The sequence below is a fragment of the Scardinius erythrophthalmus genome, assembly GCF_964197995.2.
Source record: "Scardinius erythrophthalmus genome assembly, chromosome: 11".
NCBI classification, from domain to species: domain Eukaryota; kingdom Metazoa; phylum Chordata; class Actinopteri; order Cypriniformes; family Leuciscidae; genus Scardinius; species Scardinius erythrophthalmus.
Window position 1 is genome coordinate 34,469,473 of NC_138231.1, and position 144,179 is coordinate 34,613,651.

At 37.5% G+C, this 144,179-nt stretch overlaps 2 protein-coding genes across 7 annotated transcripts; one reads left to right on the forward strand and one right to left on the reverse strand.

Moving 5' to 3' along the window:
* Positions 1-8,590: 8,590 nt before the first annotated feature.
* l3hypdh (trans-L-3-hydroxyproline dehydratase) lies at positions 8,591-72,157 on the forward strand. Of its 5 annotated transcripts, XM_081378843.1 has the most exons (7): positions 48,963-49,057; positions 50,176-50,664; positions 50,776-50,945; positions 52,969-53,091; positions 53,235-53,372; positions 53,521-53,679; positions 71,024-72,157. In XM_081378843.1, exons 2-6 carry the CDS (start codon positions 50,184-50,186, stop codon positions 53,644-53,646), a joined length of 1,038 nt encoding a protein of 345 aa, XP_081234969.1. In that variant the 5' UTR covers positions 48,963-49,057; positions 50,176-50,183; the 3' UTR covers positions 53,647-53,679; positions 71,024-72,157. The 5 variants fall into 5 exon arrangements, with proteins under 5 accessions (XP_081234968.1, XP_081234966.1, XP_081234969.1 ...); XM_081378842.1 differs by lacking the exons at positions 48,963-49,057; positions 71,024-72,157 and adding an exon at positions 8,591-8,861 and having other exon boundaries at positions 53,521-53,784; XM_081378840.1 differs by lacking the exon at positions 71,024-72,157 and having other exon boundaries at positions 48,699-49,057; positions 53,521-53,795.
* Positions 53,784-108,687, reverse strand: daam1b (dishevelled associated activator of morphogenesis 1b). Of its 2 annotated transcripts, XM_081378838.1 has the most exons (26): positions 108,377-108,687; positions 93,603-93,875; positions 88,258-88,347; positions 80,770-80,841; positions 80,362-80,456; positions 77,641-77,974; positions 77,439-77,549; positions 77,160-77,263; positions 76,996-77,062; positions 76,595-76,712; positions 75,774-75,912; positions 75,524-75,582; positions 74,562-74,749; positions 74,161-74,472; positions 73,458-73,565; positions 72,372-72,401; positions 71,184-71,281; positions 66,229-66,313; positions 65,283-65,389; positions 63,298-63,386; positions 62,580-62,748; positions 62,381-62,488; positions 58,854-58,914; positions 58,649-58,780; positions 56,311-56,481; positions 53,784-55,300 (listed from the first exon to the last, which is right to left on the reverse strand). In XM_081378838.1, exons 2-26 carry the CDS (start codon positions 93,783-93,785, stop codon positions 55,088-55,090), a joined length of 3,243 nt encoding a protein of 1,080 aa, XP_081234964.1. In that variant the 5' UTR covers positions 93,786-93,875; positions 108,377-108,687; the 3' UTR covers positions 53,784-55,087. The 2 variants fall into 2 exon arrangements, with proteins under 2 accessions (XP_081234964.1, XP_081234965.1); XM_081378839.1 differs by lacking the exon at positions 72,372-72,401.
* Positions 108,688-144,179: the final 35,492 nt, after the last annotated feature.

Sequence of the window (144,179 nt, forward strand, 5' to 3'; positions counted from 1 at the left end):
CATCTAAATCGACAACATGTATGTTAGACCCTATACCGACTAAGCTACTGAAAGAGATGCTTCCAGAGGTCATAGATCCTCTTCTTAATACCATTAATTCATCTTTGTCATTAGGATACGTACCAAAAACTTTTAAGCTGGCAATGATTAAACCGCTTGTTTAAAAAAAACGCAACTTGATCGTACAGAATTAGTCAAGTACAGGCCGATCTGGAATCTACCTTTTCTGTCAAAGATACTAGAAAAGGCGGTATCCTCACAACTGTGTTCCTTTTTAGAAAGAAATGATATCTGTGAGGATTTTCAGTCAGGATTTAGACCGTACCATAGTACTGAGACTGCTCTCATTAGAGTTACAAATGATTTGCTCTTATCATCCGATCGTGGTCGTATCTCTCTATTAGTGTTACTCGATCTTAGTGCTGCATTTGATACTATTGACCACAACATTCTTTTACATAGACTCGAAAATTATGTTGGCATTAGTGGAATTGCATTAGCATGGTTTAAATCATACTTATCTGACCGTTATCAGTTTGTAGCAGTAAATGAAGAGATGTCTTATCGATCACAAGTTCAGTATGGCGTACCACAAGGCTCAGTACTAGGACCGTTGCTTTTCACTCTGTACATGCTACCCTTGGGAGATATCATTAGGAAGCATGGAATTAGTTTTCACTGTTATGCCGATTGATACTCAGCTCTATATTTCTTCACGCCCTGACGGAACTTACCGACTCACTAAATTAACGGAATGTATAGGTGATATAAAAAATTGGGTGACTAGTAATTTCTTACTACTTAATTCTGAAAAAACAGAGATTCTAATTATTGGACAAAAAACGTCCTCACGTAACAATCTAGAATACTGTCTAACACTTGATGGCTGCTCTGTCAAGTCTTCGTCGTCGGTTAGGAACCTGGGAGTGCTCTTTGATACCAATCTTTCATTTGAAAGTCACGTGTCTAGTATCTGTAAAAACGCAGTTTTCCATCTTAAAAATATATCTAAATTACGTCATATGCTCTCTTTGACAAATGCAGAACAATTAGTCCATGCGTTCATGACATCAAGGCTAGATTATTGTAATGCTATTATGGGTGGTTGCCCTGCACGCTTAATAAACAAATTACAGCTGGTCCAAAACGCAGCAGCTCGAGTTCTTACCAGAACCAGGAAGTATGACCATGTTAGCCCAGTTCTGTCAACACTTCACTGGCTCCCTATTAAACATTGTATCAATTTTAAAATATTGCTGATTACTTGCAAAGCACTAAATGGTTTAGCTCCGCAGTACTTGATCGAGCTCTTAACGCATTATAGTCCTTCACGTCTATTGCCATCTCAAAATTCCGGCCAGTTGATAATACCTAGAATATCAAAATCAACTGCTGGCGGTAGATCCTTTTCCTATTTAGCACCAAAACTTGGAACAGTCTTCCTAACATTGTCCGGGAAGCAGACACACTCTGTCAGTTCAAAGCTAGACTAAAAACACATCTCTTTGACCTAGCATACACACAACACATTATAGACTGTTATAATTCAATGTTAGGCTGCATAGATTAGGTCAGCCGGAACCGGGAACACTTCCCATAAATCCTGATGTACTCGTTACATCATTAGAAGAATGGCGTCTACGCTAATATTAGTCTCTCTGTTTATCCCGAGGTTTACCGCAGTCTGCCGGATCCAGGCTGTGTCCAGATCTGATGTAGGACCTGCGCTTGGACACGACGACAGTGCAGTCCTGAAATGTCAACTAGGCTCTTCCCTGTGAAGGTCTCCCTCCCCTCCCTTTACCTATCTACAGATAAAGCGTTGTCGGGATAATTCCGGTTCGCGTGGCTACGTGGAAGCGATAAAATTCTGTATTATTAATTTTAAGGCCAGACAAGTAGTATGTTGAGGGTTGATTTGTAGGGAAGGACTACATGCCTGCGCACATATATTCAAACGCAAATACCTATAGACGGAACTCGTAATACGCATGTGCACGCCATCGGCGTTCTCACTGGTTCGCGTTTTTGAAGTTTGCGCAAAAAGAACTTGAGAGTTTTCTGTTAAAACGGTGTCGTGTTAGCGGCCCCTAAGTTAATAACTAATGATCATTGCGACGGAAGTGAATTAATCAAACTAACTTTAGCTGGACAATAACTTTATTCTAGAGCTGCTATAAAGCCAAAACACTTTACTTTAATTTCCTATTCTCAATGTAAAGCTGCTTTGGAACGATCTACATTGTTAAAAGCGCTATATAAATGAAGATGACTTGACTTGACTTGACTAGACGGATGTCAGTCAAATAAGACATGCGTCTGGGAAAAAAATAATCCTGTCCAGAGGTGAGATTGATAACAAGAACTAAGTGGAAATAACATTGCTTGGAAAACATATAAAGCTCTGACACATAAAGTGACAGTAAAATGAGAAGGGCCCTATATAAACTATATACTAAACTATATTCATTTAGTATGAAAACTAGCGTGTTAATTTCTGGATTTAAAAATAGCCTACCATTGTCTCAGTGCTGCGCGAGCTCTCTCTAACAAACGCGCGCACACAGAGAGAGAAGACGGGCTAAGTCTAAATTTTGTTCTTGCTTGTGTTTTTTTTCTGTCAAAATATCAGAAAATAATCATGATTTTATTCATCAAAGCTAAATGCCAAATGAAATGATCTTCTGTATTGCAGCTGAAGAAAAGGGCAATTCTGGAAACCCCAGAGAAAATGGACATGAAGATCAACCACCTGACTTCACTGTTCCAGTCTCTAGTGGGAAACGGGCGCTTTTTTACTGCAGATGCATGCAGAATGATGAAGAGGATGACGTCTTTCCACTCGCATCTATTGAAGACCTAGACCAGCTGGAACAAAGATGATCATATATATATATATATATATACTGTATATACTTTATATATACTTTATATATATATATATATATATATAAATATATAAGTATTAGATTGTCTTTAAATGTTGTCACATGTTTGCAGAGCACCTGACATCAAAGCAAATTTAATAGTGCTGGCTAATGCTAATCGTAAATCCTCTAAGATTATTATTCACGTCGACACAAATGATGTTCGACTCCGCCAGTCGGAGATCACCAAAATTAATGTTAAAGAGATGTGTGAACTCGCAAGTACTATGTTAGGCACTGTAATTTGCTCTGGCCCCCTTCCTGTTCGCAGGAGTGATGAGATGCTTAGTAGATTGTCCTCACTCAATGGCTGGTTGTCTAAGTGGTGTCTGCAAAATAATATAGAATTCATAGACAATTGGAAAAGTTTTTGGGGCAGACCTGACCTGTTGAAAAGAGATGGTATTCATCCCTCCTGGGATGGTGTTGCTCTTCTCTCTAGTAATATGGCACATAGTCTTAGAGCTCAAACATGACAATCTGGGGCTCAGGTCAGGAAGCAGACAGACTGGCTAAACCGACCGTCTGCTAGCTGTCTCACGTCACCAAGGTCAGATAAATCCCATCACATAGAGCCTCTTTCACCTAGATATCATCATATAGAGACTGTGTCTGTTCCCCGAATTGGTTGACTGTTGAACCGCGGCGACACCGGCGAGTACCATCTGTAGTTAGGGGGCCCCCTAGTGGCGGCGCTTATAGGGAGAGCCGGCTCTGCATGAAGGTTCCACAGCTCGGGGCTGGGGTGCCATATCGTGCCGTTCGCCTGAGACAGCAGGTCCTTCCTGAGGGGGATTTGCCATGGGGGAGCCACCACTAACTCTCTCAGGTCCACGAACTAGGGCTGATTCGGCCAGTTCGAGGCCACGAGTATCACTGACGCTCTCTCCTCCCTGATTTTGCACAACACCATAGGCAGAATCTTCACCGGAGGGAACGCGTAAAGCCTGGCTTCCGGCCAACACGATGTCAGAGCATCTCCTGCAGCAGGGAGTGAGATAGTGAGAAGAGAGTCTGACAGTGCGTGTTCTCGCTTGTGGCAAACAGATCCACTTCCGCCCTCCCGAATCGATCCCAAATCATTTGAACTGATCCTGGGTGAAGCCTCCACTCTCCTTGAGGTGTCGGGTCCCTCTGGGTCCCTTTCTTGGGGCTCTCTCCTTTTGCCTCCTCTTTTCTTTGACTCTCTCTCTCTCTCTCTCAGGTAACATTTTTTCATATATGCTGGGTACAATTAATGGTGTAAGTTATCATCTCATACATCTATTTTGTAACTATTTTAAGTGTAACCATAAAACCATATTTTGTCATTAAACCTTTTCAATTACAACTAATGATGTTTTATAAACAAAGTTCGGGAGGAGCACGTTCAAATAATCAATCCAATCTACTCGTCATCAAACAATTATGTCTACCCTAATCAGCATGACAAGAAGTATATATATCCACTCTGTCAACTCACCTAATATTCCTTGACAGTTTTTCCAGCATCCCTCCACAACCCCGACTCCTCACTCTTGGCTCAATCTTTTACAGCCAGGAATACGGGGGGAGTACTCTGGGTTCGGGCCGAATACCGAGCCCGGAGCCCTCTCCTCGGACAGCACGCCAAATACGCATTTATTCTATCTGACTTATTTGTAAGTGTGAACTAGTGAAACGTGCTAACTAGTTTTGATTTGGTATTGACTTTGAAGTGCTACCTATTGCAATACAATATCGTCACTCTCTATAGCAACGCTCTCCCACAAATATTAAGCTATTGTAACTGCGCTTATTTCCGTTGTTGGTATAAGTGTCAGTGGGTGGAATAGACAAGAAATGTGCAGTTTTCTACCATCTTGCTAATAATGTTTCTTTAGTCATTCGGCATTTCTTGCAGCTTGAACCACTGCAGGAATTCCACCCTTACAGCCCTCTTGTGGAAATCAAGGACACACCACATCCACTCTTTAGTACAGGTCACGGGACCTCATTTTAAAGGTTTTACAGTTTTATGCAGAATGTGGGCAATTGACTGGCAGTGCACGGGTGAGCAGAAGCTCCAGGTATCCAATATGTCGGGCCAGACGGGTGCTACCCATGCCCAGTTCCAACTCTCGCCCTCACGCCTGCTCCCAAAGTACACAACCACTGTGTAGAGATACAGAATATACACACATTCACTCATTCACAATACCTTTCAAGGGTTATTAATTGAATTTTGTTTCATTTGATATCAATAACTTATTTATACATAACTTAATTATGACCAAAAGTACAGATTTATTAAGAACTTATGTTGAAACACTGAATAATGGACCAGTTTTTCTTGCCAAAGAACACATAAAGTAGTGCTAGGATGCTGAGAGAGATGGAGATAGCCAGCTTGGGATCCACAGTGAAGCCGAGCACAAGCGCTACAGAGCCGCACAGCAGGACAGATAATAACACAACCAGCCAGGAAAACTGGAACAACGACAACACCTGCTGACCTGCCAATGTCTTCATCTCATCTGAGAAAGAAATATGAAGATTTATCCACTTCATTTTACTGCCAAAATGAATGACTTCTTGATCGGTTCTTTAAATGAACAGTTTAAAAAGATGAGTTTATGATTTGAATCAGTCTGAAACACTGCCGTGTATTTGCAGAGAGAATTTATATGTAAGCAAAATAAACATGATGATTGAAATAAACCCAAATGTATGAGAATTTAATCAAAAACAGAATAAACTCAAATGAATCAGAATGGAATTAAATAGAATCCTGTGAATCAGGATGTAACTGAATCAGGAAATCTGTATTGATACCCATTCCCAATGATGAGTATTAATCTAGTCCCAGACTTACGGGCTCCAAAAATCTGGGTGAGGATGCTCTTCTGGTAACGGCAGTCGATGTTGTAGGGTGTCTCTCCATCCTCGTTGGGCCTGTAGAGGAGATGGACATCTTCAGGGTTACGGAGGAGGAGCTCAGTCAGCCTGCGGCTCCGTCCACATATGGCGAAATGAAGAGGGTTGTTCCCTTTCTGTAGCCAAAGAGAGCAGAGACTTAAAGTGCAATATAGTCTCATCATGTTGATGTAAATTATGTTCATGAAATTGTGACTGATGTTTTACCTCGTCCACTGCAGAGACTTTGGCCCCTTTGTCCAGCAACAGCTCCACTATATCTCTATATCTCTGTTTCTCATCTTGGTGGCTTTAATTAGTGGTGTTTCAGAATCCTAATTACACAAAAATACAGACTCAAGACTAGCTCATAACTGTAAAACAATCTCTTGAACATGAGTCTTGATGTTCTTTACTTTAGTGGTGATCTCTGTGTCTGGATTGCACTGCAGTATGTCTCTAACCATGTTTGCATTGCCTTTCTCTACTGCCCAATAGAGAGCAGTCTTATTCTCCTGTAAAACAACAACAACAACAGTACAGTCATTTCAATTTCCCATAACTTTTATACAGCTCTCCTTTGTTGTCTATAGTAGGGCTGCACGATTAATCATTTAAATCCTGATCACAATTTCTGCTTTTCTCAATTAATTAAGCATAATCATTTGTGATACTGAACCGCTAGTAATGAGCATTTCATTTATCTTGCACTGGAACCAAGCCTACACAAGCTTTTAAACTTGGGGTTGCCAGATGTCAAATGTCTGAATCCCCCAATCAGAGCTTTTCACTTAAATGGATTATTCTACATTTTCCCAACAGTCTTTGATCATCTGAAACATCAACAAACAATTATGTTGCCGTTTACTGATCTCCACAGCAATATTCTGCTCAAATAAAAGTTTAATATAGTCAGTATTTCCTCACAAGGCCTCGACTACGTAGTCTGCAAATGTGTTTGCTGAATAAATGCTCTTATGCATCCTCTAAGCTACAAAATAGTTTTTGTTGTCTTAATAATAAAGACATTAACATAGTTTGTAATTATTGGAATGAATAAAAAAAATTTAAAGAGTGTGTTAATTTTTATGATAAATATATTAAAGCAAACTAGGTAAAATTAGAGATGTATCTGTCGTAATTGGAACTGGCCAGTTTTTGCTCCAAACACATGATCGGGAACCGGACATTTTTATTTTTTTGGACCGATCTCTGTTCCAGTCTGTTCCCTTTAATGTTAATAAAACAACCAAAAACAAAGGGAAAATCACTCACTGCTCTGAGAACTTTAATAGTACTTTTAATAAGTATCAATGTATAATTTATACAGTGAAGTCTATGTAGTGTTTTGTTTGTAAATTTGTTCATTTAATTTCTTTCTAGAATGCTTCTGTTAAATACACCTACTGTGGCTGAAAAAATAAAGCACTGTTTATTTCATTTGTATATTATATGTTGTGTATATGTAATGTGTATTTTTGTTCTTATCTTTTAATAACAAAGAAAATAATGTCAAAGATTTTTATCTTCGCCACTTTGGCCTAAATGTCTAAATAGGGGCTATGTTTAAATAGGGACATAAGTTTGGCTGTAATGCTCAGTCACTTGCAAAGTAGTAAAACCAACATAAAAAAAACTGAGATAAAATCATGAATCGTGATTTTCCTGAAAAAAATTGTGATATGATATTTTTGCCATACTCTCTTGTTTTGTACTTTCATTAAAGTGCAATAATTCTGATGAAATGTAAAAGGAAATTTCTCAATAATCACGATTTATCATTTTTGAGCAAAATAATTGTGATTATCTGTTTAACCATGCAGCCCTAGTACAATCTCAGTGTAGCCCTCTTTATCTGCGATCATGAGAGCTGTGTTTCCATCCTTATCAGTCAAGTTTACATTGGGGTTCCTCTTCAGAAGCTCTTTAACCACCTCTGTGTATCCTCCCTTCAAAGCTACGATCAGTGCCGTCATGGAGTTCTGAGTGGGAAAGATGAACAAAATAAGACAAACAGTCCCTCTTCTAAATCAGCAGTACATCAGTTTTTCTAGTTAAAACAAAAGCTCTAAAATATTTTATACGGTAGAAATTAAGGGTAAAAAAAAATATTTATTTATCCGTATTCAGTAAAATCACAAATTGGAAAAGTCATACGGCCTTTGAAAATTGTTGTGGACAAATCGGGAGCCCTAGAGACAAAAAGGCTGAGTGAATGATGAGCACATACCGCCCCCTGCAGGTCAACATCAGCTCCGTTCTCCAACAGGTGCATCACGCAGTCGTAGTGGCCCTTTCTAGCAGCCCAGATCAGTGGGGTGGTGCCAAACTAAAAGTACAAAAAGTAAAAAAAAATGCTGATTTAAAGTTAAATATGCTAGTCTTTACCTTTAACATTTTTACCAGTAACACAGGTTTAACACAAATTAAAGTCCCCATGAAATCAAAATTGACCCTATTTACTTTGTTAGCGCATATTACTAGTCTTGTGGTGAACAATTAATCCGTGCAAGAAAATATTTAAAAAAAAAAAATTTTTACCATGGTAATCTTTAATCAAAATCTGAAAATGCCCCTCCCCTCTGCATTGGAGGACCTTCTCCGATGACGTAGGTTTGAGGAATTGGTTTGGGCAACGCGTAACCACTCCCCTCAAACCGTTAGTCTGCTATGAGCAGAGATGGAGAGGAGGAGCGCTAGAGTAAAACCCTGCCCTCTGTTCAATATTCCGTTTCACTGGGAAATACGTCATAACACTGGAGAAAAGTCGTTTGCAACTTCCGGTTCACGGGGACTTTAAATCTATCAACAGCAACTGTGGCATGCTGTTGATTGCCAGAGAAAGTAATGTTGACTTCAGCTTGAAAAACAGAACAATGCACTTACAGTGGAAGCTTGTTTTCAACTCAGAATATTCATTTAATCGCAGTTAGGCAGGATTGGTTTAGCTCACCTTATCAGAGCAGTTGACTTTAGCTCCATGCTCCAGCAAGAGTTTCACAATCTCTGAATGGCCTCTACCGGCTGCCCAGATAATGGGGTAGACTCTGTATTGCTAAGGTAACCACATCAAAAGTATGATCAATTTTAATCGATGATTGCATATATTACATTTGGATTCATTATATGATTTGTATGTCTGTTAGGGCTGTCAGTTAAACGCGTTATTAACGGCGTTAACGCAAACCCATTTTAACGCGATCAATTTTTTTATCGCGAGATTAACGGTCTTTTTGGCCTAGCAAACTTTGTAGTTTTTTTCACATGCTTTTGCAACAGGACGCGGCATGCGCGGCGCTGCTCTATGAAACCCATTCATTTCAATGGCTTGTGCCGCGCGAGGACGTTTTGTTGCTTCGTCGACCAAAGCGCAAGCGGATCTAGCTAGACCGGAAACAAAACAGCAGGAACGGCGTACACACTTGTTTGGGCTTGCGAGCCGGCCAAATAGTAGGTTAACGTTACGTTTTGAGTGGATGACGAGCGCGAGACGCCGAAATGGATGCCAATAAGATTCTGAATGGAAAGTTTACTTTTAAAAAGTTGCCAAATGGTTCCATTGACAAAGTGATCTGTGTGTTTTGTCGTTGTGAACTGAGCTATCATCATCGCAGTACGTCCAGTCTGAAACACCTCTTGATGATGGCCACACACACACACACACACACACCAGTGTTGTGTGTAACGCGTTACAAAGTAACGCGTTACAGTAACGTAACTACTTTTTCGGGTAAAAAGTAGTGTAACGCGTTACTACTAAAAATTTGGTAACGAAACGTAGTTCCTTTTTCAATTCGGCGCAACGTTACTTTTCCCATGGATATATTTGACAGTGACACTGCCTCAGCTGCGCGCTTGAGAGAAGAGAACGGTTGAGATCTGAAGAGAACGATTTAGTTTCATATTTATGTTTAAATTAAATTAAATAACAATTTTGTGTGGAGACATGATTTATTAAGTTTGTTTTTGTAGAAAACCTGTATTTAAAGTGAATTTCGTTTTGTATTAATTGTATCTTATTTTTAATCAATGTTTTATCAATCAATTGCCTGAATTTAATAAGAAGTAAATTAAAGAAAACTATTTAGTTTCATATTTATGTTTAAATAAAATAAATAAATAAATAATTTAATCTATGTTGATTATATGAAAAGTGAAAAGCATGAGTAAGATCATAATTTTGTGCAATATATCGGGAGACAAATGGAGTGGGCAGACATGATTTAGACCACTTTATTAAGTTTGTTTTTGTAGAAAGACTTTCTTTAAAACGAATTTCGTTGTGTATTAATTGTATCTTAATTTTAATCAATGTTTTACCAACCAATTAATTGCCTGAATTTAATTTATAAGTAAATATGGCATGCAAAATAATCATGACGGCACCAGCGCGAACTGGAGCTCGTCTCCATACTGTAAATGAACCGAAACTCAGATAAGCTATACTTGTCTCAAAGACCTGAGAAATATATAGAAAGCTTGAATATGTGTACTTTTAAACAAAATATATTTTTTTCTCTCAAAATCTCTTTTTTTTCTCCTACTCCCTTAGAGTGAGTCGTATGTCTGAAAACTAAGCCTTTGTCTTCTATATCATTTTGTCCTATGCTATCAAGACGCGATTCGCACCGGTGTTAGAGAGCAGGAGCGCTTTATTGGCTGTTGCCGAAATTTAAAGTTCGGTGGATAGGGGGAGCGGAGCGGAGAGAAGTGGCGCGGGCGCGCTGCTCATTCGCGGAGTGTCGCACTCATGATGCAGAGCCGGCTGAGAATAAAAGTTGCCGCACACAGCAGCGCCAATGAGAAGGACTTTTTTTCTTTCGAAATTGATACTATTTTTTATAATAATGAGCAAAAAATAATTACCTGTTATGTCCTCCATTGTATAACTTTATGTCTACATATTTAGGAACAGATATTGGGTTCTGCCCAAAGTCAAGCAACATAAAAGTAACGTAATAGTAACGAGTAACGTAAAAAGTTACTTTCCAAATGGGGTAACTAAGTAAAGTAACGGATTACTACACTGACACACACACACACACACACACACACACACACACACACACACACACACACACACACACACACACACACACACACACACACACAGCTGATGCGAATTCTCCAAACCCTCGTCAATATCAGGACCTCGTCAGGATTTCTTTCACCCTTTTATTGATGGACAGTGTTACATTGTGTGAGAGATTATTTGCTCCAAGTGAGAATGTTAGTGTGAAAGTGAGAATGTTAGTGTGAAATTGAACACAGTATTGCCAATGTTGTTTTCAATAATAAAAAAATCTGCGCAAAGCAAGCCAATCCGCTTTTTTTCATGTTGATAAGAGCATTAAAATGAGAAAAAATAATGGGACAAAAATAAATCAAGAGACATTTAGAATAGATAAAAATGTGCGATTAATCGCGAGTTAACTATGACATTAATGCGATTAATCGCGATTAAATATTTTAATCGTTTGACAGCACTAATGTCTGTGCTTCTCATATGTGGAAATGCAATTGATAAGTTTTTCCATCTTTACCACTCCATTGGTGATTTGGTTTGCCCCCGAGTCCAGCAGGATCCTGGCCACCTCAACTCTATTTTTATATGACGCCCAAGTAAGGGCGGTCCAACACCCCTGCACGACACAAAGCCACCTCATTAAGTTGATAACGTAAGAATGTGTTCTTTTTTTAAATGTGATTATGGTACTAAATAAAGCAGATGTATTCCTTTTTAAAGGGGTCATATAATGGTACATGCACTTTTACAAGTTGATTGCACTGAAATGTCTGTTGGCAGTGCCTGTACACAACCATCCTATCATGATAAAAATCCATCCAGTGGTTTTGTTTTAATCTCCTTATATGTTTGACCATCTCTGAAATCAAGCCGTTCGATATTGTGACGTCATAAGATCGTACGCCCCTCCCGCTATTGTGATTGACAGCCGTGTTTCAACACAAGACCCGCCCTGAGCGAGCTGTGACAGCTGTCGTCTGTAGTCCGCCATTGTTGATATGCTGGAGTAGAATGGCGTCTAAGCGATTGTGGTGTTCTGTTCTTAGATGTAATAAGGAACACAGCAATCATTTGGATGTTCCTAAATCCGAGCCGTTGAAGAAGCAGTGGCTGAGTTTTGTTTTTGAAGCGATATGCCCAAAGGATTGACGCGGGGATTCCCTCACGGGGATTCCCCACGATCGTCTGTGCTTTCATGTTTGCGCGAATCATTTCACACCAGACAGCTTCACAAACGAGAAAAAACGGATCGGTACCAACGTGTTCCTGCTGAACCTCCAGAAGATGTGAGTGTAATGTTTTATTAACCTTTATATTAGTATTTATATTAATCTTTGCGAAATTTGCAAACCTTGCTGCAGGCTTCACGATGAATGCGTCTAAGGTTTACACTCAAGGTACATTACGCATGTTTTCAATGTACGACGTTCTCAATATAATTCATAATCCCACGTTTATAACGAATAACACGTGGTTATTGTGTTAGATACGGTCAGAGAATGTCTAATATACGGTGTACCCACAGAACAGAGGGGCGGGGTGAGCAAAGCTCATTATCATTTAAAGACATATGCACTGAAACGGCGTGCTGAAAACAGAGCTGTTTTTGACCAGGTAAAATTTGTGTTTTCTTACAATACTAATGAGAATTTTTAATTAAAGTATATTACAAACTTTTAATTTAGACCCTAAAGAATCATATTAGCTTGTACAAAAATGGCATTATATGACCCCTTTAAATTTTCTCACCAAGTCTCTCTGCTCAATATAGGCACCGTTTTCCAGCAGCTCTTTCACCACCTCCACATGCCCCTCTTTAGCTGCAGAGATCAGCGCGGACCAGCAGTCCTATCAGGGAAAGGCACAAAGATGGGTCGCTATGACCAGCAGTCCACTGGCAATGTCGCCATGGGAACAGTGATGGAGCTACACTACAAAAAACAGCCCTATGGCACAGTTATAATGGGCACTTCACCTTAACAGATTATAAATATATAACAAAGATAAGTCTGAAAATAAAATAAGGATATAAACAGGCTTCAGGATATTTCAGGATATTGAATAAATAATAAAGGGAAATGCTATGAAGATGACTGCTGGTGTCGATAAAGTAAAAAGGGACACATTTTACCAAAGAAAATCAGAAGAAAATCAGAAATTTATGTAAATTTTACAATTCACAAGACTAGATCACTATAATAAATATATATATATATATATATATATATATATATATATATATATATATATATATATTCACACACAGAAACGCGATTCACTTGAGAATGAAAAAAACTTACTACAGTATTCCATCCATTGCTCCTCGAAATACCAGCACTTCTGAGGTACATTTTCCATTATTATTATTAGGATAGTATTATTCCTCACAGCGCTGCGAGACAGTTTAAACAAGTACAATGATCTGAATAAACTTGGTGTGTTTTCGCGAGCTGATATGGGAGCGTTCACAGTTTGCGTGGATCGCCTCATTCATTTGCATTTGAATAGCGCGCGCTCTCCGTGGGCGGGGTCAGATTAAAACATAATGAGCTGAGATCAGAACGACATCGCTCTCTTTTCACACAGATTACATAAACAGAGAATATTTGTTTGTTTTTTTAATCAAAAGCTTCATGCCTGTGTGTCTGTATGCCTGTTTGACTGAGTATTCGCTGAGTTATGGTTCATTTTCGGACGCGTTTCAGAATGGACTACACTGACAGAGAGTAGGCAGAACTCGCATCATGTTTATTTTTCTTTATTTGGCAAAAAGCACAACACTTTGCTTTTAATGTGAGTATACACAAAAATAATACACACTTAACAGGATCGATTGATGTATGAAACTTGTTGGTAAAATCAAAGTCAACAGAGTATTTGGAGTCTCGTTTCAATTGATAAGGAAAAAAGTGAGCAGATCACGCCGGCGTGATTGCCGACCTCAGAGAATTAAAGCGCTGCTCCTCTCTTCAGCGCGAGACGCAGAGAGAGAGAGAAGTGCGCGCGTGTGCTGGGAGAGCAGTAGGCTACCGGCGGTACTGGTAGATTCTCTGAAACTAAATAAGGTTTGGGCGCTTTTTTGAAGGGAAAAAATCGCTAAAGGGGTCTGCAATGTCGCTAAATTGGTATCTCCATTTCTCCAACTAGGGGTTGGGCCATGGGTCAAACAGAAAATACGCGCTGTGTTAATTGCGCGTAAAAAAAATTAGTGCCGTTATTATGATTTTGCGTTAACGCGTTATTATATATTTATATATATGTAAAGCAGTTATGTGGCCATTTTCTCACCTCATCTTCCAAGTTGACGTCTGCTCCCCTTCGGATGAGCTCTTGAACAATCTCAAGACTGCCCTGCTCCGAGGCCAACATCAGAGGAGTCTGTCCATTCTGTCAACGACACAACAAGAAAGACATATATTTGATATCTTAACAAGTAGGGCTGGGCGATAAAACGATAACGATAATTATCGAGATATAATTTTTCTCGATAAAACGATATCAAGAGTTCGATAAGGCCGTGTGTCCACCAAAGCGTTATTAGCCAGCTGAAAACGCTAGGCGCTCTGCTAAAAACGCTCAGCTGTGGGCGCTTGAGAGCGTTTTGGCAGCGCAGCGTTTTTTCAGTTGAGACGGTTGAGACCGAGACACTTTGCTTGTTATGATACGGAATATCCGCGAAAGTCTTACTAGTATCTCATTTCACACATATTTTGTTTCTGTGTTGATTCTATATTAAAATGACAATGTAATGTATTTTATCTGGCTCTTGATTTTGTTCCGTTATTATGCTCCTTGTCATCTGTTGACGTTGTACAAGCAGAATCATGTGGCGGACGCGGTTGGTCGGTGTGGTATTAGTCCCGCCCCTCCTCCACTGTGATTGGACGGTTGGGTAAAAAGTGACAGTGATGAGCGCTGCGTTTTACCAAAAGTTGAACATTCTTCAACTCTCGGCGACCAGTAAAAAACGCCGAACGCTCAGCGCTTCAGCGTGAAAAAGACGCTCAGCGCCTCGTTACGCTCATGGCGTTTTAAAAACGCGGCGCTCCCATTGAAAACAATTGAAAAAACACGCCAGCCGCGAGTAAAAACGCTTTGGTGGACACACGGCCTAAATGTTCGATAATGTTTATGCGCCAAAAGCGGAACGAAACTCATTTGAACCGCGCGCCACACGGACCATTTATCCGCTCGGCTCAAAGTCCAAACGGCAGCGCAGCGCGAGCTCACTAGAGGAGATGCGTTTACTCTGATCGGTCTCGGTCACGAGATCCAGTGAGAAGCGCTTGAATTCAGCGAAGAACACAAATGTCTCAGTGATTTAAACCAGTTTAAAAGCAGATGAAACAGCGCTGACAAACAGGAGAAACACTGTGCGCAACGATACTGTCAGAAGGCTTTTCCGTCTACAAATTCCCATCATTTACCATGGATTAACTGTAACATTAGCCTAGTAATATTAACTGCACCATGAAATGTGGGATATACATATTGAATTGTATTATATTATTAATGTAGACGATGTATTAAAGGACTGATGGAATATAATTACAGTATTTAATAATGTATTTAGGCTACTGTTTTTCATACAAATACCATAGAAACCATAAAGTTACATTTTTCCATGAGTGAGGTTATCATGATCTAAATGCATGATACTGGATGACCAATGGTTAAGTTTAACCAGGGTGCGATTTGTGAAAAAAACAGAGGGGGGGATGTTTTGAAACATTTTTATTCATAAAAATAAACCATGAGAACATGAACTTCATTCACTCCATTTGCTGCTCTGGACCCTTATTTGTTCCCAGCTAGCTAGCTAGAGTTTTCGCGCTGAAAAATTAGGCTTCATAAATATTTAGGCTACTTGGTGACATTCTGAAAAGCCGTACATGGATCAAAGCTAATGGACAGGATCAGATAAATATACTATAATATAGATAATAAACTTTAGAAATATTTATTTTGTTTAAAAAATATTCTATATTCTAAAACCTTGTTGAATTAGAGTTGTAGCCTACTAGGCCTACTCCTAGGCCATCCAAAGTTCATCCAAAGTTCATTCATGTTTATTTTCTGTGTTCATCATTGTCCAAGGTTTTTTTTTTTTTTTTTTTTACATTTCTTCATTCGGATCCATTTGCGATCCATTTCATTCTGAATAAACAAACAAGACAGTTACCATGATTTGTCCTTGTTGCATTATTAATTAAGATAATAATTAATAAATGCACGCACAATTATCCGTGAACTTGATAAATGTTGCAGATATGTTTTACTATGCACAAACAAATGCCTTTCAACTTGTGAACTTTATGAAAAGTGAACAGCACGAAGATAGGATGTGCAGTATATCGGGAGACTTGGAGTGGGTCAGACATGATTTTGACCACTTCATTAAGTTTTGTTTTGTAGAAAGCCTTTCTTTAAAGTGAATTTCGTTTTGTATAAATTGTATCTTAATTTTAATACATTTTTCATCAACGAATTGCATGTATTTAAGAAGCAAATATAGCAGACATAGGCTATAGGCTAATCATGGAGGCGCCCGCGCGCCCCGGTCACTTGCACTGCGCATCTCATCATAAATTAACCGAAACTCAGTGTATGCCTCACACAGAGAATATTAAGAAATATATCTAAAGAAAGCTTGAAATGTCTTTAAACGAAACAATTTAAAACGAAAAGAAATAGGCAACACTCTGATGTAATTCATGCATTTCTCCATATATGTGCATTCACTACGGAGATGGCGCAGTGGCGCCTCCAGAAATTTTTCATAGGGGTGGCCAGATGGGGCCACTTAAAATCTTGGGGTGGCACACCAAAACTATAAACCATAATTTCAGAATTTTTTTCTACTGTTGTAGTAAACCGGCCTGTAGAAAACTATCAGAAAGACTTAAGGAAACTCCTACTGATATACTATATGATGGTTTATTGTGTTATATTTAATGTTACTAATGATATAATATGCTTAGACTAATAACAGTACAGTTAACATTTTGAGTTACACAACAATTCTGTTTTATTTTGCAATTATATTTGGCATAAGGTGTACATTTATTGCAAACAAAACAGTTACTGGGGAAAAGCAGATACAAATATATTATATTTATATATTAATGTCAAGAATTCAGAAGTGTATACTGTTAAAAATTACCAGCAATTCACAATAATTAACAGTATTGTTTTACAGTAACTTGTTGTAATTAAGTTTCCCTGTAATATCCCAATGAATACCTGTAAAAACTACAGTATCCTTGGATTTTACAGCATTTAACTCTTATTTTACAGTAAAATATTGCAATCTAAAACCTGCTGTTATATCACAACAAGGTCTGTAATATCACAGCAACACAGTGAAAAAAAAAGAAGGATTTCACAGCATTAAACAGTATTATTACAGTGAAATATTGTATTGAAATTATGCCCTGGAAAGTCACATGACATAACCGAACTGTTTTGAATTTGAACTGAAAAGGCGCGGTCGTGTCCCTCTTCTGAATTTCCGGGCTGAATGGAGAAGGTGAGTAGCATACATGTTTGCAGCACTTACACCCATGTTATTTTAATATGATGATAATATTTACTTTCAAATAAACGTTTATCGCATGACACAGTTCACATTTTGTTAGCAAGTGCCCGGAATTGTTGAAAGTTCTCTCACAGCATTTGCTAATAGTAGTAATGTTAGTAGCTAATGAAGAGAGTTTCGCTATAATTTTTCATGTCACTATCACCGTTTAGACAAATCTGGTGTTTGTAAAGTTTATAAAAACCAATGATGGGACAAACATTACTATTTATGTGTGCACATTTCTGTAATTAGTCAAGGTTATCATAGATTAGCAGGGCTAACCGTTAGCTGTTTAACTTTAATAACTTAGTGATTCAAACGGTCCATGAAAAAATATTTTTTTCAGCAGATATCCTAGTTACAACATGATTGAGCTAACTGTTAAGGGGGTCGCACACCGGATGCGCAGCTCGGCGCCGCGCCGCGCCACGTCTTTTAAATTCGAACACATTATTCTCTATGAGAATGTAAGAGGAAGATATACATCTCTATAAATGTAAATTTTATATAAAACCATGTAAATGGCGCTCTGTGGCGCGGCAGGATTTTGAACACGGTCCTGAGCCGTTGCTGGGCGTCGCGGACAGACGCCGAAAGGCGCCGCCGGTGTGTGTACTCTCATAGAGAATAATGTGTTCGAATTTAAAAGACGTGGCGCTGCGCGGCGCGGGGCCGAGCTGCGCATCCGGTGTGCGACCCCCTTTAGTCTCATGTCGTGTTCGACAACGGGAGGGTTTTAACATTAGGGTTTCCCACTTGTCCTGATATGAATGTATAATAATTGTAAAAGTTGTAAATGCACGTTACATTGAGTGAGCAATCTCAAAGTGCTACAGAAAAAAAACACTATATAATATATACCACTATCATTTTTGACATACGGCTAAAATTAAATTACAATGATCAATGATCATAATCTGCATTCAAACTGAAATTCTTATTTTTGGTTGCATTTGTGTAATTTCTCCTTTTTCTTTTCTTTCCAGGTCATCAGAGAGAGTTTGATGCTTGAAGTTGATGTAAGATTTTTTATTCAAATATTTAAAATGCAAAATGAGTGATTACATTATCAACATTTACCTTGCATGATTTACTACCTCTGACCAATGAACAATATTTATCCTTTATCCTAAATCCATGCTATTGTGTGTTAACTATGTTACAGCCATGTGCCACTGGTCAATACTGCAGAACTCCCCAGCAGCCCCTGCTTGATCATTCAAGGTAATGTTACTTTGATCTAGTATCGACATTTCTAACTCATTATTTTGTTTTCATTCTAGAAATCTACAAGACCACAATAAGTAATAATAATTATAATTATAATAATAATAATAATTACATTTGTATAGCCATTTGTATCTTAAGCAGATCGCAAAGTGCTCATAACACATAATGCTGTATCTGTTCATTTCAGGTGACATGATGAAGCCCTCTGGATGGCTTATATCCATCGAGGGACATGTCGTGATGGGCCCACACCCTTTCTTTTTACACGGAGTAGCTGCTTTCTTCAGCAGCTATTACGTCTTCAACCTTGAGTATCCTGCCGCTGGATCGTCAACGCTGGAGTTCATTCAAAGGTATTTTATAAAGATCACATTTAATCTTGTAATTCACATTATAGTACAGGCTTCCAACTCAATGATTGTCTTGAGGTCTAAAATGCTGACAAACGAGGTACCTGAGGCCCCGTCCACACTACCGCGTTTTTGTTTAAAAACGGAGACCTTTTGCTACGTTTACACCTCCCGTCTACACTAAAACGGCAAAAACGGAGACCCAAAACGGAGAAGTTTAGAAACGCTGCCGACCCGTTTTTCGTTTTGAAACTCCGGAGGGCGTTTTAGTGTGGACGGGTCAAAACGGAGGACTTTAGAAACGATGACGCAGAGGCTCGCGCTCGGCTCTATGATTGGGTGTCATCAGTCATGGAGTATACACAGGTAATATTCAGTACCAGTAAACTCCACCCGCTGGAACAGTTTCTTACAGTAAGAAGAAGAAGAAACTGCCTCTTGGAAGCGTCTCAGGTGCGGCTCGCGCAGTAAACGCATACCACTACATGCTATATAGAACCGACGCCTATTTTTCATGCGACACGCAAGCGTGTTGGAAGCGTTTCCAAGAAAAATAGAATAGGAAAACATGTTTATATGTCATTTTGACACAAATACATATTAATAAATGACATTTTGATGTTTGAAAGCATTTTTTTACAGTCTATGTTTGAAAGTCTCTAGGTTTACACCGGCACGCGCATGCCCAGTGTTGGTGAATGGTCACGTGATACGCGTTTTCAGTCGTTTTAATGTGGACGGAGATCAATTCTAATATGCAGCTAAAACGCTGGTGTGGACGGCGATCGTATTCGTTTTAATTCTCCGTTTCTAAACTAAAACGCAGTAGTGTGGACGGGGCCTGAGGCTAGCCTGGTGAGACCACCCTGATCTCGCGAACTCATTCAATTTTGCTCTGCAGATCAGTCTGGGTTTCTACACATGTTATGCTGACAAATACCTGCTGGTCCAATCACAGCTATTTATTTTGTTTTGGGGCAGGCTATGTGATGATGATTTTGAAACGTCTATTGCGAAATGCGAATGTATTGAATGAAGTAGATGAAATTTTCTTTCAAAGCAGAACAAAATGCTCTCAGGCCCTTTATTGAAAAGGATATGTTTGTCATACTTTCAACAGGGTTTGGTTTTAATTTACCAACTGGCCAATTGTGTGAAGATGCATTTCAGTGGCGGCACACGTTGATATGGCCTCTCATAGTAGAAAATCAACCCTATTTGCCTCAGGCAAACCTAACCTGAGGCACCTTGGCTAAAAATGGCTAAAAAAAAATTATGGTGAGAGTAAGATCTAACAAGTTTGGATTATAAATCTATTAGGGTTTGATGTGGGGAAAAAGCACAGCAAAAAGCACACCTTGATAAATGCTGTCTGCAATACAGTAAGTCTATTTGAAACTGAAACTATCTTTGCTTATTAACAGGTGCTTCCTGGGCATCAATCCTGAAAGAGGCTCAAAGACCAAGAAGCGGACAACAATGAACCCTCATGTGAGCACCCTTTTGAGGAAACTTATTGACTTTGAGTGGGCATCATAGTTTTTTTTTTGCAGCGGTAGTTGTCAGGCTCAGTTTTGAGTAGCCTTGTTCTTTTTGTAATTTTTCAAGACAACTTTGCACTACAAGATTTTTACACAATGCTGTTGCGTGTGGACTCATTATAATGTTTGAGACTGAGAGGAGCGCCTGACCCCTTTACGACATTCCTTCATCGCTCTCTTATCTTGCCATGAAGGCCTCATTCCCATCCTGTCCATTACTGTTATTGTGACACAGCTAGTTGAATTGCAAGTTTGCACAATTTCTCTGCATTTTCTGACTTTTATGACTAGAAAGTTGAATTTCTTGAACTCTTGAAGTTCTTGGCATCTGCTGTACATTGAAAAATATGTATTTGTTAATAAATATGCCATTGGGCTAACATTGACTTTACCTCAGAGTTGTTTGTTGGGGGGAGGGGGTTAATTGTACAATGATTGTAAATTCACAGTATATTATTGTCAACTTGTACATTACTTTCAAAGTACACACTGTAAAAGTACAGGGCCTTGTAACAATGTACAGCAAAAGATTGTAATTCCCCAGTAATGTACTGTAATATCACAGTAATTGCTTTGTCATTGAAGCTGTGAAGTTACAGTATACAGTTGTGCTTTTACAACAATGCATTGTAATATCACAGATATAAAATTACAGTAAATTGCTGTGAGTATATTTCACAGTATATTGCTGTAATCCTTACTGTGAAAGTCATGCAAAATTTATCCAATTATTTATTGTAAATTCACAACGAAAAATTTTGCAGTGTAGCCTACACTACAAAGAAATAATATACAATTAAATGATGCTTATTTTAAATGTATTGAGCAGGCTAGGTATATAAAATATAGGCTTTTAATAATCTTTCAGTGCACAAAACCATGTTAATATGAAATGCTTCAAAACAGAGCGCACAAAGCGTGTATGCGCATCGCGGGTGCAGAATGATGTGCTCAAAGCAACATGGAGTCACAGTGTGCAGCGCTGCGCTGAACAAGTGAGCATTTAAAAGTTCACGGCACAAAGCAAAGAAATGTCGAGCACACAAATCCTAGTGTCTATCTATCCAACAGTTTATTGATCATTTGTTTCACAGTTTTAAATTCCAGTTATTGTGCGTTTGATGCCGATTCATAGTCCTTGTGATGTGTGTGATCTAACAAGCACACGGTAGTAAGTCGTTTAAAAACAGCAACAAACCCCAACAAAATAAAGTCATTTTATGCAAATCCACAACCTTTTATCTACAGATAATGCATTATAATGTGAATATATCATAATGGAGAGAGTTTTACCGTGCATCCAACCGGCAGAGGCGCGCGCGCTGTTTGAATACTGAATGGAGAATGATTGACCGCCACAGAGGAGGGAAAACGAGTTTCCATAAACTTAAATGATGTAAATAGACTTCAGTCCCTCACATTAAGCTATGGAATGACTTCAGATGACTTTGTCACCCAAACTGACGCGGTAGTCTTCTTCGTCTTCTTAACTTCTTTTGAAATTGTTGACTGACGGGCACGCGCTGAGCTGTTGCTGTCTGAGCGCGCAACAGCGGCATTGACGGAGGGGCGGGGGCTATTTTTTTACAGTCTATGGGCGGGGGTCCCGGGGGAGTACTGGCTACTGTGTGTGATCGAAGGTCTAGAGCGGCCTGCCTGGCTGTGCATTAGGGATGAAATGCATAACTGATGCTACTAAAATTTATACTGACCAGCGGGGTGGCCAGTGGGGTGGCCAGGAGTCGGCCAAGGGTGGCCACGGGCTTTTCTTAAGCCCTGTGTTCAGTACATTTTTCTTTAAATGATTGCAACCAATTAGAATGTTTGAAAAAGTATCAAAGAACAGTCCAATAAGGTTTGGAAGTCACTATCAAGCACCATTTGAAGGCGGGACGTCCTTTTCTGACACATGGTCACAGGAGCACATGGTGTGAGATGAAAGCAAGATTATTTGCTTTAGTAATCATATTTAAAATGACATGAACTGTACATAAAAAATATGTGTGTGTGTATGAAGGTGTAGAGAAGCCTTTTGGCAGGTTTTGTGATTTTTTTTTTATTTTGCATGTTCACAAATTCAGTTTTTCTTTTTGTTGCCTCAGGGCAACGTTATGCCATAAGGGGTACTTTTCAAGGATGTCTTGGACAATACCTCACAATGGCAAATAATGTGTTACAAGTAGGGAAGATGTAGGGTTCCTGGGTGCACAGGAACGACCAAAGTCACCAAAGTGACACTAATGTGCAGCATCCACAGTCATTTTAGAACAGAAAGGGGCCATCTACAAACTGTTCCCACAAAGTTGGGAGCATGAAATTGTCCAAATTGTCTTGGTATGCTAAAGCATTAGGAGTTCCTTTCACTGGACCTAAGGGGCAAAGCCCAACCCCTGAAAAACAACCCCACACCATAATCCCCCCTCCACCAAACAACCCCACACCATAATCCCCTCTCCACCAAACAACCCCACACCATAATCCCCCCTCTACAAAACTTTACACTTGGCACAATGCAGTCAGGCAAGTACCGTTTTCCTGCCAAACCCAGACTCGTCCATTGGATTGCCAGTCAGAGAAGCATGATTGGTCACTCCAGAGTCCAGTGGCGGCGTGCTTTACACCACTGCATCCCACACTTTACATTGCACTTGGTGATGCAGGGCTTGGAAGCAGCTGCTCAGCCATGGAAACCCATTCCATGAAGCTCTCTACAAAGTTTGGAGGTCTGTAGCTATTGACTCTGCAGAAAGTTGGCGACTTCTGTGCGCCTCAGCATGTACTGACCCCACTCTGTGGCCTAGTTGCTGTTGTTCCCAATTGCTTCCACTTTGTTATAATACCACTAACAGTTGACCGTGGAATATTTTGTAATGAGGAAATATCACGAATGGACTTATTGCACAGGTGGCAACCTATCACCGCGCTTGAATTGACTGAGCTCCTGAGAGTGTTTGTTGAAGCATCTGTATGCCTAGGTTCTTGATTTTAAACAACTGTGGCCATGGAAGTGATTGGAACACCTGAATTCAATGATTTGGAGGGGTCCCAATACTTTTGTCATTATACAGTAGTGTATATGGGGTTGATTAGGATACATGAAGTACATGATATGACATGACGCACTACATGATACAAACCTATGTCTGTATCAAATCAAGTATATTGATGTGTTTCAAGTGTTTTTCCCTTTTTACTTAAAAAAATAATAAAAAAATGTCAAGAAATCATTTATTTTTGTATTGCTCTCTGAGAATTGTATAATGATCATTTTCTCTATGATTCTTTACCATTGTTGCATAACGTTGCCCTCAGGCAACAAAAAAATATTTTGGGTTGGGGGGGTTGGGGGAGGGACATTTTTCAATAAATCAATAAAATGTTCCCAAATGAGCCAGGAAATGATGTGAAATAATTTTTATCATGTGTCATCAAAATTCATGCAGTAGAGGGTTAATAAAATTCAAACAGTCAGAATATGACATTTTGCCAAATAAAAATTAGCACATGCAGAAACTAAGAAATTAATTTTCCAATAAAGATATTTATTTTGTTAAGGAAAAATGACAAATGTTGAATGTTCTACCTCAGATTTGTGAAATGTTCTCCTGTTTGGCAAGTGTTTGTCATGATATGTTCTGACAATAAAGAGTACAATTAACGCTCTGGTTTCTACAACTTTCACTTAGGAGCAAAAATCTGCCTTTAAACTTGAAAGAAATAAAGACTTGACTTTTACCGTGGTAATTATCGATATCGACTGATATAAAAAAAATTATCGTGATTTTTTTTTTTTTTTTGGCCATATTGCCCAGCCCTATTAACAATTTAACTGAACATCTTAAATCATGTTTGACTTTTTTCGATGCAACTTACATCGCTTCGACCATCCACCTCTTTGAACTTATCTAGATGGGCTTTTACAGCAGCCAGATTTTCTTCTTCCACGTAGCTGAAGAGGTTCTGGATGGTCAGAGTGGTCATCTTGGTGGAGGTTGGGGTGTCCATGATTGACAGTACCTAGGACACCCTGAGTAGAAACTCATTTAGTCACTTTCAGTACATAAATTGTGAACAGAGACCTAAACTGCATATCACAATAGGTTGTTGGAGGATGAAAAAAATATATAAGTAACTCTTTGAGATTAAGTGCTAGAGATGTTAAATTGAGTTTGAATTCATGTGACAGGTGATACCAGAGCATTTGTTCTCAGTGCAGGCCAAGAACAGACGCAGTCACGCAGGCAATGGACTTTAAATGTCATGAGAAAGGAGGCTGGCACAGATAAGCATAACACAGCATAAAATTCATTTTGTCCAAACATCTCCACAGACACTAATAGATTTTCCCATTTCCCAGAGTTATGTTGAAAATCTAGGTACGCCTTTTGAGTTGCGGGTCAAATTTACCCTAATTGGTTTCCATGCAATTCACCCAAAATCAATGCTACCAAAAAAAAAAAAAATTAAGATAAGAATTCCTACTATGGAAGTCAATGAGACCAGAAAATGTCTGGTTAATTACATTCTTCTAAATATCTTCCTTTCTGTTCAGAAGAAGAAAGAAATTCATACAGGTTTGAAACAACATGAGGGTTGAGTATATGATGACAGTATCCCTTTAAGAAAAAAATTATCATTTTTTTTTTTACAAAATTGTAGTTTGTCGGTCAAATATAATATATAATGAACTTTAGGTTGCTATAATGTTAAATCAGATAGAATACATGTGTACAATAACAATTTTCGGGAAAAATAACATTACGATGTCCAGAAATCAATTTCAGTAGTACATTGAGTCATTTTGGGTACATTTGAGAATTTCTACATGACTAAATCCATTGATACTTAATTCAAAAAATGTGTTTTGTAATGGTCTAGTGGTAGAACTTTTGCCATGCGTGTCAGAGGTTCTGCGTTCTAATCCGCACTCGTATATTTTTAATTTTTTTTTAATTTTCATCAAAATTGAATAAGTTCATCAGTGGTTGTATATCAAGCAGGGCGTTTGTGTGCATTTTGTTTTGTAAGATTTCAACAAATAGAAAGTCTCTGCAACAGCGATAGATTGAAGCGTGTGACAGAAATAAACTCAGTCTGGTTAGTAATAAGTGAAGCTGGTAATGCTGTTTGTGGAGTTGTTTAATCAGATCTTGAGAGAGTTAATGTCTTTTATCTTCAGTTTATCTAAGGCTGTGTCTGAATATAGTTGCAGTTATTAGAAAGATGATTGAAAGAATGTTTCAGGAACATCACACTAACCTTTAAAAAACATTCTAGTAACATTAAAGAAACTGGATATTTTTATGTTCTTGGAATGTTAGAAATCAACGTTCCTATAATGTTGAATTTTAAATCAAAATTAAGTTGAAAGAACGTTTGAGGAACATTATACCTTTTAAAACACGTTCCTCTAACGTCAAGAAAACTGGACATTTTTCACGTTCCCAGAACCAACACTGAATATTTGAAGAACGTATAACAAAAGTCTGTTAGCTGGGGCAAAGCTGATGTAGGATGATACATGTATACAGGTATGTATGACTTACAACAAGCAGATGGTAATCGAAGAAGCTGAAAAAGAGAAAAGAGAATAATTATTTTAGAAATCATAAAAAAGTTCAAATGTATAAATTGCATAATAACATCTGAAAATAAGAACAAATAAGCTATATGAGTTAACATTAAGGATAGTTCACCCATAAATGAAAATTATATCATCTACTGAATAATTATTTTCATGGTATAAATTCCAAAAGTTAATAAAGGCTCTTGATTTATTAATATATTACAGTAATAGCATCTAAAAATGCATGAGAAGAATGCAGCAATGCATCTGATGCGACTTTACAAATAAGAAACCATAAGTCAGTAAAATATATTTTCATTCTTGAAAATACTACTACTATTAATTAGTATTATTATTCTTAATACTGTTAACATAGGCTAATAATAAAATATAATAATAATAATAGTAATTGTTATTATTATCATTATTATGAATAGTTTTAATAATACTAATAACTTTTATTTGTATTTTATTTTTTATTATTTGAGATTATTTATTATTAATAGTAGAAGTAGTAGTAATAATAATAATAACTAGAAAAAAAAGTTTGTTGGACAAACTTTAAGTTGGCTTGAGAAAGCCGGACCAGAGAGTTTGAAGAAGTTAAAAGTAGTTAGAAGTTTAAAGTAGCTAGAAGTTTGAAGTAGTTTGAAGTTTAAAGTAGTTTAAATTTTTATTGATAAATTAGTTAGAAAGAAAGAAAAGTTAGAAAGAAAGAAAGAAAGAAAGAAAGAAAGAAAGAAAGAAAGAAAGAAAGAAAAAAGAAAGAAAGATTAGTTAGAAAGAAAGAAAGAAAGATTAGGTATAAAGAAAGAAAGAAAGAAAGAAAGAAAGAAAGAAAGAAAGAAAGAAAGAAAGAAAGAAAGAAAGAAAGAAAGAAAGAAAGATTAGGTAGAAAGAAAGAAAGAATGAAAGAAAAAATAAAGAAAGATTAGGTAGAAAGAAAGAATGAAAGAAAAATAAAGAAAGATTAGGTATAAAGAAAGAAAGAAAAAGATTAGGTAGAAAGAAAGAAAGAAAGAAAGATTAGGTAGAAAGAAAGAAAGAAAGAAAGAAAGAAAGAAAGAAAGAAAGAAAGAAAGAAAGAAAGAAAGAAAGAAAGAAAGAAAGAAAGAAAGAAAGAAAGAAAGAAAGAAAGAAAGAAAGAAAGAAAGAAAGAAAAAGATTAGGTAGAAAGAAAGAATGAAAGAAAAAAGAAAGAAAGATTAGCTAGAAAGAAAGAAAGAAAGAAAGAAAGAAAGAAAGAAAGATTAGGTATAAAGAAAGAAAGAAAGAAAGAAAGAAAGAAAGAAAGAAAGAAAGAAAGATTAGGTAGAAAGAAAGAAAGAATGAAAGAAAAAATAAAGAAAGATTAGGTAGAAAGAAAGAATGAAAGAAAAATAAAGAAAGATTAGGTATAAAGAAAGAGAGAAAAAGATTAGGTAGAAAGAAAGAAAGAAAGAAAGAAAGATTAGGTAGAAAGAAAGAAAGAAAGAAAGAAAGAAAGAAAGAAAGAAAGAAAGAAAGAAAGAAAGAAAGAAAGAAAGAAAGAAAGAAAAAGATTAGGTAGAAAGAAAGAAAAAAGAAAGAAAGATTAGCTAGAAAGAAAGAAAGAAAGAAAGATTAGGTAGAAAGAAAGAAAGAAAGAAAGAAAGAAAGAAAGAAAGAAAGAAAGAAAGAAAGAAAGAAAGAAAAAGATTAGGTAGAAAGAAAGAATGAAAGAAAAAAGAAAGAAAGATTAGCTAGAAAGAAAGAAAGAAAGAAAGAAAGAAAGAAAGAAAGAAAGAAAGATTAGGTATAAAGAAAGAAAGAAAAAGATTAGGTTGAAAGAAAGAAAGAAAGAAAGAAAGAAAGAAAGAAAGAAAGAAAGAAAGAAAGAAAGAAAGAAAGAAAGATTAGGTAGAAAGAAAGAAAATAATTATTTCTTTTTTTCAAAGAATGAAAGAAAAAAGAAAGAAAGAAAGAAAGAAAGAAAGATTAGGTAGAAAGAAAGAAAATAATTATTTCTTTTTTTCAAAGAATGAAAGAAAAAAGAAAGAAAGATTAGCTAGAAAGAAAGAGAAAGAAAGAAAGATTAGGTATAAAGAAAGAAAGAAAAAGATTAGGTAGAAAGAAAGAAAGAAAGAAAGAAAGAAAGAAAGAAAGAAAGAAAGAAAGAAAGAAAGAAAGAAAGAAAGAAAGAAAGAAAGAAAGAAAGAAAAAGATTAGGTAGAAAGAAAGAATGAAAGAAAAAAGAAAGAAACATTAGCTAGAAAGAAAGAAAGATTAGGTAGAAAGAAAGAAAGAAAGAAAGAAAGAAAGAAAGAAAGAAAGAAAGAAAGAAAGAAAGAAAGAAAGAAAGAAAGAAAGAAAGAAAAAGATTAGGTAGAAAGAAAGAATGAAAGAAAAAAGAAAGAAAGATTAGCTAGAAAGAAAGAAAGAAAGAAAGAATAGGTATAAAGAAAGAAAGAAAAAGATTAGGTATAAAGAAAGAAAGAAAGAAAGAAAGAAAGAAAGAAAGAAAGAAAGAAAGAAAGAAAGAAAGAAAGATTAGGTAGAAAGAAAGAAAGAAAGAAAGAAAGAAAGAAAGAAAGAAAGAAAGAAAGAAAGAAAGAAAGAAAGAAAAAGATTAGGTAGAAAGAAAGATTAGGTAGAAAGAAAGAAAGAAAGAAAGAAAGAAAGAAAGAAAGAAAGAAAGAAAGAAAGAAAGAAAGAAAGAAAGAAAGAAAGAAAGAAAGAAAGAAAGAAAGATTAGGTAGAAAGAAAGAATGAAAGAAAAAGATTAGGTAGAAAGAAAGAATGAAAGAAAAAAGAAAGAAAGATTAGCTAGAAAGAAAGAAAGAAAGAAAGATTAGGTAGAAAGAAAGAAAGAAAGAGAAAAAGATTAGGTAGAAAGAAAGAAAGAAAAAAGAAAGAAAGATTAGCTAGAAAGAAAGAGAAAGAAAGAAAGAAAGATTAGGTATAAAGAAAGAAAGAAAAAGATTAGGTAGAAAGAAAGATTAGGTAGAAAGAAAGAAAGAAAGAAAGAAAGAAAGAAAGAAAGAAAGAAAGAAAGAAAGAAAGAAAGAAAGAAAGAAAGAAAGATTAGGTAGAAAGAAAGAAAGAAAGAAAGAAAAAGATTAGGTAGAAAGAAAGAATGAAAGAAAAAAGAAAGAAAGATTAGCTAGAAAGAAAGAAAGAAAGAAAGAAAGATTAGGTAGAAAGAAAGAAAGAAAGAAAGAAAGAAAGAAAGAAAGAAAGAAAGAAAGAATAGGTATAAAGAAAGAAAGAAAAAGATTAGGTATAAAGAAAGAAAGAAAGAAAGAAAGAAAGAAAGATTAGGTAGAAAGAAAGAAAGAAAGAAAGAAAGAAAGAAAGAAAGAAAGAAAGAAAGAAAGAAAGAAAGAAAGAAAGAAAAAGATTAGGTAGAAAGAAAGAATGAAAGAAAAAAGAAAGAAACATTAGCTAGAAAGAAAGAAAGAAAGAAAGAAAGAAAGAAAGAAAGAAAGAAAGAAAGAAAGAAAGAAAGAAAGAAAGAAAGAAAGAAAGAAAGAAAGAAAGAAAGATTAGGTAGAAAGAAAGAAAGACAGATTAGTTAGAATGAAAGAAAAAAGAAAGAAACATTAGCTAGAAAGAAAGAAAGAAAGAAAGAAAGAAAGAAAGAAAGAAAGAAAGAAAGAAAGAAAGAAAGAAAAAGATTAGGTAGAAAGAAAGAATGAAAGAAAAAAGAAAGAAACATTAGCTAGAAAGAAAGAAAGATTAGGTAGAAAGAAAGAAAGAAAGATTAGGTAGAAAGAAAGAAAGAAAGAAAGAAAGAAAGAAAGAAAGAAAGAAAGAAAGAAAGAAAGAAAGAAAGAAAGAAAGAAAGAAAAAGAAAGAAAGAAAGAAAGAAAGAAAGAAAGAGAAAGAAAGAAAGAAAGAAAGAAAGAAAGAAAGAAAGAAAGAAAGAAAGAAAGAGAGAAAGAAAGAAAGAGAAAAATATTAGGTAGAAAGAAAGAATGAAAGAAAAAAGAAAGAAAGATTAGCTAGAAAGAAAGAGAAAAATATTAGGTAGAAAGAAAGAATGAAAGAAAAAAGAAAGAAAGATTAGCTAGAAAGAAAGAGAAAGAAAGAAAGAAAGATTAGGTATAAAGAAAGAAAGAAAAAGATTAGGTAGAAAGAAAGAAAGAAAGAAAGAAAGAAAGAAAGAAAGAAAGAAAGAAAGAAAGAAAGAAAGAAAGAAAGAAAGATTAGGTAGAAAGAAAGAAAGAAAGAAAGAAAGAAAGAAAGAAAGAAAGAAAGAAAGAAAGAAAGAAAGAAAGAAAGAAAGAAAGAAAGAAAGAAAGAAAGAAAAGGATTAGGTAGAAAGAAAGAAAGAAAGAAAGAAAGAAAGATTAGGTAGAAAGAAAGAAAGAAAGAAAGAAAGAAAGAAAGAAAGAAAGAAAGAAAGGAAGAAAGAAAGAAAAAGAAAGAAAGAAAGAAAGAAAGATTAGGTAGAAAGAAAGAAAGAAAGAAAGAAAGAAAGAAAGAAAGAAAGAAAGAAAGAAAGAAAGAAAGAAAGAAAGAAAGATTAGTTAGAAAGAAAGAAAGACAGATTAGGTATAAAGAAAGAAAGAAAAAGATTAGGTAGAAAGAAAGAAAGAAAGAAAGAAAGAAAGAAAGAAAGAAAGAAAGAAAGAAAGAAAGAAAGAAAGAAAGAAAGAAAGATTAGGTAGAAAGAAAGAAAGAAAGAAAGAAAGAAAGAAAAGGATTAGGTAGAAAGAAAGAATGAAAGAAAAAAGAAAGAAAGATTAGCTAGAAAGAAAGAAAGATTAGGTAGAAAGAAAGAAAGAAAGATTAGGTAGAAAGAAAGAAAGAAAGAAAGAAAGAAAGAAAGAAAGAAAGAAAGAAAGAAAGAAAGAAAGAAAGAAAGAAAGAAAGAAAGAAAGAAAAAGAAAGAAAGATTAGGTAGAAAGAAAGAAAGAAAGACAGATTAGGTATAAAGAAAGAAAGAAAGAAAGAAAGAAAGAAAGAAAGAAAGAAAGATTAGGTAGATAGAAAGAAAGAAAGAAAGAAAGAAAGAAAGAAAGAAAGAAAGAAAGAAAGAAAGAAAGAAAGAAAGAAAGAAAGAAAGAAAGAAAAAAGAAAGAAAGATTAGTTAGAAAGAAAGAAAGACAGATTAGGTATAAAGAAAGAAAGAAAGATTAGGTAGAAAGAAAGAAAGAATGAAAGAAAAACTAAAGAAAGATTAGTTAGAAAGAAAGAAAGACAGATTAGGTATAAAGAAAGAAAGAAAGATTAGGTAGAAAGAAAGAAAGAATGAAAGAAAAAATAAAGAAAGATTAGGTAGAAAGAATGAAAGAAAAATAAAGAAAGATTAGGTATAAAGAAAGAAAGAAAAAGATTAGGTAGAAAGAAAGAAAGAAAGAAAGAAAGAAAGAAAGAAAGAAAGAAAGAAAGAAAGAAAGAAAGAAAGAAAGAAAGAAAGAAAAAGATTAGGTAGAAAGAAAGAATGAAAGAAAAAAGAAAGAAAGATTAGCTAGAAAGAAAGAAAGAAAGAAAGAAAGAAAGAAAGAAAGAAAGAAAGAAAGAAAGAAAGAAAGAAAGAAAGAAAGAAAGAAAGAAAGATTAGTTAGAACGAAAGAAGAAAGAAAAAAAGAAAGATTAGTTAGAAAGAAAGAAAAGGAAGAAAGGAAGAAAAAAGAAAGATTAATTAGAAAGAAAGAAAGAAAAGTAAGCAAGAAAGAAAAGAATGATTAGTTAGAAAGAAAGAAAAAGAAAAAAGAAAGATTAGCTAGAAAGAAAGAAAGAAAGATTAGCTAAAGTAGTTAGAAGTTTAAAGTAGTTAGAAGTTTGATTGATAAATTAGTTAGAAAGAAAGAAAAGTTAGAAAGAAAGAAAGAAAAAAGAAAGAAAGATTAGTTAGAAAGAAAGAAAGAAAGAAAGATTAGGTATAAAGAAAGAAAGAAAGAAAGAAAGAAAGAAAGAAAGAAAGAAAGAAAGAAAGAAAGATTAGGTAGAAAGAAAGAATGAAAGAAAGATTAGGTAGAAAGAAAGAAAGAAAAAGATTAGGTAGAAAGAAAGAAAGAAAGAAAGAAAGAAAGAAAGAAAGAAAGAAAGAAAGAAAGAAAGAAAGAAAGAAAGAAAGAAAGAAAGAAAGAAAGATTAGGTAGAAAGATTAGGTAGAAAGAAAGAAAGACAGATTAGTTAGAAAGAAAGATTAGTTAGAAAGAAAGAAAAGTTAGAAAGAAAGAAAGAAAGAAAGAAAGAAAGAAAGAAAGAAAGAAAGAAAGAAAGAAAGATTAGTTAGAAAGAAAGAAAGAAAGATTAGGTATAAAGAAAGAAAGAAAGAAAGAAAGAAAGAAAGAAAGAAAGAAAGAAAGAAAGAAAGAAAGAAAGAAAGAAAGAAAGAAAGAAAGAAAGAAAAAAGCAAGATTAGTAAGAAAGAAATTAAAGTAAGAAAGAAAAAAGAAAGAAAGATTACTTAGAACGAAAGAAGAAAGAAAAAAAGAAAGATTAGTTAGAAAGAAAGAAAAGTAAGAAAGGAAGAAAAAAGAAAGATTAGTTAGAAAGAAAGAAAGAAAAGTAAGCAAGAAAGAAAAGAAAGATTAGTTAGAAAGAAAGAAAAAGAAAAAAGAAAGATTAGCTAGAAAGAAAGAAAGAAAGAAAGAAAGAAAGAAAGAAAGAAAGAAAGAAAGAAAGAAAGATTAGCTAGAAAGAAAGAAAGTAAGATTAGGTAGAAAGAAAGAAAGAAAAAGATTAGGTAGAAAGAAAGAAAGACAGATTAGTTAGAAAGAAAGATAGAAAGAAAGATTAGTTAGAAAGAAAGAAAAGTTAGAAAGAAAGAAAGAAAGAAAGAAAGAAAGAAAGAAAGAAAGAAAGAAAGAAAGAAAAAAGAAAGAAAGATTAGTTAGAAAGAAAAAGATTAGGTATAAAGAAAGAAAGAAAGAAAGAAAGAAAGAAAAGTAAGAAAGAAAGAAAAGTTAAAAAGAAAAAAGAAAGAAAGATTAGTTAGAACAAAAGAAGAAAAAAATAAATATTAGTTAGAAAGAAAGAAAAGTAAGAAAGAAAAAAGAAAGATTAGTTAGAAAGAAAGAAAGAAAAGTAAGCAAGAAAGAAAAGAAAGATTAGTTAGAAAGAAAGAAAAAGAAAAAAGAAAGATTAGCTAGAAAGAAAGAAGAAAGATTGGCTAGAGAGAAAGAAAAAAGAAAGAAAGATTAGTTAGAAAGAAAGAAAAAAGAAAGATTTGTTAGAAAGGAAGGAAAGATTAGTTAGAAAGATTAGATAGAAAGATCAGTTAGAAAGAAGAAAGATTAGTTAGAAAAAGAAAGAAAGAAAGACAAAGATTAGTTAGAAAGAAAGATAGATTGATTAGTTAGAAAGAAATAAGAAATATTAGTTAGAAAGAAAGAATGATGAATGGTGGATTAGTTAGAAAGAAAGAAAGAAAGAAAGAAAGAAAGAAAGAAAGAAAGAAAGAAAGAAAGAAAGAAAGAAAGAAAGAAAGAAAGAAAGAAAGAAAGAAAGAAAGAAAGAAAGTTCGTTAAAAAGAAAGAAAGATGGATTATTTAGTTAAAAAGAAAGATAGATTAGTTAGTTAAAAAGATAGATAGATAGATAGATAGATAGATAGATAGATAGATAGATAGATAGATAGATAGATAGATAGATAGATAGATAGATAGATAGATCGAAAAGGTTTGAAGATAGATAGATAGATAGATAGATAGATAGATAGATAGATAGATAGATAGATAGATAGATAGATAGATAGATAGATAGATAGATAGATAGATAGATAGATAGATAGATAGATAGATAGATAGATAGATAGATAGATTAGTTAAAAAGATAGTTAGATAGATAGATAGATAGATAGATAGATAGATAGATAGATAGATAGATAGATAGATAGATAGATAGATAGATAGATAGATAGATAGATAGATAGATAGATAGATTAGTTAAAAGATAGATAGATAGATAGATAGATAGATAGATAGATAGATAGATAGATAGATAGATAGATAGATAGATAGATAGATAGATAGATAGATAGATAGATAGATAGATAAAGGTTTGAAGATAGATTGATGGATAGATAAGGTTTGAAGATAGATAGATAGATAGATAGATAGATAGATAGATAGATAGATAGATAGATAGATAGATAGATAGATAGATAGATAGATAGATAGATAGATAGATAGATAGATAGATAGATAGATAGATAGATAGATAGATAGATAGATTTAGAATGGTAGTTTAATTGAGTCTAGGGCTTTAGAGAATTTAGATTTGAGTTTTTGGGTTGTGCATTAATGGGCCACCGTAGTCTTGGCTCAATTTGAGCAGTCTGCAATGAAAGTCAATGGGGTTTTTATGATTTTTAATATTAATTTTTAAGAAAACCATAACTCAAATCAGTCTGAAAAGATATAGCAACTCAAGTCAGAACAGTATGAAGGTCTGACCCGAGTTTGGAGTATGTAGCTTGAACGGTCTAGGAGGAGTTAGTGTCTAAAATTTTTCGGTCAGAAAAATAAGAAGAAGAATAATAACTAGAATGTACATTTCCTGAAGAAAATGTGAAGTGGTGCTTGAAGTGGCAAAACTCGCCACTCGGTTGCTAGGGTGTTGTACATGTTTGCATTCGAGCCAACAACCATGTCTGTACAATGTTGTGGAGCTGAAATATGGCTTCTATATGTTGCAATATGGTTGCTAGGTGGCTCTAAATGGTTGCTAGGGTGTGAATACACAGTTACCATGGTGATATTTACAGGCTGTTTTACAACTGAAACTAATGATCCAACCCCCATCTCTATACAATATTCTGATGCAGAGATGTAGGTCTTGTAAAATGGTTGCTAGGGTACTCTGTTTGGTTGCTATGGAGATGCTTGTCAGCTGCTAATGATGAAACTACAAAGGCTTCTTGTTAGCATGAATGATATAAACCAACTCCCATCTCTATACGATGTTCTGATGCAGAGATATACGTTTTGCTAAACGGTTGCTAGGGTACTCTATTTGGTTGCTAGCGAGTGGCTTGTCAGCTGCCAATCATGAAACTCCAAAGGCTTCTTGTCACTATGAATGATATAAACCAACTCCCATGCCTCTGCGACATTCAGAATGGAAGATATGCCTCTTTGGATTTTGGTTGCTAGGGTACTCTGTTTGGTTGTTAGGGAGTGGCTTGTCAGCTGTCAATGATGAAATTCCAAAGGCTTCTTGTCATTATGAATTATATAATCCAACTCCCATGCCTCTGTGACATTCAGAATGTAAGATATGCCTCTTTGGATTTTGGTTGCTAGGGTACTCTTTTTGGTTGCTATGGAGTTACTTGGCACCTGCCAATGATGCAATTCCAAAGGCTTCTTGTCAGTATGAATGATATAAACCAACTCCCATGCCTCTGTGACATTCAGAATGGAAGATATCCCTCTTTGGATTGTTGTTGCTAAGGTGCTCGACAATGGTTGCTAGGGAGGGGCTAGGAAGTGTTGAGGTGATTTATGATTGGCCGTTTGCTGCCCTGAGTCAAACTTGTGTTAACCCCATCTCTTTATGATGTTCTGATGCAGAGATATAGGTCTTGCAAAATGGTTGCTAGGGTACTCTGTTTGGTTGCTAGGGAGTGGCTTGGCAGCTGCCAATCATGAAACTCCAAAGGCTGCTTGTCAGTATGTATGATATAAACCAACTCCCATGCCTCTGTGACATTCAGAATAGAAGATATCCCTCTTTGGATTGTTGTTGCTAAGGTGCTCGACAATGGTTGCTAGGGAGGGGCTAGGAAGTGTTGAGGTGATTTATGATTGGCCGTTTGCTGCCCTGAGTCAAACTTGTGTTAACCCCATCTCTTTATGATGTTCTGATGCAGAGATATAGGTCTTGCAAAATGGTTGCTAGGGTACTCTGTTTGGTTGCTAGGGAGTGGCTTGGCAGCTGCCAATCATGAAACTCCAAAGGCTGCTTGTCAGTATGTATGATATAAACCAACTCCCATGCCTCTGTGACATTCAGAATAGAAGATATCCCTCTTTGGATTGTTGTTGCTAAGGTGCTCGACAATGGTTGCTAGGGAGGGGCTAGGAAGTGTTGAGGTGATTTATGATTGGCCGTTTGCTGCCCTGAGTCAAACTTGTGTTAACCCCATCTCTTTATGATGTTCTGATGCAGAGATATAGGTCTTGCAAAATGGTTGCTAGGGTACTCTGTTTGGTTGCTAGGGAGTGGCTTGGCAGCTGCCAATCATGAAACTCCAAAGGCTGCTTGTCAGTATGTATGATATAAACCAACTCCCATGCCTCTGTGACATTCAGAATAGAAGATATCCCTCTTTGGATTGTTGTTGCTAAGGTGCTCGACAATGGTTGCTAGGGAGGGGCTAGGAAGTGTTGAGGTGATTTATGATTGGCCGTTTGCTGCCCTGAGTCAAACTTGTGTTAACCCTATCTCTTTATGATGTTCTGATGCAGAGATATAGGTCTTGCAAAATGGTTGCTAGGGTACTCTGTTTGGTTGCTAGGGAGTGGCTTGGCAGCTGACAATCATGAAACTCCAAAGGCTGCTTGTCAGTATGTATGATATAAACCAACTCCCATGCCTCTGTGACATTCAGAATAGAAGATATCCCTCTTTGGATTGTTGTTGCTAAGGTGCTCGACAATGGTTGCTAGGGAGGGGCTAAGAAGTGTTGAGGTGATTTATGATTGGCCGTTTGCTGCCCTGAGTCAAACTTGTGTTAACCCCATCTCTTTATGATGTTCTGATGCAGAGATATAGGTCTTGCAAAATGGTTGCTAGGGTACTCTGTTTGGTTGCTAGGGAGTGGCTTGGCAGCTGCCAATCATGAAACTCCAAAGGCTGCTTGTCAGTATGTATGATATAAACCAACTCCCATGCCTCTGTGACATTCAGAATAGAAGATATCCCTCTTTGGATTGTTGTTGCTAAGGTGCTCGACAATGGTTGCTAGGGAGGGGCTAGGAAGTGTTGAGGTGATTTATGATTGGCCGTTTGCTGCCCTGAGTCAAACTTGTGTTAACCCCATCTCTTTATGATGTTCTGATGCAGAGATATAGGTCTTGCAAAATGGTTGCTAGGGTACTCTGTTTGGTTGCTAGGGAGTGGCTTGGCAGCTGCCAATCATGAAACTCCAAAGGCTGCTTGTCAGTATGTATGATATAAACCAACTCCCATGCCTCTGTGACATTCAGAATAGAAGATATCCCTCTTTGGATTGTTGTTGCTAAGGTGCTCGACAATGGTTGCTAGGGAGGGGCTAGGAAGTGTTGAGGTGATTTATGATTGGCCGTTTGCTGCCCTGAGTCAAACTTGTGTTAACCCCATCTCTTTATGATGTTCTGATGCAGAGATATAGGTCTTGCAAAATGGTTGCTAGGGTACTCTGTTTGGTTGCTAGGGAGTGGCTTGGCAGCTGCCAATCATGAAACTCCAAAGGCTGCTTGTCAGTATGTATGATATAAACCAACTCCCATGCCTCTGTGACATTCAGAATAGAAGATATCCCTCTTTGGATTGTTGTTGCTAAGGTGCTCGACAATGGTTGCTAGGGAGGGGCTAGGAAGTGTTGAGGTGATTTATGATTGGCCGTTTGCTGCCCTGAGTCAAACTTGTGTTAACCCCAGCTCTTTATGATGTTCTGATGCAGAGATATAGGTCTTGCAAAATGGTTGCTAGGGTACTCTGTTTGGTTGCTAGGGAGTGGCTTGGCAGCTGCCAATCATGAAACTCCAAAGGCTGCTTGTCAGTATGTATGATATAAACCAACTCCCATGCCTCTGTGACATTCAGAATAGAAGATATCCCTCTTTGGATTGTTGTTGCTAAGGTGCTCGACAATGGTTGCTAGGGAGGGGCTAGGAAGTGTTGAGGTGATTTATGATTGGCCGTTTGCTGCCCTGAGTCAAACTTGTGTTAACCCCATCTCTTTATGATGTTCTGATGCAGAGATATAGGTCTTGCAAAATGGTTGCTAGGGTACTCTGTTTGGTTGCTAGGGAGTGGCTTGGCAGCTGCCAATCATGAAACTCCAAAGGCTGCTTGTCAGTATGTATGATATAAACCAACTCCCATGCCTCTGTGACATTCAGAATAGAAGATATCCCTCTTTGGATTGTTGTTGCTAAGGTGCTCGACAATGGTTGCTAGGGAGGGGCTAGGAAGTGTTGAGGTGATTTATGATTGGCCGTTTGCTGCCCTGAGTCAAACTTGTGTTAACCCCAGCTCTTTATGATGTTCTGATGCAGGGATATAGGTCTTGCAAAATGGTTGCTAGGGTACTCTGTTTGGTTGCTAGGGAGTGGCTTGGCAGCTGCCAATCATGAAACTCCAAAGGCTGCTTGTCAGTATGTATGATATAAACCAACTCCCATGCCTCTGTGACATTCAGAATAGAAGATATCTCTCTATGAATTTTGGTTGCTAAGGTGCTCGACAATGGTTGCTAGGGAGGGGCTAGGAAGTGTTGAGGTGATTCATGATTGGCAGTTTGCTGCCCCGAGTCAAATGAGACCACCCCCATGTTTCTATGACAATTCAGTCCTGAGATATCCCTTTGATCTCTTTCAATGGAAGTCTATGGGACTTGTTGCTAAGGTGCTCTAAATGGTTGCTAGGGCGTGGCTTGATAGCTTCACAATGATCCTGAGAGACTGATTGGTCATCTGAGTAAGATGAGCCCTCCCCCTTGTCTCTATGACACTGTGATCCAGAGCTACGTTCATTACAAAATCCCTATGCAATTTACCATAGTAGGAAAAGCATGTGTGTTTCACGGGACATTCCTTCCCCATAGTAAGTCAATGGGACAACTTTGGGACGCTCCTGCCCCCCAGGGGTGCAACTTTTACCCCATTGTGAGGTATGTTCTTACAGAGCCTGTCAGCCTCTTCAAATGTGGCAAATCACACGTTTCTGCAAAATCCTCGCTCAGAGCTATGAGTGCTCAAAGTTCGTCGCAATGTTAAGTCAATGGAACTTTTTGGGGCGCTTTTTCGCCCCTGGGGTGAACACCGCACCCCCGATCGCTTATAAAAGTCATAGCACACCTCTCCTCAATAAGCCGGTCGATTTGACACCTCATTCATGGGTCTGTGACAAACGGTGCGGGGCGAGTTACGCGCCAAACTTTTGTCCAGAACAATAATAAGAAGAAGAAGAATAACTAGAATGTACATTTCCTGAAGAAAATGTGAAGTGGTGCTTGCAGTGGCAAAACTCTCCACTTGGTTGCTAGGGTGTTGTACATGAAGATATCCCTCTTTGGAATTTGGTTGCTAGGGTCCTCTGTTTGGTTGCAAGGGAGTGACTTGGCAGGTGCCAATCATAAAACTCCAAAGGCTGCTTGTCATTATGAATGATATAAACCAACTCCCATGCCTGTGTGACTTTCAGAATGGAAGATATCCCTCTTTGGATTTTGGTTACTAGGGTACTCTGTTTGGTTGCTATGGAGTTACTTGGCAGCTGCCAATGATGAAATGCCAAAGGTTTCTTGTCAGTATGAATGATATAAACCAACTCCCATGCCTCTGTGACATTCAGAATGGAAGAGATCCCTCTTTGGATTTTGGTTGCTAGGGTACTCTGTTTGGTTGTTATGGAGTTGCTTGGCAGCTGCCAATCATGAAACACCAAAGGCTTCTTGTCAGTATGAATGACATAAACCAACTCCCATGCCTCTGTGACATTCAGAATGGAAGATATCCCTCTTTGGATTTTGGTTACTAGGGTACTCTGTTTGGTTGCTATGGAGTTACTTGGCAGCTGCCAATGATGAAATGCCAAAGGTTTCTTGTCAGTATGAATGATATAAACCAACTCCCATGCCTCTGTGACATTCAGAATGGAAGAGATCCCTCTTTGGATTTTGGTTGCTAGGGTACTCTGTTTGGTTGCTAGGGAGTGGCTTGGCAGCTGCCAATCATGAAACTCCAAAGGCTGCTTGTCAGTATGTATGATATAAACCAACTCCCATGCCTCTGTGACATTCAGAATAGAAGATATCCCTCTTTGGATTGTTGTTGCTAAGGTGCTCGACAATGGTTGCTAGGGAGGGGCTAGGAAGTGTTGAGGTGATTTATGATTGGCCGTTTGCTGCCCTGAGTCAAACTTGTGTTAACCCCATCTCTTTATGATGTTCTGATGCAGAGATATAGGTCTTGCAAAATGGTTGCTAGGGTACTCTGTTTGGTTGCTAGGGAGTGGCTTGGCAGCTGCCAATCATGAAACTCCAAAGGCTGCTTGTCAGTATGTATGATATAAACCAACTCCCATGCCTCTGTGACATTCAGAATAGAAGATATCCCTCTTTGGATTGTTGTTGCTAAGGTGCTCGACAATGGTTGCTAGGGAGGGGCTAGGAAGTGTTGAGGTGATTTATGATTGGCCGTTTGCTGCCCTGAGTCAAACTTGTGTTAACCCCATCTCTTTATGATGTTCTGATGCAGAGATATAGGTCTTGCAAAATGGTTGCTAGGGTACTCTGTTTGGTTGCTAGGGAGTGGCTTGGCAGCTGCCAATCATGAAACTCCAAAGGCTGCTTGTCAGTATGTATGATATAAACCAACTCCCATGCCTCTGTGACATTCAGAATAGAAGATATCCCTCTTTGGATTGTTGTTGCTAAGGTGCTCGACAATGGTTGCTAGGGAGGGGCTAGGAAGTGTTGAGGTGATTTATGATTGGCCGTTTGCTGCCCTGAGTCAAACTTGTGTTAACCCCATCTCTTTATGATGTTCTGATGCAGAGATATAGGTCTTGCGAAATGGTTGCTAGGGTACTCTGTTTGGTTGCTAGGGAGTGGCTTGGCAGCTGCCAATCATGAAACTCCAAAGGCTGCTTGTCAGTATGTATGATATAAACCAACTCCCATGCCTCTGTGACATTCAGAATAGAAGATATCCCTCTTTGGATTGTTGTTGCTAAGGTGCTCGACAATGGTTGCTAGGGAGGGGCTAGGAAGTGTTGAGGTGATTTATGATTGGCCGTTTGCTGCCCTGAGTCAAACTTGTGTTAACCCCATCTCTTTATGATGTTCTGATGCAGAGATATAGGTCTTGCAAAATGGTTGCTAGGGTACTCTGTTTGGTTGCTAGGGAGTGGCTTGGCAGCTGCCAATCATGAAACTCCAAAGGCTGCTTGTCAGTATGTATGATATAAACCAACTCCCATGCCTCTGTGACATTCAGAATAGAAGATATCCCTCTTTGGATTGTTGTTGCTAAGGTGCTCGACAATGGTTGCTAGGGAGGGGCTAGGAAGTGTTGAGGTGATTTATGATTGGCCGTTTGCTGCCCTGAGTCAAACTTGTGTTAACCCCATCTCTTTATGATGTTCTGATGCAGAGATATAGGTCTTGCAAAATGGTTGCTAGGGTACTCTGTTTGGTTGCTAGGGAGTGGCTTGGCAGCTGCCAATCATGAAACTCCAAAGGCTGCTTGTCAGTATGTATGATATAAACCAACTCCCATGCCTCTGTGACATTCAGAATAGAAGATATCCCTCTTTGGATTGTTGTTGCTAAGGTGCTCGACAATGGTTGCTAGGGAGGGGCTAGGAAGTGTTGAGGTGATTTATGATTGGCCGTTTGCTGCCCTGAGTCAAACTTGTGTTAACCCCATCTCTTTATGATGTTCTGATGCAGAGATATAGGTCTTGCAAAATGGTTGCTAGGGTACTCTGTTTGGTTGCTAGGGAGTGGCTTGGCAGCTGCCAATCATGAAACTCCAAAGGCTGCTTGTCAGTATGTATGATATAAACCAACTCCCATGCCTCTGTGACATTCAGAATAGAAGATATCCCTCTTTGGATTGTTGTTGCTAAGGTGCTCGACAATGGTTGCTAGGGAGGGGCTAGGAAGTGTTGAGGTGATTTATGATTGGCCGTTTGCTGCCCTGAGTCAAACTTGTGTTAACCCCATCTCTTTATGATGTTCTGATGCAGAGATATAGGTCTTGCAAAATGGTTGCTAGGGTACTCTGTTTGGTTGCTAGGGAGTGGCTTGGCAGCTGCCAATCATGAAACTCCAAAGGCTGCTTGTCAGTATGTATGATATAAACCAACTCCCATGCCTCTGTGACATTCAGAATAGAAGATATCCCTCTTTGGATTGTTGTTGCTAAGGTGCTCGACAATGGTTGCTAGGGAGGGGCTAGGAAGTGTTGAGGTGATTTATGATTGGCCGTTTGCTGCCCTGAGTCAAACTTGTGTTAACCCCATCTCTTTATGATGTTCTGATGCAGAGATATAGGCCTTGCAAAATGGTTGCTAGGGTACTCTGTTTGGTTGCTAGGGAGTGGCTTGGCAGCTGCCAATCATGAAACTCCAAAGGCTGCTTGTCAGTATGTATGATATAACCAACTCCCATGCCTCTGTGACATTCAGAATAGAAGATATCTCTCTATGAATTTTGGTTGCTAAGGTGCTCGACAATGGTTGCTAGGGAGGGGCTAGGAAGTGTTGAGGTGATTCATGATTGGCTGTTTGCTGGCCCGAGTCAAATGAGACCACCCCCATGTTTCTATGACAATTCAGTCCTGAGATATCCCTTTGATCTCTTTCAATGGAAGTCTATGGGACTTGTTGCTAAGGTGCTCTAAATGGTTGCTAGGGCGTGGCTTGATAGCTTCACAATGATCCTGAGAGACTGATTGGTCATCTGAGTAAGATGAGCCCTCCCCCTTGTCTCTATGACACTGTGATCCAGAGCTACGTTCATTACAAAATCCCTATGCAATTTACCATAGTAGGAAAAGCATGTGTGTTTCACGGGACATTCCTTCCCCATAGTAAGTCAATGGGACAACTTTGGGACGATTTACCACATTCCAGCATGATTTACTATGATTAACATGTTGTTAGAATGATGCTAGCATGATTAGCATGTTGTTAATATGATTAGCATGATGCTAGCATGCTTTTAACAAGATGTTAGCATGATTAGCATTTTGCTAGCATGTTTTTAGCTAGATGCTAACAGGATTAGCATGTTGCTAGCATTATGCTAGCTTGAATAACATGTTGTTAACATGATGCTAGCTTGATTAGCATGTTGCTAGCATGATGCTAGCTTGATTAGCATGTTGGTAACATGATGCTAGCATGATTAGCATGATGCTAGCTTGATTAGCATTTTGGTAGCATGATGCTAACATGATTAGCATGTTGCTATCATGCTTTTAACAAGATGTTAGCATGATTAGCATTTTGCTAGCATGATGCTAGCTTGATTAGCATGTTGGTAGCATAATGCTAGCATGATTAGCATGTTGCTAGCATGATGCTAACATGATTAGCATGTTGCTAGCATGATGCTAGCTTGATTAGCATGTTGCTAGCATGATGCTAGCTTGATTAGCATGTTGCTAGCATGATGCTAACTTGATTAGCATGTTGCTAGCATGATGTTAGCATGATTAGCATTTTGCTAGCATGTTTTTAGCTAGATGCTAACAGGATTAGCATGTTGCTAGCATGATGCTAGCTTGATTAGCATGTTGCTAGCATGATTAGCATGTTGCTAACATGATGCTAGCTTGATTAGCATGTTGCTAGCATGATGCTAGCTTGATTAGCATGTTGCCAGCATGTTTTTAGCAAGATGCTGTTGCCAGGTGGTTGCTAGGGTGTTCTGGGTGGTTGCTATGGTGTTGCTAGGCAGTTGCTAAGGTGTTCTGGGTGGTTGCTAGGCAGTTGCTAGGGTATTCTTGGTGGTTGCTAGGGCGTTGCTAGGTGGTTGCTAGGGTGTTCTGGGTGGTTGCTATGGTGTTGCTAGGCAGTTGCTATGGTATTCTGGGTGGATACTAGGGCATTGCTAGGCAGTTGCTAGGGTGTTCTGGTTGGTTGCTAGGTGTTCTGGGTGGTTGCTAGGCAGTTGCTAGGTGTTCTAGGTGGTTGCTAGGCAGTTGCTAGGGTGTTCTGGGTGCTTGCTAGAGTTTTTTGTGGTTACTAGAGCATTTCTAGACGTTGCTAGGGTGTTCAGGGTGGTTGCTAAGGTGTTTTTGTTAGTTGCTATGGTGTTACTAGGTGGTTGGTAGTTGTCAAATATGGTTACTATGGAGTTTTTATAGAGTTCTTAAAATCTTTAATAACGAGTGCCTTCTGTACGGCACTCGGCCTGCGGCCTCGTGCCTATGGCCGAATAGGCACAAGCATGGAGCAATATCGCAAGGCCACGAGAGTAAAATTGCTTTAAAAAATAAAAAAAATAAAAAAAAATGTTTTTTTTTGGTTTAGGGTGGTTGCTAGGGAGCTCTTAGTGGTTGCTAGGGTGCTGAAACTGGTTGCTAGGGTGTGGCTATGAAGATTTTAGGCCATTACTTATTGGCTGCTTGATAATATAAATCCTCTGAGGGAGAGAGAGAGGGAGAGATGCAGGGGTGTCAGGCCCTTTGGAGTCTGTGTGTGTGAAAACGTCGGTTGGGATTCAAATATTTTTAGAACTCCCAATGTAAAGTCAATGGGACTTTTTTGGCCGCTTTTTCGTCCGCTGTGCGAACATCGTACACCTGATCGCTTAGAAAAGTCATAGCACACCTCTCCTCAATGAGCCGCTCGATTTGACGCCTCACTCAGGGGTCTGTGACAAACGGTGCGGGGCGCATTACGCGCCGAACTTTTGTCCGGAATAATAAGAATAAGAACTAGAATGTACATTTCCTGAAGAAAATGTGAAGTGGTGCTTGCAGTGGCAAAACTCGCCACTGGGCAGATGCTAACACAATTAACATGTTGTGATACCATGATATACCACGTTTTAGCATTATTTACCACGATTTACCATATTTCTAAGATGATTTACTACGATTTACCACATTCCAGCATGATTTACTATGATTAACATGTTGTTAGAATGATGCTAGCATGATTAGCATGTTGTTAATATGATTAGCATGATGCTAGCATGCTTTTAACAAGATGTTAGCATGATTAGCATTTTGCTAGCATGTTTTTAGCTAGATGCTAACAGGATTAGCATGTTGCTAGCATTATGCTAGCTTGAATAACATGTTGTTAACATGATGCTAGCTTGATTAGCATGTTGCTAGCATGATGCTAGCTTGATTAGCATGTTGGTAACATGATGCTAGCATGATTAGCATGATGCTAGCTTGATTAGCATTTTGGTAGCATGATGCTAACATGATTAGCATGTTGCTATCATGCTTTTAACAAGATGTTAGCATGATTAGCATTTTGCTAGCATGATGCTAGCTTGATTAGCATGTTGGTAGCATAATGCTAGCATGATTAGCATGTTGCTAGCATGATGCTAACATGATTAGCATGTTGCTAGCATGATGCTAGCTTGATTAGCATGTTGCTAGCATGATGCTAGCTTGATTAGCATGTTGCTAGCATGATGCTAACTTGATTAGCATGTTGCTAGCATGATGTTAGCATGATTAGCATTTTGCTAGCATGTTTTTAGCTAGATGCTAACAGGATTAGCATGTTGCTAGCATGATGCTAGCTTGATTAGCATGTTGCTAGCATAATTAGCATGTTGCTAACATGATGCTAGCTTGATTAGCATGTTGCTAGCATGATGCTAGCTTGATTAGCATGTTGCCAGCATGTTTTTAGCAAGATGCTGTTGCCAGGTGGTTGCTAGGGTGTTCTGGGTGGTTGCTATGGTGTTGCTAGGCAGTTGCTAAGGTGTTCTGGGTGGTTGCTAGGCAGTTGCTAGGGTATTCTTGGTGGTTGCTAGGGCGTTGCTAGGTGGTTGCTAGGGTGTTCTGGGTGGTTGCTATGGTGTTGCTAGGCAGTTGCTATGGTATTCTGGGTGGATACTAGGGCATTGCTAGGCAGTTGCTAGGGTGTTCTGGTTGGTTGCTAGGTGTTCTGGGTGGTTGCTAGGCAGTTGCTAGGTGTTCTAGGTGGTTGCTAGGCAGTTGCTAGGGTGTTCTGGGTGCTTGCTAGAGTTTTTTGTGGTTACTAGAGCATTTCTAGACGTTGCTAGGGTGTTCAGGGTGGTTGCTAAGGTGTTTTTGTTAGTTGCTATGGTGTTACTAGGTGGTTGGTAGTTGTCAAATATGGTTACTATGGAGTTTTTATAGAGTTCTTAAAATCTTTAATAACGAGTGCCTTCTGTACGGCACTCGGCCTGCGGCCTCGTGCCTATGGCCGAATAGGCACAAGCATGGAGCAATATCGCAAGGCCACGAGAGTAAAATTGCTTTAAAAAATAAAAAAAATAAAAAAAAATGTTTTTTTTTGGTTTAGGGTGGTTGCTAGGGAGCTCTTAGTGGTTGCTAGGGTGCTGAAACTGGTTGCTAGGGTGTGGCTATGAAGATTTTAGGCCATTACTTATTGGCTGCTTGATAATATAAATCCTCTGAGGGAGAGAGAGAGGGAGAGATGCAGGGGTGTCAGGCCCTTTGGAGTCTGTGTGTGTGAAAACGTCGGTTGGGATTCAAATATTTTTAGAACTCCCAATGTAAAGTCAATGGGACTTTTTTGGCCGCTTTTTCGTCCGCTGTGCGAACATCGTACACCCGATCGCTTAGAAAAGTCATAGCACACCTCTCCTCAATGAGCCGCTCGATTTGACGCCTCACTCAGGGGTCTGTGACAAACGGTGCGGGGCGCATTACGCGCCGAACTTTTGTCCGGAATAATAAGAATAAGAATAATAATAAGTATGAGCAATAACAATAGTGATGCTTTCAAAAAAGCACCACTAATAAGTATGAGCAATAACAATAGTGATGCTTTCAAAAAAGCACCACTAATAATAAGTATGAGCAATAACAATAGTGATGCCTTGCTTTCAGCAAGCACCACTAATAAGTATGGAGGATAACAATAGTGATGCCTTGCTTTCAGCAAGCACCACTAATAATAAGTATGAGCAATAACAATAGTGATGCCTTGCTTTCAGCAAGCACCACTAATAATAAGTATGAGCAATAACAATAGTGATGCTTTCAAAAAAGCACCACTAATAAGTATGAGCAATAACAATAGTGATGCTTTTAAAAAAGCACCACTAATAATAATAAGTATGCAAGAGAACACTAATGATGCCTTGCTTTCAGCAAGCACCATTAATAATAAGTATGAGCAATAACAATAGTGATGCCTTGCTTTCAGCAAGCACCACTAATAATAATAAGTATGAGCAATAACAATAGTGATGCCTTGCTTTCAGCAAGCACCACTAATAATAATAAGTATGAGCAATAACAATAGTGATGCCTTGCTTTCAGCAAGCACCACTAATAAGTATGGAGTATAACAATAGTGATGCCTTGCTTTCAGCAAGCACCACTAATAAGTATGAGCAATAACAATAGTGATGCTTTCAAAAAAGCACCACTAATTATAAAAAGAATAATAAGTATGAGCAATAACAATAGTGATGCTTTTAAAAAAGCACCACTAATAATAATAATAATAATAAGTTTAAATAGGATTTCAATATGTTGGCTCTCTCAAGCCAACTTAATAATAATAATAATAAGTTTAAATAGGATTTCAGTAAGTTGGCTTTCTCAAGCCAACTTAATTATTATTAACACTGTTAACAATAATGACTGAAATAAAAATAATAATTATTAATATTATTGTTATCAAGAAAACAATATTAATATTATTACATATTTAAATATTATTAAATGTAGTGGTATTAATAATATTAATAATATGACTGACGGATGGCCGATTTCATTATAAATCTGATCTCATCTTTACAAGACACGCTCACGCACTCATGTGAGACAAAGCGCTTTCCATACAAAGTAGTAACGATATTATTAATAACAATTCTATAATTTATTTATTTTAAAGTAACAATATAACATAACAGACATGACTGAAATAAACGTTAACATAATAGACATGACTGATGAAACAAAAAAAGTTTATTTCAATCTGAGCGGATTTGCTCTATTATCCCAAATGACGTCACACAGACTTAACGGCATTTAACGGTATTTAATTGTTTAATTTAACGGTAGCCTATTTAATTTTTTTTTCAAAAATGAAAAAAAAAACAAAAACGGAAAACCATTGTTTACGTGAAAAGTAGTGGTATATTTCCTGAAAAGACAGTTAATCAATTGTATGACAATTGCTATATGTTCATTAGGTGAAGCCTGACTAACGTTACCCTGAGTAAAGTTAGGCCTAACTTTACCAATAATATAGTAGCTGCTAACGTTATGCTATGATTAGATTTTATTATTTACTTTCTTCAAAATTTCAAGTATCATTTACCTTTGTAGTGGGACAAAAGAAAAGTAGGCTAGCAGCTAACTAAGATTCAGAAAAGCTGGTCAATGAGTGGTCCAGTAGTCATTCAAAATGAGTGGGCAGGTTTCGCGGGCTTGGCACGCGAAGAATATCAGTTGTGACAGAATTATATATTTATTTATTTATTATTTTTTTATATATATATATTTATATGATGATGCCTTGCGTTACCTTGTCAAAAAGTGATAAAAGTATAAGTCAAAATAAATAAAATAAAAGAGATCTAAGTTATATAAACTTTAGAAAATAAAAATATTAACTAAATTGGCTAGATTAACGAAATTAAAAATAATCAGTTGTGCAGTCAGTGTTGGGTACAGGTCTGGTGAATTATTAATGATTTGTCTGATCAGTTAATTGAAAAATGTTGGCTGTGGTTTACAGCACATTTCTTACCTCAATACTGCATTTGTTTTGCTCATACAACTTTATCATCACAGAAAAAAATATATATATTGCATGTAAGACTCTTTAATGGTAGTAATACATATAAGATAGTATGATACACTTTGTGATAATGTAATGTAACCGTCATTGTTCTTTGTTTTGTATTTAGGGGTTCAAGCACGAAGTGCTGAAACCCTATTGTAATTTTATTTGTAATTATAATCTGTAACTTGAAAAAAAAAAAAAAAAAAAAAAAAAAGTAGCTTTCATTCTCATCCAGGCCACAGAGAGGCAATAAAGAGCCACTGCACTGCACATTGAAATTTGGAAAAGCAAAATCAAAGAAAGTGGTAAAAGAGCAGATTTATAAGAATTGTTCCATTTAAAAGTAAGTTTCACATTTCATTTTTTTTTAATAAACAGTCGTAAAAACATAAACCATTCGATAATATTTCCGATGATGTGTTTACTAAACTTTCTGTCTTTCTCATAAGTAACGTTAGCCTATCAACAGTGCAAAGCTGTGACGGTAAAATGCTGCTTCATATTTCAAATTATTTCAGTAAAACTAGCGCTGTACACAATTCTGACAACTGTGTTACTGTGTATTTCTGCATAAAGGCTTTAGGATTAGGGTACAATGGGGCTAAGGTCCCCTAATTTCTTACAATGGGGCTAAGAAATCTGTTTGTTTATGGTAACGTTACAAAAAAAAAAAAATCATGAAGATTAAACATGTTGATTTTTTATTTTTTATTATTGATTTATGGACAATCCTTTAGAGCTACAGTAGTAAAATCGTATGGCCTTCTTAGATCTCAGGGATTTTAATCATAGTACCATATTCCACCGACAGCTTTGATGTTACCAGAAAGACATAACCTACATAAGGTTGAGTGTCAATGCAGATTCAAAGCATCGCAATAGCTTCTTGTTATATAGTTTGCCGAATGCAAAACTTTTACATTTGACCACTTTTGTCTATAATGGTCTGATAATAATATAACTGTGATGATTGGACAACAGTTGTAGTAGGATTATTACTAAAATCACATTTAGCAGTTTGACAGTACAGTTTTGATTACTGTACATTGAGAGTCCGTTACAAAGAACATCATAAAATCTTTATAGTTAATGTACCTCTTCAGTATTATGAGTTATCTTTACAATGTCACCCGTCAGCTTTACTTTAACCAATTTATTTTTTAAGCTAATAAACTATTTACACATTATTTACGTACAATCATGTCATATTTGAAGACTTTATTTAAAAAGTTTTTTATTCTTTTTTATATATACTTGGTGGCACAAAAAAAAACTGCACTGTCTTTTGTCCTAAATTTCATGTGACAGTTCTCATTAGCATAAACCTGTAACATTTTAAAAATCATTGCATGTTAAATCAAAGTACCCTAAAAAGATGAATCAGAAAGATACAGTTGTTTTGAGACTATTGCAAATCTGTTTTTCATTATTTATGTATTCATGAATTTATTTTTACTACAGAGTGATCTATGGAGTTCCCAAAGCTGCCCCCTCACTCCGGGTCTGTTTTATCAGTAGTGGACATGCACACAGGTGGAGAGCCGCTGCGCATTATCCTGAGCGGGTTTCCAGAAGTGAAGGGGGACACCATCCTTGCCAAACGACGTTATGTGAGAGAGCATCTCGATCATCTTCGCAAGGTCTTAATGTTTGAGCCCCGTGGTCACTATGATATGTACGGAGCCCTTCTGGTCAGAAGTGAGTTAGCAGAGGCTGATCTCGGCGTCTTGTTCATGCACAATGAAGGGTATAGCACTATGTGCGGCCACGCTGTCATTGCGCTCGGGCGCTTTGCGGTGGATTATGGTTTGATTAAAGAGCCCACTTCACCCGAGACGCAGATAAACATACACTGCCCCTGTGGCTTAGTGAAGGCCTTTACACAATATTCCAATGGGAAAACCGGAGCTGTCAGATTTCTCAGTGTGCCAGCCTTTGCTTTCGCTACAGGTATAGACAACCATGATCAGAGCATGTCAATGCGATCATAAAAGAAATTGCAAAAGTTTGAATTTTATTATCATTAGTCAATTTAATTCTTTGCTATCCTTGTTTTTCTAGATGTGAGTGTCTCTGTACCAGGATATGAGTCCATCACTGTGGACATCAGTTATGGTGGAGCTCTTTATGCATTTGTGAGTGCTGAGAAGTTTGGATTGGATGTCAACAAGTCCAAAACTAGAGATTTGGTGGATGCAGCCACGGCTGTGAGTGATGCTGTCAAATCCCAGGTAACTGACCCAGTGTTGTTATTCTTAACTAAGACTAAAAATATAAAAGTGGTTAATAAAGAGAACTGGTCAAATGAATCCAATCACATCGACGTGCAGGAGCTTTAGCATATCATTACTATGCTGTGAAGCAGGGGAGTCTCAAGACTAGAGAAGGCAGGTTATGCCGGTATATTTTTCTGTTGATATAAAAAATCGGGCACATTTAGCAATATAGTGCGTTAATTATGTATAAGATGTATATTATGATGTTATAAACAATTTCTCCACTGACGTTCTGAGTTGTTCAAAGCTTTTCTAAGGATACTGATTTTTAGAAGGCAGCTGTCCGACTCTGAGATGGTGAACGGGAACATGGTTTGTGTAACATTAGCAACACATTATTATCTGTTTGACAACATAGTCAAGCCAAAGGTTAATCATATTAATTACTGTTATGTGTCCGACGTTGTAGAGAGCTATACATAAATTGCATTACCATTCTGATACATCGACTTGTAGACGAGCCTGTATAATTCACTCTTAAACTTCTTCTTCTGAATCGGTTTCTGGTTCAAACATATACGGCTGGATTAAACCAGTATTTCCACTTGGCATTGTGCAGTGTTTACTACAGTAAAGTTGAGCGAGTGGATCTCTGAGCTGCTGTGAGTGAGTGGAGGCGGGACTAATTTGCGTATTCATGGATCCGCATGTACTTAATGAAGCAAGGGTGTGGAGTTACATTCAAGCTATTTGAAGGCATGAATAGAAATTTTCACAGGAAAAAAACATTTAAATATGTAACTTTGGTGATCAAAGATTAGTTATAAAATTATTGACTACAAGGGGGACTTTAAAGGGGTCATATAATGGTACATGCACTTTTACAAGTTGATTGTACTGAAATGTGTGTTGGCAGTGCCTGTACACAACCATCATAAAATGATAAAAATCCATCCAGTGTTATTTTTTTTTAAATCTTCTTATGTTTCCTCCCATCTCAAATCAAGCTGTTCGATTTTGTGACGTCACAAAATCGACGGCCCTCCCACGATGGTTGATTGACAGCAGCGTTTCAACACAGACCCGCCCTCGTGAGCGAGCTGTCAATCATAGCCCGCGCCGACCGGCATGTTCATTGTTGATACGCTGGAGCACTGAGTAGAATGGCGTTTAAGCGATTGTGGTGTTCTGCTCTTGGGTATAATAAGGAACATAGCAGTCATATTGATGTTCCTAAATCCGAACCCCTGAAGACGCAGTGGCTGAGTTTGTTTTCGAAGGGAATATTCCCCACGATCAACGTCACTGCTTTCATGTTTGCGCGAATCATTTCACCAGACTGCTTTATAAAAGAGGTCAGTAAAAAGCTGGTTTTGCTAAGAAGCTGCTCCTGAAAAAAGGATCGGTACCAACTATTCGTGTTCCTGCTGCACCTCCAGAAGAAATGAAGTGAGTGTAACGTTTATATTAACCTTTATATTAATCTTTATATTAATCTTTGCAAATCGCTTGCTGCACGCTTCACGATGAATGTGGCTGTTTACACTCAGGGTACATTACGGCATGTTTTCTATGTATGACGTGACGTTCTCAATATAATTCATAATCCCACGTTTATAATGAACAACGCGTTATGGTTATTGTGTTACAAACGGTGTATGCACAGAACAGAGGGGCGGGGTGAGCAAAGCTCATTATCATTTAAAGACACATGCACTTAAACGGCGTGCTGAAAACAGAGCTGTTTTTGACCAAGTAAAATTAGTATTTTCTTACAATACTAATGAGAATTTTTAATTAAAGTATATTACAAAATTTTCATTTAGACCCTAAAGAATCATATTAGCTTGTACAAAAATGACATTATATGACCCCTTTAAAGAATCACCTTTTCTAACAATGGGATCAAACAAGATTAATCTATGAATTGAATATGGTGATACTGGATGAAATTATTTATTTATTTCTGAATTTCCTTTATTCCACATTGTGTTTTATTAATCTATAATTAGTGGACTAATTATTGTTATGACCCTAGGTAAAGCTGTACCATCCAGTCAGTGAGGATCTGGCCTTCCTCTATGGCACAATCCTTACTGACGGCAAAGATAGTTATTCTGAAGAGCCCACGACCAATGTGTGTGTTTTTGCTGACGCGCAGGTAAAACCAGCAGTGACCGGCTTACATGTTTATATCAATCCATACACGGGAATTTCTACCCTTAGATACTGTTCCTTCTAAAATGATATCAACTCTTTTGCTCTTCAGTCTATGTGACAGATGTCTGTTATATGGCTTGTCAGGTGGATAGAAGTCCTACTGGGTCTGGCGTCACCGCTCGTATCGCTCTTCAGTACCATAAAGGCCTGATCGCACTGAACCAGGCCAGAAGCTTCCAGAGCGGAGCTACAGGATCAGTATTTACAGGAACAGCAGTAGAGGTACCTGTAGCATATAAAAACAGATTTTCATATCTGTTTATTGTTGTAAATAAGTGAGGTATTATAAATGTTACTAGTCCTAGAAATGTATTTTATATGCTTGTTTCTTTAACAAAATCAGCCATTTGCAGCTGTTCTGTTGTTAAAGGAGACCATGTGTGGGGACTTCAAGGCTGTGGTAGTAGAGGTCAGAGGTCATGCTCACTACAGTGGTGTGGCCAGCTTCACCCAGGAGAGCGACGACCCCCTCTGTGGAGGCTTCCTTCTGCGCTGATTTAATCGTCTATCAATTTCTGCCTGATTTCAGGTACGGTTTCTGAGCGTGGGAGCACATCAATCTTCTGATGTAGATGTTTTGTAAAGGAAATCATGAAAACACTTTCAGACATTGAATAAACGTTGTGCTGAGATCAGTTCTGGTTTAAATTATATTTTTGACATTGTTTGAACTGTGAATAATGGCCACCAGGAGGCATCGTCCGACTATATTTGATCCAGCAAAAACGGAATGAACAGTGTGGTGACAGTTTTTACAAAAAAAAAGTATTGTCTCAGTTATTGTTTATCATAAAACCCTATTGCGACTTAAATTGACAGCATGTAACAGTAAATACTTTTCAGATTCTTCCATTTATTCTCTTATGGTTCATCTTACAATGGAAGGCTGAGTTTTCCTTAAATTATAAAAGTCCAATGGAGGTATCTTGCACTGAAAAAGGAAACTTTGTCATACAACTAGGCTGATCATAAAAAAACCAGGAGAGACTCCAGACAGGAAGGATGAATGTAAGGGAAGAAGAGTATTGCCTTGATCTGATTACTTGCAGATCATTTTAAATATGACTACATTTCACATCCTCAAACAGAGAGTCCAACACTTGACATCAGAGAGTCATAGAGTCTGTACAATGACGTCCACAGTGTTTAAGACACAACATGGGCACCAGAGGCCCCTAAAAATCACACCTTTAAAAAATCATTCCCAGTCAGCCTGTACCGGATATCACAATGCAGTCAACTTTCCGAAATAAGCAACCCACAGCCCTGGTTATTGATGTCAGTAATATTCCTTAAAAACACTCTATGTATAAAAAAAAGAAAGAAAGAAAAAAACACCCTTAGTAGAAAGGGCAAAACCCTCTCTTAAAGGGGTACAGTCACTTTACAGCTTTTCAGTGACCTATATACAGACACTTGTCATTAAACCTCTTTAAATAACCATCTGTTCCCACTTTGAGAGAAAAGTAGTCAGAAAAGCAAGAAATGGAGTAGTTCACATGGGTGCCAAGAGTCATTGACGCTTCTGACGATTTGTTTTGTTACAGTAAGAAAAAAGGGGGTTGACAAGAATTGCAAGTTTATGTGGTCAAATGAACGTGAGCTTCTGACTCATAACCAGTCAGTAAACTCACATTTATCAATATCTCTGATAATAATCCTGGTGCTCCAGCACACTTGATGAAATGAATCATTAAATTAGGTTCATTTTGCAGCAATATTCTTAAGTTCTCTGCATTTACACAGGTGGCCCATTACAGTCACATGACACAAGATAAACTGACTGTCTTTGGGTAAGCATGGTTTCCTCCGCTACCAGTGATGGTGTTTAATATGAGGAGAGGAGCTAATGAGTGTCCTCCAGACATTCACCACTGCAAGGAGGTTATTTGGTTGCAATGAAATGCGTCTCAGTGGTTGATCAGCATGACTGCCATTTAGAAGTTAAGCTTGGTAATTGGACGCTCCCTGCCGGTGTCTGATGTCTGGCTGTTTATGCGTTTGCGATTGCGCTTCATCTTTGACAGGTCTTTATCAAAAACCTCTCCTGAACGCAAAGCGGACACCAGATCGTCAAACTCCCCCCCGTCGTCCTCTCCGTTCTCTTTGGCTTTTCGAGCCTTCCTTTCTTTCTCCCTCTGCTCTTTGAGCTGAAAGACATCAAAAAAGAGGACATCATATTTAGCAGTAAATGGGTGAAGAATGAAGAGATGAGATATGGACCTGATGAGATGAGTTAAGTGGTTTGGCTTGAGCAGAGGCTGTCAGTTACTTAACTTTTCAAGTTAAATATATATACACACAGAGGCTATTTTATTAGGTACACCTGTTCAACTGCCATTAACAATTTCACATGGCAGCAACTCAATGCATGCGGGCATGGTCAAGACGATCTGCTGAAGTTCAAACTGGGCATCAGAATTGGGGAGAAATGTGATTTAAGAGACTTGGAACATGGCATGGTTGTTGGTGCCAGACGGCCGGTCTAAGTATTTCAGAAACTACTGATCTACTGGGATTGTCACGCACAACCATCTCTAGGGTTTACAGAGAATGGACTGAAAAAATGAAATATCCAGTGAGCGCCAGTTCTGTGGGCAAAAATGCCTTGTTGATGCCAGAGGTTAAAGGAGAATGGCCAGACTGGTTCGAACTCAAATATTATTATATCATTACAACCGAGGTCTGCAGAAGAGAATCTCTGAACGCTCAACACGTCAAACCTTAAAGCAGATGGGCTACAGCAGCTAGAAGATAAAAAAAAAAAAAAAAAAAAAAAAAAAAACGTTGCAGGGTCTGATGAGTCTCGATTTCTGCTGTTGGATATTCTGTTGGCACAATTTGGTCCAATTGAGCATCGTTGAAATGCCACAGCCTAGCTCAATCACTCAATCAGCTCAAATCACCTCAAACTGGTTTCTTGAACATGAATGGAATGGGAAATGTAATTTGCATCATGAATGTGGAGCTGACAAATCTGCGTGCAGCAACTGTGTGATGTGATCATGTCAATATGGACCAAAATGTTTCCAGCATCTTGTTGAATATATGCCATGAAAATTAAGACAAAAGGGGTCCAACACTGTACTAGCAAGGTGCACCTAATAAAGTGGCCGCCGGTGAGTATATTTATATAAAACTTCGTGAAGTGTTCACTGACCTGAGCCTCCATTCGTGCCCTGCGCTCCTCCTCCTCTTTGCGTCGGCGCATGTTCTCGTTCTCTTGACGGGCATCTGCAAACGACTGCAAGAACTGGTCGAATATCCCAAAGAACTCGTCAGGCTGCATCTTATCAGCATCCTCCCCAAAGTGCTTGACTACCTTTAAGAACTGGTGAACAGAAGCACTGGTCATATGAAAGCCATTTCCTGCTCTCTTTACTTTCAGAGTAGTGACATGAACATGAATCCCTCACACACAAAAACACACATTCTAAGCACAAACCTACTGTGGCACAAGAATAGATTTTTTTTTCTTGCAACATACAGTATTTCTTTGCACTGTTTGTAAAATAATAGCTATAAATGACTACTGTAGCTTGTTTATAATTTCCAGACCATTAGTGGTTTCTAAGACTTGAAAGAAAATGAAATTGTGGTTACTGCTCCATAATGCAGAGACAATTTTTTTCCAAAAATATTATTTAGAAGAACAATTGTAAAAGTAACATGTTAAATACACTTATTAAATAATTTACATGTCACTGAATAATGTTGCTAAATAATGAACAGCACAGTTTTCAACAACAATATTCAATTTGTCACAAAAAGCCATATTTTTACTTATGTCATAAAAACAATGAATGATGTAGTTGACAACAGAGTAGTCAAGTGGCAAACCCATCAACTTTTTTTTTTTTTAACATTGCAAAAAAGGTCAAACCGAGAGGAAAAACAAATTGCAGTGGAATGGGCAAACAGTAGCATAACAAACTGTAGGAGTCTAATGAAGTTCTAGTAAATGAACTGTGTGACGCGCTGCTAGTTATCCGGTCACCGGTAGCAAAGCATAAAGTGGTCTTGTTAACCAAGGTTTCTCCAGTGACTGATTACAGCCTAAACACAGGGGACTGGAGTCTTGCCATGGCACTGCTGTTGCCTCGTGCCGTCTCACCACAGGGGAGGCCCAGCCTTCCCACAATGCCTTTGATGTGCCTTTATCACTGCCATATGGAACAGCTCCTCTTTGGGCCTGTACGTGCCTGAGAGCCAAGGGGCATATTTTTATTTCTCCTTTGCCCTGCTTTTACATCTCTTCTTATCTGTCTCAGACTTCAGGCTGGAGGCCTAGGTTAGGTTGGAGGTAAAGACTTTCTGCTATAGAGTGCATACGGCATGTTATTGTGTATTTACATGCATGACCTTTCTATCAAATGCAGTTCATACATAAGCATAAAAAAAAAAAAAAAGATTTAAATGTCATGATGGAATAATCAAGACAAAAGAAAACTGTTTCATTGCTAATTATTAATATTTGAAAAACTTGACCGCTTTGTCCGCTGTTACCAACATGCAGGGGAAAAACCCCCTCAAAACAAATCAGAAAATGATATCATAGACGACCCCTGTATACCCTCATGGCTGTGTATCAAGGTCAATAAGACTCTTAAAATGTCAAATGATTTGCAGTGTTGTTATTGTTAACTACAACTATTATTCATTTTAAAATTAATCTGAAATAAAAAAAAATATTAGTTGAAAATTTTAAAACGTCAAAGGAATTAAATAAAAATTAAAAATGCAACCTTGGCAACTAACTGAAATAATTTAAATTAAATTACTGAAAGTGAAAAAAATATAAAAAATATATGACAAAAGCACATAAAATGACAAACTTAAACTAAACTTAAAACTAAGTAATTGAAGAATAAAAGTCAGTTGAAATTATGAATTATTACTCCAATAGTATATAAATAATACTAAAATAACTGAGTTATTATCCTGGTTAACATTTTAGTTATATATATAATAAAAGTAACATTCAGATATTATGAAATATGAAACCAACATGAATACAAATAGTGCATTTCTAAGAACTTTGAGGTGGGCTGTCCCATTTATCCAAGATTTTTACATACAAAACATTCACAATCCTGTCATAAAAGCACAATATATTATGAATTGGCTGCATTTTGGCTTTCAAAAACCTTGAGATTTCATATACTCGTTTCCTCTCACAGGACTGGAAGATAATATAAGGTGGGTGTGTGTGCCTCCCTCTGCACAGATGGGGCTTGCGAAAGCAGTAACAGTTGTATGTCCTTTTCCTCCTCGACGTCCTGTAGGGCCCCCAGGGGCCAGTGAAAGTGCCAGGGTCACTACATAGGAAGCGTTCACAGTAAGAGGTTGAAGGTCAGCTCCTGCGTGCAGCAGGACATCCAGGGTAACTGCAGCCTGTTTCTCCAGCTGGCCTTTGAAAGAAGCTCAGCGAGCACCAGGATGTGCACCTTAAAGATAAACACACAAACAAACACATGCAGTCCGGCACACACACTCACCAGTTCTTTGGCCTCACCGAGGGAGTCCTCGACATCAGAAAAGCTGAAACTGGCCACTGTGATGAACTGGCTGACTACAGACACAAACTTATCCCCAAACTGCTGAGGACTCTTCTTCTGGTATTCTAACTCCTGCATGAGAGAGAGCCAGTGTAGATGATTTGCTTTTAAGCTTGTGAACAAAGAGGATTCATGCAGCACTTACACTCTCTACGCTCTTCAAGCCACTGCGAAGATTATTGATCTCCTTCTCCAGTTCAGTCATGCTAGAAAAAAAAAAAACATAAACACCACAATCATTTTATTTTATGTGTAGTCAAGAATATCCTGTAAGGGGAGAGTGGGGTAAGCTGTGCCACTTTTGACTTAACTTGTTCTCTAGGTAAGGAAAATTAGATGTAAACTAATATTTTAGTTAGGATGTCTGCTATAAAGTGAAATATATAACATAGCGGGCATGATATACTGTATGATGGTATATGAAAAAATATATAATTAGGGGTTAATATATAACTAATTAGGGCATAGTTGTGGTCAAGTGGATTGAATAATTGAGGAAAATGTGAACAATATCATTCTAAATGCCCAATCCCATTCCAAGGTCTTATTTTGCAGCACATTTTTCATATTTTCAGTAAAATAAGTTCAATACTAATAGAAGCGTTGTGAAACAGTTTTCAACATTTTGTAATATTGTTTTTATTTAATGGTTAAACAATATGGGAGAAAGCTTACAATTAGTATTATTAGTTAATGCAGCATCTGACACACTTTACCCCACAGTTACCATTTTGGAAATGCTTAATTTAATCATTCATGACAATTTCCTATAATTTAATCTTTTTTTAAGATTGTTATTTTAAAACAATCTTAAAATATACTAACAAGTATGACATATTTTTTATAAATGTTTTTAATGATTATATTTTATATAAATTAAATGTAAAAGTATTTTTATTATTTTATAGAACCATAAAATTCATTGTACCTGCCAATAAAATGCAAATTACTTGGAAAATTTAATCAGTTATATTAAATATGAATTAACACATATTCTAAACGTTTTATATATATATTTTAAATAAAACATTTTGAAATATTTTATACAAACGTGGCATTTTGTATTTCAATATTTTTCATATGTACATCTCTCAATCACAGTCAGCTGCATATGATGGGCCCTTTTTAAATATATGGTCATGTAACACAAACAATTCAAAGTTTGCTATATTAAGGGGTGACACATCTTACCCCATTCTCCCCTATGCCATTTAACACAATTATATCCATATGCCATACAGGCTAACCTTCAAACCGTTCCAAGTTCCAAACCGGTCACACTGATAAGAACCACAGATATATATATATATATATATATATATATATATATATATATATATATATATATATATATATATATATATATATATATATATATAACAGCCATTCAACTGAACTTCAACCCTTGTGATAGCACTAAAGTGACTCCATTAATAATATAATGTGTGAGAAAGGCTCTGTTTTGAGCTGAGCTATTCATAGCTGCAGAAATGACCTCTCTGTGGGACTGATAGCTGCTTGTCTTCAATCTGTGCCACCTTTATTCCTCCCTACACACAAGAGATTGAACTATCAAAGTACACAAGAGACATACTTGTGTGGTTATGGCATGGCTGGACTGGCCATTGGGCATACCGGGCATTTGCCCGGTGGGCCGATGTGCTTTTTGGGCCGATATATCTCATACTCATACTTTTTTTTTTTTTTTTTTTACGGCCCATACAATTTGTACATCGGTGGCCCATTCGTTTTGTTTTGTTTTGCTTAATTGGCGGCGCTGGGTTTGTGCCGGTGTAATGCATTGGTCAAAGTCAGTGTTAGTTTTTTTTTCTGACAGACCAGCCCATAAACCACGTAGATCAGCGGCCCATTGGCTCTTTTCTTGTTTGACACTGGGCTGGCCCAATCACAACTTTAAACGAGTGAGCGAGCGTGCAGCAGTGTCAGTGTGTATCTGTCAAAATAGATGGAGAAGAAACGCAAGGAATGTGCAGATAAATAGCGTGAAAAAATAGAACCAGGCCCTTAAAGCAGACACTGTAAACTGTGTCAAAATATATGTTTTCTGACCTTCATCAGCTCCTGTGGTAGATGATGATAGTGAGGACGGAGGATCAGGAGAGAGATGAGAGAGTGTAGCCTGCGGTAAGCAGAACTACTTTCAAAACACTTAGGCCATGTCATGAGTGCAGATTATTTCCACATCTGCATAGTTGACGATTACCGCAATTCACTAGAAATTTAATAAGAGGCGTTTGTAAACCATGTTTTCCGCCAAAATAAAAGCTTGATGCAGTTTGCGTCAAAATAAAAGATCATGTGCTTATCTCTTTCAAGTATAGAAATTGGTACAACACTAATTATGAAAGTTTCCTTTATTTTTTAGTGCATTTGTTTTACAAAATATGGCTATTACTGTCATTGGATTAATATTATAACTATTATTATGTAGTAGGTGTAATGTAGACACTGTAACTAAAAGAGGTTTGAATTTTTCTTTGTTTAATTTGCACACTGAATATGGGTTGGAGCTTTTTATTTTGAACTCTCAAAGTGCACCAGATTGATGAATTCAACATTAAAATGCACAAAATTTTCTCACTGGGGGGGGGGGGGGGCATGCCCCCGAACCCCCCTAGAAGGACCGAGGTCACACCACCATAGTTTTAACAAAAATCCTGTAAGAAACACCTGTATTTCTATGCCAGAGCCGCTTATAGCTTGTTTTAGGATTCACCACTGTGGAGTATAGTTCAGCTGTATTAATAAATATCAAATTTGGAATTATTTCATCTGTTAACTCTCACTCGTTCCTATACTCACTCACATTACATGGCATTAGTGGTTTTAAGGAATAGGAGTTGGTATGCATATAATTAAGGGCGTGCAAAGATGGGTGGTGTTTATGATCATATAGTGGGCCGGTCTGGGCAAAAATGCCCGGGCCGATTTTTTGTCCCAGTCCAGCCCTGGGTTATGGGAAAACCTGTCCACTCATTGTAGCTTGTGACCCTTTCAACATATTTTTCATTTGTAGTCTGAATAAATGACACTGACTGATTTGCCTGAGGCAAACAGAGTTCTTCATTTAATTCTTTCTACCCCGTCAAATGAGATCACGGGCAGAATTTGTCTTGTGACTTCACTTGTGGACCGATCATGATCACATTAGTCTCGCTGGCGCGACTAAAAAGTAGTTTAGTGGACATTCTACTGTACATTTGGACGGTCCCTTTAAGGCAAAGTAATGAGGAATGACTCAAAATTAGAAACTATCTTCCAAGGGGGAAAGTGTCACAAGTGTATCACTCACATCTTGGCCCATATTTGTTGGCACGCAGAACTCGAGAGGTCATGGAGTGGAGCTGTACTCACACTCTCTCTGCTATGGTGGCCATGTATCTCTCTTCCACTTATATATTTCAGCACCTAGAGCCAGGAGAGCCGAGGGCCCCATTTCTTCCGACTATAACTTAGGGTTTTCCTCTGCATATGTGAGTAACCAAAAGCTTGTATGACCCACAGCATGGATTTAAGCCCAGTGGTGGGCGGGAGTGACACCGCAAAAACTATTTCCCAAAATCCATTTAGCGCAAGTAGACCCTACAGGCCTGTAAATCGTAAAGCCGACGAAAGAAGCGCACGCTATAGCCCATCCGCAGCTATACCTACTTGACTTTTGCAGCTTCCGGCACATTCTGCAGCTCCTCTGAGAAGAGCATGACTTTTGAGTACTTCTTTTCCAGAATAGTGATCAGGTAGTGTAGGAGAGTGATATTCCTGCAACGGGACAAAGGCAACAATTAAGGTTGGAATATAAATCACTGTGTGTTCTTTATGCTTCTGTAAACATGAAGATAGATTTTCTCACTTGTCAATGCTGGACTTGGTGTCTGCAATCTTGTTGAGCGAAGAGATTTTGAAGCCATATGCGTTGCCTCTCTGTCCTTTGTTCATGTAGTTGCCAAACGCCAGCACCACCTCCAGCAGCTGCTTGAGATTTCGACTGTGCAGCACCTCTTTTGAGGCCTTGATCAGTGCTGCAAAGTGAAATACAAATAGTCACGCAAGGGAGAAAAAAAAATCCTAAATGTTTCATGTTCATGAACTATACTGTAAATAATACTTATCAGCATTATATATATATATCTATATATCTATATCTATATATAAATATCTGTATATACAATAAATGTATACATAATTATAATAGAATTATAATAGATTTTTATTATATATATATATATATATACACACACACACACACACACACAATACATGTATACATATATATTATAATTTTAATAGATTTGTATTACAAATGCAATTTTATATGTATATATATTTAATTGATAATATCTATTTGACTAAACTAAAAATAATATGCATGAAACGTAATTTTTCATCACCTTATTTTTTAACATTATAATTTACATATATTACGGTATTATAATTAATCTGAATATTCTTCACTTGAATACGGTATTTTCTTAAGCTAAAAATGGGACAGTTTAAACTTTAGAAAATGTAATCTACTAACAGCCCTATTTTTTGCAATGCAAATGCATTTAAAGAGCACATGAACACACCTTCAACTTTAGGTTTAATTTCTGCAATCCTTTCAGCAAACTTCTTCTTGAAGTACAAAGACTGTAACCTCTGCTGGTAATGGTTTATTCTGTTGGAAGGACATAGAAATGGATTGGGTCAGGGAAAAAGGGAGAATACATCAAATATAAAAGAAAGGCCCATTAAAAAGACTGCACACTACATCACCCATAATAGATTCTAAATGAGCTGTAGAACTTTATTGTCCCGCTCAGGACACGATTAAACGGATATGATCTGTATACACAGCATTAATGGTTCCACTGAATAAAGAACAAACTGCCTGAACCAGTTATCTGAAACTGACGCTGCTGTGTTACATTCAGCACACTTGTGCCGGGGATAATAACCTTGGTGACCGCACTTGCCGAGGGCCCAAACACAGCCTAGGGACTAAAATCTGATGACCAAGTTGATTCTTTGAAAGATTTCTCTTCCACCCTCTACACTACAAACACATCAGCCACAGCGGAGTGAAAAATTCACCAGGGAAAAAGCAAGCAAAGCAAGCCAAGGCACCTGTGCTTTGTTTGGCTCAGCTCCTCTGTTAGAAAGAATAAGGCAGCTGCATAGCTACGATGAGATAGTACTTATTTAGTTACAGCAAATATTGATGCTGAATAGGATCCTCAGCCTGACCAGATCAATGTGTCACCCAGGATTCATAACCCTTTTCCTTCCTTCCTGCAGGAAATCGCATTTGCTCCTGACACTGTGTGTTTGTGTGGAAAAAACTAAACAGATCTGAATAAGTCACTGTACAGTGGTGGGTGGCCTTCATGGATCAGATACTCCTCACACACAACGTACTAGACCAACATCCATGCCAATCAGCAACGGGGCCTCTCTGGGTATCGGTCACTTCATCCATTTTTTTTATTATGGGATAGCTATCTATTTTTTAAATCTCTTCCATTTATACATGACCACATAAATGTGTCACAAAACGAATATAAACCCGATCTTCAATTCCTGAGTTATATGCAAATTTAAGTATAACCAAAGGACTTTTTGATTGGTAAAGTCATCTCGTCACAGCAGCTGCAGTTAGAAGCTCCGGTTCCGATAGAAACAGACTGCGCATTGTGCATTAGCGTGTGTAGAACCAAAATGAGACAGTTGTTGTCAGATTTCATTTGTAATTTCAAATATGAAATTTAATCGTAAGCTTGACGAACAGTTTTGGAGAATTTGATGTTTCCCCATTCAAAGGGAAAGAGCTGCACTGGCATGTCCGAGAGGAATTTCAAAGATGGCTGCTGAATTAAATGACTTGTCTTAAAGGGGCTTTGGTACAAGTCAATGAAAGCAACAAATATGAAATGCAATTAATTTATCATCAACTAATTTCAAAGACCGCAATAGGAGAGACAGCAGCATCAGCACAGGTAAGATAATTTAGTCTCGCTACTTTTAATGAAGAGGATTGTGTGCTGAGCTTCAGGATGTGTCGCCGAACTCATTTGCGGCAGTTTGCGCTTCAGCTTGCTGAAGAGAAAGGCTACTTATCTGTGGCAGGTTATATCTGTGTTACAGTAGCACTGTCATATGTGACTACCGGGAGCCTGTAGACTATAACATGCTCTCACACGTTTATTTTTTTTACCATTTTGGGAGGAGTAAAATTTGCATATGTGGCTTCAACAGCCATATGCATTTACACTTGTCCATTTTTTTCTGAAATTAAACTATTCACACCTGCCACACATTTATTTTTTTAAAACTTATTTTTACTCAAGGTGCATCGTAATGGTCAAAGACGTCCAACTAGTGTATGTTTACATAGACCAACAAGGACCAGTTGCATAAACATAGCCACAATGTTAAGACTGTGTCTTAAGAACTAGTCCAACCAACTAGCAGTTGGGTAATCAGTCATACTTTTCAGATTCAAATTAGACCAATATATGAACTGTCACAATGACAGTTTATATTTGAAAACCCCATGTTTGATTAGCTGTCATACCTGCTCATTTCATAGAGGAAACGATCTGCCTTTGCCATGCGGTCCAACTCATGTTTGTGCTCCTCTAATAGGTCCACATCACTCTTCTCTGGGACAAACTTCAGCATCTGGAGCAGTGAAGAAACACCATTAATTACTAATAATAGAGAATAATCCTCCACCAGTCTCATGTGACATTATTTTGAAAGGCCATTTCTGTTTCAGAGTATTAAAAAAAGGAACTGTAACTTAGTTTCATAGAATTACATAATTTATCTCATAAATGCGACTTTATATCTCACAATATGACTGTTTTCTGTAATTATAAAATTTTACAGTATATCTCACAATTACATTTAGGACTTTATAGCTCACAATTGCAACTTTCATCCATAATTGCGGCTTTATTCCTCACAAGAGCAACTTTATATTTCACAAATGCAACTTTATATCTAACAAAATAGCGACTATATCTCACAAGTGCAACTTTGTATCTCACAATTCCAAATTTATATCTCACAAATGCGACTTTTTTCCTTAATTGCAATTTCATCTCACAGTTGTCAATTTAAAAAATCTCATAATTGCAACTTTATTTCTCACAAGTGCAACTTTATATCTCAAAATTCAAAATCTCACAATTGCAACTGTTTCCATAATTGAGACTTCACATCTCACAAATGCAACTTTTTTCTATCTCACAATTGTGAATTTATTGCTCACAAGTGCAACTTTGTCTTACAAATGCAACTATATCTTGTAATTGTGACTTTTCCGTAATTGTTTAGTTCCCATAATTGTGACTTGCAGTTGTATCTCACAGTTGACTTGACGCAATTGTGACAGTTTTTCCATAACTGTGACTTTATATCTCATAATATGACGTTATTTCTCATTTTAAACTCAGTGTCACTATGCTTTTCCTTTTGTCCCTCACATTGCAGTCTGCTCATGCCTGGACACTCACCTGCTCCAGCATGTCTTTGGGCAGGTCTTCCTGTTCATCCATGGTCAGAATGGCTCTCTTTATTTCCTCATTGGAAAGTTTCAACCTGAAACACGAGCACAGGATATACAGATCAAGCAACCTGGGACAAATAAATTCATTTGAAATGAATTCACAAATTAAATTTGAGTGATAGATCCACATCAGCACAGAACTCAGTGAACTCAAATTAATCACATCGAGAAAAGGAAATTCCTAGGGAATTTCCTCCGCTTGCATCAATTTTCCTTTGGCATACAGTATAAATAAATTAGTGTATGTTATTTAGAAGAGCTATTAATCTTGCGGCCCGATGTTGAACCCGTGTGTTTGTTCCAGTTACCAGGAATTTCCTGGCTAACACTATATATCATTACTGGAGTGAAGAAGTGATATTATAGCATGACTCATATACAGTAAGTTAACCCAGCATTTGCCTGCTTTAAATAATCTGTAATCATCACTGGTTACGTCTCGACAGTAACATTACATTTGTGGTCAGTTTGTCGTATATGAGTTCCTGCTCTTTCCACCAATTTGTTTGAGCTATTTATGAGAAGTATGCTGTTAAAACATGTTGAAAATCTAAGGAAGAGCCCAGAGGAAAATCCACCAGTCAAGCCCACCATCCAAGATAGCAAATGAATGATAGAGAGATGCATCTAATCCAGGGATAGCTATGTTCGGACTTTAGGCCAAGAAGAACAGGTGTTTGACGGGTCTGAGATCAGCGCTGGAGAGCAGCCTTCGTTCCCCTGCCAGGATCCAGAGAGACTGCAAACCACAGCGCTGACGTGAAACACGGCCAGAGCACTTTCCATGTTCGAGTCTAGGTGTTTGTGCCAAGCAGCGCTTCCAATTCCTCGCATTCTGTGTTACTAAGTTCTTTCTAACAAAAGTTCACATGCTTAAGGAGTCAGTGAAGTTGAACTCAGGAAGGAAAATAATGAAATAATGGCAGCCTCAGTTCATTCAGAGGCAACCCAACATCATTATTAGGAGGTCATTAGCGTAACCGCAGGACTCCCTGGTTTATTATTTAATCAGCGAATAATAAGCCTGAGACACAGTCGTGGAAAAATCTTGCAGAGGACGTTTCATTTCTTGTGGTCACAGATTGCGAGATGCCATTATCCAACCCAATTAAATCAAAATCAAAGCTTTTTAACCTTTAGTCCATGTGTGTGTTGGCTTTGAGGTAGTGCTGGGCGGTTTACCGGTTCATACCGAATACCGGTGTTTATTTTTGTTACGATATGAATTTTTAATATACCGCAATACCGGTGTATGTCGCTTTAATCGGAACGCGGCGCTGCGCGACACAGTCTCACCCCTCATTTACAACACACATCTGCGGCGCATTACAGCTGCGACAAGGTTTTATTCCGTCCTCCACGCGGTGCGTCAAAATAGACTAGGCGCCTATATTTAGCGAAGCGGCGCGGAGAGCCGCTTCTGGGAAGCTTCGATCTGAAACACAAGCATTGACTAGAATGGGCACGAGACGTGTGGGGGTGAGAGTGTCTTTTTTCTCGCGGCGCGCGTGTTTTTATACTGTATTAACGTATCTGAAGTGAACTGACGGTCTTTAGAAAAGTTTCTTTGTTATTACGATTGAATCTTTCTTTATCTTTCCTGATAAAGCAGTGTTTATGAGCGTTGCTGCTTTGTGTACAGCCGTTACCGGGGAAACCACTGTTTCTGCCGCTCCTAAAGCGCGTCCTGCTGGCACCTCTTTGTAAACAGCCTTGCAAACCTGTATTATTAATATTAGTGTGGATTTTTTTCTATAATATTCACTCATGACAATAAAATAGGGCATTATAAGTAAATCTACTGCAGTATTTCCTCTCTCACTCAGTAGAAAATGTGGTTAACACCCATCATGCTTGAAAAAAAAAAAAAAAAACCGGTAAAAACCGTGAAACCGGTATAATTTAGAAAAAAACCGTGATGTTGATTTTTGGTCAAACCGCCCAGCACTACTTTGAGGCCATCTGTATGCTAGTGACGATGCTGACAAAATTAACTTTTAGCAGATATATAGGCATTTTCCTCCTCCAGGAAAACAGACAAAAGTATTTATGACTCATCTTGCACTACATACTATAGATTTTTGTCCAATGAAATGCTCTCCAGAATGAGAATGATGCTCTAATGCCACGTGCAATCTAAAAGTAAAGTTATTGGCTATCTAAAATAAAACCGACAAAAGTTTCAATAGCATACATCAGATTTGTCAAGAAATGTCCTTTAATGATGGAAATATTTTTATTTACAAACCAAAAACCTGACTACTTGAGTTTTTGATTGGTCTCTTTTGAATTGTTTTCTATTCTCAGGCAGCATGTATTTGATCAACAATACAGTAAAACAGTAATATTGTCAAATATTATTACAAATGAAAATAGCTGGTTTCCATTTTGATACATTATAAAATGTAATTTATTCCTGTCACGACAAAACTGAATTTTTGAAAACTAAAAGAGTCCTTTCTGACCTATTCCTGTGGAACTGGCTTAGTAGGTTTCAATTCCTCCTCTAAATGAAAACTTTCAACACTGAGTAGATTAATATGAACTAGGCTCTAATTTGCAATTATTGAACATATGTTACTCCTCAGTATCATCTCCCTCTATTTCCAGACCACCATCTCACCCTCCGCCGCCTCGTTGTCCAGCACCACATTTACCATTCCCAAACCAACACTAATGACTCTACAGGCTACAAGCGAAACTATTTAAATCCCTGTGAATCTCAGCTTGGGTGGTCCGTTCGGTGGCTGTACAATGGATTACACCCCAATCTCTGCTTGTGGAGAATCCTAAGAGACCATTTAGGGAGGATGAGAGTGTAATAGAACCACAGGCCGTGATCTACAGATGGTGCTGAAGACAGCTGTTAATGTGCGCTAAAGAGGGTCTCAATGTCGGTTATTCACAAACTGTCATTAATACAAGTTTGCAGTGGGGATTTATTTTATTAAATTTTTTATTTTTTTTTGAGTGAATCTAGAGATTTTGGAATTGGTCTGTTTTTTTGTTGTTTTTTCATGTAGTCTGAAGTTTCGCGTTACTAGAACCTTTGGTGTTTGGGTCCAATGCCAAACCACAGTCAGTCAGAGAGCTGTCATATATCCGAGACCGTCTGGATTGGCAGCTGTCACCAACTGTTACAGTTTGCTTTGTGGGATTCGTTTCATACTAAAAGGGCAGTCCTGAGGTAAAAAACAGATCTTTTAGCCTAAAATAAGAATTTGATCCTCTAGTAAAACTATGTATAAAGACAACATCACCACTAGGCATGTGCCGGTATCACATTTTCATGCTGCGATTAATTGAGTGAGCTTTTATCACGGTATACGGTATTATCACGATATTTTAATATTTTAATTTTAATTTAATTGGGGGGGGGGGGTAAAAATAAAATAAAATAAAACTTGGCTCACAAGGTGTAATTGTGATTGTCAAAACATTTGGTAACTAAACTGAATTTTATTAAGTTTAGTGACAACATGTTACAATGATTACATGATACTATGACTGGTAGGCTACTGTTTGTATTGCTTAACACAAATTTAACGATTTCAATTCAATACTTGGAATTTGATTTAAATCTTGATTCAGTATTGACTAATTTTGGATAAATATTAGGAAGGCTACAGTAGATAGCCCACATGTTATTTTTTTCTCATGAAAAAAAAATATCTCACATAATGCTATGTAACCATGTAAAGCCCTATCAGCTGGTATTATTAAAGGTTACAAATAACTAATTAAATCAAATATAATGTGGTTTTTATTATAATAACAATTATGTACTGACACAAATAAAAATAAATATGTAAAAAAGTGCAGTGCACATATTCAGCAAAATACTCCTCTTTATCTATTTGTTTTAGTCATCTAGCATGCTGCTGGTCATTAAATGGTTTAAATGTAACGTTCTGTGACACAATTGTTCTCCTGTTTCATATCAAAAGTAACCTGCTCTGTCTTGTTTGACGGTCTTCGTGTCCTCTTTGCTCCGCGATTTTTCTCTGCGTGAGGAAACGGATGTGTGGCGTGAGCGTGTGAAGAGTCTCGCGCTGAATGCGTCGAGTTGGCAGCTCTGCTTTTAGAAGCGGGATTGATCCGGATAGATCGGCGGCGGCCATAGAGGCGGCGGCGTGTGAGGACTGTTTACATTAGACTAGAAGTGCGCACCGGCCGCATGCTTATACACGTGGCGATTGTTTACATCAGAGTGCGCACGTGTTTCGCGCAGCATACGCAGTGTTTGTTTAAGCGGTTGATGGAAAATAAGCTATAATGCGCGTTCTAAAAATCTAAATTCTGATCTATTATTTTTCACGGTATTTTGAAGTGCCCGCGATAACAATATCGTGCATATTTATTACCGCGATTTATCGCATTACCGAATACCGGCACATGCCTAATCACCACTGAGAAGAGAAACTCAGTTGGAACCCTGGATAATTAAAGTGTTAAGCTCTCATTTCATACTTCAGTCACATACTGTACGTATAAAGCTAGCTTCTGCAAGCACAGAATCCTTGGGGATTCCTTGTGTGTAAGTCAAATATCCTTCCTGACATTGACAACCATGTTTTCAAGAGTGAAAAAAATATTTTTTAAATGATTTAAAACTTTAATTAATGAGGAATGGTTCCTGTAAATGTTTAGAGACACACGCTGCATTGATTTATAAAGAATTCAAGGAAGCCACCTCCTACATATATGAAGAAACTAAAGAGTGGTATTTCTTTCATTGATAGGAAATACAATAACCAAGGTGGAGGTTACAGTACCAAACCAGGACGGAGGAACCACAAGGTTTAACCCACAGGATATGACATTACATCTGGAGGTCAGTGAGTTCCACACACACTTGGCAGCCGGTGGTGAACTCAAAGCCGGGTCAGACACATCACTCACCGTGAGAGAAGGATGTTGCAGTTTTGAGCCCGGCGGCCATCGATCACAGAGAGCTCCTTGACTTTCTTGGAGCTCAACACATCTTCCTCAGTCTCTTTCTGCAGTCAAAAAGGAGATACATTTCTCTCAAGAACAACTTTAAAGATCAGAATTCAAATAAAAGAATCAATACACTCAGACTCTTCCGAAATCTGAATTTTAAACTTACATGGAAAGTTTATATGAACTCTACCAGTAAAGTCACATTAGATTGATTTGGAACAAAAGAAAAACAATTTCCACATTTATATACCATATATACTATGGAAGCTTGATTCTGGAAGAAAAAAAATAAATTAAATTGTAATGATACATTTTTTAAGAAATATGTAAAAAGTTACTAGCGACTTCTAATCTCGCAATTTTTTTCCTCATTATTGCAAGCTTACCTGTATATTTTGTAATTCTGACATTATTTCTCGCAATAGCGGGATCTAAACTGAGTTGTGAGTTTTAAACAATAATGAGGAAAAAATTGTCAGATAAGAAGTCGCAATGGAAAGTTTATATTAACTAGTCATAATTTATATAAAGTAGTCACATTAGATTGATTTGGAACAAAAGAAAAACAATTTCCACATTTATATATTGTCTAGATACTATAGAAGCTTGTTTCTGCCATGAAGAAAAAAAAAGTTAATTGCAACTTCTTATCTCACTATTTTCTCTTCACAATTGCGAGTTTATATCTTGCAGTTCTGACTTATTTCCTCGCAATTAAGTTGTGAGCTATAAACTCACAATGGCGATGAAGTCATTTTTGTGAATTTATATCTCACAATTGCGAGTTTATAACTCACAATTCTGACTTTTTTTTTCAGAATTGTGAGATATAAACTCACAATTGCGAGTTATAGTCCAAATTGCAAGATATGAACTTCCAATTCTGAAAAAAAAAAAGTCCTAATTGTAAGATATAAACTCGCAATTGCGGGAAAAAAGTCAAAAAAAAAAAAAAAAAAATCTCAATTACCCAGAAATACCATCCAGTTTAAAGTCACATGTTCTAAGTCAGATGGTATATTTTGTTCATTGTTAAACTTTGAATCTAAAGTAAATAATGCATTGAGAATGTAAAATGAATGACACAGAAAGAGTGAGAGGGGTAGAGATGATGCAAAGACTATTAAGATCTGTTCAACCACTTACCTGCTTGCTGTTATTGACCATAAAGAAGTCCTAAAATGCAGGCAAGAAGCAAGGAAGATGCAGCACATGTTAGAGAGACAGAGTAGTCTAGTGAATTCAGCCAAGACAAACTCAAACAGGCATGATGTGCATAATGATGACATTACATGGGCGGTGAATGGTGAGCGTGAGGGTGCATCAAAACAGAGCCTTATGGGAGGTCTGTAAATGCAGTGTAAATGTGTGTGTGTGTGTGTGTGCACTATAAGATGCATGCTAGTTGATCATGAATGAAAGGTTAAAGCTTAACATCACAAGTTACTGTACCTCTCCAATTCCACCTTGATAAGTGTATCAAATCTACATGCTCCGCAATGGTAGCAGTAATTATGAGAAATAGCCACTACTGAAGGAAATAAAATCACAGCAACAACAAAGTATCGTGATTGTGAGATATAGTCACATAAAGTTAGAAAGAAAATAAATTTGATATAATTTGATACATAAAGATGAGAAATAAAGTTGCAATTGCGAGAAACAAAAATGCAATTATTAGATATAAATCACAATTATCTTTTAATTTATTTTACTGTGAGAAATACACTTCCATACCATAATGCTTCAAAAGTCAATTAAATCTATAAAGTTGTGAGAATTTGATGAAATTGGAGAGGTATAATGAATATACATTATATTGTATTAAGCATGCCTTCAAAAAGTTATTTTAAAAGCAGCTTACAGTACTTAATGCATTGTTTAAAATTACGGTTATGATTATACAAACCCAATGAGGTCCCAACCTCCCCCCCCCCCCCTAATTTGACTGTAAAGCCATAAGAAATGTATGTAATCGCTTTATAATGCAACTAAGTGTGTGGTTTACCAGGCGTAATGAGGACGGTTTGCCAATGTCTGCTTTTCATAGAAAGCTGCTGGTGATATCAATGCATTTTACAGTCTGCTAATTCAAACCCCATGCTCTGTGATGCAGAATTACCATGGGTAAACGTATGAATACCATGCATGAGAAACAGTAAATGCTTTGTGAGATCATTCTGGATAGAAAAAAAAAAATGAAAACCAGAGAAAGAAGCATTGTTTAGTGACCTGTTGCCTCTGATAGGCAGAGAAGGTCTTCTCAATGTCCACCAAGTCTAGGACTTTAAAAACTTTGCTGTCGTCAACGTCTGTCCAGACTGTCCCCTCAAGCTTGTTCTGTTGGAGAGATTTTAACTCAATCACCATCCAATCACCATTAAAGTCACTTGTTGTAAGTCACATGGTATATTTTGTTCATTGTTAAACTCTGAATATAAAGTAAATAATGCATTGAGAAGTTCAAAAAATACATCTAAAATGAAGACAAGAAAAAAATGCATATTAACAATCAGGAAAATAAATAAATCAACATTTTATTAAATGCTAAAATGTATAGAAAAAAAAACAGATTCATGAAATTTAAAATAAAGAAACTTTTTCAGTGCTAAAATGTATAGATAAAACTAGATTCGTTAACTTTTTACTTTTTCATTTTATTCAATGCTAAAGTAGTATAGATAAATATAGTTTCATGATAATTAAATAAATAAATAAAAACTAAAAAAGTATATAGGAATATACATCATGAAATATACTTTTCTCATTTAAATAATTTTTTTAAATCTAGTCCACTACAATCTATTTAGGACAATTTTAACAGTAATTTGTGTCACTGGACTTCCAAAAGTGTTTCTTGATTAAAAGCAGAGGCTTAAGAAACAAGATTTTCTTCTCTGACCCAATCTGCTCCTGTAAACCATGCCAGTCTCACCTCAGAGAGCTTAGCCCAGTTGAAGGACTTGAGTGGATTGGACGGCTGAGGAATATTTTTCTTCTTCAGGGATGGTCCCATGGGACCTCCTGGCGGAGGCGGAGCTCCACCGAAAGGAGGGCGTCCAGGGGGTGGCGGGGGGCCGCCAGGGGGCGGTGGTGGAGGTGGCGGCATCATAGCGCTGCCCGGTGGAGGAGGTGGTGGAGGAGGCATCATGCCACCAGGTGGAGGTGGAGGAGGCGGAGGGGGTAGCAGAGGTCCACCTGGAGGGCCAGGGATGGGAGGACCTCCAGGAACACTGGCTATCTGTCTCTAGATATGCAAAAAGTGATGTCTTAATTCATGTTTGCTTCTGTAAAAAGACATTTATATTGTTTTGTTTTGTGACATCATCAGCCTACCGTGCTGAGGTCATGTAGTCTGGCAGTCATTTCCGTCACCTGCTGCTTGACTAGTTTATGTTCCCCCATTTCTCTCTCTAACTTCTCTTTCATCTTATTGAGCGTCTGCATCATCTCCTCCTTCTCCTGTGTTTTCGCGTCACACTCTCGCTCCTTCTTCTCCATCTTCTGTTGAAGCTCATGGTGGTCTGCAGGACAAAGAGGTCAACGGTCAAAATTTTTGGTCACATGTCTCTACAATGAAGACGCTGCTTTCCAGCCAACTGAATCTATAAATAGGCTGCATTCAGGCAGTATCAGAATTACCATAATTATGAGATGACATCTCAGAGAATCAATTTGGAGCTGATGACATTCTCATTTTCAGTTAGTATTATTTAATATGGCAACGCTTACAAAGCCAAATAGATCCCATATGCATGTTGTTGTTAGAGTTTTACATTAATTCACTACATGCTGGTATGTTTTGCATGTTGTCATGATGGCGAAGGCATAAAAATTACAATAAAATTTAAATTGTAATTTGTAATGTTTCACAAAGACATTTTCTATTGTTGTTAAATCAAAATGGTAATTCCTAAATGAATTTATGAAAACAAGATAATGTACATAAATAATCAGCAAAATGAATAAATAAGCAAAAGAAATTATTAAACATTTTTATTCAATGTAAAAAAAGTATAGATAAAAATAGTTTTATGAAATTAAAAATATAAACAAATAAATAAACATTTCATTCAATGCTAAAAAGTATATTTAAAAATAGTCTCATGATGTCAATTCATATATAATACAACATTTCAAGTTGCAATTTATAAGTTTAACAGACATTTTCCATTATTGTTTCGTTAGAATGGTAATTCCTACATGATGTGAACGCACCAATAGTTACAGAGCAATAAATCTGGATGCAAAAACAGCCTGCTGTAAAAGAAACATCAATGTGTAGAACATATGCTGACCTTTACGCATTTTTTCCGCCTGTTCCTTCCACTGTTTCACCTCATTTTCGTTGACAAGCCTGAAGGAGGGAAAGCGATGTGATTAAAGGAAAAACTCATTATTCCAGTACAGATAATCTTAGTTTATTTGGCAAAGACTTAATGACGGTATTAAAAAAAGCACGCTTCCTATAAATACACCACAGCAACATTTGAATGCCAAAGAAAATCTTTAAAAAAAAAGTTGTCTGAAACAAAAAAGCAAACTCACATTCGAACCACATTCTTTACATTGAAGTTTTCTAATGGCGTGACGTCAGGGTCGTGACCTTTGTCATTCTGCAGGACCATCTGTTGGACGATGCGGTCCAGGAGCAGCCAATACTGCACTGTGTTCCCACTTCTCTTATCTAAAACAAAGTGCATATTCAAACATTCCTGCATGCAGAACACTTAAAGGAACACGCCGACTTTTTGGGGCTTTAGCTTATTCACCGTATCCCCCAGAGTTAGATAAGTCCATACATACCCTTTTCATCTCCGTGCGTGCCGTAACTCTGTCTGACGCACCCACAGCTAGCCTAGCTTAGCACAAAGACTGGCGGTAAATGGCTCCAGCTAGCATACTGCTCCCAATAAGTGACAAAATAGTGCGTCAGACAGAGTTACGGCACGCACGGAGATGAAAAGGGTATGTATGGACTTATGGGATACGGTGAATAAGCTAAAGTCCCAAAAAGTCAGCGTGTTCCTTTAAAATCATTTGAACAATATTTAAAACAATGGTTAAATATATACTTGATTCTTATTGGTCAATTGTGGCATTCCGTGGTCAAATACTGTAATTTTGTACCAAAAACCAAACAGGTTTTGCATCAGTGACGAGCTGTACATTATCCTATATGATATCATTTAATATTTGGTGGAAAAAGTCTGTATAGCTTATTGTTTCACTTATAAGCTAAATAAGTCTAAACAATAAATTCCCAGCAAGAAAGAGTGGGTAAGCTATAGGACCTATTTGAAAAATATAGGATGAAAGACAGATGCGGTCACTATGTCACAATGGGGAAAGAGATGATTGCCACTCACGAGGCATGAGTAGGCAATGATGAAGAATAGACATAAAGTGCGGATATGCATCTGTGTGGGCCAGCTTCTTCCGTACAAGCTCAAAAACCTGTGTTGCACTTTTCGTGTCTATATGCATCTGGAAAAAAAAATAGACAAATTCCATACACTAGTGTTAAGTCACAGGATATTTTATTTTAAATACATCTTTGAATTAAAATAATACATAATTATTAAAAATAATTATATTATAGAAATATAAAAATGATCATATTTATACATAATATATAATCAAACACATATATATATATATATATATATATATATATATATATATATATATATATATATATATATATATATATATATATATATATTATTATTATTTTTTATTTTTTTATTTTATGTTTTGATCTACTCACAGACTCAAAGCGCCTGGATAATGTGAGCTCATCATCATTTCTCAGCATCTCAAAGTAATCCAAATGCCTGAGGACACAAAAAAACAGATGCGGCAAAGTCAAAAAGCTCAAATTTGCTGGATGAGACTCAACAACAAATGTAAAGTTAGCAATGTGGACTTTACCTGTCTAACGTGGAGTTTTCATGTGACCTGAGTTTATCAATGATGGGCTGAATCCCCAACATGAGGAACTCGTATCGCAAATGAACCCGGAACTCAAGGCTGGCCTACAGGATAATTGAAGAACCACTTGATGAACTTGGGTTTTTATACACAACACTTTCTTAAAGGTGACTATTGGGTGAAATATTGAGTTATTTCGGTAGATGTTTACAGAGGAAAGCACAGATCTGGTCAAAGAGTAAATTAAGATGTGTTAAAAACTGGCGAGTGTGGTCTTACTTCTCCAGCTCCTTGGCTTAACACAGCGTTGATGAAGGACATAATGGCCGTTTTCAAGCTGACCTCGTCCCTATACCGCCCTGTACTCTTGTCCAGATCATTCAGCAATGTCTGTGACAAAAAAGACATCATGGGATTAGCATTTATCCTGATATGTACTCTCTTGATACTTGGTTTTAAGGTTGTAAACAAAGTAGCCCACCTGAAATCGTGTGCGCTCACAAGAGAACTTCTGATAGTGCAACATGGCCTCCAGAATCTTCTTGTGGCCTCCCGGCACTAAACACACAGCACCCATGATCTCCAGCACCGCCACTTTGGTCTTGATGTTCTCGGTGGCCAGACTCTGAGCGATGATGTTGATGCTCTCGGTGTGAGAGAGCACGTGTGCGCGACCCTGGGAGTTGTTCATTAGGGCTTTGATGCAGCCGATGAGGGAAGTGTGGATCTGAGACTCGGTGGTCTCGTAATCCATGCTCTTCAAAAAGTTCAGGATGCACGTCAGGCCGTCCAGATCAATGAACCTTGTTACAAACCTATGAGGAATAAATTCAGCTGTTCGTCAAGGATCTTTCTCACTCATATTAAAATTGTATAGGCAATGACAAAAAAAAAACTTTCATTTTAAAGGTGTCATATCATACATGTTTTCAAAATGTATTTATGTGACCAAAAGTGATGTCTGGAAAAATTGACATCTTCACCCTATATGGTGATATTGCGTAGTTGTGCTTGGAGTCAATTGTTTTGTTTGTGATATTACAGTGAAACATGCTAAACTGTACAGACGTCATTTTTGGCAAGGCAAAGAAATTATTAACACATGGAAAAACAACAGAGAAACAACAAAATATTAATACCGGATAATTGTGCTCTAGTCAATGTATGCTTTTTCCTGTGAGCTTTTAGTTTTTCTATACATTTTTTGTACAGTAAAAAAACCCCTGTAGCTGTAGTTTGCCCCTTTATTGCCAAATCGTTTTGTCAGATAAATACCTTATTAAGTTTAGTGTTTTGTTCCTCCCTCATAATTAAAATATTTAAAAAATAATAACTATTTTCCTCATATGGTTGATGGTTTAATCAAGCTTGTAGGGTCATTAAAAACAAATCTCTAAACCAATGGACAACCTGGACATCAGTTTTGGCCACTACTGTATATACAATATATATATATATATATATATATATATATATATATATATATATATATATATATATATATATATATATATATATATATATATATATATATATATATATATATATATATATATATATATATATATATCAAAATGGGCAAAAAAAATAATAATAAATAATATATATATATATATATATATATATATATATATATAATTTATTTATTTATTTTTTGCCCATTTTGATTTATAAGCAAAAGTGAAGAGGCGACAGGAAATGATGGGGAGAAGACAGTGCAATGGGATTGCCACACGACATGGGCTGGATTCAAACCCACATTAAATTTGCAACATGAACACCACAACTCAATGTGACTGGCGTATGTGTGTTAACCGCTAGGCCATGTCTTCGAAAACAATTAGTACATGTGAAAATGATCAACTCCACAGGGAGGTGACGAATGCGAAAAAATATATCACATCAGTAACCAGACTGATTTATGGCCCCTATAAAACACTTGACTTTAAATACTATTGCCAAAACTGTGAAAGGAATGACTTGATATGTAGCCTGAACGTTATTAGGCACAAAGAGGGCTGGAGTGTTTTGACCCGAGCCCTGCAGAGGTCAGTGCTGATGACCTGACCTCAGGATCAAATGGGCAGAGCAGGAACCACTGATCAAACGCAAGTGTCTGTGAGCATGTGTGTTTGATGAAAGTAATCTCATTTGCATAATGAGAACCAAAACACCATAAGGGAAGCGTTTGTTTAATAAGAGAGTGAGGTACTTGCCAATGGAAAAATTTATGACATGTTAAATAAAATATTGCCTTAAGACAGCTGTGCATAGCTTCAAGTAAAATCAATAATGTAAACATTTTTTTATTTATTTAGAAGTCGAATATGGACCATTTAAGATATAAAGTGGACAAAAATATATATTTACACTTTTTTTCAAAATGTGGGGTTTGTAAGATTTTTTAATGTTTTTGAAAGAAGTCTGTTATGCTCACCAAGGCTGCATTTATTTGATCAAATTTGCATTACAGTAAAAACAGTAATATTTTGAAATATTATTACAATTAAAAATAACGATTTTATATTTCAATATATTTTCAAATGTAATTTATTTCTGATAAATATAAATGCTAAATCTGAATTTTCAACATCATTACTCCAGTCTTCAGTGTCACATGATCCTTCAGAAATCATTCTAACATGCTGATTTTGTGCTCAAGAAACATTTCTTATTGTTATCAAAATTGAAAACAGAATTTTGTAACATTTTATCTTTAATGTACTTTTTGACCAATTTAATGCATCCTTGCTGAATATAAAGTATTATATTTTTTCGGACCCCACACTTTTAAACCGTAGCGTTAAGGCCTGTTCACACCGGGACGAATTTCGCGCACGATATTCGCCGACGTTTAACGCCTCGTGACTAAACAAAGGGCGCCAATGTGAGTGTGCGCACCGACGCGAAAAACGCCACGCGTAAAAGCGGCATTTTTTTTTAAAAACGCCTCAGGTTCGTTTTTTTGGTTTGGCGCGCCGCGTCAAAAACTATCCGACCAATGAGATTGGCGCTTTTGCTCACGTGTCTGGAGCTTCTGAAGTTACAGTAAAACACAAAAGCTTGGGTTTGAACACAAAAAACGCGTTGAAAAACGCTGGCGAATAACGAGCGCCGATATTCGTCCCGATGTGTATGGGCCTTTACACTTAAAACCATATGTAAATATAAATGTCTTGACATTATAAAAAACATAGCAGACCTCATGGGTTGTGTTCGCAGTGCCGTTTTAAGGCTTTCAATGGTCTTGTTGCGTTCCTCCTCTTCTTCCTTCTCCAAGGCCAACAGAGTCTTCCTCTGCAAAATAAAATGAGAAGCCATGCTCACACTAGAAGCGCAAGTTAGCCAGCTAAGACCTACATCTATAAGCATTGATACATGTCATGTGTTTTAAGGCCACAATGCCGAATTGGAATGTAACATATATAATATATAATTAGGTGTCCACCAAAGTATTTTTATTTTTTTTCCGAGGCTCGCATATTTGTTTCCAATTGTTTTCAAGCTGGCTAAAACACTTTAGTGGACACACAGCCTTAGGGTAACCACTAAGAGCTCCAATAACCATTGTTTTAAGAAAAGAAAAAGTCTTCAAAAATAACATACTTACAGCTGCCATTGAATTGAGCTGGTCAATGTAGTACTCTGGCCAGCTAGTAGCACCTTTATTCTCCTCGGTTTCCTGAGAGAGAATACAAATGTATTAAAAGGCACAGAAATAGCAAACTTTACCTTTAAATTATGTCTTCAAAACATTTATCTAAGCATGTCAGCATGAGTTTATTGAAAAACAACGTCAACACGGCTCTTGTTTTCACTTCAAGCACACACCATTAATCCACACTGTCTTGTGCATGATGCCTATCAGAGTGCACACAACAGGAACATGACACTGGGAATAGAGGAATGTGAAACAGCATATCGGGAATGAGCTGGGAAGGAAAACGTGGTTTCGGAATGTTATTGGGAATGACATATTATGGACGCTTCAGTGGGAATGAGACGTTCCTAACTCTGCGGCAATGAAAAATTATCTTTATCTTGAAAATGATCTTATTTTGATACCGGCCAGTTGAGTGAAACCAAATATTCAGCCGACAAAAGTGTGAATTGGCTTATCTGTGAGGCATTTATTTAGTCTATCGTTCCTTCTGCATTTAGATGTTGCTGTTTTTTTCCCCTTTTTTCAATCACAATACCTCTTATTTCTTTGGTTTCTTTTTCTTTGCATAATTTCTCTTTGTAGTTTGAAGCTGGTATTTAACCAAAGTATCTGTATATTTATTGCTTACTATTATATGTAACCAAAGCAGATAAAACATGCAATAAGATTCACACTGCATATATTCCCAGGTGAACCTCACCTCCCCCCGACACGTACACACTTTCCCAAACATACCGACTCAGAAAAAGCAGATCTGAAACAGAACATCACGCTCAAAGCACTGGCAGAAATAGCACAGGCTTTAAGTAGGCCAGCAGAGATTCACAGAAACAACACAGCTCCCAGATTGAGCCAATGCCACATTAGCTGAAAACGCAGTAAGATTCAGAAGAAAAGCAGGAAAGCAGAGAGCTACGCAGGGAGTAATGAATCAAAAACGAGTGGAACTTGTGAAGTGTGACAGCTTCCCTCTCAAAACAAGCACGGGCTGCCCGCACAGCCACTAATAAGTAGTTTAATTGTATATTGTGTTCACCGAACACACTGGAAAGGAAATCTGGCATAGCAATGTGCTTCTTGCAGCAACTGCGTGGGATGTTTCACACCCGGCTCTGCCAAGCCTTTTGGGAGATGATGGCACCTCACAAAAGGGCATCTGTTGGGATAAACGGGGAGTCTTGAATGCCGGCCTGGAGACCGGTGAACTTCCACCGTCCTGCATATTTCTCCTCAACTCCCCACTCACCATTTGGCCTTAATGAGCAAAGCATTAACGTGGATCTTTGGCAGGACTCATTCTCATGCTGTGAAGGACTTCCCTCTGCCCTCTTCCCATGAGCACTTCATTCTCAGACAGACATGTCATAACGACTGTGATATTGTTGGCTGAGGTCGGTTCGGAGAGGCGCTCTTTCTAAGAACCATCGATGCTTCAATGTGTTCAGTTCAGATAATTACTATTTCACGAAATCTGTTAAGAGGAAGATGAATCAGCGTAAAGATCAGCAAATATCAACAGATAAAAATGATCAACAAACTGAGTGAGACTGCATTTAAACTGCATTGCTAAAAATAAGCACCAACAATTACCTGAACAAGAATTGTTCAATTGTTGCATAGCTTTCAAGTGAGAATTGGCAGGTTGTTATCTGCACATATTTTGGGATATCACATAAATATGCTGGATAAAAACCCTGTCCTGTTCCCACCAAAAATTATGTTCTGCATGAAAATTCGGTCTGATTTTTGCATGGAATTTGTCTGTTCAGATCAATGTGTACAAAATTCAGCGGACCGGCGCTATTTCACTCTCTGACAGTAGGTGGCGCTTTGAAAAAAGTAGAAATACCCCGACTGCCCCTGTGCGCAAAGCAGCGCCATTTCTGACACTCATTGAGAGGAAAGGAGGTAAAACAGTATTTACATGTTTTCAAGCAGTTTTTTTATTTTATTTATTCACTACGGTGTTCCTCAAACAACACCAAATACAAAATTATAAAGACGAGAGTCAGATCGGGATTCTTCCTCTGCTATTTACTGTCACTTAAAAAAAAAAAGTCTGTCTGTAAGCGCCACCAAGTTGTAGTTTTATGTAACAGCAGCAGTAGTGAGTGCATGTGACTAAAAGCGCAAATCTTATTGGCTAACCAGATTTTTCACAGTGCGTTGAAAAGTGATCAGGACATCTGAAGAAAAAAAACAGCGCACAAATGAAAATGTTTATTATGCTCTAATTTTCGCAATGAACATTTGCACAGGCCAAATAAACAAACAAATCCAAAATGCATGTAAAAATATAAGTACATATTTTATTCAATGATAATAAGACATGCATATATATGCAAATGTGTGTGTGAATTAATATGGAAATTTTGACAGAAATGAATAGAAAATAGAAATAATTATTTGCAATATTCTGATTTGTTGACTAAATTCAAATCGGAAGGAAACTTCAATGTTGACTTCAGCCCTACAGGTCTAATCTTTCACATCTGCCAGACAGTGATGGGTCAGAGATTAACTCTGCTCATTTGAACCCACTTGTCTATGTATTTGTTGGATCACCGCCCAAGGAACTCAGGCGAAAAGCTTGATAGCCCCTGACTTAGGAAAAACAAAACAAGATCAAGACTCTTCCTCTTCTGTCCATCCACCATTAACTATTTTTTTTATAAAAACACTGAATGCTTCAGCAAAGAGAACGAGAGTAAGATTACAACGGCATCCATTTATTTTGTAGTGATCAGAAAGCTCTGATTACAAATGTTTATTTCTCCACAATGGGGACAATTGAGGCAACTCGGATTAATATCCACACTGACTATTCTTAATGATCCTTTGCCAGGAGCAGGACAGCTGATACTGTACCTGGAGCTTTGGTCTTGAGCCAGGAGAGCTTGCACACCTGAGTGCATTGAGACATTTAGATCAAGGCTCAGGTGAATAATCACTGTGCTCAACACACCGTACAGAAGGGGATGTCAGCAAAACAGTTTGGGAATCAAAGTTAAAATAGTCCTCGCCCTTCACAGGGGTTATAAGAGCCCTAATACTTCTGTTACCCTTCCCTTCCAGAAGCACTAAGAGACGAAAAAAAAATACTTTCATGACTTAGAGGCCATTTTGTACACATTTTTAGTTATACATTTTGTGTTTTCCTTGAAGTGCACAGTCATAGATTTGCACGGCCATTTTAAGAAATCCCTCTGACCCTCAGAATTGAATACGTTTGCTACTTTGAACATTTGCTACTTTGACACCAAACTTTTGAATGATTGTTTATTTTTAAGACTAAATGTAAATGATCTCTGATGTTGCTGGGAGATTTTTGTCATTACTTGGTTTTTCATTCTCAACCTGACACTTAGAATTACTGTACACAGACTATTTGTTTTGAAATGAGCAACCGCACATGCTCTCTGGCCTGGAATGCGAGTTTGCTGTCTTGACAAAAATGCAGCCCCGTCCTGCAATTACTGCCTCTTCTTTAATGTTCACTTTTATCTAACCAGATCAAAGAAAATATGAATCCTCATTATGACACCTTTATAAAATAATGATTTAACTTTAGAACTCTGATGAAAGCAATTCAGGTGAGTTTGGGGGATGTCAGTTTTATAGGTTAGCATTCTCTGGTCAAGTAATAACACATTTTCTGGTTTGTGCTCCGTCACGCCATTTGATATCATATGAGAGATGTCAGACAGTCACCTCTGACTCACCTTGTTAAACTCAGTGTTGAACCTGTGATCAGATTGCAACCGGTTTAGCAGCTCTGGCTGATAACTACCAATCAACGTCCTATACAGTATGAGCTTATGGACTGTCAAACAAGTCAAATATTTCAAAAATTGCTGCTTTTTTTCTTCTATTAATCAAAGAATTCTGAAAAATATATATTGTGGTTTAAAAAAATCAACTGTTTTCAACATTGCTAAAAATAAGAAATGTTTCTTGAGAACCAAATCTTCTGAAAGATCATGTAGTTACACTGAATTACTGGAGTAATGACATTCCACTTTGCCACCACAGGAATAAATTACATTTTAAATAGAAAAGTCATTTTAAATTGCAATAATGTTTCACAATACTACTGGATCTTTGATCAAATAAATGCAGCCTAGTGTAAATTAACACTAATATGTAATAAAGCTGGTATAAATTTATTGATTTTAATATTAATATCATTATTTGATGAGAAAAAAAAAATACAAAGATGATTCAAAGATTAAATTATTTTCTATAAATTAATTGTTTATTATGGAATTAACTGCATAAATTAATATATGAGTCAGATATGAGTCATGTATTAACACATTAAAATTACATTTGAGTCAAAATCAAAATGTCTACACCTTAATGATACATGGAAAGAGAAGGTAATGAAAGAGATGACTGGTGTGAATTTCCCAGGGTTGACAGACCCATCAAAAGCTCCCGGCTCTTGCAGATAACATAATCTGCACCTGCAAATGGAGGCCTTCCTGTTTGCTTTGGACCAACCACGGCTTCCCTTATCCGTCCACCCTCCTATCCCAGACCAAAGCCCTGGGGAAGAGCGCCAAGTCCCTGTTTTACTAGTCCCAGACTGGGCACTGTGCTGAGTCTGCATGAATGCTGCTGCACAGCCACGGGCAGTCTCACGACAGACATATTCTTCCTTAATCTCATCCATCCGCTCACCGTCTTAAATCTTTTTCATTAGTTCCATGTGTTGGATCGTGGAGCATGACCTCCTGATGCAAGTAGAGCTAAATCAAATGTGGCTGACAGACACTTATCAAAACACAGAAACGGCATCCCAATCGGGCCAACTGCTGCGCTTCCAAAAAACAGGATCAGAAAGCAGGTCATTTACAAAACATTTATAAAAATCCTTCTCGTCACTTAATAACTAGAAGTCAAAAGGCAATTTTGAGCGCCCTACTTCACGTCATGGCCTCTTTCGGCTCAGTGTCCCATGACAATGAGGAATTAGGTCTGTAATTGGGACACAGCATATGTGGCTATACAGGAATAGATGTAATGGCCAGACAGATGGTCAACCTGTAACCAATAACCACTACAATTCATAGATATGGACGTCTAAGAAAAATCCCAGTGGGGCACTTTCTTTTAATGCATCATATGGTTTATTGAAGCAAAAAAGAAAAAAGAAAAAAAACTCTCCACATCACATATCTAGAGAATAGAAAAAAGCATGCACATAGTAGAATTACAGCATTACAATAAATGTACAGATTGTCCAACCCAATATTTAATATTCTTGATGCTGCTCTTCGAAAAAAAAAAGTTTTAAAAGTAGGCTGGTCTCCTTAGTGGTCAAACAGCGCTTGTGTAATGTCAAAATGATTGAGATTGACAAGTTACATTTACATTTATTCATTTAGCTGACGCTTTTATCCAAAGCGACTTACAATTGCTATACATGTCAGAGGTCGCATGCCTCTGGAGCAACTAGGGGTTAAGTGTCTTGCTCAGGGACACATTGGTGTCTCACAGTGGATTCGAACCCGGGTCTCTCACACCAAAGGCATGTGTCTTATCCACTGCGCCATCACCACCACTCACTTAATTAAGTTGACAACCAGCTCAAACGAGGGGCCTTCCTGTTCACAATAGACGAGTGTGAATTCCAACGCAATGCTTTAGTTTTAACAGTGAAAAAATGCATGGTAAGATGCAAGTAACCAAACATTTAATAAATTGATTTCTTCACGACTACAATTAGACCTAGAAATTTTGTTTTTCTTTTTATCCCTTAAATTTAATTCCTTTAAATAATTCTACACTTGTGCACATCTGACCAACACCGTATTAACCAAGTCGAGGTGTCATTTGTCATGTGACCTACAATGTCGTCAGCCACATTGAAATTTACAATGCCAGTATGAACACAGTGCATCCTAAGTGTATTCATTGCATATGCATAATTAAAGAACAGATGTTAGAAACAGTTTTATTAAATACGTTTCAAATGCAGCTACAGTCTGCTTACTGAGTTGCAATGGGTCTTTACGCTTCAGTGTGAACATTTAACTAAGAACAACCAGTTTATAGACCTGCAGGATTTCGCCACTTCAGTGTGCTTTCTATCACCCTGACTGTATTGCTGTCACTTCACTGGCAGGTAACCACCGACCACCCACTGTCTTTGGCTGTGTTTGTGCGCCAGGTTTCAGTGCTCATGCTGTCTTGAGTTAAACGCATGGATTCACATCAAAAGAACAGGCTGGCAGGACTTATGTTTGTGGCATCATGGAGGGTTTGATGTCATTTTAAACACCGCCCACCCCTCCAGCGTTTCTCTAATCTCTGAGCTCCATTAGGTCATGGAGGATAAATGGTATGACTTGGCCTCACCGTATCGAGCATTCCTAAACACGCAGCGATGTCCAGTATAAATGAATAAGTGTGATTTCATAAAATAGGATTTGCTTTTTAACAAAACATTAGCTGACAGAATCAAGCGGTGGGAACAGCAGACCCATGTGATGACCTCGTCTATGGCAAATGTTCAAAATACAACAAGGACATAGTAAATTCCTCCATTCCCATCACAAACTAATCAAGTCTAACGCCTTTTCTTGAAGTTGGTGAACTCATCTTGCATGGCTTAACAGTGACTCAATGGCATAGGGCCAATGTCTAGTGTTAACCACTATTTTGTTGATCATAGTTATCTATTAACTCAGCAGAATAAAATGTCCAGCTATTATTTCAAATCAAAAACCTAATAGTATTTGTTCTAACTTTATTTTATAAAGAAGGCTTGGCATTTAATAAAAAAGGCTAATAATGTATATAACATTTGAGAAAAGAAAGTTAAATGAAATGCATGTTTATCTAAAATAAAAATTGTGGTAGCTTTAAAAAAAAAAACTCCTCATTTACCTTAAAAAAATATCTCGTCTCAGCTCGTGAGTCACCATTTTTTTTAGTTCTCAGATGATGAAAGTAACGCCTAAAGAAACAGACTGACTGATACACTGCCAACTTCTCTCCGCAGTAACAAACTGGAGATCCTGAAGTGCAGCATGTACTTTGTTTCAGGTCGCTTTGGTAAGAAAGAATCTGCTAAGAACATAATGTAAGAGAAAGTCTCTTCATCTTGTCTTTAAGAAGTCTAAATGTCCACTTATCCTTAAGTTCTGCTGGCACGTAATTAATAATGAAGAGATAAATGGAAACATTTAATAGATTAGCCGTTTTTAAAGCAGGGAAAGTGAAGATAAGGGGCATTAAGTCAGAATCCTTTCTCTTTCAGACAGAGGGGTGATTACGTCAAGCAATTTGATATATGAGATGTTTAAACACCGTTCTGACAGGATGACAGTGTAATCTGGTGCACTGAACTTTCAACTGAGGATGATAGGGAAAACACACACACACACACACACACAAAATAAAATGGCCTAAAGTTGGAAGTCTAACCTTCTTCTTGCTGCAGTATATCTGCCATTTCTTTTCTGCTGGTAAGGCAAACATGGCCTCTCTGTGCTTCTCTGTGAGGTCCAGCTCATCCTGAATGAAAGAAAAAGACAGAAAGAGAGAAGACAGATTAGATATTTTTGAACCTGGACATGGCAAAAACAAACTGTAAATCCCTCGAGGCAGGGTCAATATCCACCCACAAACCAATGATAACAGCATGTGGAAACCACAGAATGTTTTTTGTTTTTTTCAACTTTCTCCCTACCCACAAATACTTTCTTCCCATCCTCTAGCAGAGAGGACACAGAGGAAACTGACAGAAAGAGAAGAAAACGTCTGTGATAGAAGACTAAGTGGTGATTTGCACTGCAGACCTGGTGAAATGACATTTCTTTCCACTGTATACTTGTATATGGTTGGAATGATAATAAATCAAAGTTGACTTGAACTTTGCTTGACTTGAGTTTGAAAAACACAAAGAATATGTATCATATGAATTACACTGGATATATCTCAGTTAATAGAAATTTTTTCTTAACTAATGAAAATGTCAATGCTTGTTTTATAATCAAATTATATATATATATTAATGCATGCCAGGGTTGAGAGTCATTAGTACACACACTAACGTCTCTTTTTGTTCTTGTAAAAAGAAATGAATCACCGTTTCCACAAAAATATTAAGCAACACGACTGTTTTCAACATGGATAATAATAACAAATTCTTGAGCAGCAAATCATCATATTAGAATGTTTTCTGAAGGATCATGTGACACTGAAGACTGGAGTAATGATGCTGAAAATTCAGCCTTGCCGTCACAGGAATAAATGACATTTTAATACATATTTTAATAGAAAACAATTATTTTAAATTGTAATAATATTTCACAATATTACTATATTTTTTAAGTCTGTGATTTTGTTGAATTTATGTAAATTGTAATTCAGTAAATTCTGTCATTGACTCTGATTTCATTAAAATTCATCAAAATTCATTGTGAATTCTGCTCAATCCTGTTGGAAACACTAAAGGACTGACGGTTGAACAATCAACGGCTTTGGCAATGAAAGTACTACATATAAACTTCTGCCACTTGTAATTTCCTTTTGTTTTGTCCTTGAAATAGCAGTACACCACAACAATCACTGTGTTGTGGTTTGTCCTCCACAGTTGGTGTAGGTTTCCACAAAGAAAGCCCTGGTTTGTTTGTTAGCTGCTCTCGACATGGGAGTCCCATGCGAACTTATTTTCCACTTGCACACACACACACAAACGAAAATATTCATATTACAATGTATACAGGAAAGCAATCCATTCACTGAAACATGCAACTGAATCAGTGTACAATCAGACACTTTCATGACACAATCATTTCTTTCATGACATGAGGGTGTTTCCATCATAAAGCACCATTCTCTTGTCCTCCAGGGACACAAAATGGCAAGATTTTCCCATAGTCTCCTATAGTGAATGTAAAATAATTGTTAAAGGTTATATGTAAAACAATTAGTGCATTCATGTTTGTTGCAAAAGTCTAGTTACATTCACCAAGGTTGCATTTATTTGATCAAAAATACAGTAAGAACGGTAATATTGTATATATTTTAAAATAACCCCTAGTGTAAAATGTATCTGAAATACTTTATTTTATGCTAAGTATACTACAAATACATTTCATATTTCTGTACTTATTATAAATACCCTGCAATTGTACTCTTGGTATACTAAATTGATATACTTAAAGTCTGCTAAATTGGAAAAACTAATTTTGTACTTGATGCACTTTAGTTTTCCGGAAATAGCCATAACTAAAGATTTACTTAAATTTGTTTGTGCTAAAGTGGAACTAGTGCAAGTATACTTTAGGTTCACTTTAAATATCTTGCATTTAAAGACTAATAGTATGCAGTGATCATTCTGTCCTTACTAATAATGATATTAATTTTAAGGCTTAATATTAAGAAATGTAAAGTTTTCAAGTCTCAGAGATATGTCAGTAAATATGTTAATGGATTTGTAGTATAAAATAAACGCATTTTAAATAATATTTTGATATACATTTTTTTCACTAAGGACTGTTTGCTGTTTTAATATATTTTATAATGTAATTTATTCCTGTGAAGCTGAATTTTCAGCATCATTACTCGAGTCTTCAGTGTCACATGATCCTTCAGAAATCATTCTAATATGTTGATTTACTGCTCAAGAAAATTGTTGCTTATCAATGTTGAAAAAAGCTTAACATTTTTGATTCTTTGATGAATAGAAAGTTCAATAGAGCAGTATTTATTTGAACTGGGAATCACTAGTTACATTATAAATGATCAATTATGGCATCCATTTCATATTAATTTGATTTCTTTAAAAAAATGGTTGCCAACAGAACTGTACTTACAAAGCGAGTTTTATTATCATATAAATCCTATCACACATCAACAACTGCACACATTATAGTGGAAAAGGACATAGCTTCAACAGTCAAAGTTGATTGAATTTGAGCTCTCCAATCTGAAGTGGACCACGTTCAAGGAACAGATCCACCATCGATCAGTCCATTTCAGCAGCAGAAGCTAATAAAGAGTCTGCTCAGCGGACATCTCTCACTGTAAATCCCTGCATGTAATGCTACTCAGAGATCTGCCTGCCAAAACTAGTAATGGCTTCCTGTCTGGCAGCTCTTGGTGACAGTGATGTCCCTGATGCTCCACAGGGATGCAGGAGAGAGGAAGAGCTGCTGTTCCTCTCATCCGGCCTGGTGTCTCTTCTATCTCTCGTGTTCCCGAGAATCCCCCTGCTTTTAACGGAAACGAGCTGCGCAGTCAGCAGAAGTCTAGACATCCCCGGCATATAAGCATGAAGAAAATACGCGTACAGTGTCTCATTACAGTCAAGGGCAGCCAGACTATAACCAGGATGTTCCATTCATGCAGAAAACCACACCTTGCCTTATCTGAACCCAACACGCCACATCAAGCCCCAGCATCCAGTCACAGAACAAACATTAAAGACTGGGCCGCGTGCATCAATCCATCAATGCTCTATACCAGCACTCAAAATGAGGAAAACGTCCACTGTAGAACAGGAACTCTCTAGTGTAGACTATACAGTAAGTCATTGAGCTGTCAAATCAACTCTTGATTAAAATAAACTTGCACTATAATGGAGAATACAGTAGGATAACTCTCAGATTACACCAACGAAAAGAGTAAAAGGCGTCATTTATTATACAATTTACACTATAATGGTGTATTGAAGCCATAAACCGCATTATCTGTCTTCATGGTTTAAACAGATGTTAAAGGGATAGTTCAACTGAAAATGAAAGGTCTGTCATTATTTACGCTCAAAACCTGTATGACTTTCTTGGATCCAAAGAACACAAAAGTAGAAATTTGGAAAAATGTGCTGGTCCCTCTTTTCCATGCAATTACACAAGCTGAGTCCATACACTTATTTGTACGCACATTTTGGGATATCGATTCCTTGAGATAGAATTTTTCGCAGATTTTTTATCCGATGTTTAAATTTTTCGTACATTGAGAAAATTCGCAAGTTTGGATGGAATAATAGGTTTAGGTTTAGGAAAACTTGAGAATGAGTAAATGATGATAGAATTTTCATTTTTGGGTGAACTATCCCTTTAATTCTATGTCATAAAAAGGATTATAATGCAATATTTTTGGATGAGACTCAAATGATGTATCTGGGGCCAATTCTAACACAACAGACCTAATCTAATCTCCTGAAAAAAGACACATATCATAGCTAAATCGCATGGAAACTCCCTCCATGTACCTCATTATTTTCACTTTATCCTGAAAAGCCCCTTTGTTCTGAGTGTATTTTTGTAATTCTAATGTCCTAAGTGGGCTGAATATGATAAATTTGTAAGAAGACTTCGCCAGGCTCTGACATGAAGCAAAATTTGCATAATAACCTCCAAAAAAAAACAGAATAAATGTCAGCTATAGTACTTCAAATAATTAGCCAGGTATCTTCTACTAAAACATAATATTACTTTCATGCAAAACTATGTGAATAAGCAGGCAGGTTGCCAGTTACGCAACAACGGTTTACAAATTCAACAATAACTTGCCAGAACGGCACGTGCTGAGAGCATGAAATCTTTCTGTGAGGGCTGTGAAAAAAAGGAGCAACTGCTGCTGCTTTGTGTTGTACATCAGTTCGAACCCAAGTACAGGGAAAGAGAGGTTAAGAACGGGTCAGACCAAAAACAAGCAATTACTCTGCAGTGCAGTCCAAGACACAAGGCCACTCAATGGGGCCCATTGATGTGCAAAGTAGAAGCTGGCAGAGAGAGAGAGAGAGAGAGAGAGAGAGAGAGAGAGAGAGAGAGAGAGAGAGAGAGAGAGAGAGAGAGAGAGAGAGCATGCCACAGTGCTGCGATTTCTATTCAAGCATGGATTAAAGACAACACTTTTGATTAATCAATTACAGCTCTTTAGTTACCCTAAATTAGAGAGCAAACAAAGAAGGACTGAGTATATGGAAAATAATAGTTTGTTTCTTCATTAATTAGCTATACTTGCAACATATAAAAATACTAGTGTGGTGATATCCATAGCATCTTAAATAAATAAATAAATAAATAAATAAATAAATAAATAAATAAATAAATAAATAAATAAATAAATATTATTATCATTATTATTATTATTAATGGGACAATAATATAATTTCATATAATATATAATATTTTTACAATACTTTAAAAAATATTTTTTTTTTTTATTCAGTAAGGATACATTAAATTGTTCAAAAGTGAAAGTAAAGACAAAGATTTCTATTTCAAATAAATGCTGTTCTTTTGAACTTTGAAATTTTAGACTTTATTGTTAGCTCAGGAATGGTCCAATAAAAAATACTATCAGATGCAACTTTTGAATTTAATTATGTATTAGTAAATAAATACTGAAATGAACATAAACTAAGATTAATAAATGCTTAAGATGTATTATTCATTGTTAGTTCACTAATTAAGTTAATTAAAGTTAACAAATGGAGCCATTTTATACAGAGTTCTCGGTTTATTTTAATTGGAATATTTTACAATCTTTTTTTTATCTGTATTTTTGATCAGATAAATGCAGCCTTTCAAAAACCTAAAAAAATGGTAATATAATATAATATAATATAATATAATAATATATAAATGATAAGCTCTGGCAGATTAATAAACAAGTCTGTTCCTGAAAGGAACTTTTGCTATTAAGGTTTGTTAAAGTTTGTTATTATAATTAACAAATGTCAGATTCATTGGTCTTCACTGACAGAAATCTGAAGAGAAAAAAACTGTATAGAAATGTTAAAAGTTTGCACCTACCACCAGCTCTGAGAACATGGCGTCCAGCTCGTCATAGTTGGGAATGGGCAGCGCGGGCTCCATGGCCTGCAGGGCGAAGTCCTCCCGCAGACGGTAGGTGATCTCTGGGTGGTCACTGCTCTGGAAGCAGCAGAAGAAGAAGGACGCGCCATGCCCTCCGCCTCCGCGTTTCCGTGGCGCCATGGCTGCTTCAGAGCGGGGGATTGAGGGATGATGGGAATGAGGGAGTGCTGGTCCTCCCCCAGGTGAGAGCAAAGCTTGGGTCACTCAGCCCTGTAAGAAGACAAAAAGAGAAACTTCGGTCAAGCCATGAGATCTTTACTCAGTACAAAGACTTTCATTAGCCCTGATAAAAAGTCCAGGCAACAAACCAATGATCTAACAGTTCAGCTTAATCTAAAACTCTGAATGAAGACGTCAGCACAGAATGATTCCGCTATGCCTAGTCGACACCACAAGTAGTCTCACAGCGTGCATGTAATCATCTGATTGGCTCATTCCAACTAACCACATCACAGGAGTGACTATGGACCACAATGCATCACTCCCTACATTGGATTATAGAGGCTGTGCAAATTAACACATCTTGCATCCACATGTGTAGGGCCACATCTAAATTTAGGACAATAGAAAGCAATCCTGGGCTTTTCATAAAAAGCTTTTCATAAGATCCAAACTTGACAAATAAGAGGACAAAGACTGCAAGTTAAATTACTTTATTGGGTCAATGGGTGTTTATAATAAATAATATGAAGAAAAAGAAAAGTGTTAAAAGATGTAAAATATCTTGGAAATGCAATATTTGTATCGTTTTGTAAAATGTAAAACCAAAACAAAATTAAAAATAGATTTATTATAATATATTAAAATGTTATAGATGAAAACATATTTTCCATGTTATTGCATGTTTGTTGGAGCACATGACTTTGTATGACAACCTTTTTATGTCAAATTTATATTTTCCAAATATTAATAAGGAATTTGAAAATATATATATATAATAATAATAATAATAATAATAACTAGATGTACCGCAGGGCTGTACAAAATATGACCACCGCTCAGGCCTGCACTGGCTTTCCACAAAAATAAATGACGTGGAGCAATTTGGCTGTATTGCGTGTTTATGTATATACCTAAAAAAAGTAGTAGTATGTGCATGTCTGTGTGTATGTGTGTATGTTTGTGTATGTGTGTGTCTGTGTCTGTGTGTGTCTGTGCGTGTATGTGTGCCTGCGTACATGTGTGTGCGCGTGTGTGTTTGTGTGTGTGTGTCTGTGCATGTGGATTTGTATGTGTGTGTATGGGTGTGTGTCTGTGCGTGAGGATGTCAGTGTGTGTGCATGCTTGCGTTTGTTTGTATTCCTGCATGTGTGTGTGTGTGACAGTATCATCCTAAACCAGCAACCCTTCGCTCAACACCACCATCTACAGGCCGATGAGTGTACAGTCACTAAATGTGCACGTAAATGAATTTATTTTATACCCCCCCATGGATGAAATTCTACGAAACTTAGCATACCCCCAGAGGATGTCAAGTTAATCATACACATGAAATATGGTGCAGTTCTGAACATCTCAACTGAAGATAGGGGCGATTAAAGTAGAATAATATTGCATTTTAATTTTTTATGGGAGTGGCGTAAATCACAAATGAGTGATTATGGGCTAGGTTGATGTGGGCCCTTAAGACCAACATACCATAAAAATTTCTTCATCCTCGGTGCCACGGTTCAGGTAGTTATGTAGGAAAAACTGCATTTTTGGGGTTTGGGGGGGCCCAGCTCGGGGGGGGGAGTGGCCCCCGGGGACCAAACGAAATTTTTCCGTAAAAGTCTAGTGGGGCTACATGCCCACAAAATTTCATGTTCCCCGGTGTTTCGGTGTCCCTGGTATCGTTGACGAAAAATTCAGTAGATGACGAAAAAAAAAAAAAAAAACCTTTGACAATCGATTATGGGCTAGATTGATGTGGGCCCTTAAGACCAACATACCATAAAAAATTCGTCATACTCGGTGCCACGGTTCAGGTAGTTATGTAGGAAAAACTGCATTTTTGGGGTTTGGGGGGCCCCAGCTCGGGGGGGGAGTGGCCCCCGGGGATCAAACGAAATTTTTCCGTAAAAGTCTAGTGGGGCTACATGCCCACCAAATTTCATGTTCCCCGGTGCTTCGGTGTCCCTGGTATCGTTGACGGAAAATTCAGTAGGTGACGAAAAAAAAAAAAACTTTGACAATCCCTATATGACCGCTTTCGCTAGCTACGCTAGCGGCGGTCATAATAATAATAATAATATAGTCTATTGATAAAATAGTCTATTGATAATAATAAACTATTATGACAAATTATTCATTATGGTTTTCTTTTTAAAAATTATCAGGACAGTTATATATATGTATCATTCTGACATTTTGATTTTATGCTAGGGATGCACCGATATGAAAATTTTGGCCGATACCGATAACCGATAATTCTTTATATTTGAAAGCCGATAACTGATGTATTGGCCGATAAATCTAAATCCAATTTTTTATTTAATTTTTGAGAGCCTGATTACAAATACAAAAGTCTCACCTCTCTTTATATTATACTCTCAGTATAATTGCATATAGCCTATATGACAGCAGCACATGTTGCACTTAACTGTATTTTCCTTTTTTGGAAGTGATTCCAATAATATTTCAAGCAATTTAAAACCATCATGGCAAACAGTGTGCATCTGAAGTGTCTCAGCTTAAGGAAATAATCCACCATTTATCGGCTTTAATATATTGGCAAAATTTTCTTATTGGGCCGATAACGATAACATATATCAGCCGATACAGATATGGTGGCCAATATATCGTGCATCCCTATTTTATACCCCCCAAAAATTAAATGAATTTTAATTCAGAACATGCTCATCAAAGAAGAGGTGTATTCAAGTCATATATGTACAGCATGAGAAACATATGGATGTATTTTTTAAATACACGGAAACATTTAAACCAAAAAAGACTTTCATATCATTGACCCTATTGCCATTCTATAATAAACTCAATAATCCAAGACTAGCCTCTAATGTTTGACATACTTTCCAAAAATGCAGTTTGAACAACTGCTATAAGAACAACGCGTGTACAACAGAATCCACTGTGTAGCAACATCTGCCACTCAAGCCCAGCAGCAGAAGGGCTATCAGCTGTCCTAACGGCTTTGCATTTGTGGAAACATAAACAACACATGGTTTGAACAACGAATACACAACGCTCACAACTTTGAATCAGCTAAACCAGCAAGACTGCGTGCAGGTGTGTGCAAACACCTGTGAGGCATTTCAGCGCAGATAAAGTGAGTTTGCCCTGTGGCTGTGGGCCAGGGAAGATGATTCTGATCACAGATGGCTACCCTGAGGTCACTGCGAAATGTATTGTGGGAAAAAGGTCCAACAATTCCAGATAAAAACCTGACACAGAAGATTTAGTACATTCTAGGAAAAAATAAGAAACGAGGAATGAGGAACTTAGGAGAAAAAATAAAGCGAATGCAAGAAAGTGTTTTCAAATAACTTCAGTGGAGATATAGATGCTCCTAGCCAAGTCTTCCATTGAGTGGGCGAGTCTGGCACCGATGCCCCTTCACCGCCTGTCGGCCACCAATATAAATCGACACAGCTGGAGTACAGCTGAACGTAACGCCCCTCCGCCAGTCCGTTGCCACAGTGGAATTCCCAGCTGCCCCTCCCTGGAATTAGCGTCGCTCCAATCCCAACTACAACTTAAATCTCAATGGGTTTTACATGTTAATACTGTATGTTTCGTCCGAAGGAAAACTTTAGCAATGCAACATGCAATGAGGAACATGAGGAAAACATGCAAGATGCAGTTTGAAGAAGAAGAAATGAATACTTCTTATTCAGCAAGGATGCATTAAATTGTTCAAAAGTGACAGTATGAATCTGGATATGGATCATGTGACACTGAAGACTGGAGTAATGGCTGCTGAAAATTCAGCTTTGCCGTCACAGAAACAAATGACATTTTATAATATATTAAAATAAAAAAAAAATATTGAAATAATATTTCACAACATTACTGTTCTTACTGTATTTTTGATCAGATAAATGCAGCCTTGGCGAGCATTAGTCTTCTTTCAAAAACACTTTTTAAAAAAATCTTACTGACCAACCATGAACATCATCAGCTCATCCAGCTGATCCGTTACTCGCCTCACCCAGCAGTCAACGTCTGGTTGCACTTATTAACATCCTGCATACCAACAGGAGCGATCTGGTTGGGTGAACTCTGAGATCATCCCTCACTCCATGAAAGACCCCGCATTCCTTCCCCTCTGTGGTGTGATATCACAACATGTGCCCTGTGGTAGAAACCTGTGGCCCTGGAGTACACCGAGACTCCTTTAACCTGCTGTCTGGAAACTCGATGCTAACGCTAGCTCAGATTCTTGTCTAACCTCTGGCTGACTCCAAGCTGAAAATAAAATAACCTTTAACAGCATTCGACCATAAGGTTAGCATCAAAACAATTTGGACTCGTGTGTAATCAGTGTCTCTGATAAGAGGAATGCCATCGAGGCGCAGTTATCGACACGGTTTGTGTTCACACTTAAAGTAATTTTGTATTTTTTCCAGTAAAAATTTATTTCTGAGAATGTTTTTCATGAATATTCATTTTTATTAATTTATTATTATTAAATTAATTACGCTTATTTTTTTCTTACCACAGCAACATTGTTTTTCTTGTTTAAACAGAATCTAGTTTCATGCAATGAGGGTTGTGTGTATTTTTAGTTGCTGTTTACTTCTCAAATTTCATCAAGAATTTACTAAAGAAATTATAAATATCAAAAATATTAAATATTCTTAAAAAGTATCATAAAATATTACATTTATTTAATTGATTATGCTATTAAAATAAGTTAAATATTAAAATAAATATTAAATATTACTTTCTACAAAAATACTGATTAAGAATTTATTTATTGCTCTGTAAAATGAGAAACCTCTTTGTGCCATAACTCTAAAAAGGCAAGTCAGACAACAAACCGACATCAAAGAACTAGCGGCGACGAAAGGCGGAGTCTGCAAAAAGTTGCACCTGAACTCTGCAAAAACTACGGCCGACGGCCAAAAGCATGTACATTCTGCACTTGTGTGAATGATAATAACTGTCCACAACAGCAGATGACAGTAGTCTGTGTTCGTCAATCGAAAAAAGGGAATTTGAACTAGGAATGCAAATATACAAACCATAAAAAAGCAGTGCTCATTTACCATTTTGAATATAAATCATGCTGATCAGTTTGTCTTATAATATTTAGGCTACATATGACCATGTTGTTATGAAAATATTTGCGTATTGGAATGCTCCGAAAAGATGAAGATGTAGGTCAATTTATAAGTGCCTTCTTTGTGTGCCCTCATCTTTGTCATTTGCTTGCTTTGTCCCTTTTTCTTTTTCTTTTCATGCACTGGTTTACAAAGCTGACAGCCAATCAGAGTGATCTCTTTTCCCGACGGTCCAACGCCGATTCAACATGCTCAATCAGCCAGCCAACGCTCACCGACTGCCCGATGTTGGCTAATGGCCGACTGTCGGCTTGGTGTGTGCCGGCCCTAAGGGTCTGTGTGTACTGTGGTGTGTTGTAGGTCAACACAGACTGGGTGGATTTTGAATTTGCGAGTCAGATATGGCCAATCCAGCCTGTCTTTGTTTTTTGTCTTGCCCAGTCTTTGGAAATCTATGCTGTGGTTTATTCCAAAGTGGTGATTGGAGAGCTGCATTGCAATTGGCCCTGACCAGAGAAAGGTAGTTATGGCTGGAACTGCAACAGCAAAAGACAATGAAATGAATGAGGATTCAATGCACATACAAATTACCTTCATTTTCACCAAAGTGGAATAGATAACCGTTACAAAGTCTGACATTCTCACAGTCATCAGACAAGCACTAAGACAAACGTTTTTTTAAGATACTAAAAATGCAATGCTACTACTTAAAGGAGAAAATTTGAGTGATTCCTTCAGAGTGAACACGAGTGAATCTGACTGCAGTAGATGTGAAAGGTATAAAAATGATGTTATTTAAGCCAGCGCAAATACCTGTGTTTACATCCTGTTTTCGGTTGAAGTCCAAAGTAGTCGATTGCCGAGTTCACGCGCGTGATCATAGGTAACTAAACCTATGCGTGTGAACTCGGCAATCGACTACTTTGGACTTCAACCGAAAACAGGATGTAAACACAGGTATTTGCGCTGGCTTAAATAACATCATTTTTATACATATCTTTCACATCTACTGCAGTCAGATTCACTCGTGTTCACTCTGAAGGAATCATTCACATTTTCTGTGCACTTGTAATGACACATCAAGGATGTTAAGAGGCTAAAAGCTGGTTTAAATATTGCCCCATTGAAGTCAACAGGGTGCAAATTTTAAAAATAGAATAACTCTGTGTAGGCAACACCGATTTTTGTCGTTGTTCTCTGTATTGACAGCACTCCAAATGTACAAAAAAATGAGCTCAATGTTAAAATTGACCGGAGTTCTCCTTTAAGAAATGTTTATTGCAACATTATTTCTTGGTAATCCATGTTTCTAGTTCTATCAGTGCAAAGTCACAAACTATTAAGAAAACTGACAGAAACAAGCAGAGAGCTTATATGCTTTTTATGCATTACTGTAAATGAAGAACTAAACTGCAAAACATTTGCCTAAACTACAAACCATCTAACCTAGAGGCTATAACCTGTCTTCATACATCCTAATATGATATTTGATTCCATCATTGTTTAACATTTGGCATCCATTTAAGTAGCCCAAATTTCACAGTCCAGGTTACAAACTGAAACCGAAGGAGTTGTGACTTGACACACAATAAAATCTCTTCTTTCTTCCTATTCGGCTGACACAACAAACAGAGGCGATCATGTGACCTGACTGCTTTGCATGAAATAAAAAACAAACCACCACTCCGCCATGTGACTGCCACAGGGGCGCCGCTTAATCTTTTACAGGCGGATAATGATTAAGCAATAAGTAATTACTGCTGATGCAAAAGACTAAAAATGCGATAAAAGCTGCATTTATGTGCCTATAGTATGTGCCTGCAGCATTAGAGCGAAGTACAGTAGGGTCAAGAGTTTACTGTAAATCACTTCCTTGTTGTTTCCATAGAGGTGCAAGGTGTACTTAGCTGGAAGACATATGAGCAGGAACAAGCAGTCTGAAGAATTTACTGAGACATATTTGAGACTTCACACACAGGTACTATCAGGAGAATCAGAAATGATCTACTGACTGACTCTAATTGTTCCATTTAGTAATCTTAAAACACATAGCTCAAAAAGAAATGTGATCAAAATCTGATTACCTTGTCCTTCAAACATTAACCCTGTTGTTATGTCTTAAACTAAATGGAAAGAATGTCAACAATAAATGAGCCACCAGAAAAAATTTGTCAGTCCAAAGAAGATAAACAGGAAGTCGGTGAAGAGAGAAAAACACTTTTATGACGTCACAGCTCTCTGAACCTTAGTTTGAGGAGTAACTTCAACTAAAAGTATAGTGTTATTACTGCTAGACTATTTTAAAATGAGCGTAGCTACTGTTACACTCCAGACATATATTGCTTTTCCAAGTTACCTTTTCACTGTTTTTCAACATGCACACATAGCAAGGCTAAGCACAGCTAGGCTAAACAGCACTCGGAATCAGTTTGTTTGTTAACAAGAAAAGGGTTCCAATAAATGATTCACCAATTCAATTCCCGAGTCCCTGTGCATTGCCTACATGTTCTTTGAAGTGTAATATTTTGCAAAGTGCTGTCTGACAATTTGTTTTCTAGTTTTATAGTAATGAAAAAGTGTCTGTCCATTTTACAATGGAAAAAGTATTTTTTGTTTCCGAGTTATAAGCCATGAACTAAACCAACACATTAAATTAGGTGAATCACATTACTTTGATTTGATTTAAAATTACACAAAAAGACAAAAGTACAGAGCTGTGTTCTTAATGGCTTTAATGAGGGAAAGAACTATCCATGCTACAATCTCATTAAGCACTGTGAATAACACTGGGAATAGTAGTTGAGATTCTCTGATAATTGGAGATTTCTCTGCAGACTCATGGGTAGTGTAGTGTTTCTGCAAGAATTTCTGCTGTTGAACACAATTATAAAAATACAAAACAAGTAGAAATAATCAAGGCTGATGGCTTCAACAAAAGCATACACCATTGATTTAACAACCTCGTAGCTCACAGTAAGCGTGCCTTTTAAGGTTTAAAAGTTATCACTCAAAGTCAATTGCCCTATGGAGAAAACGAATGAGATTTTTACTTTCGGGAACACGACTGTTGTACTCCATGCTGTGATTTACATTTAATCATTTAGCAGACGCTTTTATCCAAAGCAATTTACAAATAAGGAGAACAATATAAGAAATCAAACCAACAATATGGCGACAATAAGTGCTGTTACAAGTCCCAGTTGGTCTAGCACAGTTCACGTAGTAAGGTGTGTCTGTTCCAGCATGGAACAGTTAAGGTAAAGGTCTGTGAATGAAAGTGACACATAGCTCATAGCTTGCGAGGTTACAGTTTCACAGTACCTGGTACAGTACCACAGTACCCGTACCTTCCCCAACTCTTGACAACACTGTCCAGAGAAGGAAGTTTAAAGCAGAACTATGCAGCTTTGCCGATTTCTTCGCTGTTTTCTCGCTTTTTGCTCGTGGGTTTCTCTATAGAGCTCCCCATACAGCTTCGCCGGCCCAAAGTTGCAAGGGTGGTTTTTCGGCTCACAGGCACTTGGAGGGTGCGAGACGAGCACCATTTAACCCGAAAAAAGTCATATAACTATTCCAATGACTCCGAAGCCGTTCGGTTAAGGTAAAAAAGTTACTTAGTTCACCTTTAAGCATTTCACGAGTACTTGAATTACTGATCTAACAAATATCATTTTCTTTGTCATCATCAAAAAGCAAATTTTCAGTGGACAAAACGTATGAGTATGTGTGATGTTACTAAGCATTTTTCACAAGAATTCAGACCTTTTGTTTGTTTAAAATGGGGAGTGGTAATATCAAGGGATTTATACAAAGGAGTTTAGTGTTGATCGCCACTGTAAGCCCACTGGTGTTCAGATCGGTACAGTAACTGCATTTATCTTCCAACTCGGATCACCTTTGGCCCTGCTGAGGGTTTAACTTCCCCGTGGGCCTGTCCTGACAGGCCACATTCCGCACATTGTCAGCCAAACTCAGCACAGCGCCACTGCCATCTCATCATGCACACTCTTGTCACTCTTCCTGTGTCCTCAGGGCACTAATGGTAATTGGGTTCAAGCCTGCATTCGAATCAAACACCCATTAGACTGCTTCTGTTGTTTTTATATCACATATTCCTTGTAAAAGACAATGCTGTTTTAACAAAGGCTGTTTCACGCCACATGGACAAGTAGAACAGCAACAGAAAGTTTACTTTGCACTTTCTATGAAAAAAAGATATATATTTTGGCTATTACATTGAGTCTGAACTGCCATAAATAAATGGTTATCAGGAATGCCCATTGAGAATTATTTTCTCTAATTTACATGAGGAAGGATATTGCATGTACATACATACACATGACATTTAATCTACACAAAATAGAATCTAGCTGTAAACAGCTTAAATCATCTGGGTTCAGTCAGATTTACTGAAAAGGGCTGTTATTTGTATGTATCCGTTTACATATTTCATTACATACTGCTGTATGTATTGTGACTCAACTTAAAGAGATTATCACACACACCCAAGTCATTCTAAACCAACTATAGCAACACTACACCTGCAGACAAAGGGAGGAGATACAGTGACATTTAGTGTCTGTTGTTGGTTTGGAGATCAACATTAACATCCTTCCAGTCAGCGAGGTCATCAGGATTAAAGGGAAATGAAAGAAAAAAAGTTGAATGACAGGAATGAGAGCCGTGTGTCAGGACATATCAGGTGTTAATTTATCCACTGTGACAGGCTGGATTGTCTTCCCCTCATCAGGAAGGCCTGTACAAAACATCACTGTATCCAACGTATAGTCAACAAGATCATTTCTGGGGTACAGATATCACTGTGTCCAGGCCTGGGACAGTTCTGGGAGTGACTAGCAAATCAGATTTTCTCTCAGAATGCTGACACCAGGGCATCCAGGGTTATAGCAGCTTTTTACTATGTACTGGCCATGTGTTAATCTGTTTTATGGCTGTAAGAATGTCAATTCACTTGTCTGAAGCATTTAGTTATTATTAATGCAATTCTACAACTAAAGAGTATTCACACTGATTAAATCGCAAAGGTCACAGGATCGCTATACTGTTGGTCGCTAGCAGGAGTTGCTACTCAATTTCTGATTTCATTGCCACCGATAGTCGCTGCATTCATTGGCCATTTGCATAAAGTTATCCTCCGCTCAACTTAGATGCATTGTCAATGATTGATGTTGCTAATGTCACTACAAATCACCCACTGTCATTGAAAAAAAAATAGCTTCCACTCAGTTTGTTGCTGCAAATCGATGCAAGTGTGAACAGCCATTAAGTAATGGCCACTATGCCTTGCTATTATTGAGAAGCAAATTGAGCAGTGATGCCTCGTTGATAAAAGCTTTTGTGGTCAATAAATACTGTACAAAACTCTCAATTAAAAGAAAAGAGGTCAAACCAAGCCTAGAAATCAAGAAATAATGGACATGTACCAAATTACAATGTCAGTTCTTGCCACCCTCCAAGTCTACACTATGATGAATGGGATTGCTGGGTAATATTCCGCTGTGAAGTCCACAAAAGTTAGCAAAAGGGTCACAATGGAGCACTTTTCTGAAAGATAAAATGACAAATGGAACAGACTACGGTCTTGTGTATTTCACGAATGAGCAAAAGTGAAGGTCACGAAGCCAGTCCACATCAAGTGTGTCATTTGGGATGTGGAAAACGTTTCTCAGTCCAACACACCTCACACACCGATAAGTTCGTAATGCTGATCGCACCTAAAATAGCTTCTTAAATCAACATTGTGGAGAGGAGCACTGGGGACTGGCATTGAGTGCTTCCCCAGCATGAGGACTCTCAGACATGAGGGTGGTGGTAGCTATCAGGCTAACCGCTATGTCTCTCCCTCATGTTTTAATAAACACAGTATCTGGATGGAAGAGCGGACAGAGCTTCATGGCGTTGGCCAGGCAGGGATTCCTTCGAATTGAACCCAAAGCTGGGGTTCAGATTCCACACTCCCTCCTGTCAGGGGTAATTTAGAAGGAAAAACAGGAGGAGAAGATGAAGAGGTTGAATAGCTGCTCCCCCTTGCAGACAGCCTGTCAAACATGTTCTACAGACAATGAGACCACCATCCCCCCTCTCGACACTTGCACAAACGGCATACACAAGAACACACACACACACACACACACACACACACACACACACACACACACACACACACACACACACACACACACACACACACACACACACACACACACACACACACACACACACACACACACACACACACACACACACACACACACACACACACACACACACACACACACACACACACACACACAACAGTCAAAAGCATGAGCATTCCTCTCCACACCGACACTCCCATCTGAGAGACCAGGCTAAACTGGGTTTAACAGAATGGTGATCATTCTATCAGGGGTTCTCTATGTATACCCTGGCCAAAAGACAATCCTAAACCATGTAAAACCAGTTAAATTCAATGTACTGGCATCTAGGACATATTAATTTAGATATTTGTTTTTCCTCGGGATGCACAATATCTGTTAGTGGCCAAAATTGAAGTTTTTTATTTATTTATAGGTTTTGGATAAACTATATTGGATATAAAATGTATGCTGTAGGGCTACACGATTAATCGCAATTTACATGTAATCACATTTAAACCGATTTGGCTTATCGCGATTTTGAAATCGCAAAGGCTGTGATTATCTTTTATGCGCAGCTTGTCATTGATATACGGTTCTGTAAACGCTGCTCCATCTGAAAGCACTGTGAGTTTGAGTCACTTATAATATACATTTGAAAAAGCAACACGCGTCTAACCTCTTTCCAAACATGAGAAACATTTAAAAACCTCTTGTCCAACAAACGACAATATCTAATAAACTCCAAACACACTTCATAACGACAGTTGAGCATCCTTCTGTGAGATGATGTGGCTTCTTATACAGAATAAGGCAGTTGTGTGCTTATCAGTCATGTTTAATCAAATCGTTTCAATCTTCTGTTTATTCAGCTACAGATAGTATGATGCCCGATAGGGATTTCCTAGAATGATGTGCGTTTATCGTACGTCTGCAGCGGGGCATATTTGGCGTGTCTGCGCGAGAGCGCTCTCTGGTGTTCAGATGGAGCAGCGCTTACTACCGATCAGCCGTGCTGCACTGACAAGCTGCGCATAAAATAATCACAGCCTTTGCCGAATCGCGTGCGGTTTCATTGCGATTAATTGTGCAGCCCTAATTTGCTGATACTCAATATTTGATGTATGCTTATTTCTCCTATCTTACCATTTAGATAACTGTCATGTAAAGGCAGTTAAAGTTAATCTTAAAGGGTTAGACCAAATTAAATCTGTTCATCACATAAAGTGATTGTGTCTCTTCAGAAAATTTGGACTAAATCACTCCATTCATATGGATTCGTTTTAGGATCTCTTTATGAACTTTTTGAATTGTCAAATTGGAAGTTGCAAAGACTGTCAATGGAGGGACAGAAATATCTCATATTTCATTAAAATATCTTCATTAGTGTTCCGAAGTTGAACGAAAGCCTTACGGGTTTGGAACGACATGAGGGCGAGTAACTGATGATAAAATTTTCATTTTTGGGTGAACTAACCCTATAAGTTACATACTTAAAGTTAAAACACTAAGAATTTAATAACTCTGTACAAAGCAATCTTTAGCAGATCTCAAAACAAATCAATTTTTCATACTTCACAATTAAATTTTTATTGTTTTATTTTTAATTCACTTATTGGTTATCAGCAGTGTTGTTATTGATAAATAAAAATAGTATAGACCAGAATTTTAGATAAAATACTGTGGTACTTTTTAGCACTTTTGTTGGTACCAAATGTACAGCCCACCTTGATAGGCCTATGCCCCACCTTGCATTTTCGAGAAATTCAGATTTTATGTTTCACTGTTCTGGTTTAAACGCATAAAACCCTGAAATGGCGATGAGCTCAACAACAGCAGGCAATATGTTTGCAGATGGAAGTCTGAACTTGCCCCGGCCTGGGGGCCATGAGAGTTGCGTTGGTCCTGGATAAGAGAAGGAAGGAGTTCAGCAGAGAGATACCGGTAAACTCTGAGACACTGAATGACAGGAAATGACACCTGACTGGCTCGCTGACTCCATTGACCACTGCGAATGTTAATTTGATCCTAGTACACTTCCCTCAAGACTAGAGACATCCTTAACGAAACACAATTTTCGCTGAAACAGATGAGTTAAGCACTCTGATGTATGATGAGAAAAATGTTTTATGCACTTACTAGCCATCTTCTTCCATTTGCCAAAAACTAAATCACTATATGCTTTCAACATAAATACAACACAAGACAGACACAAAATAATCATAAATTTAGTAATGACAAAGAATTATGTTACAGAGCTGACACGTGTAACAAACGTTGCGCTGAGGATGCTATCCGTCCCTCCCTTGCCCTGCTGTTGCCATGGCAACCAGCACATGTATTACCGGCCGGCATTAAACCCCCTTTTTCTTGCACTAATCCAAGGACAACCATAAAAAAATTATTAAATTTACATTTGATGACTTCTACCAAGCAATGTTCATATGAGCCAGTGAAATAAGAATCTGTCAGCTTAATTAAACGAGATCCAGCAATCCCTAGGGTGAGCCACACCTTCTTATTAAAAACCATTTAATATTTAAATGAGCCATTAGCATATGAGACAGTTGACAGGTCAGCAGAAATCAGCCCGAATGTTCACATTAATTACGAATGACACCTCTCAGATCTCTACAGCCAAAAGATGTCAATTTATCAAAGAATAAAAAGGTGAAAGAAAGGACGAGAAAGAAAGCTTCAGAGGCTGCTGCATTGAAACCATAATCTTAGCCTCAATCTTAACCTAGATACCTCTGAGGGTGGGGTAGTGCTCCAAACAGAATTTTAAACCAAAAGATACAGTAAAAATGTACCACTTATGCTGTACTAAAGCAAAAAACCAACTGGTTCTCCTTTCAGCACAACCCTTAAGAGAGTACGCAGCCAGACACACTCAAGACAAGCAATACAGTGAGGAAATCTCAACAATTTGTGATAAGGCGACGAGAGCAGTTTGCTTTCAAGGTGATCTCTGTTCTCACCAATCTCCTTATCTCCGCTCACCCAGTCCAGTCACATTAAAATGGATGCCTACGACCCTCATTTATTATTTTTATGCATAATTTGCATGATTAAAGGACAGCCACATGCCTTGTCACATCAGCCAGAGCTCAAGGGCTGAAGCCGGTGGACAAGCTAACATGTTATCAGCACTGCAGAGCCGTCCACGTCCACACCGCTCAGTGAGCAAACGCACACCTGCCCTTCAAGGCTTTACGAGCTATTAAAACAGCTCAGCTGCCATCACAGCTAAACAACAACACAGGGAAATAAAAATCACAAAAATCAAACCACAACCGTTCATTCAGAATGTCATGAGACCGAAAGACCTCTGCTTGTGTTAACTTACCCTTTATGCCTTCGCTTACGGTCCGTTTAATGTTACATCCCTCAAGAGGAAACAAGACTGGCTCCCGGAGAGCAAAGGATCTTCTCTAAAAGGCTTGAAAAGCATGTAAATTCAAGGTTGTCACTTTGGTAACCGGAGTCATTCTGAACATAAACGTGCTGTAGATCAGTCCCAGAATGCCTCCATATCAGACAGCGAGAGCGATCCTCCTCGGCTCACCGGTAAACACACATGCGGCGTCTCCCTGCTGTTCAACAGCCTATCTCATACAAATGCTCCACCACCCCCTTGTCTTTTTCTCTCTCTCCCTCTCTGAGAATACAGGCACAGATGTTACTATCAACAAGCCATGCCTCTTTTCAACACCCAGGCCTCTCATAGGACACAGAGTTTAGACTCCACCCACTGCTTTTCACTTCTTCCCCCCTCTTTCTATCTCTCCTTGTGTTCTGCTGCAGCACTGTTTACAGTTTGTTTAGAGAAGGGCAGTGAAATGGACAACCCAGGTGTGTGTGTGTGCCTACTTAGTTTTCTGTCAGGGTTAGGGATAGGTTATATATAGTATTACTGTTTATAACTAGTTCTATATATAAAAACAAAACAAACAATAGATGTCTATGGAATGTGCCCATTTAGATTAGCTTGTTTGTTGTGTGTGTGTGAGTGTATGTGTGTCTCAGGTAAATCCTAAGTTATGGAGACAAAATATCCCCAAAAAGATGATAATATCCGAAATCCTTGTGGGGACATAATTTGGTCTCCATGAGAAAAAAAAGCTTATAAATCATACCAAGTGATGATTTTTGAAAATGTAAAAATAGTGTTAGTGTAAGGGGATAGAATATACAGATTGTACAGTACAAAAATCATTATGTCTATGGTAAGTCCCCATAAAACATGAAAACACAACGTGTGAGTGTGAGTGTGTGTTACGTCCAAGGATGTATTCATTTATTTATTTATTATTATTATGATTATTTTCTTCTGAACTTCTTTGATTTACTTTATTTCTGAAAGGGTGGACGTGGATGTGTGCCTGTGTTTTTGTTTGCTTGCGGTCTCTCTTTCTCTCTCTACTCGCTCTCAGGCCTAATCATCAGCACCTGTAACTGGTTTGTGAGTGTGCCTGAGACTAGAGTATAATAGGGCAGTCCAGTGTTTGCAGCAGTGAGACACACTTCTCCCCTGCTCCAGATTGACCTCTGTTGTGAAATGTTTGCTTCAGATATTCAGTTGTGAGTTAGCGGTGGCTAACTGAGTTTAGCAGTGACTTGTGTTAAGTGATCTTGATCTCACTTCAACTAAAAATTAAGCAGAAGGTATTGTGTTCTTGTTAACCTGTTTAGTATACTGTTGTGAGGGAAGATGTAGGTGGTGAGTGCCTTTTTCTTTTATTACTGTTTTTGTTCCTGTTTTTGTATAGCAAGGGAGTTGAGGGAAGGTTATGTTGTTTATTTCTTTTTAACTTTTCTTAGGTTAGTTAGGACTCCTCCCAAAATTAGTTAATGGGCTGTTTTGTTTGTTATTTTAGACCTTGTTCTCCCCTGAGCCATTGCTCCCTAGTAACGTATGTTCTGTCCTTTTTTTTGCAAATAAAATCCTTTCTTTGATATATACTGTATCATCTGGTGTTGTCTTCACTCTGGGACAGAGGATTGAAGTGTGTTCTTGCCTACCTCTTTTTTTTATGTTATGTTTTTTTTTTCCTTTGTTACCTCCTCTCCCGACTCCTAGATGGTTAGGGGGACGTAACCGTGTGAGAGAGTCTATGTGGGGGTCTGGGGGAGCGGTTTAAGAGAGAGTGAAAGAGTCAATGAATCTGTGGTTTTAGCAGGCTGAGCATCATCTTAACTCTTTTGTTCAGAGTATGTTAACAGATGTGTCCAGAGGACTCAAGCTAAAGGGGAAAAAACAGAGAACTGACAAAAACATTATGTAGGGGAAAAGTATCAATTAATCAATCTCTTCTAGAGAAAGGGACCAAAAATAGGGAGTAGGGGAAATATCAATGTCCCCTCCCCCTAATACCACCTGCCACTGCATTAGCAAGATGCATCTTGGTTTCCTGTGGCTGTGACGTACTGGACTGGAGCAAAACAAAATAAAAACAAATTTATTTTTATATATTTATATACACATATACACACACAGGTACACAAATAAAAAACATTTAGTCCTGGTCCGTTTAGCGTTCACACTGGCATTTTAACACCGAACCTAAAGGCATAGGATACGTTCACAACCTGATTGTTCGGCTTTTATTATTTATATTTCGTGATGGAACTTGCCGAACATCCAAAACAATGCTGTGTGCTGGGCTAAATGTGCTCACTGTATGTGCATAGCCTATACATGATGGTATTTCGACCAGCTGAGAACTTGTGAAGAGCTTATAAAATGTGTAAAGGAGTCAACGAAGATCTGCTGTGAGACGGCACGGTTCTGATGCCTGTACCGAAATGTGATGGGCAACATCGCTACTATGAGAAAAAAACAGGTATACTTGAGCATTCTCTCCTTCTTAATCTTAGGGTCGCATCTTGTGACATCATGTCCCGATTTTGGTTCATTAACATGTCTTTGGTCTGTGTTGCGTTCATATTTCATTCGAACTGCACCAGAATTCTTTTGGAAGCGGCCTGAGATCCATTTCTTCAGCAGTCTTGGTCCACTTATTTGGTGCACACCAGGGTTCAGATGGCAGCGTTTATACTTATTCAAATTAACCGCACTAACAGAGCAATCGCTCTGAATTTCAAGTTCTCCATCAAACCAAATTTTTCTCCCCCTTGCATTTGAATTTTTGTGACCTTCACCATGTCTAGCATCCATTATTGACCGGACTTGTCCTACTTTGCAGCTTAATGCCTAACGCTTCAACAATTTTCTTCTTCAATAAGCAGAAAATTGGATTAATAGCTTAAATAGCAAATTGGGGAAAATCTGATGGTAGGGGGTGTAATATCTTTTGTTGGTGTTTGGCAGAGAAGATCATGTGGCAGCTGCAAACATACTAAACGTGGAGAGCGGGGAACAAAACACTGAAGCCACCCTCCCATGGAGCTTGTGGAAAGCTTGTCTGGGAGTACCCACAACCTCTGCTGACCCTCGATAATCAACTGACGACAGCCTGTAAAACAGTGGAGCGAGTGTGGTAGCTGTCAATCAACTAATAATTAAGATCGTGTGCTCTACCCGTCTGTGCTGGTACTGTTTTTACGGCAGTTAAGCATGACATGTTCAGGAGTCTCTAAGCTAGAAATTCACAAACACACACTGCTAAACAATATAACTTGCAGACATACATGGCTTTGGAAGTGTAGACAGCCTGCTTTATATGATTGTACTTGGTCCCTTCGGCAAAGCTTTTACTCTACCGTTTATTTCCACTTCATAAGGCTTGGTTAATAACTGACAAGGAATATGTAAGGAATATGCTAATAGCTAGACTCAGTTCACCTGTTTAATCAACTACACGGTAACATGACAGGCATCTGCTCCGCTCGCAAAAGTACTGCCGGCAGCTGCAATAACAGACGAACCCCATTCCCATCGGAATAGCCATGAGAGAGACTGGAAGAAAGCTTGACCAGGAGAGGATGGGCTATCGGGCTGGTAGCTTTTGAGCCAGGGTGTAGATCTTTTAATGTGGAAGTGATGTATGAATGGACATATGAACTGAACAAAACACAGGGCTTAAATACAGATGACAACTAATCAATGAAATGAATGACAGGTGCAATAACTCAAACAATCAATGAAAAACCATGGAAACAGAACTAAAACACGTGACAAACCCACCCGAAACAGAATAAAATATTGGCCAATACAGATATCTAGGGATGCACCATTATTACAAATTCTGCTAAGTACAAATAAGCCATTATTGTGTTTTTTACTAAAACCGAAAAGGAATAATTTTACAGTAAATGCCACAATTGAATTTGGGCAACACAACATTATATTGTACCAGTGTTGTTAGTGTTAAATAAAACAAATTATATAAAAAAAAAATTCATTGAAATAAAGCTTAAAAAAAATATATATATTATATATATATATATATATATATATATATATATATATATATATATATATAATATATATATATTTTTATATATATATATATATATATATATAATATATATATATTTATATATATATATATATATATATATATATATATATATATATATATATATATATATAATTTTTTTTAAAGCTTTATTTCAATGAAATTTTTTTATATATATAAATAAATAAATAAATATATATATATTATTATTATAACTTATTTAAGTTAGTTGCTAAGACAATATTATTATTATTTTAAAAAATTATTATTTTTTAGATTTTCATCTAAAATGTTTATATCAAGATACAGGTGTTGGTTTTCCTGCTGGACATCACTGCCTGACGCACCTCCTCCAGTGCCTTTTGAACTGGTGTGCCGTGACACCTCACTGAACACTTCTGTGAGCCTGAGCGGGTCATCAGCTGGGGACCACCACTCACTGACGTTTCGCTCCTTTAACCCCAGTACGTCTCGTGGTGGCGGAGCGATGGCAGGGATCACTCCCTGCCACCCCCTGCTGATGCCCTAGGTGTTTGCCCCCCAACCCTTCTCCTTCCTCCTTAGCCACAGCCAGAAGCTGCCTTTCTCTGCCTCCTCCGCCAGCTCTTTCATGGCTTTCCGGCTTTCATGGCTTTCATGTGGAAGTGATGTATGTATGGACATATGAACTGAACAAAACACAGGGCTTAAATACAGATGACAACTAATCAATGAAATGAATGACAGGTGCAATAACTCAAACAATCAATGAAAAACCATGGAAACAGAACTAAAACACGTGACAAACCCACCCGAAACAGAATAAAATATTGGCCAATACAGATATCTAGGGATGCACCATTATTACAAATTCTGCTAAGTACAAATAAGCCATTATTGTGTTTTTTACTAAAACCGAAAAGGAATAATTTTACAGTAAATGCCACAATTGAATTTGGGCAACACAACATTATATTGTACCAGTGTTGTTAGTGTTAAATAAAACAAATTATATAAAAAAAAAAATCATTGAAATAAAGCTTAAAAAAAATATATATATTATATATATATATATATATATATATATATATATATATATATATATATATATATATATATATATATAATATATATATTTATATATATATATATATATATATATATATATATATATATATATATATATATATATATATATATATATATATATATATAATTTTTTTTAAAGCTTTATTTCAATGAAATTTTTTTATATATATAAATAAATAAATAAATATATATATATTATTATTATAACTTATTTAAGTTAGTTGCTAAGACAATATTATTATTATTTTAAAAAATTATTATTTTTTAGATTTTCATCTAAAATGTTTATATCAAGATACAGGTGTTGGTTTTCCTGCTGGACATCACTGCCTGACGCACCTCCTCCAGTGCCTTTTGAACTGGTGTGCCGTGACACCTCACTGAACACTTCTGTGAGCCTGAGCGGGTCATCAGCTGGGGACCACCACTCACTGACGTTTCGCTCCTTTAACCCCAGTACGTCTCGTGGTGGCGGAGCGATGGCAGGGATCACTCCCTGCCACCCCCTGCTGATGCCCTAGGTGTTTTGCCCCCCAACCCTTCTCCTTCCTCCTTAGCCACAGCCAGAAGCTGCCTTTCTCTGCCTCCTCCGCCAGCTCTTTCATGGCTTTCCGATGCCTCGCTCCTGTGCATCCCATGTCGCGGAGTAGGCGAGCGGTTGAGGAACCTACGAAGCCCCTACACCCCACTTCCACAGGGCAGATAACGGCTTTCCAGCCCGCCTCCCTGCACTCTGCCGCCAGATCAGAGTACTTGGCTCGCTTCCGCTCATACGCAGCCTCCACCCCTCCCTCCCAAGGTACAGTGAGTTCCACAAGGAGGACGGTCTTGCAAGCCTCTGACCACATGGCGACGTCGGGCCGCAGGGATGTTTCCACTATCTCCCTGGGGAACTGGAGCTGCTTTCCCAAGTCGACCCTCATGGTCCACTCACTTCCCGGTGAGAGGAGCCTTGCTGTATCTCTCTGGCGGGAGGGTCTGACACTCTCTCCAGCCCTCGCGAACTGGATGGAATGTCGTCCTCAAGCGGAAGGTCTGCTGTTCGCCTGCATGACTCTGACACCTCTGCCAGCTTCTTCAGTACTTGGTCATGCCGCCACCTATAGCGTCCTTAGGACAATGCCGTCGTACAGCCCGACAGGATGTGCTGGAGGCTTGTGTTGCTGGTGTTACAAAGGGAACAGGTCTCTTCGGCACCAAACCATTGGTGGAGGTTTCGGGGACAAGGCAAGGTGTCATAGGTTGCTCTGATCAGGAAGCTGAGCCTAGCTTGGGGTCTCTTCCATAGATCGGACCATGACATGGACCTGTCTGTGAGACCTTCCCATGATGTCCAACGTCCTTGCTGGCCCTGGGACACCGCTTTGATGTTAAGGCGTTCGTGCTCAGTTCTTGCCACTTCCGCCACCACCATGGCTTTCCGGTCTTCTTTGGAAGCCTTTGACCAGAACAAGGGAATATTGCCCCTCCCAAGGCCTGCTCGACCCTCCTGGACTCTGCCGACCACCTCGCGGTGCTTCAGCCTGCCGATTGCCCTGTCGACCTCTTCTTGGGCTTTCCACTTTTTTTTTTATAATATTTATATATTATATATATATATATATATATATATATATATATATATATATATATATATATATATATATATATATATATATATATATATATATATATATATATATATATATATATATATATATATATAAACATTTTAGATGAAAATCTAAAAAATAATATTGTCTTAGCAACTAACTTAAATAAGTTTAATTTGAAGAACTAAAATTACTAACTAAAATAAGTTTAATTTTAATAAGTGAAATAAAATAAATTAAAACATTTAAAAACACTTTTAAAAACAAAACTAATAAAATGTATAAAAAACATTAAATTACTAAGAAGTAACTAAAATTGAAAACCTGAAAATATAAAATAAAAGCTAATTTAAAATGAATAAAAATGTAATATTAATATACATAATACTAAAATAAAAATGGATATTAATGTTACGATCTGTAAAATATTCCATTTAACCATTTGCTTCGTTTTTTTTTTTACTTTTTATGACAAATAAAAGTTATTAATTTTTACAATAAATATGATCACAAAAAATATCTAATATTGTCCATTAACCAATGTGGTTACATTGTGCATCCCAAGAAAAGTGGAAAATTATTTTATAGATGAAAACTGTAAGGTCTAAATCAAGCCACTGAAATAAGCAGGAAGCTGCACATTTTAAGCTACTTTAGAATATTATCTGTTATTGTGGCTATGAAAAGGATTTGTTTTTGGAAATCTGCTTAAATCAGCCAACCGAGAGAAGGGCAAATTGCACTTGATGCCTGCATGCCTCCAAGCTCCATCCGATATGATTATGAGGCTCTCGTTGCAGAACCACTTCACAATACATTTTATGTGACCGACATGGTTGACTACACTGTTATCAACGATGACAAAACACATCATCATGATAACCTCAAACAGCTGGATTGCTGTCTTGTTCAGATGAAGTCATTGTACCTCATAAAAATTCAGCATGTGATTCAGGATAACGCTTTAATTCAAAATATCTAGGAGAAATAGCCATGGATCTTTTGGAATTCAGGTTTAAAGAGCTGTGGCCAATTTAATTATCGTACATGTTGTGTAGTGGAACACCTCCAGAAAATTTTACAAGATACTTTCGACAGGTAGAAAAACTACAAATAGTAACATGCACCACAGTCTATTTAGTGTAGCGAAAAGGATCATTTAGCTCAGCTCCTGATGCACAATTCGCTGCCAAAATCTGTGGCATGTTTTGCCAAATTTGCTGCCGAAAAGGCTCGGAGACTTGCCGTCAAAGCCGTAACGAGATCTCAATCTCCTCTCTCAGAGAAAGACATCTCCTGAACACCCCGCACGCCTGCAGCACAATGCCATGTCTGGGCCGCAGCTGTGCAGACACAGAGGGGTCGTTCGGTTTCACTTTTATGGAGTTGTTTCCGCCTGTAAGTGAGCTGAATAAAAGTTATCTGATGGAGCTGTGCACAAACCACTTTTTTTACCCTGTCTGGTAATCCCTTGTGACCTCTGGGAGTAATATACTTCATAAGGTGGTAAAACCATTTAAATGTGGTTGCATGTGGCAGATAAAGGCCTATTCACTATTCACAGACACAGCTATGTTTTCACAAAATGTGAAACAAATGGATAACGAAAGGCTATCATACCAGTTATTTTAGCACCATTAAAGGGATATTTCACCGCTGGAAAGATGAATGTGTATTTAAATTGGGTCATTTATGTAGTAGAAATGTTAAATTATTTTAGAAGTTGGTGCCTTCTAGACTGAGAAAAGCCAGGAAATGTATTTTTGGCTCATGTGGATGAAAGACAACAACCCCCAGAATGCACTTGCTTCGCTGCCCTACGAGGCCACTCCCAAGCCACGCCTACCGGTTACAGAGGAGAGAATCGGAAGAAATGATACAACTAGGCTACTAGTTGACTCGAAACTGAAAAGAGGCCGTTTTATCGTGAGATCCCACCCTCTATGGGCGGGTTGAAAACATGCCGAACTAGCTCCTACTACTGGCTGTAGTCTCTAGCCTCTGGCCAAAAAAGCCTCCGATGACGCAAAATGACGATTTTTGCATCATCTGAGGTTTTTTCCAGACATACAATACAGAAATCTCTCATCACAGGGGGACATGAGGGAGGGAAGCACGGTCATTCGAAAATACTACCAGGTTTCTACTGATACAAAGCTTTATGCTAATCGGTGAAGTATCCCTTTAAGATACTATTCGTTTTCATTAATAATTCAAATTATTTTTTATTTTTATTTTAATTTCAGTCATTTTTTTGCATGTTTTTTGTCGTTTTTCATTCATTTTTTAAAAATGTGTATAGTTTTTATTCAGTTTTAGTTATTTTATCACGTCAACAGATGTTTCCTTGGCAACTAGTTGAAATAAGTTTAATTTAATTTCAGTTTGTATTTTGCAGCGAAGACTGCCTACATCTATGCACATCTATGCTTGCTTAAAAAAAATGTATTAATGAAGGTATCGCAGGAGACAGGAAGTGAAGCTATCATTGGATTCGGACGTGCCTTGATGCCTTCCTACATTGGAATGGAGCCTCCGAAGGCAGCATTTTTAAGCTTTCGGACACAGCCTCTACTGCCACCAATAAAAATCAAAAACTGTTCTAAAATAACGAGCTCCAAGAACAGAATGTTTTTTTGTACTGTGAATGTTTAACATGTGGCATTTTTTTTTTACATTTTATGCCGCAAATCTCATTCTGTATACATTTTAGTATATCTAAACTCTAAGAAAAACTGTGCATGCATGCTGCTGTTTCAGCCCACCAATTACACTCACACACGACAACCACATCTTCTAGAGGCATGGCGAATTTAAAATGTGCTATTCCCACAGACACCGCAGATCCACTTCTCCCTGCCTTGAGAGACCCCTTCATATCACAAATTAAATGTTTGGAGAAAGGCTCTACCCACCCTCAACAAGCTTCTAATTACTTGAGGCATCATCAGATCAGCCTCTCATGGACTGTTCTCGATCACTCAGTCCTGTAATCTTCTGTCCTCCAGTCCTACTACAAGAACTCAGAAAAAAGCATCACTCTCACTCACCAGAACAAAGGGAATAGTTTTAAAATTGAGCTACCACACAAATTTTAGTCAGAATACGCAATGAGATGGATATCAAGGCAGTGACAGAGTGCAGCAGAAATGGGTCCTAAAACCTGGAAACAAGTTAGCATTTTAGCACTTTCGGTTTCATCATCCTAAAGTCGATTGGTTTTTTAAATGGGGTTTTTGGTTAAATGTCTGAAATAAGGTCTGTGGTGAACACAAGCTCAAGAAATGTTCATGTTATATTCAATGACATAAAATACATCATCAATACTCCTTGTGATTTTTCTGTGTACATGATTATTTTTTTATTTTTTTTACTTTTACGCAAGACTCAGTTCTTAGGGACATTAAACGTCATGATTCCGAACAGATAAAGTCATCTAGTTTGCTTTTACAGCACGTTGTACAGTATTTACGCTCTTGCAAAATATTCAAAATATCCAACTTGTAGACTTTAAATAAAACCTGACAGTTGTCGGAAGCTTAGTGATGGTGACACTGAAGTCATGCGACCGTGGTGTGGTTCATTTATAGTATCTAACTTTAGATTTTGACTTCTGTCAATTTAATCTTAGGCTTCAAAGATCATAAAAGTTGTGTTCATTGGTGAAGTAAATTATTGATAAATTCATATCATTATGAATAAAACATGTAAGAGTCATAAACATGTGTTGCTCACAGAGCTTATTCTCTGCAATTATACAAAAGCCATTGGAAAAAAACTTTTTTTGAGGGAACACTGTGATGCTAACTTTCAGACTGGCCTACAAAAATACGTCATCCTTGCAGGACTCTATATAGTAGTCTATATAATAGTCAAATTCAAGATGGCAAGATAATTGCTAATTTTTTTATTAATTACTGAGAAGTATCAATTAAATTAGTTTGTGTTACTTAAATTGTTTGTTTTACCCAATATTTGTTGCTTAGCAATATGCTAACCTTAAACTATGGCCAACTTTAAAATAACGAAATGGGCCAGTTTTGCCGCAACAAAACTCAGAACATATGTGAGTATGTACAGTTAGAAAAACTGGCCTATGCACGTGCAGATTACAAAATTCCCATCACGCACAGTATGCATACACTAGCAACCATACACATAAAAACCAAAGCATAATTTGGGTTCAAGCACTACACTAAGCTCCGGTCTGCTAGGTTTACAAGGGACAGGCATTTTCCAATGTGCATTCCAAGCCAATGACGTTGACCCAAGCTTGTTTCTGCTATCTGGAAAGCGCTTGGCATTATCATCATTACTCTAAATCGCCTATGGGTACTGTTTAAAAAAACAAAACAAAAAAAAAACAAAAAAACAGACCAGAATCAGTTTAGGTCTAAGTTAAGCACAGTGCTTTAAAAGGGTTAATGATAAACAATCAAAAGAACTTATACTCAAATGGTGCCAAATTCTGGAACTTTGAACTCTTCGCTGCACTGCTCTGCAGCTGTTGTGAAAGCTGGAATCATGCTTACGCCAGATTACTGGAATCTGAAGGTTAACAACTCTGGTTTAACTTGTTGATCCCAGATGTGTGCTGTTCTTTTTGACGGTGAAACCTTACCGCAGCAATCTCACGCGCCCCTGGTGTTCTCGTGCTGGGAACGGCCTGCTAAAGGCTCAGTCATGCTACGTTATCCTCAGATAGGACTGAGAGCCAATAAAAGGCTGTGCTGATGAGGGGATCAGAGGTTTCTTATTCTGCCATCAATGTGAAACATCAGCATCAGTATTCCCAACACAGTCCTGCATTTTTCATAAAGCCTGAAACATCCCAGGATTGTGGTAGGCTTGGACGGGTGACGACAAACGGTGATGGGAAGTCCATTAGCACTCGCATGTCCAATCTCAAACCAGACCCGCATGCTTCTGATTGTGTGTTGTTAAGAGCGCTGAGAGACATAGTGCGGCAAAAAAAGAATCATGTGACTGTTGGGAGAAAGAAAACTAACCCAGACATATTGGCCACCACTGACTCACAAAGTGCTGCCTAATCCGGTTATCCTCTTACGCGTTTAAAACCTGCTCAGCTGCACATGGTTAACGCAAAACATGGAGAAAAAACACCTCTGAATACACACAAATTAATAGGTAAATGCAGCAATAACAATTTGTAATGATATTAACAGGTGTGGTGATAAACCCAGGTGAGACGAGTGAACAACGCAGATGCTCCTCCACCCATCTGCTGAGTAAGACGATCAGCCTTCAGCTAGTCATGATTACTGTCAAGCAGTGGCGTAGCCACGGGTGTGCCAGGGTGTGCCGGTGCCACCCACAGTGGCAGCTGGCACACCTAAAAATGGATGCAGAATTATTTTTTATAGTCTCAATAAAAAAATATTTTACTAAACTTGGGCTATTGTTGTTTATTTAGAATATACTTTTTTTTAAATCAACCCTTTCACGCGTAAGTTAAAAATATTTTAACTCCCTTGTTTCCATGGCGTGATGTCACGTGACACACCGCAGCCACAATAACTAACAGACGTATTTGCTATTACCATGTCAACTATCTGATATTCCGATTCTTCGTTTAAAAAACTTTATAAATTATCTTGATCTATAACGAGATGAGCGCTGCAGTTCAGAGAGTCCTGTCAGCCGGATTTACAGCACCTGAATTCCACAGTTTCTCCCGAAATACATGAAAGTAAGTGGCTTGCCGCTTCCATAGACATCAGTGTGTATTTTACAAACTGCAAATGTATTGTTTTACTAGTAGCCTACTTATGTTTATTTAAATGTCTGAAACATAAAATAAACATTATGTGGTTGAAAACACTGCGTATTAGTTGTGATACATGACAAGCGCTGAGCGCGTCCGTCTCTGGCTCAGCGCCAGCCAACGCGCGAAAGCAGTTTGGATCAGGTTTGAATCTGGCAGTTCTGTGACGTCACTGAACATTCTAAATCATAGACATTCTCTGATCATACTCAGGGGCACAGAAATAAGAATCCAATATGGTGCCATAACGCTGGTGTCCGGGACACGTGACGTGTGTGTGTTTTTTTAAAGGACAAGTGAAAGAGAATTCTACTTGCCCAACCGGACCCCTGATTAAAACAATTTTCAATATCAAAAAAATAAAATAAGAAATAATGTAGCCTACTCAGTTACTAACGTAACCTCAGTTCCCTGAGAGTAGCCTAGGGAAAGAGTATAGAGAGTAAAAATTAGGGAAAGAAATGCCCTTTATAAAGCTAAAAAAAATTATTCTGATCAAAATTAAATGTCAATGTTTCATTACATCACTGTTGGAAAACACTCTTATCAGATTCTGAAGAACTTATTTTAAATAAATCGTATTTTTAAATGAGCCTACTTCAGTGTGATATTTTATCATATTATCATGCTTAACCCTGAGAATTTGAATAATTGAAATGTGATGATCAGATGCAGATATCTAAATCAGAGAATATCATATAGGTTCGGGAGGTTGGCGGGTGGATTATTTATTTTTAACAGCAGATTCGGGAGACTCAAAGTGCACCAGATTAATGAATTTATCTTTAAAATGTACAAAATTTTCTTCCGGGGGGGCATGCCCCCGGACCCCCCAAGAGGTAACAAGCTGAAACCAACAAAAAATACCGACCCCCCCCCCCCCCCCCCCCCCCGAGATTTTTTTCAGCCACTATGTTATGACTGAGTTATTGCCGATCCTGATGTATAGTTATATTTGATATAGTTTTATGGTTGTGTTGGGCATGGTTATGTGGTTATGGTTAATACTTTTGCACAGTAATCTGACAATAAATGTGGCACACCCAGATTTTCAGATGCACACCCAGAGTCTCTTTTCTGGCTACGCTACTGCTGTCAAGAAATGTCATGTGATGTTATTTAGACTAAAGTGTGACTTAATCACTTATGCTTCACAGTGTTGTAGCCTATACCAACAAAAGCACAAAAAAAAACTTGTATAACACTGCAAACACACTCCTTAAAACATTTTCAACAAATGTTTTTTTGCAATTACATTAAATATCTTAAAATAAAATTAAACATGTCTTAAGACATATTTATTTTTAAATTATTTTATTTTAAGAAATACTGTATTTTAAATATTTCTAAAATTAAATGAAATTTCTAAAATTAAATACTGTTAAAGAATTTTTTTTTTCAAAAATAAAACAATTAAAATATCCTAAAATTAAAGTTACCAAAAAAAAATTAAATAAAATAAAGTTCATATTATTTTACATTTACAGTTTTAAAGATTTAATTCAAGGTAGAAAATTACCTATGTCCCTTTTTTGTATTAACATCAAAGCAAATCAGCTCATTCAAGACCACCTACTGAACATGACCTGTGGACTGAACTTGGCTGCAGAGCAAAGCACAGCAGGAGAGAATCTTCCTCTGCCATTTAAACATGCCTGAACAAGCTGACCTGTTTGTGAGTAACAGGACATTTTGTTGTCTTATAGGTATGCACCTTAAAACAAGCAACACACATAACCATGCCTGCTCACTCTAGTCTAAACCAGACCAGACCCGCTGCACAAAGCCAAGTACACAAGCCGAGGTCTTTAGAAGAGTCTTAGTCAGACTAACATGGTGAAGCCAGCCAAAGTAGAGTAGAGAAAACACGCTCAAGCTGATAATAACTGCAGCGTCGCCCTTTCTAAATATGGTTTCACTTAATTAGAGGCAGTATTGCTTGTACAAGTTTCAACCATCTCCACATTGTTCATTAAGCACACAAAGTAATTTAGAACCAGCCCAACTTGACAAGTCTGGAGAACCTTGGCTCAGAAATGTTTTTCCAACCCTATATTATTTTTCTTTATACCACGCAACATAAATAAGATGTTAGGCAGAATGTAGTATGGAAAAAATACACATTACAAAGTAGAATAACTGGCTTTAGCACTGTTTTTCAGAGAAACAAGTATGTGAACTAGCATGTTTCCTAAATATCTGCAATAATTTTTATGCTTTAGTACAGTAAAAAAAAAAAATGAATAAAAAAATACATACAGCACCTTTAAAGAGTCAACCAGAACATAATTAATGTTTGATATAAAGTTATGTGGAGCAGGATTTGGGACCAATAAGATTCCACAGTGGGCAGGGCTACACAGTGTGACGCAGTGGAAGTACAGTAAGCCAAGACTTGGCTGCCAAGTGATAAACAAAATGTCATGCAGCTCCTTGTGGTTCTTAATTGCATATAAAAATAGAATTCATTGTTTGCTTTATCGATGTAGTGCATTGCATCTGGTTAGGATATGGTTTTAGCAGTGCTGTTTGGAGATTGAGGAAAATAGGTCATTGCTTGTCATTGGGCAGAAAGCAAAGAGGTTGGTCCCCAAAGTCTTAAACTTAAACACACAAGTAGATCTAAAGATTTTGCTCACATTCATTTAATTAGAAAAGGACTTAAACACATTGTGGAAGGAAGTGGATAAAACAAAAGCAGGATTTGACAAAAACATTGAACAGACCCTTGGAAAACTTGCAAACACGTTGGCGTCTTTTTAATGAACAAGCATGCCAAAGACCTTGTCCTTCAAAGTCCTTATTCTAAACAACTTGCATTGCAGATGCTTGGAGTGAAACCTCAGAAAATGGCCTTATTTTGAAGAACTAGAACAGGCAGTGCTGACACTCCAGGGGACATCAGCAATGAGTTCCATCCAGCACAGATTCTGGGTCAGAAGCAACCCAGTTCTGCATCTGTATTAGAAGTTAGGAGAAAGACACAGAACTTTTGCGTACACCTGGGTCTGAAGACATTCATTTTCAGTGAAGGTGAGGTAAACACCACAACTGCAAAAACAGGCACTTACAAGACAGTTTATAAAATACATGCACATACATGTCAAACCTGGAATGGCTATGCAAACAGCATGTAATCATGTGAGAGAAGATATTGCTCCTGATGGTCGAATCTGCAAATCTGTTAAATTTGTGTTATTATCATTCATTTGTAAACTTATAATTTTTCTAAGACCATAAGGAGGCTTGTAAAACAGTACCTTGAAAACATTTTCAGACCTAAAGAAGTGATTAAGGATCTGAATATGAATATGCTTATTATAATATAAGAATATGACATGCTGTAATGTGATATTCTTATAAGAATGTGAATATACTTTTGCAAGTCACTGTACAAGCACAGCCCTATCCAGGCTCCATAAGGGAAGTTTGAGACAGTATCCTATTCAAAAAGGCTGAAAGGAGCATATGAAATAAAGATGAAATAATACAATTAAATATAAATATTATATGAAAAAAAAACTTAAAAAAAAAAACTAAACGAAAATTAGAAAATGTAGTCTTGGGAACTAACTGAAATGCATATAAGTTGAAGTACTAAAATGGAATAAAAATAAAATAAAGCTAAATAGAAATATTAGAAAAGCTAATAAAATGACAAACACACAAAAACTTAAATGAAAACTGAAAATATAAAAAAACAGCAAATTCGAAATGTTAACTAATTCTATAAGTATATAAATAATACTAAAATGACACTGCAATTGACTGTGATACAAGATTTTTGAGATGTTCCAATGAATAACAACTTAAATTTTGGTCTGTTCTCAAAGCTATTGTATGACTTCAGAACACTTAGAAAACCATAGTCATAGAGTCTAATCAATAGTCATAGACTAATTTTATAGTGATTTTTTCCCCCTTTCTGTAGCTTCAAAGGCCATGGTCACCATTCGCTTACATTGTATGGTGGAACATGAGTGTATGTAAATTTAAATTATGACATACCTCATTGTTGGGGCAACTAGCCCTTTAAGATTGGAATTATGGTCTACTTTTTCACTTCACCATAACACATTCTTTGAGTTAAGGAGACATAATGACAATTTACAAGCCCAAATTTACTCTAAAACGTCCCTTTATCACCCTTAGGGAGCTCTAAATATTCAAGTTCACACCAGCACTGCATCATTTAGGAAAAGACACCATGGTGCCACAAATATCTCGATACAATTAGAAATTTTAACATTTCTTTCTACACATCTTCTGAAAGCTTCTCAAATACACCACTCTAGAGTTTGTCTTTGCTTCTACCCCACACCACTATGGATGTTTTTTATGTTTTGTATTTAGTAACCACGTAAGCCTTTTAAGACAATACTCCTGATGTTCTTTTTTTCTGCAGCAATACTATTGTTTTAGCCCACCCACTATCAGCACACCTGGAGCGTCAGCTGTTCTTTGCCTCCAAATCAAGCCACATCATGGAAACAGGGATGACTGTGCAGGTAACAAAAGAACGTGTATGAACGGCAGCATGTTAAAAACAGAAATTTAGCCTCTCTGATGAATGAGGAGGATGTGTTTTTCAGACAGGACGATGATGGAATCTAACAAGAACTCAGTCACCACAGAACAAAATACTTAATTGAAGCCCTTTCAGTGGTTCTGACAAAGGGAATGGAATGGAAGTGTGTGGCAAGTTTTTCCTTAAACATTCAGTCATTAAGGTCTGTGCACCGGTGTTTGACACGGCACATTAGAAACTGGCCGACCAATGAGATTGCCGTTCACATGCTTGGAGTTCACATGCTTGAAGCTGCTGAAGTTACAGTACTTGGTGGTGCTCAAGCACAAAACGGTTTTGTTGATAGACATTGATAGAAGAGGAAGTAAGTAGACGAAGAAGAAGATGCAACAGGGCAAGATGAATGTAGAGCTGCTGGTCTCTTTGGTGTCTGAACACAAAGAACTTTATGACAAACACCACAGCGATTACAAAAATAGCAAAAAGTGTGTGAATGGTTTTGGCTATTGACATAAATACTGTCTCTCTTCCTCCGTGTGACAAGCGAGTGTCAGAAGCGTAAAGTTGGGCAGCGCCACCTTGTGTACCAATGTATTTCTGTTTTTCATTAAGCGACATCTACTTTCAGGGAATGAATTTGCACGTTCACTGAAAATCACTTGGGTATGAACACAAAGACGTGTCGAAAAATGCTGGCGATAAGCACGCGCGATAATCATCCCGATGTGCACGAGGCTTAAGATTACTTTACAAACACAACTGTCAGGGATATGCCACCCTTTCTTTGTTCATTCAAAACAAAACAAAAAATGACAAGTACCACCTGAAAGTGACTTATATATACCACCATATATGACTTGTGTGCTATTACACGTCTTCTGGAGAAATAACAGCGTTGTGTTTCGAACAGACTGATATTTAAGTCATATACTCTTGTGAGTTCATTCGATTTATTGAAAAAATCTGGCTCCAAAATTATTCATTCATGAATTACACATCAAAACTACAGCCCCATGGCAAAATCACATTTTACCCTAGTTTGCAGTCTGAATTGAAAGTAATGACATAAAAAAGGCCATGCACCACAAAATATTGGCAAGAAAACACATAATTCTATTGATTTGTCCTCATGGGCTGCATGTAAAAACATACAGCACAACCAGTGTAGTTACAAACTCATCAAATGAATAGTAATTTAACTGTATAGTTTGGGGTTTGTTGTTGTAAAATTGTAAAAAAATAATTAGGGCTGTCAAACGATTAATCGCAATTAATCGCATCCAAAATAAAAGTTTGTTTTTACATAATATATGTGTGTGTATGGTGTATAATTATTTTCTATATATAAATACACACACATGCATGTATATACTGTGTATATATATATTTATATTATATATAATTTATATTATATATAAATAACAATTTTTTCTTAAATATACATGCATGTGTGTGTATTTATATATAGAAAATAATTATACACCGTACACACACATATATTATGTAAAAACAAACTTTTATTTTGGATGCGATTAATCGTTTGACAGCCCTAAAAATAATATTTTCATTATGCCAAGTTGGAAGGCTCTCTGGATAATTTACCGCATAGCCGAGAAAACATTTCTTTTGTAAGTAAAATTAACTTTATAACTGAAATATATCCAAATGAATCAGAAAGGAATCATTTCAGGAACGTGTTCCAACTCCAAGACCTAACAAAATGACAACTCTATGCACTACTCTACCTAACAAAAGTTACATTTTGGTCTGTTCTTCATACAAAGATAACGTATGACTTCAGAAGACATGGAATGTGGTGTTAAATAATATGTTGAATCACAAATGTGTAAATAATGACAGAATGTTCAGTTTTCAACTCACTTTCCCTTTAAGAAAGGCAGTGCACTTAACTTACACAAGAAGTTCACTAAAGGAGCTCTTTGTGGAAGGAATGCTAACCAAGTAACTTTACAACTCAGGTGTCGCCAGCAGGCTGTCTGTGTTAATCATACCTGTGTAATAAACATGTTTCTATCCTCTGCCCCCATTCTCAGTCTCTTTACATCTCAAATGATTATAAGGGGGGCCAGAGCACCCTCAGCCACACTTCACCTCCCTAAAGAGTCGTGAGGGAGGATGATGCTAAGGTTTGTTTTGGCTGTTGGCCTTGTTTTATTGTTCCAGCCAGCAGTGTGGGGGCGAGGAAGCACCATGTCTATATGCCTTCCCACAGTTAGATTGTGACTCTCAGATTACAGTGCAGTGAAGACAGCAACAGCAACATCAATGCTGTAGAGAGAGCAAACACCGCCACTTAAACCACAGGCCCAAACATAGACACTGCTGGACATCTCTGCAACAAATCAAACTGCTTTAGGGAGGTCAAACAGCGGGAAACAATCAAAAGAGGAAACTTGTTAATATAGACAACTGCATTTATATAAATGCCGAGCTCACCAAAGAACAAACAACACGGTTCTAATTTACACAAAATCTTGATCCTTACGCATGTGCGATTTTCCATGTGAGGCTAAATGTATATGGCAGCAATTAAAAAAAGTGCACATTTCTTAAGGGTGTGAGGCACTTGGTGTAATGTTACTAAAATATTTACTTTACCAGGAAGCCACAGAATTCAGAGAATTGCTGAGTTATTGAAAGGATATGAAAAGAGGTTTTCAACGTTGGCCACCTGTCTACACCCAGTCTGTGTAACAACACCAGAATTCATAGAACTTCAACTCAATGACAAGTCCTGTGAGCTGCCAACTTTATATAATAACATCAACAATAAATTCAAGAAGAGTGGATTAAAACATCTGACAATTTTTGCTTTTTTAAAGAAAAGGAGGGACCAGGTGAAATCATTTTTGTGGTTATCAATATTATGCCACAAATGCTGGTGATTGAGATTGACTTGTTGATGCCGGAATATTCCTTTAACTTAAAAAGAGCTCTTTTTGAGAATGTCAGTGAACTTAGGACACGCTTTCTTGTCTCAGCAAGAGTTAATAAAACACCAACCAACCGTCCAGATTCTCAATATCCTGGGAGCAAAGTTGTGGAATGCACCAGCAACCCTCAATGAATTAAGAAAACTACAACTATTCAAAGGCACCCTGAGGATGACCTGTTCCTTAACCCAGGGGGAATAAAGAAGGTCAAGGGGCCCTTCAAGAGGAGAAAGACCTCATGGCTCTGAGGCACTGAAGAAAGGCCACTGATTTTACCTTAGCAACATCTCTCAGCTAGAGTGGAAGTATGTTAAAAGCTTCCAGAAAGTCAATCTCTTAAAGGGATTGTTTACCCAAAAATTTCAATTCTATCATCATTTACTCACGTCACTCATGTCACCCTGAATATTTTGGAACGCAAAATAAGATTTTGCCTATACAGTGAAAGTCAACAGGGTTTAGTGTTGTTTTGGACCCTATTGACTTTCACTGTATGAACAAAAACAGAAACATTCTACAAAATATCTTCTTTTTTCTGTGTTCTGCAGAAGAAAGCCATACAGGTTTGGAACAACATGAGTTTTCATTTTCAGTGAATATTCCCTTAAACTCACCAGGCCTGAATACGGCAAGTGATTGTGCTTAAGGTTTTAGTAAAATTTGTTTGGTTGCCTGGAAAGCGGCTTTATATGGATCATGGAGAAGAGTAAGAGATCTATGATCAGGTAGGTTTAACCCTACACTAACCAACCAAGAAGAGCATGTAAAGTCCTAATCTGTGCAAAGAAGGGTTTAGGGCAGAAGGAGTGAGAAGCACAAAAGAAAACCGAGGGGAATGAAAGCGAAGCACGGAAGAGATCAAAAGTAATTACAGTCACCCTACTATTCACTTAATCTTCTTTGAATCAAGATAAAGGACAGCTTGAGGATACAAACTGGATTATACCTGACTTGAGTGGCAAAAAGACAATAAGAGCTCATATTACAAGCGAACTCAAGTCATTTCCATTTTAGCGTGGCTGACAACAGAACAAACAAATCTCAGATCCAAAATTGCTGAAGGTGTGTAGATGCAGCACAATTGGTTCAGAACGGAGCGAACAGGAGTGGCCTAGTGACATGCAGGGCCTCTGGAAATAAACGATGCAAAGTGAAGCCATTGTCTGATCCAAGTGAACCACACCACTCGGAGAATAGGACATTCAACGGTCACACAGGCCCATTGTTACGGCCAAGCTGAGTGGGGTCCAATCTCACAAGGTCTGGCCGGAGCCCGAAAGGCTCGTAGAGCATTGCCATGCTGCGATCTCTCTCGAGCCCCATTAACCAAGTGTTCATCCAATTCTGCAAAAGACAACAGAGATCCAAGTTGTGTGCAATACATTTCCGAATGCTGAGGTTTAGCACTGAGCTTGAGCACCTCAGCTGTGAATTTGTATAAAGAGACAAATTTGAAGGTTTTATTTGTCACATAAATATCTGGCATGATGGTAGCTAAATGTTTTTAGTATTTTACTAATCTTTTGGTGAAAAGCATCTTCTGAAGTGCAGCAACCTTGCATTTAAGTTCTAGTTCTTGGACTATCACCATGTTTATATGCCAAAATATGGAGAACAGGAGGATGGGAAGGTGACTAGAAAGTGCTGAAAGTTTGAAGCAAACTGGTTTTGATGCATGACAAAAACGACAGAAAATTCTTCAAAGTTTATGACCCAACTTTGAAGAAGACACTGGGAGGGGAGCCAGAAATGTAGACTGCAGTGCAGACTATGTTTAGACCTGCATCAGATGCGGTTTGCAACAAGATTGCAGCAGTTAGAATATTTATAAATGGATTTTTTATATGGACATTATTATAAAACAACTCAACAAATTTCACTGCATCCTGGTTTTAAATGTTTAAATGATGAAGCACAACTGTTTTCAACATTGATAATAACATTTCTTAAGTTCCAATTCAGCATATTATTCCTTTGCCATCACAGGAATTAATCACATTTTAAAATATGAATATGAAAATGAAGAGAAAACGGTTATTTTAAATTGTAATAATCTTTTATGACCTTTGACCCAATAAATGCAGCCTTGGTTGAGCAAAAGTGACTTTTTTCAAAAACATTATAAAATCTTACCAATTCCAAACTTTTGAGCGGTAGTGTTTATAAATGACAACACTGATCTGCATTGTGCATCAGAGTAACACAGTCTAGTGTGATGTGCAGTGCTGGTGTGGGGTAACCCCCAGCTGTCCCGGGACCACCCTTTTACCAGCGGAAACAATTACGACTCCCAGCTGTGTCTCAGCTTTCAACTCATTAACAAACATGAGCTGTGGAGGAAACAGCAGCCGCAATCATCTGATTGGCTGGCTGGAGTAACCCTTCGCCAAACACCACACACACACCCTTCACCTGCACCCAGGCACGTGGCTCTGCAAAAGAGGCGGTTTGTTGATGGCGCAGTCAGACAAAAGGGAACACATGCCACACACACCCACCCATGAATACCATAAATAGAAGGACAGAGCACGGCTTAACACACGTCTTGTTTAATATCCCTCAATGTTTGTGCCATTTCCCAGCCTGATCTCGAACTACATAAAGAAATGCTTCATTCACAATACAGCACAAAGAGAAAGTCAAACCTTTCACTCGTGTGGTTACTAAGGGTACACATCACATGAGTGACAGTCCTGTAAACCTGACTGGACTCAAGGGCCGTACAGCCAAAACAAATGTACACTGTCAGTGATAAAATACAAATGAAATGAAGCACTGGAAGGCACTTATTCTCTTAAAACAGTCTGTTTTGTATGCACTAAAGACAATTACTGAATGCTCACTGAGAGCTCAATAGACTTAATAATGGGAACTTTATCGCTAGACTCTATTTACCCGGAATTGTGTTCATTCAATCCCAGTCAATGTGTTGGGTCAATCCCAACTCCTATTCTTAAATCACAAAGCTCTTTAAAAATTAAACATAGCAAACAAATACATGTTTTAAGTTCAACTTACAAAACCTAACAATCTACAATCTGAGACTTCATTTTAAGTTGTTTATTTGGTTCACCCAAAAATATTCTATCATCATTTACTCACCCTCATGTCATTCCAAACCTTATATGACTTTATTTTGTCTGTGGAACATAAACAAGAATATTTTGAAAAATGTTGGTTTACCAAAAAGTTTCGGTAACCGTTGCCTTCTATTATATGGACCAAAAATTATTTTTTAAATATCTTCTTTTATGTTCCACACTAGAAATAAGGTCATGATGACAGAATTTTCATTTTTGGGTATATCCATTTATTCATTTTTGGGAACTATCCATTTATACTTAAAGGGACACTTCACCCATTTGCATTAAGCTTTGCATTGTTAGAAACCCAGTCATACTATTGAATGGTCGTGCAACACTCTCTCATTTTCCCCTGAGACGGGAGAAATCTGTTATTTACCTCTTACACTTCCTCCTACAATGACGCAAAAATCGTCATTTTGCTTCATTGTAGGAGGAAGTGTTAGAGGGGGGGATTTCTGTTAAGACTACAGACACTAGTTTCTCATCTTTCCCAGGGTGGGGCGCGCTCACGCTACAGGCCTATTACAGATCAGTGGGTGGGACTTTACTCTCTGAAACTGAAAGCAATATCCTCCATCTTGTTTGAAGCTAAGCTAACAGGCGCTGTGGAGACAGATGTACAGTTATGACAATAGCGGAGGAGAGTGCTCAATATGATATAGAAGAAGAGGATTTCGGAAGTCTGATGCTTGAATCAGGTGTCTGTGGCTACCTTTACAAGCCGCATTATAGCGAAGAGCAGCCGAGGCAGAAGACCTGCCTGCCGCGTACGAGGAGCCCGGACTGGCTCGAGTTAGGGCGGACTGGTGGCGCCGGTGATCTCACTATGCAGCTACGAACCGCTACGAACACAGAGATAGAGTCCGTCTGCGGCAAAGAATTTCAACGATGACAATTTCTCCTGGACGAAATCTCTGAATCAGACGAGGACACGGACGTTTGTGTTGAGAACTATCCTAGTTTCGCACCGCATATGTTCTGACTGAACATCCAGGTACCATGCAATAATTCACCTTTTCGAAAGAAATACAAACGAGGAGTAATGCACTATATGAGTTCGCCAACTAACTAGACATTTTGTGTGAATGTGAAATGAATTTCAAGCTCTGGTAGTAGCTAGCCTTGTAGACGGAAGAGTGATTTCTCTTATAGGCAGATATGCGCTTTCTGGATTAGTGGGAGTGGCTTGCGGAGCTGTGCAATGTGGTGCATTGTGGGAGTTGTTGTCTTTCATACAAATGCGTTCTGAAGTTATTTTTTGTCTTTTCTCAGTCACGAAGGCACCAAATTCAAAAATTATTTTACATTTCGACTACATATATGACCCACTTTAAATAAAAAACAATGTTCAAATGGGTGAAATGACCCTTTAAGTCTAAGCAGTTTGATCCTAACAGGGGTGGCATGTAACTTGTCGTAGTGTGCAGTTGCTAAGACCACAGAGTTGGGTGATCCCCAAATCACAAGATGTTTCTCTTGAGGCTGAATTTATTGTCATGGTTATGATATCTGAATAAAATCAGGAAAGAATATTAATAGCAAAAGTTCAGGTTCACCTCAGTCTTAAAGGGATACCTAACATGACTAATACAACAGTCTCAGTTACAATATCATAAAATGCAAACAAGGCTTTGTTTGTTAGGGAAATCATGCACAACTGTTGTTGAAGTTTTTCACAGTCAAAGCAGGACCTCTACCCCATATGAGGGCACAATATGCTCAAGTCTGAGAGGAAAACAAGTCGAGTCAAGTGTGGAAATCCATCACTCATGATGCCCCCGCAGTGCACACAGGGTATATTGCCCTAGTAATAGAGAACCGGCCGAGACTGATGAAAATGTGGAGTGACATGGGCTTTCGAACTCAAGAGAACTGAGTATGTGTACTCAGTACATGGTTATCAGCTGATGGACAAATAAAAAAAAAGTCTTTTAGGTCTAGTTTGCACTTGAATGCATGATTAGTGAAAGACCAAACAATAGACTGCAGCCTCATTTCCTCAATATCCATCATCAGCATTATCAGGTGGGATTGGAAGGATAGTCCACCCAAAAATGAAAATTCTCTCATTATTTACTCACCCTCATGCCGTCCCAGATGTAGTATAACTTACTTCAGATGAACACAAATATTTTTAGACAAAAAAATAAATAAAAAATCTATCTATGTGAGTCCATAATATAATATGCAAGGGTATAGTAACCCATAAGTTGATGCTTCAAAAAGCGATCACAATGATAACCCATATGACTCTATGATAAGGCCCAGTAGGGGGCCTCATGATGACTTAAAATTACTTAAAATAAGTTACATTAAAATACTCTACCGTTATTCATTAAAATCTGCCATAAATAATGATGTAGAATATAAATAAAGAATTGCAAAAAGCTTTTTGCCTTAAATGTTTTTTGTCTATAGCTAGACAATTATTGGCTCTAAAGAAGCACTGATGGTGAAACGTTGGGAAGAAGCCGGTTACACGAACATGAGCGCGCACACTGTGGACTATCAAGCACAAGTGACATGACACAAAACACAACCGGCTTCATTATTTAAGAGGAAAGAACATCACAAGCAAATAATATGCAAATCGTTCGTTTTAATCCTCGAAGCTAAGCAACGAAAAAAAAAATCAAGTAAAAGCACATGCAAAGGTGTGTGCAACTCTTTGTTTCGCATTAGTTTTAAAGATCTGCCGGTCTGTGCGATCAGCCAGCTCCATCCCTGTCTTGTATGACACTGGCTCATTTGAATAAACCGTTTACCGTACATACAACCATCAGTCACCATAACCCTTCCGTACACTGATCGGACAGCGGTGATAATACGCATCTCGTGTCACAACATAATCCATAAGCACGCGCATATGCGCAATTTACACATTCATCAACAAAGTCCGCTGAAAGTCTGTTCTTACCTCGTATGTGGTCTCATTATTCATTCAAAGTCCACTGCTCTGTTTGGCAGAGGTGGAAAGTAACGAATTACATTTACTCGCGTTACTGTAATTGAGTAGTTTTTTTGTGTATTTCTACTTTTTTAAGTAGTTTTTAAAATCTGTAATTTTACTTTTACTTAAGTATGTTTTGTTTAAAGTATTGTAATTCGCTACATTTAAAAACATATCCGTTACTGAGTAAAAAAAAAAAAAAAACATTAAAAAAATGAACTAGCCTACTATGGGTAAAACAGCGCGCGCGCTCGTGCTCAGCATTGATTGATTGAAGGGCGGGAGAACAGACACGCAAAAAAACACAAAAAATATGGAGACGGACAACACAGATTCTTTACACACACACGTGAGGCGAACCCCTGGTAAGTATGGGGATACTTTGGATATAGAAAAACGAACGCGTGGTTGTCCTCGAGGCTCGAGCATAGCCTATTCATTTTGCAAAAATTGTGGACGCAAATTGGCTGCAAAAGAAGGAAACACATAGAACGTGTTCGGGAACACCATCCCTCCGTGCAGATTAAGATATGTCCCGTTTATAATTTAAGGTCGAAGGATTTCTGTGATGCAGAGGGAATCCCGGAGTTTCATTATCATGAAAATGGAATTTAGCCTACAGTAACGCAGATCACGTAAAACACATGAAAGTAAAGCTGTACAATAAATCAAATTGCGACATGGTCTGTAGTCTATATATTAAAGCACAAGAGACTGCTATATAAATGTATAATATGCGTGTCTGTGTGAATCAGTGCGAATGAGACGAACCGTTTCGTCTACTACATACTCAAGTACGCGACGCGCTAATAGTGTTTTCAGCATCTCACAAACAATATGAGAACATGAAAACATGAACATCTCCAGAGCTGCTCTGAGAGAATGACCTTTGAGAAAAACCTTGTCAAATAGCCTACACTCTGAAACAGGACTTCATTACAACCCATCAAAATAAAAGTTTGGTTTAACTACGAAGAAATGATGACATAACTGTTGTGGGCCTACAATAGAATGTACTTCTCATAATAATATTAACAACAACAATAATAATACAGATTATTTAAACATTATTTAAGGATTTTTGTCCATGGTTGAATTGAGTAAATCTGTTTTGCAGCACTTTGCCAAAAAATAAAAGGATAAAAAAATGTGTTAAACTTTGATTTGATTACCACCGTTTTGGATAATATATTTGTTTTAAATCATAAAAACAAAAAGGATTTTTCTGAATTAAATACATTTCATAGAAGTCTATTGTTCTTGAACATTTTAATAAATTATTAATGATAAAAAATAAGTTGTTAAATGAGTAGTTAAAATGAAAATGAAAATTACTCCATGATTTATCAGCCCTGAAACCATCCTAGGTGTAGGCTATATTACTTTCTTCTTTGTTCTTTCAGACGAATACAATCGGAGTTATATTAATAAACACTCTGATGCTTCTGAGCTTTATAATGGCAGTGGATTGCAACCATCAGTTTAAAGCTCAAAAAAGTACACCATACACAGTCTACTTACACTTTAAACGCAACTTATGCAACTCATGACGTCAGAAGTAGTGTCGTGCAAATGAACGGCCAGAACACATTAAAGTTTTCTGTTTTCTGTTAAAGCGGTGTCGTGTTAGCGGCCCCTAAGTTAATAACTAATGTGCTTTTCGCAACGAATGAATCAATCAAAAATGAATGAATCAAAAACTAACTTTAGCTGGACAATAACTTTATTCTAGAGCGGCTGTAAAGCCAAAACACTCTCTGTTACTGTAATCTCCTATTATCTTTGTAAAGCTGCTTTGAAACAATCTATATTGTTAAAGCGCTGTATGAATGAAGGAGACTTGACTTAATATAATTATGATTGTATTCGTCTGAAAGAAGAATGTCATATACATGGCTTGAGGGTGAGTAAATCATGGGCTGGTTTCATTTTAAAGTGAACTACTCCTTTAATCAAATTCATAATCATTTATTGAAATTAGTTGATTAGACATGTTTTATTGAAATTTTAATAAACAAAACAAATGTTTCCAAAAATACTGTTTTCATCCCATTTACTGTAACTGTCAACCGCCTAGCAACATCATAGCAACCACCCAGAACACCCTAGCAACCGCCTAGCAACACCATAGCAACCACCCAGAACACCCTAGCAACCGCCTAGCAACCACCCAAAACACCCTAGCAACCGCCTAACAACCACCCAGAATACCCTAGCAACCGCCTAGCAACAACATAGAAACCACCCAGAACACCCTAGCAACCGCCTAGCAACACCATAGCAACACCCTAGCAACTGCCCAAAACTCATAAACTCTGAGTGTGTGTGTGTCTGAGTGAGTGAGTGTGTGAGTGAGTTAGTGTGTGTGTGTGTGTGTGTGTGTGTGTGTGTGTGTGTGTGTGTTAGTGAGCGTGTCTGCGTGTGTCTGCGTGTGTGTGTGTGTGTGTGTGTGTGTGTGTGTGTGTGTGTGTGAGAGAAAGTGTGTGTATGTGTGAGTTAGTGAGCGTGTGTGTTTGTCCGTGTGTGTTAGTGAGCGTGTCTGTGTGCGCGCGTGTGTGTGTGTGTGAGTGTGTGTGCGTGTGTGCGTGTGTGTGAGACAGAGTTAGTGAGCATGTCTGTGTGTGAAATTTAAACTAACAAACTCATCTATCTATCTATCTACTTCAAACTAATTTAAACTTTAAACTACTTTAAACTTCAAACTACTTTAAACTTTAAACTACTTTAAACTTCAAACTACTTTAAACTACTTTAAACTTTAAACTAATTTAAACTTTAAACTACTTTATACTTCAAACTAATTTAAACTTTAAACTACTTTAAACTTCAAACTTCTTCAAACTTTCTGGTCCGGCTTTCTCAAGCCAACTTAAAGTTTGTCTCGACGAACTTTTTAATCTAGTTGTTTAATACCATTATATTAGTCGGTTATCATACTGTGAAAATCTCATACCTTTACAACCCTACTCGGGGGACTCCCCAACCCACCCCCGCTGTTAAAAAAGTAACTCAGTTACTTTTACTCGGAGTACATTTTAAATGAGCTACTTTTTACTTTTACTTGAGTAGATTTTTCGACCGGTACTTTTACTTGTACTTAAGTAAAAAAAAATTGTAGTAATAGTACTTTTACTTGAGTAGAATATTTTATTACTCTTTCCACCTCTGCTGTTTGGGTAGACTGGACATATGAATGCGCTTTATCTCAGCACTGCACAGACCCTATAGTCAGTCAGTTGACGTCATCATTTATTTCCACTCGACCAGAGCGAGCGAGTGCGCATGATCACACAAGGTAAATTTACTGATGTCTAACGGGAGATGTAGGCTATGGGTGATGTACGAGTCAGATGAGTTTGTTTGGACTGGTTTCTATATATGGTACGTATATGGTTTATATATTCATAGGAAACAATTGAAAAAGTAAAACTATAATGAATGATATCTTAATGGTCTCTATGACAAAAATAATGAAATCAAACATTTAGAAAAGAAGTGAACTTTTTTATTTGAAAACTGTTATATAGCAGTATTATTATATTATAATGTATTATAACATATAATATCAGGTGATAAAAAAAAAAAAAAATTAAAGGCTATCTTTGTGATGTAGCCTATATCTATATCAGAAAAAAAAACAGTACAAAAAAAGTAGGCCTACTTATAAATTTCATTAAACGTTTCCATTACATTTCCAGTCATTGTTTACATCACTCTATGCTTAATCTTTTTAAGAAGTAGCATACAGGACGGTTACTGTCATAGCCAGTGAGGAAGACATACTCAATCGGGAAAAAAATATTCAGATTAGGGTCAATATGGCTTTTCGATGATCGATTTTTTAACATTTATATTCGGAATATTTGGTTACATTCTTTAGGAGCATATTCTATGAGCAAAGGTCAGAAACAAGCTCTTTTTTGTCATTTGTTATTAAATTATGCCTCTCTTCTTTCCCTGGCTATTTCTTAACTACAAGATTACCTTGTTTGCCATGGCTTTCCTTCCTGCTGCTCTGCCTCTTCCTTCACCATATTAAATTAAGGGGTGAAGTTGTGGGTATTTTCAGCTGGAAGGGAGCTGTTGTTTCTCAGGGTCACAAGACACTACAGGGTGAATCACTGGATGCTGTAAGAAGATGGTCTCTCTCACATGCATTGTACAAAGCAGATGCTTGAGGCACTTTCATATCATTCTCAGTTTGGTGTGTAAGTAATGTGACACTTTAAATAGTTTTTCTTATTTTCTGTGTTCTTTATGGCCAGAAGGATAATGGCTCCCAGACATGCAGGCACCCAGAGCTTCAACCCATCCCAGCCTTTGTGCATTCAGGACAGGATAAATCCATGAAGAAGACACGTGGGAGCCAGGGGTTTTCCACATATTAAAAGAAGGACACCGAGGAGACAGTGAATGTCTTCAGCTTTTCCTTAAAATACAAACATTAAAGGAGGGCCTTCATAAAAAGTTCAAGGAGAGATTTTATCAGGTTAATGGTCTTTGATAATGAGTTGATGAAGTGAATCAGTCAGTTAGAGGCTATCAAGTTTATTTGATTTATAAATCCCAGATCAGATCAAGCATCATGGCTTGTGGACCTGGTTTCTCTTGAACAGCACATGAAGTATAAAAGGGAATGAAAAACAATGCATATGGAGATGGTAAAGTAAAAGTCAGAGTAAAGATTTGTTGCTGATATTTTAGCATTATCATGTGGAATTTAGCCTTGAAGTCCCATTTAGCCACTTATCAGACAACTAAAAAAAACTTATAACTCACAAGAGAGTATTACTGATGTATTTTATGTCATAGAATAAAACATGAAAATACTGTATATTGGGTATAGACGTTCAAACTCATATTTACAGTGGAATGGTTCAGAGTTCTGACTGAGAGGAGGAGGGATGGGACTAAATTTATGATTTCTTGGGAGCGGCTCCATTACCAAAAGTCAGCTGTTTAGGGCACTGCTTTAAATCGTCAATTGAGGAGTTACACGGATCCACATTTAAAGAGGATGTGTATCTTTTGTTGCCGTCCACTTGACAGCTCAGGCCGCTGAGCAGCTGTGTTTACCTCCTTTAGTGGAATTTAATATAGAGAGAAGGAAAAGACCTACCTGCCTTTAAATGGACCAGATCCCCCCTGAAGTTGTTCCAACAGTTAAGTGTTTCCCCATCAGCATCAAGCAGAGTCACACCGGGTCTTACGTTGGGTCTCAAAAGTCCGCGTTTGTCAAATCCCAGAAGAACTGAGGTCGAGAGGTCAAGAAGTTGTTGTAATAAATCACAATGTATTAGCAGTGACTGTTTAACATCATACATTGAATGATTTATGGCTTGGACTCTATAGGTGGCATATTGGTCAAATCTTTGACTAAACACAAAACCAAAACTTTTACAACAGCGTGAGGCCTAGGAAATAGCGAATAACTCACAAACACCAGATGGGATTTGTTGATTCAGGTTTATGAAATTATGATGAGTTTAGTAATAGCCTGTAATCTTGAGGCAAATAATGTATTAGCTGTTCAGACAGCACTGTTTGCCTCATTGTTCATTTTATTTAAATTATTAACAGAACTCGGCAGAATAGACCTAGAATAAATATTATTTGTCTCAAAGAATTGAGGCATGTTTATGTGAAACCAGCCGTGCTTCTGTCAGTAAAACTATTTCAGCAGACACATCTGTGCGGCAGAACACCTGTCTGAGAGATCAAAGAGCAGGATCTCACTACAGAACCAAAGCCATCATTTCACAGCACTGTGGACAGGTGTTTGCGCACAGCAGAGACGAAGAAAAAAACAAGATTCGTGCACATAAATACTAGCATCAGGAACGCTGTGTTGAAATTGTGCTTACCACTATCACAAGCACACCGGTCCTCCTTCCCCACTCACACTCTGGACTACACTTCCCAGCATCCCTCCTGGTTCTCACCTGCCCTCATTCAGCCATCAACCACACCCCGCCATTGCTCATCAACACATCAAGACACACATATAAGCTAACACCTCGCCTACCCTCACTTACCTGCATTCCCAAAGCTCCTGTGTTTCTCCTCGCCTCCTAAGTGTCTTCAGTTTGTTCATTTGTGTGAGTCAATATTACCAGTCACCGTCATCAAGAGGAGGTGTGTGCTATATTGGACAACTCTCTCATCTTCCACGATTTTTACAATCACCTGCAATACAGTCAGATCTATAACCATCTAATTATCTGCTATATTCTGAATTGCTTGCCTGTTTTTAGATTCTGCTGCAGTAAAGTTTATTGATATTTCCACTATTAGCCGTCCATCTGAGTCTGATATTTCATAACCACGAGACAAGCCACTAATAATTCCGAGGTGAAATTAAACTTGACCCATACTACTTTTATTTAATGTTCATTGCACTTATTCATCAGTGCATATTTTAAAGAAGAAATATTTCCTTCTGTGTAATCGTTAATCATAAAAAATAAAAGTTGCATGAAACAAACCTGACCCATATCACTCAAATTATGAATTGATATTGTATGTTTACCATTGTAAATCAGAGTAAGGCAAGACCACAGATTTTACTACTGTAGCTCAATATTTGAATTTTGTACATATTAATGAAACACGTCTGCAGTTCATTTATATTTTACAAATATTATGTTTAAAAACCCATGAATTAAAGCAGTGATTGCCATAACGTGATTTAAAAACATCCAATCTCTTAAATGTCCTTTTGTCTTTGCAAACATTGAGTTGTTGTGACCTGCTGGTAATCGGATATACAGTGTGTGTTTTTTTTGTTTTGTTTTTTGCCAATGTCCAAAATGAACAACCCAGTCTTACTGAACGTGGCATTTCATGTGTTTAAACCACACCTTGTGTTCTCAAAGAGTGTTGGACACATACTTAACATACCGTTCCATGTGTTGTATTTCTCCATGAACGTTTTAGTCTTGTGCAATAGCTTGTGTGAGAGGTCACTGATAAGAGGGGTTGTGGGAGACAGAGAGAGACCTTTCCACCTCTGCTGGACTGAGTTATCATTCATTCACCAATGAGGAGGACACTCGTGTGTGTGTGCACGCGTTTGGATTGGTGATCTGCATTCTGTCAGTTCTCAGGCTGAGCTGAGGATTTGGACTCATTTCTCACATGTCTTAAAAACAACTCTCTCCCTATTTCTTATCCCTTCACGGTTATCAGACTATATAAAAAGTCTTAATTGTGAATGACACTACTTAAAGTAGCCTACTTGTTTAATGTATAGTGAAAATGCAATACAATACATTTTACATTTACAGAGAATCTCATTTTACAGAGAATTTTGGAATTTTTTCACCTTAATTTTAAGATTTTTTTTTTATGTACAATGGGATGTTTTGACACTTCTGTGCGTTTGCTGCATTATTTTTGTGTCATTTGTGTAAGCCTGGTGAGTTGTCTATATATATTGTTTATTTGTTTATGTTGATATAACATTAGTTAATTATATACTGTATATAATTGTGTAAAATATACAGGTGCCAAAAACATCCTCTGAAATATTATATTAATATTGTTATTTAATATATTTTTACAATTTCTTTTTTTTTATTGATTTTTATAGTGCACAACTCAATATTAACTTCTGTCATATTACTATAAATTAAAGATGAATTAGGATTACACTTCTGTATTATTTCTCTGCTATAACTGTGATGTAACCTAATTGCACGGCATCTACACTAATATTAGTCTCTCTGTTTATCCCGAGGTTTACCGCAGTCCGCCGGATCCAAGCCGTATCCAGATCTGATGAAGGACCTGCGCCTGGACACGACAACAACGCAGCCCTGCTCTCCCCTGTGAAGGCCTCCTTCCCTTCCCTTTACCGTATAAAATGTCAAAATGATTCTGGTTCACATGTATACACGGAAGTGACAAATTATGATTTTGTAAAGAAAGACTACACGCTTGTGCACATATATATATTCAAACGCACATACCTATAGACTAAACACGTAATTTGCATGTGCACGCCGTCAGCGTTTTCACAGATTTGCGTTTTTGAAGTTTACACGGAGATGATAATGTTTTAAATGCTTGCACCTTGGAACAAGGTTTGCGTTCTCGAGCCACCAGGCACTGTTCTTGTACGAATGAGCGGGCTGGAGAGCATTAAAGGCACAATATGTAACTTTTTTGCTTTAAAATTAGCAAAAATCACTATATCTATGTTATATATATTTTTTTAGTTGTGTACTTACATTACCCCGACTGTTTCCAACAACTTTCAAACCAGGAGAAATTTTAATTGAATTTTTAGACACGGCACGTTTCTTTATTTCCGGTTTGTCGCAGTCAATGGCGTCATATCCGCGTTGTCCCTGGTTTCCGCCTATGATTTCCGCTCGTACTGCCATGGTAACCAGAGCAATGATAAAATGTTAGAATATGATCTGTATGTTATTCTAATGTTGATCTAGCTTACTGCTAGTCTCATACAGACAAACTAACACATACTTTTCAACACATTCAAATGCAGTTTAGTGTGCTAGTGTAATGTTAGACCAAGTGAAACAGCGCTGCGTTACCTCACAAGTTTAATTTGTCTAATAAACTGACCTGTGAGTTGTAATTCTGCTCTTGCGTGTAGTTCGGTAGAATGAAATGTCCATATTCCTTTTATATCCACAGGAGCTCGCGTCGCGTGTGGAGCTGATAGCTGTCTCTTAGCAATCCCGAACTGCTTCATATCACAGTCATGATAAAAACATTGATGTATTCAGTCATCCATAAACATTATTAGATCGGTCGGCTTGACGTTGACAACAACATCCATAATTCTTAGCATGTGTTGCGTCATCAAACTACGCCTTTGTTATTGTAAAGAGGTTAGCGACCCCTAGTGGAGAAAAATTCCATACTGTGGCTTTAAGGGTTTTCTTTTAGAAAGTTGTCATGTAAGCGGCCCCTAAGTTAATAACTAATGATCTTTGCAATGGAAGTGAATCAATCAAAACGAACTTTAGCTGGACAATAACTTTATTCTAGAGCTGCTGTAAAACAATCTATGTGACTTAAATTTCCTATCAGCACTGTAAAGCTGCTTTGAAATCTATATTGTTAAAAGCGCTATATAAATGAAGGTGACTTGACTTGCACTATGGCAGAGTTTCTGCAGGATTTAATGCACTGCCCTGCATGCTTTTAAGGAGGGCTGGGGGGATTCGCAGCATGATTGTACAATTACAACTCACCAGACCATTTACTAGTTTGCAGCCCAGGGCGCTTTCCGTGATTGAGGTGTGGCTGATTGCCGATGGGTGTAATGTGAATCTCTATGAGATGCACAACAAAGACACAGCCCTGTTCACCAGCTGCTGATCGCCCAGCCTGGTCATTCCTGGGAAATTGATGTTTCTAGGCGGTCCATGACCTGGAATGCTCACAAATGCAGTTCAAGCCCTGCTGCTCCGTTATAGTGAGCTGCCATACGAAAGGAGTATTTTAAAGCAACAAAAGCTCCATTATGTTATGAAACACAAATAGTAATGGTACTTTTAAAATTGTAATAATGAATCACAATATTACTGATTTAACTTTATTACTGATTTTTATTTGTATTTTTATCAAATAAATCTATAAAAAAAAGGTAAAAAAGCTGTCACTGGGACAGTACCCTTCAAAAAGTTTTTTTTGAACACTTTTTCAAGTACACTTTTGGAACTAATATGTACACTTTTGGTACCAATATGTACACTTTTGATATGTACCTTTGAGGGACTAATATGCACTCTT

Bases quoted from the DNA above. Each gene is read 5' to 3' on its own strand.
- l3hypdh (XM_081378842.1), top strand. From the start codon at position 50,184: ATGGAGTTCCCAAAGCTGCCCCCTCACTCCGGGTCTGTTTTATCAGTA. The intron at 50,665-50,775 runs GTATAGACAACC...TTGTTTTTCTAG, and splicing joins AGCCTTTGCTTTCGCTACAG to ATGTGAGTGTCTCTGTACCA. The intron at 50,946-52,968 runs GTAACTGACCCA...TTATGACCCTAG, and splicing joins GTGATGCTGTCAAATCCCAG to GTAAAGCTGTACCATCCAGT.
- daam1b (XM_081378838.1), bottom strand. From the start codon at position 93,785: ATGGCGCCACGGAAACGCGGAGGCGGAGGGCATGGCGCGTCCTTCTTC. The intron at 80,457-80,769 runs GTAAGTATGTTA...TTTATTTTGCAG, and splicing joins AGCTCAATTCAATGGCAGCT to AGGAAGACTCTGTTGGCCTT. The intron at 74,750-75,523 runs GTCAGCATATGT...TTTGTCCTGCAG, and splicing joins GGCGGAAAAAATGCGTAAAG to ACCACCATGAGCTTCAACAG.